Raw genomic sequence first — 143,793 nt, 5'->3', positions numbered from 1 at the left:
TGATTCCTCCTTTCCCCTCTGCTGTGTTGTTGCTATGGATCTCAGTTTCCAATGTACTATGTGAGTAGCACAAACCTAAGTACACAATCCTAGGGTTGCCTTGAATTCAGAAAGCAGCGGTGGACTCTGGTAGTCTGACCCTGTCCGCTGTCAATAAACTCTTCCTGGATGTGTCCTGCAAAAGCTGTTACTACACTTCGTGTTCTTCAAGATGGGCTTCCTGCACTGGGCTGAGCCACGCGCTTCTCCGAGGCTGCCATCCTACAGCGAGCCCGCGATCTGGGTGGCAATGCCAGCGCTGCTGAGCTGCTGGGCTCACTTCTGTAACTGAATTTACACYCAGCCCCAAGAAGGGAGCTTGGCCCTGGCCTTAGGCTTGTCTACAGTGTGCTCCTTACGCTGGTTTTGGTAGGTTTTTCTAGAGGGGTGTTTTTCAGGTATCCTGTCGTACAGGAGTACCACTGTGCATGCTGGTTAATTGTTATTCAAGGCACGTGCTGGTGCAAGAAGTCATGACAGCTGCATGCACAGTCCCTGCAGGGCTGGGAGTGTGCCAGCGTGAAGGGGGCAGGCAGCTGTTTGGCTGTGTTGGGGACAAGATTTGCACGGTTTATGAGAGCTCAGTGCTGACCGCAGATCCTGGAAAGCTGCACAGACCATTACACTTGGGGTGACATGAGCGAGCTCTCTGCTAGTCTGGCAGGGATTAAACCTRGGAGCTCAGTGTCCCTGAGCACAAGCTGGGAATGTTTGTCGTGAAAGAGCCAATTTTATAGCCCTGAGCTGTGCAGCCGTGTTCCCTAGTTACTGAGAGCAAGCACTGACCTAGGGAGTTAGTTGCTCTKTTAGCGCAGCTAAAGTAGTGTGGTGGGATCAGGTCATACAAAATACATGCCTGTCAACATGGGGAAAGTAACTGTCCATCTCAGGATCCTGCCTGTCCGCTAGGAACAAGCTGCATGCCTGCAGATYGCAGCACAACTGGTAGCTATCAGCTTGGACTGTGCCGACCAGACAGCTTGTTTCCATAAGCAACTATCAGTGAAATGTGAATTCCTGACTTGCCCGCCGCTGACTCCAGCCAAGGAGCAATGGTTTGTTGCAACACAAGGGCATGTTAGAGGATGCTGGCGTGGGGGATCCAGCTGTGGAACAGCTCCCAGTTCCATGGGAAATGTGATTATTCATGATGCTCCAGCCAAAGGCCTCACCATCTGCAAAGCCAAAAGAGAAAGGCGCTCTCCCCAGCAATCAGATGGGGGCAAATTTTGTACATTTACATGGGCAGCCCCCACAAGGGGGGCTGAGAATTTCCTGTGTGCTAAGCAGGATGACTACAAAGTGTTGGATCATATGACCTGTCTCCACAGAAGGCACTTCTGCTGTTGACGGCAGGGATCTTGATTTAGGATAAGCAGAGCCACCGCAGATCTGCTTGCCTGGCCAGTACATATTGCATCTTCCCAAATGTAGGTCCGAGGTTACTGGGACGATGTCTTCCACCAGAAAATGTTCCGAAAGAGGCAAGAAAAAGAGAGGGAGTGCAAGCGGGGATGTGTTACTAAGGCATTAATTACAATTATTTTCCAGGATTTCTTAAAGCAAGCAAAAGACAAATGGCAAGGCAGTGCCAGCTGGGCATAAGCATGTCATCGGCGGAGTCAGCTGCTTGCACTGCTCTCTGGTCACCTCTGAACTTCCTCCCCTTTCGGCCACTGCCTTCCCTTGCTGGAAAGGGGAAAGGGTATGTGCTGCATTTGTTGCCTTCTTGAAGTGCTCAGGATAAACTTCCCAGTGTTTTGGAATGTGAGAAGCTCCGTGCAGGGYGAGGAAGCCTGGGGAAAGCACAGCAACTGCCGGGGGTAGCCTGGCCTGAGTTCAGAGGTAACAGGGTTTTCGACTGGTCGCTGCTGYGCTCAGAAGCGCCTCTAAGCAGCACTGGAAAATACTTCAGTCTCATAACACCTTTCTTTTTYTTTTTTTTTTTTTTTTGGCCTTTTTCCCTCAGCTCACATTCTTTTCTGTGGCATTTTGGCTGACCGTCGAGTGGATTTATTGCTCTAATAGCCAAAAAGGATGGTCAGTAAATCCCTCTGTTTTTGCTGCCTCTGAGGCAAACTGCTCGTTGTTCGCCCGTGTGCCGAAGTGCAGCTCCGTGGCGGGGAGAGGGGTTCTGTCCTTCCCCACTGGCYGGGGCTGGGGGATGGCCTGGTGCAGAGGAGGAGATTTCATGCCGGCGGTTCAGCGTCCTGGTAGCGGGGACAGCGGTGCACGGGGTCAGCGCAGGACAGCCGAGCCGGGAGGTGTCTGCGGCTGCAGGAAGCGGATTGGAGAGCCCGGGCGCGTGGCAGGCGTGGAGGGTGTTGTTAACAGCGTGTTCACTGCGCTAAGCGTTGTGTGCCGCGGGACGTGCTTCGACGAGGCGTCAAATCTGGGCTGTGGACAGAAGGATGGGATCTTTGCTGCATCCGCCGATGGGGCTGCGTTTCCAGGGCAGAGCCGTGTCCTGAGTCAGGTTTCGTACATCCCTACGCCGCCAGGAGCTCGAGCCATTTTGGATATACATGCTGGATGCAGCTGTGTCCATGTGACTTCCTGGGCTAAACTTTGTTACAGGGGAAAAAGCAAAGTCTTTGTTTACCCGTCTCGGTGGAAAAGTTTAGTTCTGGCCTGTCTTGCCAAGGAGGGAGCRAGTGTGCCAAAGTGATAGCACAGCAAATTGGCTGCTAGGGCCGAAGCTGGCCCCGGGCACAGGCAGCGCCGCGCGGGCGTGCGCAGGGAGGCCGTCGGGCCTCAGCCCTGCGGGAAGCACTGGCCGGGCTGGGTCCCGGCTCTTTTGGTTGCCGCGGACGTCCAGCGTGGTGCTGGGCGTGTTCCCCGTGGCCTCATCTTCCCATCAGAAAGTGAGCGGTGCCACGTTTGGGTGAGAGCAGCGGCTCGGAGAGGGGAAATCCCTCTGGCACTTGTGCCCAGAGGACCTGGCACAATACACGTTGGGCCCCTTCTTGGCTCAAAATGCTCTTTTAATTCAAGTAATCACAGCTCCTGTACCAACTAGCGCAAGCATCAGATATAGCTGAGAGAGCGCCCGAGTAGTCCCAGCCACGGCCTTTGGCCAGGGGATCGCCGCCCTACCATGGTCTGCCACAGCCCAAAGTGAGAGGCCATCTCTCAAACCCAGAGCTTTCTTTTGGGGGAGTGAGCCTGGGCAATAGTGGGTGTCCCAAGAGGGTCGCCTCTGGGGCATGCTGGGCTTTTAAATACATTTTTTTTCTTCCCTCCTTCCTCTTAGCCAAGTATCAGCAGCTCCTGAACATGGGGCGCTAGGCTGGCGTGGCAACTCTCTCCTGGCACTGAGAGGCGCAAGCCTCATGTACAGCTTTTGTTTAGATGGGCTGAAACCGCCAAGAGGGTTAAATTACAGCCTGTCAATGCCCCTCCGTCCTTTAGGAGTCCCACACATGGAGCAGCTCCTAGAAGTGCTGTGAGCAGGGCTCTGCAATGGGAAACTCGTCTGGGGCACATTTATCGTGCAGTTTCCAGTGTAGTGGGCTGCTCATCTGTGCCCCATTGCCACAGTGTGGTTTTCTCCAGCGTGTAGCCTTTCTGTCTGTAGCCCAAAGCATACCCCAGAAACCGCTAAAAGCCCTGGTAGCAGAGCACAGTGCTAGAATCGCCCTGGATCTCAGAGCTGAACCTCCGTACAACGGGCAGGCTTGTCTGCATAGACTTCTTTCATATTTTCCAGTGAGAGTGGGAGACTTGACTAGACCTAGTACTGACTCACTAAACCCAGCCCTCAGGAGGAGTCCCTCAGAATAGATAGTACTTTCGTATTGTCCTCTTCCTGATCTAAGGAAGCAGCAGTGTTGTGGAGCAAAAGGCTGTGCTCCACGTACGCATTACCTGGACGCCTGTTTCTAAAACTTTCCGTTCAAAAATGAGAGCACACTTGGTGAACTCTGCTGCTAATCCCAAATCCCAGCTCTTATTACTCTGTAGCTAAAATGTGGTTGAAGTTTCCCCAGTGATTTCATCTCACTTCTCAGTTGTCCTCATACTTCTCTTCCTTTTCTTTGGACTCAAACGAACCCTCCCACCCCATCAATGCAACSTGCATCTTTCAGATGAGACTCTGTTAACTAATTGCCGTAGCTATCATTTTCCTGATGCTTTAGGTGACCCTGTGTGTAATTAGGTCTCTCTACAGCTAACCAAAATTTCCCTACCCCCAAAACCTTGCTGCTCTCCAGGACATGCTCTTCACTGACTTGTGATCACTTCTTGGTTGTCTGGCACATCAGTCTCTGTCACAAATAATCACCTCACAGATAGGAATCAACACATTTTTTGTTAGTACCTCTAACACTCTGACTATTTTAAATATCTTAGTTCATTAGCAAGACGTTATTTCTGGCATATACACTTCTCCATTCCAGAATGAGCAATTGCAACTGTCAAAAATACTTACAATTATTTAAAAGCTGAACAAAATAGGACACCTTGCTTCTGCTTGTTCTCGTACCTGGACAAGTCACACAGGAGAGGGACAAACTTGTGCTGCTGTTTGCCTAGCCAAATAATGGGCTAATGTGAAATCCTTAGGATAATTTGGAGAGGGGAGGTTGTTTCTATTGTCATCCCAGTGTCTGGGCAACAAGACTTACATTTTAACATCCATCTTCAGCTCTTGCGGGATTTTTACATCTGCCCTCCTGATTTGTGGTTTTAGCTAACCCTGTTGGTACCAAGGCATGCTGAGGATCCCAGCCTTTCTATCAGACAGAAGTGAGTGAGCTGCAGCAGCAGCTGGCTAGATAGTCATTAGCATGGTGTTTGGGAACAGCACAAACTTTGCATATTCAATTACGTTTATGATTAAGAACAGAGAGGATTTAGCCATAATATTTGCATAGCTCTTGTGCAGAGCTCTGTTAGTGCCACTGTGCTGTTGGTAGCTAACCCTGAGACAGCAGTAGTGCTTTTGTCCTGGGGCTCAGTGAGCAGTGAGAGCACTTGCAGGCAGAGAAGTGTAGTTTTGCTCTGCCGTTTCAGAGAATCCAGTTCAGGAGAGCTGAATCCTCCTGTGCTCAGTTGCCTCCTGAGCTGTCATCTGGGGACAAATCCCTGATCAGCCGTGCATCCTAGTGGCTACGTAGTGTCRGCCGTGTATGAGACTCCCCCATTAATGGTGCTACAACTGGGACTCAGCTGCCTTGCAGCTGCAGCTGTTTGAAGATCCTTGTCTTCTCTAAAARGTGGCAAATGGGAATCTTTCGAGTAATTCTTGTAGCTGTAAGACTGGGAATGCTACTTGCTCATCAATAACTTCCTGACTTGCTTTAAATGCAAAAAGCCTTGATGTTTGTGCAGGTGAAGGAACAGTGAATCTGAAATGGTGCTATACAAAAAATGCAAATATTGCTTATTAGCAGCTTTCCATGTGAGTGGGACAGTGCATTTGCAAATCAAGACAGGTTATTTTCTGCAAATCTCTCTTTCTCATTCCTTGTAAGGCCAAGGAATCTAACATCRCACTCCCTGAGAACCCCAGCCCTGGCAGCCCGTGTGATGTTGCATGTATTTTTCACTTTGCTTGCACCCAGACTGTAGGGTCACATCCTTCCCAGGCCAAACAGTGAGCCCTGAGAGTGCCACCCAGCCAAGTAGTGGAGCTAGGCAAAGTCGCCAAAAGATAACCACCTCTGAGCCAAAGTATTAAAAGGCAATTTGTAATTTCCAATTGCTTCAGTCTTGCTGTTATTCTGCCTGAGATTGTAAAGATCTCAGCACTTTTYTGCAGAGAAATGGCCTTGCCTTTCAGACAGGAAATCTGCAAGGCACATAGAGGCAGCTTTTAGAGATCTCCCCCATAGGTAAAATTACCTTCCTGTAGCTTCCTTCCTAACCATCTACAGGAGCAACTCTAGACCTTCAAAATGTCCATTTTTTCTTTTTCTTTCTTAAGAAAGGGGAGATTTCTGAAACTATGATTCAACACCACTAGGGTAATACTTTAATTGTACATCTGGCTGCCAGTGACTCTGAGGACTGACCTGKCAGGCTGCATGTCAGCATGCTCCTAAGCACGGTGGCATTTCAACAGCAGCTGCCGCCTCCCTGTAGTTCCTCTGTACCTAGAAATGATGAGTGGAAACAACCCTGCAGGGCAGAAAATCCCCGCAGGGAAATGAAATGCCAAGATTCCTAGCTCTGCACATGCCAGGGAGGCACCAAGAGGACTGCTAGCGCAGCTCATGAGCTGGACTGGAGAGGACAGAGTAGCCTCAGCACATTAATCCTGAGTTGTCACAATGAAATCACACCACGAGGAGATGTGTAAAACAGCCATATGCACCTGGTTAGTTGGACTGCTCGGGAGTGTTTTCTGTCCTCTGAAATGCTTGAGTTGTACTTGGAACAGCAGATGCCTCTAAAATCCGGTTTGATGGCCAACAGCTGTGCAGCTGTGAGACTCTGGGAAGTTTAACACCAACACAAGCCACAAGGGCTGGTAGCTTTCTGTAACTCATGCTTGGAGCCCTTCAGCTCAGAGCTGCCTCGGGTGACAGATGAGCTGTGATTCGAGCTGTTGAGCGGTGCCCACATTGCCCGGCAGCTGCAGGGCAGCTGGGGTTGTCGGGCAGGCGGGTGCGAGTTTGGGAAAGCCCTTGGGGCCCAGGGAGAGTTTAAAACTAGTGAATTTAGGCAAACATCTTGTTTGTGGGAAGAGGCTATGCCCACGTGAGCCTTGATGCAGTTGTAGCTTGGGGGGCCCTTTCTGTGTGTGCTGCAAGCCTCAGGCGCGTGCAGGCATGGCCAAGACCCTGCAGAACTGCCTTTCCTCTGGTACCTGGACTTTTTTATACTAGCCCTCAGAGAAGCATAGTAACACATGTATTGTTTCATAAGCCAGATCTGAAATAAACACCTACTTTTATTCTGAACTAGACATATTTCTGGCCCCGTAATACACTGCTGATTTTAACTGGAGTGTAAGTAGCGCCTGGCATGCCCTGCAGGGTCCTACAATGTCTTGCTGATCTCTTGATAGCWCTTGCAAGAAAGCTGCCTCCTGTTCTGCAAGCTTCAACACTGTGTAATGGAAAAATATAGAAGTGGGGCCCGGCTATGCGTCACTTGGTGTCTTAGCAACCTCCGCCTGCACTCTGCTCCGCGATAGGCGCGCAGGGCTGTCCGTTYCGGTGCAGTGATGAAACGTTACATTAAGCATCCCCCCACCCGCCCCTTACCAGCGTGGTTAGCAAGAATAAGGAAATACCAGGGCTTGCTGGTGTCAGTGGTGCTTGCCGAGTGCTAACAAAGCTGTAATTTATGAGCTTTGCAAAGAATTTCATCAGCCTTCAAAGCAGGACAGAAGCATCTGGCACTTGGCCATTGTGCTTCTGTCAGTACAGGAAAAACACTGAATTTCTTCAAAGCTGCCACAGCGTTTCCTATTTTTAGGTTAACAATGCATGTTTTGCTGTACGGCACCAAACGTCAACTAAAAATGAAGACCTATTTATGTTGCTTTGTAGTAGCGTTGAAGCAACAGGAAGCTGCGGGCCATCTGGGTGCCTTCTGAGGCCTCCGAAAACGCCCCCCTAGTCAGTTGTAAAATGTGTCAGGCCACGGCCACGCCAGCAGGTTTGCGCTCCGAGGGGGAAGAGGCAGTGATGGGGTAGTGGCTCCCCGTCCTCGAACCCTCTGAGACCCTGGGTGCAGGTTGCACTGGCACCAAGGGGCTTTCTCATATCATGCGCGCTCTGCCGGTGCAGGCAGTGCCGAGGTGTCAGCGCCGAGGCCCAGGTAGCTGCGCCAGCGCCGTGCAGTACAAGGGGGGCTCCCCTGGCTCCGGAGGCTGCAGCGTCACCCCTGTCCCTTTTCCTACAGTAACATTGGAGCAACCCGGTTTTGGTAAAAGTTGCTCACCTTAAGGACTCCTTGAAGCCAAGAGTGGCTTGTTGGCTTATTAAAATCAGCCTCAAAGTAATTACTGCTTTGACTCTGGTATTTCTGCTGTGCTGGAGAACGGAGAACGTCCATGCTGGACTTGCRTTTTAGATGGCAAGGTTTCCTGTGCCCTTCTGCAAGAAAGCACTTGAAGCGTGAGCTGTGTGTTGTAATACAGCAAGTGATTTTACTGCGAGCCTCGGCAGGACGCTCTGCGCCGTCGCCTGCCGAGGCTGCTCCCCTCGCCGCCGGCGAGAGCGAGAGGAAGTGATGCTGCGGGCGCCGTGGCTGTCTTCCCCCAGCGCGGAGCRGGGATGGGCTCCTCCTGCTCCCGGTGTGCGGCAGCGGCCGGCCGAGGCGGGGGCCTCTCCGTGTGCGGGGTCTGGGCTGCTAGCTGCTGGCTTCCCTCGTCTGACTGCGCTCGCCATAGATCAGCCGCTCCRTGGGAGGAACCTCTTTTCTCCTTTTTTCCTTTTGGACAAACAACCAAAAAACGGGTCAGAGACCTAGCGATTAAGTCCTTCACATGTTGCCGAGGCAGATGAACAATAAAATGTCTGAGGRGAGAAGATGACTAAATTTTTCTACCTCCTCTTCTGCTTCCATCACCATTTTAAGCACAGCTAAACATAGCCTTTTGCAGCAGGAGAACTACAGAAACTGGCTGCTGCCCACAGAGGGTGTCTTGGAGATCGTGGGCTTGGGTATTGCTGAAAACCCCTGCCGTTCCCGCGAACCTGGCGTGTTCCCCATGCTCATTTCTCTTCTCTCTTGCTCTTCCCCCAGCACAAAGCGTGTTTAGAAAYGCGGAGACGCAATGAGCTCAACCCTGTCTTTGTTATATGCATGTTTATAATGGGTTCATTGTATCGCTTCCGCCGGTGCCGCAGCGATTATACGGCTAGATATAACAGCCTCCTACCCTTCCTCTCGCTGTCCTTTTCTGGACCAGAAAATGGCTTGAGTGTCCTCTTAAAACTGAACAGCACTGTTTTGGGGAAAGGATATTTGTATTTTTGTAGGCARCTTGTAATTTCTGCTACTTTAAAACAAGTCGTGCTCTCTTGGAGCTCATGAGGGAGCGGCTGCTGCTTGCTAAATCAGTACTTGGAGACTGGCACTGGAGTTATGTCCCTAAATGCCATGCCATGCTGTGCATCTGGGTTCTGCAGCTCGTCTTAAAAACAGCCTCTTTAAAAAAATATTTAGTTCAGTAACTATTTCACTTAAAAGAAAAAAAAAAAAAAGCATTTTGCCTTTTCATCTCTCTCTTCTTAAACGATGAGCCTGCGTGGTCTTGCTTACCCCCGTGTGGCCTTGACCACCGGCTCCCTGCCGCGCGCCCAGGGATTATGTGAGCAGCGGCTGCAGACGCGATTTTCCATTATTAACGCTCAAAAGAAAGTTCCATTTTCCTGTTTCAGATGAGCGTTTCCCCTTTGGGTCAGAGAAACCACTTCCTCCCYCTGGCACCCTGTGGAAGGCCGTACGCCGAGGCAGCAAATTCCTTCGCCTGTCCTTGGGTTCCTCTTTTTATCTGGCAGAGGCTGAGTGCCCGGGATCCCCGCAGCTGGCGCTGCCGAGGCGTCACGCTCACGTGCCCGGAGCAGACACCCTCTAGACGAGGGCTGCAGCAGCRTGCGGCCCAGTTCTTCCTCAATTTCTTGGGCTTTTACAGTCAAAATCCTCTTTTTTGCCCCACTCGCCCTGCCAGCACGTTGTAGGGCTGGAGCCCGGCCGGGAGAGCAGCTCTCTGGTTGCCCCTCATGGGCAGTGGGGTGCCTGCGCGCCTGGTAGATGCCGTCAACTTTGGCAACGCAAGCCCAGCCCTGCTGCAGTCTAGGTGTGTTGCTAAAGCCGGCGTTTTGGATGACTCCTAACTAAAGCAGTGTAYGCGGTGCTTTGGCTCTGAGAATTAAGAGAAGCAGAGAAAAAACTTCCACTGATGCTCCATACGATTCTCAAAGGTTGCTAATATCCATGCGAGATAGTGATGGGGCAGACCAGGCAGTCTTGCTTGGCCGAGCCAGTGTGCTAGCTCTCCTTCCCAGGCGGGCTGAGCCCGCGCCGTGGGCTGCAGCGCTGGCCAGCACCTTGCATGGAGGTGCCTGCACAGAAAGCTGTGTTCATCTGCATGAAGCAGGCGAAGATGCTGGTTACAGCCTAGAGCTACCGTATGGGTGAAGCGCCCCTTTGCAGGGGTAAGGTGGCCCATGAGTGCACTCTGCTTGCAGCAAGCTGCACTCTGCCTGCAAATCCTGACTGCCTCGAGATGAGCGGAAATAATCCTCAGCCCCCATTTTTCTCTTTCTAATAAGGTCACTGTTGCAGCTTGAACTGACTCTCCTTCTCTCAGGATCTGSAACTGAGGCATATCAAAGTGGGATTTAGTCATGTTTATGAAACTTCTAACTGCTCTTTTTAATCAGCTTTTTACTCTTTATATGCTCAGTAAATGCAGGTAAGTTCAGGGTTTATGACTAACTTTAAACAAAAAATTCTAAACAAATTATCACAGCCTTTACCCTGCTCTTTTTTCTTCCCTTCCATCTCTGCCTCCACTGCCACTAGCCTAAAGCACTTAAAACACTATCTGAACACTTCAGTTCTTCATGGAAGAGAAATGCATTTCTCAGTCATATATACTATAAAGTGAAATTTTGTTATGGTCAAGTAGTGTATCAGCAGTGAGCTAGCTCCATGAGATACTAGAGCAAGGGAACAGCAAGGGAAACGTTTTCTACATCCAAAAGCATTGGGAGCTGCTGGTGCCACCGACAGGCTTGAGTCTCAAAGTCAAGCCTTTTGCATCTAGCTTCTCCTTTAGGTTGATTAATTAATATTACATGATTTAGCATCGTGTTTGAATAACTATGCTTGTGAATTGCCAGTGCTTACTGACTTTTTGCTTCCGGAGTATTATATTCATAGTGACCATGTCAGTGTGCCCCAGTGCTGGTACCAAAGTGAATACTTCAGATAGCTGCAGCAGCACTGAAAGTCGGTTGCTGCCTTGTCTGGCACATGTCCACCCTGCCCGTTAATATATCAGGYTAAACAAATGAATGGTATATCATCCCACTTCAACACACATCTGATGTTAGCCTTGAACTGGGAGGAAACACACTTAAAATGCCCTTGCTTTTGAGCATTAGTTCCAGACAGTACAGTTCACCTCATCACGTATGTAAGAGAATAGACCAGTCAACTCCTGAGCCATTTTGAATTGCATCCAGAAGTAGATAGGAAGAAATTAGATTCAGAAAATAAATATTAGACGCTCCCTTATTCCACCCATTGATGTTACTTCTATGTTTGGTGTATCTAGCCCAAGGTGTATCTAGCCCAAAATGGCTCTAAGCAGACTGTTAATTCACTATCTTTGTTTGAATCCATAAAAATAAGCCTTCAAAATGTAGGGGATGGTGTTCAAGTAGACTGTGTCCTATGAATAACTGTATCTATCAGTCTAATTAACCTGGACTGAAAACAACTGGAACTTAACTGTCTCCTCCTGGTCAGAGCACCTGTGTTGCCCACCAGGCTCCTTCCCCATATGAAGCTCATCTGCTTATGCTGAGGTTGCCTCCTGTAGAAAAGCAGCACCCTACCAAACTACGGCCCACCTAGACACTCTGCTGTGATTTTTAGGAGCTGAATCTCTTCCAAGCTCTAAACTGCAGCTCTGGCCTTTGGGCCTCTGAGCTGGATTTCAGATATCAAGGTGTTTCTTGTGAAGTGGCCAAAGACCAACGCAATTGCTTGGGATCGAGAAGGACGTATCTTCTTTTCATAGATAGCATACAGTAGCTAACAGCTATTCAGACTTTATAGTGACAGAGTTGGGAAGACTGGAGGGTCATTCCCCCACCAGTAGTGTGACAACAAGAAGTGCTAAAACCAGCACAATTTCAGCACCAGTGGCCAACCKCAGGGCAGTCCGTGTCTGTGATTCGTCCTGCTCAGCCTGAGGGCTGCATCTGAAGCCAGTGAGCCAGAAAGACAGTGGTGAAGAGTCTTGAACTCAGAAAGACATCAAGCACAAGTTTCTGGAAGGAAACGAAGCAGTTTCTATCAAAGCTGATGACAGAGTTCCTGATACAGGGTCAGATCTTTGGGCAATATGTTGCATTTCTCAGCTGGCTGTTGAGTCAGTGTCTCCTTGATCTCACTGCTCATGGCCTTGTTCGCAAGCATGTTACACAGATGGGCTGCAGTCCTCTGGAGTCCTCTCAGGAATAAACGCACTGAGGCCCAGTTTTTCCTACCAGCAAGTATTTTTCTAACCTGCTTTATTTTAAAAGCTATCTGCTTACAGAGGAAGAAGCACTGTATGACTTAAATAGCAGTCCACCGAAAGTRAATAGCCATTTCTGAGCTATTCATTTATGTTCTCTAAGCTGAAAATTGCTTAACAAAACTAATTTGTGTGTACTTTATGAGTAACAAATACATTTCCAGAGATCTAGGTCAGTTCCCATGCAGGAAAGTAGGCTGAACTTGTCTGATGCTTGCAAGTAATAATTCAACCAGCTTTACTAGAAAGTCAGTTATGATTGATCTGTATTAGGAAGTTTTTAGCTACCGAAATAAAGACTCTTCATCGAGAAGAAATGCACTGTGGAGACAGAATCATAGGGTTGAAGTTTGGTTTCTTCTGAGCTCAAAATACTGGTTTTGCCTTTGTTCTCACTTAGACCTTTTTGGTTTCTTTCCTTCTTTGCCAAATCAGGCAGAGAGATTTTGGTACTGCCTTTCATTTCTGTTGTAATTAACCTTGAGAATGGCCTTAATGTCTATCCCGTAACATCTGTCCCCAGCGTAGCACTCCTATGGCATGCTTGTGCTTTGTGTCAGAGACGAGAAATGCAGGGTGACGTTGCAAATGTACTTATATGCTATGGGTGACTTATGCTCTGCTGGCTCCCACAACCACTACGTTTCCTTCTATTGTGATCGGGAGGTCAAACTGAAGAACGACTTCATACATATCTACGTTTTCTGCTTCTAATTCTTCTTGCCTGCATCAGAAGCAGGAARAGGGAGTCTATGACAAACTCTTGTTTTTTTCCAATACACTGGAATATTTTTTCAATGAGCCAAGCAGATGTTCCTGGCTTCCACGCATTTTTATCAGGGCTCCTGTATCATGCATGCTGATCTCTTGTAGACCGCAGAGCAGGCAGGAACTTTGTCACTATGACTCTCTACCCCAGATCTTTGGTCTTGGTGAGAATATGCCCTGGTCCCACTAGAGAAAAGGGTATTCCTCACAGAGCCAAATGGTGGTGGCTTCTCTCCTGCGGGATGCAAAATCCTTGCTGGCTAAAATTCTGAAAAACAGAGCATCTGATATAGAAGAAATAATGCTTGTAACTAAGATATTTTCTCTCTCTAAATGTGCTGGAGTCCTTGGAAAGTAGTAGAAATCCTATCTGGTAGGAGTGATCTTTCACTGTAGCTTGCTGAACAACCCTCCCGACTCATGCTTTGGAGTGTTTCAGGCTACATTTGGTGTGTGCTTGGTAAAGCTCATATGAAGCAGGCCAGCTTATTTGCCCCCGTTGTAAAAATAATTCATGCAGTGGGGCTTGGGATTTGAGCTAGAATTTCTAGGCAGTCAGAAATACATTTCATTCATCAAATGATATTCCCTTCTATTATCTAGGGTGAAGTCCACTGCTGGGCCTCGCTTTCTCTATATACACAACCTCAGCAGGAGCTGACTGCTGGCGCCTCTGCCAGATTTTGGAGAGCTGCTGAACGTTCTGTTAAATGCCCATTTGAGTAAACAGAGAAATGGTTGCTGATCGAAGGCCCTCGTGTTGCAAGCTATTCTGAGACGAAAAAGGCTAGCTAGCTGTTGTGCAGTTTGGAAGCAAATATGTCAAAGGGGGTGAGGGGCAAGCGTAGGAGGGACACTGCGAAATACACGCCGTCGGGTGCCAGCCGCATCCAGGGTCAGTGCATTTCTGCTGGCCTTGTGCACACTGAAGCAGTCACTTGGGCTCTTTCTGCTGCTGCCCTAAAGCTGACAGAGAGGGACAGGAGGGCTGGAGGCACTCGAAGGGCCGTGATGTCCCCTCTCARTCAGCGAGGAGGGAGCCTCTGCTCCGCGGCCCCGTAGCGGCTGCACCCCTCGGGACCGTTTCCCGCCGGGATCCTGTGAGCCGATGCCGGTGAGGACGCTGGCCGGAGGGAGCCGCAGCTGCCTGCAGCCCCCTGGCAACCCGCGCGCGGCGGCGGCGATGGTGGCCAGCACAGCCAACAAAGCTGGCCTTCTCGTCTCTGCTGGCCCTGCGAGGCTTTTCCCAGCAAAGGGAAACAATCATCACTAGGGAAACCTTAACTGCTTTTTAAAGACCAGAAGAAAACACATTCATTCTTTTAAACATGGAAAACTAAATGGCCTCTTTTCCCTTGGCTGCGTACGCATGGCCTCTGAACAGGCTGACACAGAGTGAACTCCAGGGGCAAGCACTCCTGTCCCTTACTTATTTATTAGAAAAGGAGGACTCTCCTCTGTGCAAAGTCTGCCTTTTTCAGCTGCATGATTTCTTCTTCTTMTTMTTATTWTTTTATTTGAGACTCTGGGAATGAGCAGCTGCTCGGTAAAACCCCAGACCAGTGAATGAAATGCACCCCAGAGCACTGCCAAGTGGCCGGGGTGCCAGGCTGGCAGGGCGCTCCGCTCCACCGAGCGAGGCCGGGGGCAGYGGTGAGGTTCTTGCTGTGGCAGTACGTTTAGGGTCTAACTCTCAAAAGCTCTGAGCTGCAGCAACTCCYTCAAAGCTGATGAAAGCGATGGGAAACTGGGGGATGTCTCTCACTGCTATCTCCTCTCCATTTTCCTCCATCCCTTCTGATCCTAGGCTATTTCAAGATCTTCTGAAGTTCTTTAAAGTTGCTCTTGCTCTTCCCTGCCCTGGCTGCATAATCTTGACTCTAATGGAGTCAAGACTTATTAACTCTAGTTAATAAAAGATACTGAAGTACAAGTCCAGCTCTAGCTATTTCCAGGAACATTTGGTCCCATAAAACCATAGGAAACCGTAATTTCGGCAAATTAAATCAGTTACTGCGTATCTCTCTGGCTCAACGCGTGGAAAGGGAAAAACACCCCCCCCAGCTCTGTGCATAGGGAATAATACCAATAAAATTCCATCAAAGWCCATACTGGGAAAGGGAGGGGACAGGCAGTCTCAGAAAGGCCCATCTCCTTGAAGCAGACATTAATGGAAAGCCATCTGCTATAGGGAAAATGTACGGCAAACACTGAGCTCATCAGCCACTTTTTGTTTAATTTAATTAAACATAATATATCCTCTGACCTTCTGGGTTGGCACCAAATTCTTGTATGTTGTTCTTTCCATATGAAGCTCTATTGACAGATGGGGAAAGCTTAGAGTTTTCTTTTAGCTTCAGATAAGTAAAGTTAAACATGCAGCAGATAAAATTGTTTTCCCAGCACTCCTCTCCCACTGACCGATTGTGGGTGCTCACCAGGAGAGCTTAATTCCTCTGGCCCCAATCCYACCCCTTGCTCTAGGCAATGTGCACTTTGCTGAGCAAAAGAAATCACGGAATCACAGAATGGTAAAGGTTGGAAGGGACCTCTGGAGATCATCCAGTCCAACCCTCCCTGCTCAAACAGAGTCACCTAGAGCATGTGAGACAGGATCGTGTCCAAGCTGATTTTGAATGTCTCTGCAGAAAGAGACTCCGCCAGCTCTCTGGGCAGCCTGGTCCAGTGCTCTGTCACCCCCACAGTAAAGATATTTTTCCTCATATTCAAGTGTAACTTCCTGTGTTTCAGCTTGTGCCCATTGCTTCTTGTCCTGTCACTGAGCATCACTGAAAAGAGGCCAGCCCCATCCTCTTGACACCCTCCCTTCAGGTACTTATACACATTGATAAGATCCCCTCTCAGTCTTCTCTTCCCCAGGCTCAGCAGGCCCAGCTCTCGCAGCTGTTCCTCATAGGGAACAGTCTTCTGATCATCTTTGTAGCCCTACACTGGACTCTTTACAGTAGCTCCATGTCTCTCTTGTACTGGGGAGCCCAGAATTGGACACAGTCTTGTAAGTAGCTTTAAAAAGGCACAGGCACAAGAAGAATGCTGCTAAAAATGCTTCAAAATTAATATTTAGAGCTTGTTTTAACAGATGCAYACCTTCATTTCTACATGGCAGACTACTAGTGCAAACAGCACCACTCCTCAGTAAATGTTGCTAAATAATTTTCTACGTAGCAGCTGATCAGTCAGCATTTTCTAGCACTGAAACAGATTATAAATAAAAGGTGTCAAATTGCATCACTTTCTGTGTATTCCGTGCTTGTATAGGTTACATGCTGTTGTGGTGTGTGTAAGAGTTCATTCAGTCAATGTAGCTTCATGATTTTTGCAGCACAGGAAACCAGCCAGAGAACAGCATTTTTGGAGCACCCAAGTGTCTTTGTGCCATAGACAGGCATAGACAGTGTACATCACAGGCCTTGATGTTGCAAAACATTTGAAAATGTGCTTAGCTTTCAGCATGGCTGCTTGCTTGCTTGCTTCATTGCATGCAGATGAGAAGTACATGTAGCTCTTCACCAAAAAAATCACTTGGTAATATCAACTGCAAAGCTATTTTTCCAGTATGCTGAAAAATTATTTGGTTTGAATTGTTGCAGTTATTGCAGGTAATTCTTCCACATATGTACAGCTGGCCCTGTGTTTCTGAACCTACACTTAAATAACTACTTGAAATAATACAAACCAACAGTTACAAAAGAGCCTGGAGGCAATGGCTTTGCAGTCCTCTACAGGCTGGGTTAAAGAATATTTCTTTACTGTAAATAGCAGTAATACTCCTGTTGTATATAAATAGTGCAGGGCATAGCTGGGGGCATGGGCCAACTGCTTGCAGAGCTGCTGTTTGCTACACACAGCTTGTAGAGTAAAGCTGGAGTAGTGTGTGCCTCGTGATGTGATTTTCCATAGGGATGTGCCCTAGCCCAACACRAGAGTTTGCATGAATGGGGTGCCAAGCTGTCAGCTTTGAGATAGTTCCCCTTTGTKTGAACCTGGGCTGATGCCTGAATAAATGCAAACTTTGCTGGTCAAGGCTTTCTGTAAACTTAGCTATCCCCAGTGGATGAAGACCTGGCCACTGATCCATGGCCATGAGGTTGCTGAGCTGCTGCTTGCAATACATGGCAGGACTGATGGCAGTTTGGGTCACAAAATTGGATGGCAGCAGAAGACCTCAGCAAGCTCATGAAGAGGATTATAGTATGTGGCTGCAGGGTGTAGCCACGTTGCTCCTCTGTAACTCTAGGTGACCAGGAAAGGAAAATAAGAGGTTGGAAAGACAGATGCACAGTGGACTCATTTTGGGGGACACACACACACCCATGTGGAAAATCTCACTCAAAGCTATAGAGATGAGAAGGGAAGCTGCTGTATGAAGGGTCAACTGTTAGAGTAACTCCTTTCTTGGGCAGAATGTTATTATCTCCAAATAAACTGGTTACAGGATGACTAGAAGCATAAGCCAATGTTTTTCCTCCAAGATCCGGTCTCCTTATCTCTACTGAAGCAGGTCCTCAGCCCTATGGAGTGAACGGATGAAGTTGTGCAGCTGCTAGTTTATTAGGGGTGTTGCCTCTAGGAAAACTCACTACATCTTGAGCACTCCCACCACAGAACAACCAAACATTGTGTATGGATACATMCACACCCCACCAAAATCAGTCCCAACAGGCTGATCTGCAAAACAAGCTGTCCTTGTCTGGCAGTAACGCACGATGGGCCTCAGGCTGAGGGCACAGGACAGCTTTCTTTTTAATGAAGCAAACTTTCCCTCATAAAACTGGGATGGGAATCAAGTGTAAAATAAAAATAAGGCAGCTCCTGAAGGAATTGCAGAATGCACTTAATGAGCTCTGCAATGTGCCTGCTGGGGTTACATCCTGCGCAAGGGCAGAGGYGAGGCAAAGTCCATCCTCTCTCCTGGAAGTGCTCACCTGAAGTGCCCCTGCCAAGCCAGGTGGCAACAGGCTGTATAGAATAGAATTGCTGGTGACTCCCAGGTTGGCAACGGCTTGCCTTGTAGCCCATTTCTGGCAAGTCAGAATTGACTGGAGATGGACAAAACTGTCTCAGGCATCTCCGTAAAAAACTCTGGTGCATTTGTGAAAGTGCCCTGCTTGTTTGCTGAGTGATCTCAGTTCAAACCTGAACTGTCCTCTGCAGCTGTGTTTTTTTCAGAATTACTCCCCTCCCCAGCGCTGCTAAGATGAACTCCTCATCCCGTGCAGTGCTGGCCTGTGAGACTGCAGTGTCTCTTCCCCGTGGTGTCAGCCTGACTGACAAGCCAACATCCTGAGCGTATGCGTGAGGTTGCTGAAAATGTAGCAGCTCTTCTGGGAAAATTGGCCACATCCTTAAAACTTGAGCTGGAAATGTCTGGCCAAAGGTGTGCATGAAACCAGGCAGTATCTGGATGACAATGTTTCCATCCAATGTAAAGGAATGAGAATGTAATATCTGTTCCTCTTGCAAAATATATTCAATGACTGGCTTTCTGCCTTGCTCAGTTCAGTAGCAAGATGTGTTTTGTCTTGTTTTGTTTTTCCTGGGGATTCAGGGGCCATTAACCTGCACTTGGAGTGAAGTAGGAGAGTTGCTGGGTGCAGGAAGCTGGCTCCCTTCAAGGCTGCAGCACTGCTGGGGCCATGCCCAGAGCAGAGCTCGTCTGTCTTCCGAAAACCCTGTCTGGCAGAAGGACTGAGGGGGCTTGCACTACTTTGGGGGCTACTTGGCTTCGTTTTGGTTGCACTTTGAGGTACATCAAGGTTTTAGCTATAAACTCTCAGCACTGAAAAACAAGATCTTGGCTCAGGAACACGCACTGCCTTGGCTTGCTTCCTGGGCCTGAGTGACTTATGATGCTGTGCTGGGGAGGAGACTCCTTCTCCTTATTTTAGACATGGTGGGTCACATTCATATGGAGGCCAAACTGCCTCAGAGACTTTTTCTTTCCCCCTTTTTAGTGAGATCAGTCAGAACTCGATGTTACTATTTTAAAAACAAAAGGAGGGGGACCCCCCCCTCCCCCTTCCCTCCCGCTCTCTGCCAAAAGGAGAACAAAGAACAGCTAAAGTGCACAATTTCTGGCACTCCATTTGGAAATAAAAACATTCATCCTCATGTCAGGTAGGGAGCTGCCTTCTACATCCCCAGCCTCTGCTGCCAAGCAAGTGGGCTGGGCTACAGAGCGAACCTGTGTGGAGGAGCCTGGGTGGCAGGGATGCCCGGTGTCCCCTCTTGCTTGGGCACCTCATTTCCTGGCTCCTGCCACTCTGCAAAGGTGCCAGGGAGCACTGGGACACTCTCAGTCTCGGGCAGGTGTCTGGAGGACAGGCCATCCTGGCATCTTTGTCTTCTTTCCACCCATTCGAACATGTCAGTAGTATCCATCAGAGATTCGTGCRCTGGGAGTTCCCCCCAGACCAAACTGCAGGTCAGGGCTGCCAGCCCTTCCCTGTCTGTCTGCAAAGGATTCRGGAGCAGAGTCCAGCTCTCCAAACATGAGGGAGACATTCCTGGGGCTTTGTGGAGGGCTTGCTTGCACGCTTTAGAAGTGGAGCAAAGGAGGATAATTAATATGTGTGCTTCTGGCTGAACTCAGTAGCTCCAGGTAGCCAGGACAAAACTCACTGTTTATCTCCTCTTCTGCAAGTAGGCATTTTCCCGCTGTCCTGCTTGTGTATTGTTCGCCCGGGTTGTTTGCATGATYGCCTGCTGATGCCAAGATAAGAAGTGCCTCTGCCTTTTATTAGAGGCATGTTCCCCAGAACAATCTAGGAAAAAACCTCTTTCAGGAAACCGTGCACATTTCTGTGAGGCTTTCATATGTCTACTGCAGCCCTTGTTAAAGTAATGTAAATACTTTCGTGCAATCTATCTGGCAAGAGATACAATATGTCAGAAGTAAATTGTTCTCTAGAACATAGATACTGATCAGCCAAAGCAAGCAAATCAGACGAAACAGCGGTTTTTCAGTGGGGAATACGAATAAGCTGGTGAGCGTATTTGTGCATATAGGAGTGTCTCTTTTGACCCACCAGATCTGGAATGTCAGAAACTGTAGGTTTCCTTGCCTACTGAATGTGCTATAGTCTAATGCAGCAGCATGTACCCAAAAGTGGATTAATGTGCTGACTGCTCCTACAGAAGAGCACAAGAGAGTGGAGACAARGTAATACAGATGACTGGGCCCTCTTCATCAGAAGCAGTCATCTGGAACAGAGCTGTAACACCATCCACTTCAGTGAAGTTACCCGTGATTTTTGAATTTGGAATSAAAGCCAAGTGTCTCCAGCTTGGCACAGGGCAATGGGAAAAGAGCAGATTCTCTGTTTGCCTTCCATCTCGYGCTGGCTCTGGTGTCTCCTCTCCTGTCCAAAACATCCATATGCTCCCTCAAGTGACTTTAGGGACAGCAAAAGCTTAATACAGCACATTCACTTTCATGATTTTTTTTTCCTTAGAGCAAATCATGGCGGAAGATCAAGAATATGGTGCACTGGTCCCCATTTGTGATGTCCTTCAAGAAGAAGTACCCTTGGATCCAGCTAGCAGGACATGCAGGTACGGAGCATTGAGAGTTCAAGGGGATACCCTAACCTCCTTGAAGCTCACCCATGGGCACAAGGTCCACCATGGGGCAGAGCAGTGGAAAGCCTCTTCGTTATGTTAGGTTAATGAGTTGTACTGGCCTGAGTGGCTTCTGAACTTTGAATGAGTTTCACAGATTTAAGCTTTTGCTTCTCCAGGAGAACACAAGGCCAGGAGAGTGACTTACCTATATACTGGGTGGTGTAAAGTGGAGGTGCAATACCATAACCTTTTAGTTCCCAGAGCTGTGAATATTGCTGCTATTGCCGTCAGTATCTGGCTCTTCTCTCCAACAGCAGAAAGCAATGGTGCTTGGAGGAAATCCAAGCCCTCTTGCTGATCCACAGGGAAGTGCATGGCACCACCCAGCTCTGAGAAACTCCCCTCACAGGGCATGAGCACAGAGACGAGGCCATGGGGAGTGAAGATGTGAACCTGCTGCAGCGTACGCAGTGGGTGTGAAGCTGATGGGTTGGGTGCTTTATAGGAGGTGCCCATCACAGCCTTGGCTGGGCATGTGTGATTTGCCAGACCAGGCCCTGGTGGGATTGGTAAGGTAGTTATAGCCTGTGTCCTTGTTTAAGGTGTGACATTGCTGGCCATAAACTTCTGATACTATGTGTCAATTCAGCAGCAGAAGCCTGTTACACCACCCAAGTCCCAGACAACGGGGACTGCTTTGGATGCAGGTGTAATCAGCAGATGCTTTCTTGGTGGTGGTCTGTCCTTCTTCATTTGGGAAGGTGTGATGTCACTCTGCATCCAGAGTGAGTGCCCTGTTTTCCTTTGTTGCCTTCAGGCAGTTTCAAGGCAGCAGCTAACGGCAGGATCCTGAAGAAGCACTGTGAGTCAGAGCAGCGCTGCCTGGACCGCCTGATGAATGATGTCCTGAAGCCTTACGTCCCTGCCTACCACGGGGACGTCGTGAAGGACGGGGAGCGATACAACCAGATGGAAGATTTGCTGGCTGAATTTGACTCCCCCTGCGTTATGGACTGCAAAATGGGGGTCAGGTTAGTGTTTTTTGGGGCAGCATTTGATTTGAAGATCTGATACTCAAAGCAGACCTGTTTTCCAGGTAAGGCTCTCTGAAGCGTACATCTGAGCATTGCAGATGCCTTAAAGAAAATCTAAACTAAYGGTGTGAGAAGAGAGACATGAGGAAGCCTGGATTTGGGAAGGGCATACCAGTGTCTTTCCTTCTCTGCCTGCTGACTTTCCATGTGCTGGAAAAGTGATATGCTGGCAGCACAGGGAACTGTTCCATGTTCTGATTCAGGTCCTCCAGCACAGCACAGCAGCTTTTAAGAAGGCGGAAACATGCCAGCTTCTTGACGCTTAGGAGGACACTAGTGAAATGCAGGAAGCTGTGGGCTCCCAATCAGCCGGGCAAGGGACCCCCCTGCCTGGCCAGCTCTGAACTCAGAGGTGGTGGWGACACTTGTGCATCTGGAAAAGCTGATGGTTTCTGTGGGAGAGCAGCAGTGGTCCTCCCAGCACATGTGCACAGGGCCCAAGGATGACGGAGGCTCTCAGTTGCCACTGGTATACAGGGGCAGGGAGAAAGATAGCCCCTCGCACGATAGGTGCTCCAGGTGCCACCACAGGGGTACCAGGTCCCTTTCCACACAGCTAGTGTGGAGCCCTGCCTGAAGAAATTGGGGATGGTAGGCAGCACCCACCCAAACCACAGTGCTGGGCAGGGTATCTTTGTTTCTCAGAGCTTAGGCAGCTAGGAYGGAAGGATTTTAGCTGTGGTAGTTYAAGCTGTTACCAGTGCAGTTGCTGCCACTGGGCAGAAGGTACCGTGTGGTGGTATATAAACCACCACAGCTCACAGCCCACTGCACCAGCAGTGATGAAGCAAAGCAGCACAGGCAGGTTCAGCAGAGCCCTCATAGAAGGTGTTGGGTCTGAACCTGTCTCCTCACTGATACCATCTGACAAAACATCAAACCCATCTTCTTAGCCAGCTGCTCCCTGCCAGGAGGATGCAGGTTTGTTTTTCCTTCCCAATCTGGTTTTGGGATGGGCTGTCCCTGAATGAAGTTTTGCCAGATTTGGGCCCTGATGACAGTTAAAACCTGGAGCAATGGAGAGGGAGGGAACTAAGCGGCAGGCAAAGGCTGTCTTTCCTTCTTGTCAGGAGGAAGTTGAGCTTTCTGAGCAGCGCAGACAGCACTTCTGAGCATGATCTTGTTTTTTTCTGTCTGCCAAAAAATCACAAGTTTGGTGAGCTCAGCTCCAGCCCGTCATCACTTTTATCTGCATTGCTTCTAAAAGGGGATGATACCCTGGGGCTGTCTGCTCTTTGATCGTATACCTTTTCCAAAAAAGATACCYATTTACCTTACGAGTCAGTGGGAAGCACACAAACTCCATCCCACCTTATCTGCCTTCCCTTGCATGTTGTGTGAGTTGTGGAGGTAAACCACACATTCAGAGCTGAGACGTGGGCTCAGGCAGCCTGAGAAGAGGGCACAGCCCCCCTGCAGAGCTAGGCACTGCTAACAGGAAGTGAAGAGCAGCTTGGATTTTGGGGGATAGAAGTGRCAGATAGAGTCGTTTCTACCTCATTCTGCTAGGACATTGCTCCTGCCTTGCTAGGTTGTTTGGAGGGGACCTGGGCACCTTTAGGGCTGAGCTGGGGCAAGTTTGGGAGCTGCAAGAATTATTACTAAGTGGATGATGTTTGCTGCAGGAGGTGTCATTTAGTAGATGATGACTTTCTGCACTCCAGAGTGAAGCACTTTGCTGCCGGTATGTCCTGGCGTACGGTGGTGCTCCTCCAGAAGAAGCACAAAATTGAGGTTCAAGGCCTCTGTAAGTGTAAAAGCACCACGATTCTTGTGCAGCTATGCTCTGCCCTGGCCACTCGTCCCTTCCCAGCCCCTGCRAGGGTCTGTTGGTGACAGCTGCCTGCTGCTCTGGGTTTTCAGGGCCAACCCACAGAGCTGCTCCATGGGGAGGGGGCACAATCCCTTYGGGTCTGGGGTTTGTAAGCTGTTCCAAGATTCAGAAATATTTCTCTAGAGAAGCTCATTTCTGGGTCAGAAAACCAAGTAGCTCTGTAGCTTGCATGGGAAGAGGAAAGCTGTCAGTGTGACCAAGCTCTCCAGTGGAAGCATTAGCAAGTGGAGCAGGATGAGATGCTCTATGGGGCAGGCAGCTCTCTGCAGGGGGTTGGCTGGTAGTGGCTCTCCAGSAAGGTCATTGGAGGAGAACCTTCCTCAGTTGATTTTGTTTAGCTCAGCTGGCAGGTGGGGGCCATGTTTCCTTGGGAGGTCGCTTATCTAGGGGCTGAGCAGGACCAGGCCCAGCATGGGGGTGCGAAGGGGCAGGCTGGCATGCTCCCACTGCTTCTCCTTCTCCCGTCTGTCTGTCCCAACTGCGACTGCATGCTGGGATCCCAGCGGGTTATTGCAAACACCCATTCAAAGCTACATCTCTGTGTCTGATCCATCTGTTTCAGGAAGCTTTTGCCTTCTATGTAGTCCAGTTAAACCAGATYCATACTGGGCAAAATAAACAGCAGCAGAGCAGCTCTATATGCAAAGATGCTGCTTTGCAGCCTGTGAGTGGCGACACTGGCAGCTGAACATGGTGAGGGGCAGGAAAGTGCWCGTAAGGCAGAGGAGCAGCTTTGGCTTGTCCACAGAGGGAATGACAGATGCTGCTGGTGGCCAAGGGTTGGCGACTTCTCTCTCGCCTTGAATCCAGACAGTTTCCATAGCACATGGTCAGCTGCCTGGGCGCATTTTGAAAGCTTCATTTAGTTTGTGAGAATAAGTCATTGTCTGGGTCTGCTGAGCACTGGGAGGTGTCAAAGAGCAGCCTGGAGTGACCTGCCTCTGCCTCGCTGTGGGTAAGCTGAGCTGGTTGCTTGCCTGTGCAGGCATAAGCTGTCCCGGTGCAATGTTGCTTCATCTGGTTTTACTTTAAAGGCCATAGCTTTTAAGGTGAGATGGGTGGGCAGCTGCCCTCGTCCCAGTCCCAGGGGCTTCCTCCTCTCCCAGGTGGGAAGCGTGGACCACAGTGCACCCTCTCTTCTCTCTGGCCTTGGCAGGCCAGGCTGCCCTGCAAACCCCAGGACCAGGACCTTGATTTTCAGTGTTGAGAAGGCAATGGGTGCAGGTGCAGCAGTGGTGCTGCAGACATGCAGGAGAGCTAACACCTCGCTTGTTATTGCCAAACTGGTTTCAGTTGATACTCTGAGCAGATATGAGGTGTTGATGACAGAGCGCTAACTGGAGCAGGACCAATAAACCTGCATGCAGGCTTGCTCCACTATTTCATGCACTATGCTTCCCTCTGGGTGTCCCTTACCCTGCGTAGCCTTGGTTTCTGGGGTGAGGGCTGTCCTGGAAGGAGGCTCCAGCTCTCCTGGTGCTGGGGACATGGCCAGTGGGAGCAGCTTGGGAGCTGGCCTTAGAGCAGCTCATGGCACCAGGGTCCTCAGCAGCTCCCTGCCGCAGCTCCCATCCCTGTGTTGAGCGCTTCTGCTTGCCCTTTGCAGGACCTACTTGGAGGAGGAGCTGATAAAGGCCAGGAAGAAGCCAAGCCTGCGGAAGGACATGTACCAGAAGATGATTGAAGTGGACCCCGAGGCCCCGACCGAGGAGGAGAATGTGCTGCGGGCAGTGACCAAGCCCCGATACATGCAGTGGAGGGAGACCATTAGCTCCACAGCCACGCTGGGGTTCAGGATCGAAGGGATAAAGGTGAGGCCACTCGATGCTTGCAACAGGGAATGCTTTGTAACCAAACTCGTTAACACAAGCATGCACAGAACAGGCTCTTAGCGAAACTGGTGACACATTGGGACATCCCTCTGGTCCCSTGGGCCTTATGGGAAGGAGCCCAGTGAAACTCCTGCTCTGGCCCAGAATGAGTCAAGTGTTATGGCTGGTTTTTTAGCCTGCAGTTTTATGTCTCATCAGGCTGGATGGTGGCAAATGGGAACTGAGCCCTTTTCACACTACTGCAGGGAGACCAAAGAGTCTCAGTTCAGCTCCTACAATGTGGGTGTCTCTTTGTAAAATCCAGCCATAACTTGTTTCTTCTCCCTTTCCCTTTTCTCCATCCAGTCCCCAGATAGAAACAGCCTGCACCACATCACAGCATTTATGTGCATGGTGCAAGCTGTCCCGGAGAATGGTTTGTTGAAGCTCCCCTCACCTCTTGCCCGAGTTTTGCTGCCTGCCTGACTCCTGGCAGCTCAGCAGCCCTGCTAGCCCTCGTTCTGGGCTGCTGGCATGGCAGGGTGGTTGCAAGTCTCTGCCATTAGACCTGAGCACCTGGCCTGGGCATGGGCGTCAGCTGGCTGGGCTGAGGGAATCAGTGAAACTGCAGCCACACTGGTTAGGGGAGGACAGTCTTAGCCATAATCTTGTTAAATGAGCCCCACGGTTGATTTCCCCGACTGTGAAATGCAAAGTGCTCTGCTSCAACTGAAGGGCTCAAACAAGTTGTGTGCTTTCAATGCTGCTGTGCCAATGGGTTGAGCCGTTCAAATCCCAGCTTGAACGTGTGTTAGCCTGTGCCAGCCTCTGACTGGATATGTAAGTTTAGCTGTAGATGATGACTTGCCTATATTTAGATCTCTCTTCAGAAAATCTCAGCAACCTAGTCCTATGAAGTGGAGCTCATAAACTCCCTATGAAATTTAAGCAGTCGCTTAAACATAAGCAGCTGCATTTTCTGCAAGTACCCAGCTGTCTACCTGATCTGCAGACTTAGCTGGCATTATCTGCACTTGAGCTATTTTTCTCAATTTTGTCTGAGTGTTCCCACTCTACAAGTAGCACTGCAGCAGCTGTGCCCAAGCTGACCATGCCTTTACTCAAAGCTGTCACTCAGATTTTTGGAGATACCTGCAGGATCATTTGGACACCAGTTAGATGAGGCAGCCCAGGATGTTTTCTCCTGATGAGCTGGCAGAGAAGGGGCTTCAGACTTTATAGTGGAGGTATCTGGGCTGGTGTTCGAATGGAGATGGCTTTTGTAACCACAGAACATGTGTGTTAGCTACTGAAGGCTTGCATGACCTTAAATAATGCCATATGCCTGTTGATGGCTTGTGCTAAGGGCTGCAGCATGCAGTCATGGAGGTCCTGTGGCAGCCAAGGAAGCTTGTTCAAGCTGTGGCTGAGTTACTGGAGGTGACTCAGGCTCAGGCCACTGCCATGGGAGTGAAGCTGGGCAGCCCTTGGCAACCCCTGGTGGTGCCTCCGACCAGCAAGGAAATTGCCAGGGCACAGGGGAAAGGTTTCTCCTGGTGGAAATGAAGGCTTGATTTCCAGATTTATATTGGTTTAAGGAGTCCTTCTCTGGGTCACAGATCTTATTTTTCTCCTCCGTGAGTAAGCTGGGATTTTCTCAGAATACCCATTTGTGTGTCTGCAGCTTTAAATTCCTGCAGCACTCTTGACTTTTTTTTAACCTAGGATCTCTGTGTCAAAATGATAGACATAAACCAAACAAAGCCTTCCCCTGAACAAGCCTGTACAGTAGATCTTGCAGATTTTCCTGCTAGCATTCTCCATGACATGACCAGGCAAACAGCACGCAAATGCAGGTGTTAGACCACAGGTCTGAAACGCAGTCATCAGGAACGKCTCACTCAGAGCTGCTGCTGCAGACTGCCCACACGTGAAGGTGCTGGTGGGAAGGGGTGCCACTCTCCTGCAGTGGGAAACCCAGCAGAGCCAGTTGCACACAGGAAGAGGGCACCTTCCCCATTGGGCTGCCTCATGGCCAGTGGGTTGCATTGCATTTACATCCACCTGAGCCGCTCACAGAAAGACAGTAAACCCAAGGAGAACCCCTTGCTAGGGTTTCTGGACAYGCAGCAACGTGATGCACCACTGCATGCCCCTCATGGCTGTCGTTTACAGCCCTCTAGAAGCTTTCAGTGGTGGCCACAGTGCTTGTCTGCTCCGGCAGCTCGTCCCTGTCTCTCTGCCAGCCCCAAACATCACCCACTCCCTCTGACAGTGCCCCAGGCACAGGCCTTCCACATGCACCCCACTCTGTGGCTGTGGCCAGCCACGAGTACACCACAAGCCCTTCCTGCTCAGGACAACCCTTTGCCTAGTTCCCAGCACTGCTGTTTTGCTAGTGCTTGTTATAAATCTCAAGCTATATAAAAAACAAGTGGGCCAGTTGGGACCGAACCTCATGTACATTCTTTCTGCTCTCTACTTGCTTGATATAATCAGGAGTATCTGCCTATTTATAGTCCAACATGATATGTCCTCCAGCAGTGGAGGATACTCCTCCAGCAGCGTTTCTAGGTCTATGGTCTGGGGATGTTTAGTGGGTGTTAAGGCAAAAGCAGGTCATAAATGAAACATTGRAAATATTGGAAATGAAATATGTAAAGAAACAATATCATATTCCCACACAGGCCAGCAAATGCTTTGAAGGGAAGTAAAAGCAATAGCCAAGCATTCAGCGTTGCACCTCATTTTTAGCTGATCGTAAGTAAAAGCCATCGTGAACCACTGCATGATGTGGGTCATGGATGTTTTCAAAGAGGTGAGGCAGCCCTTTAATTGCAAGATGTTGAGAAGTGCTGGCCTCCAGTATTAATCCACCTGCTGCCACTAGGAGCTGACTAATTTGATCAAGGCTTTAATTGCTGTAATTCTCCTTAAATCCCTTGCCTTTTGGATTATTGTCCCCTAATCTAACATATTAGCAGTTTACACTGATTCCTGGATGTTTTTCTTCCTGCTTAGAAGAAGGGCTGTTGAGTAGGTCCTGCTGAGCTGTGKCACTGCATTTAACCTGTTTCTGATGTCACATCCCCACATTAGGGAAAGAGGTCTTCAGTATCTTGAGGCTGCTGCAGAGCCCTCAAAAGAAATTTCAGGAAAATTTTGTTTAATTAGAAGTCTCCATATGTTTTCCTCCCTACTGAGGATACTTCCCTGTGAGAAATGGGAGGGAACCCACATTGCCTGTCAATGATGGGCTGAGGCTATTGTTCGATGGACTACCAGCCGGGCTGATGCAGAAGCACTTGTGCATGTTCCCATGCAAGCAGTGGGGAGCTGTGCACATGCCCAAAGAGCAGAATTTGGCCCTGGGTGTGTGAGTTTGAAAGGAGGCACAAGACAAGGGAGAGCTGGGGGACAGCTCTGTAAACAGCAGAGGCCTGTAAGCTGATGTGGCAGCTGCAGGACTGGGAATGCGGATGCAGACCCCTTCTCTTGCCCTACTCAACTCTTAGTTCATTTGTTGACCCTGAATATCTGATTCTACCTCTTTAAAATGAAAATACTCCTCTGCAAAAAGGAGATATAATGACATTTACCTAACTTTTTGGAGCACTTTGAAAATGTTAGAAACAGTAGCTATTAACAAAATCAATATGGTAAAAGTCCTGGTGGGATGTGGCTACATGGCCAGCAGTGCGGTAGCTCCAGAGATGAAACCAGTTGACCTGAGCTCTGCTTGGGATGCCAGTGAAAAGCAGGGTTGGTGGTGCTGCGGTGGGGTGTAGGCTGACAAAGGCCGCTTGTGATAGCCCTTGTCAGCCCACCTCACAGTCTGGCTTTGTTGATTACAGTCCCCTTGGGGCTGGAGCACCTGTAAATGTCATGGCTGTTGACACACAGCAGCAGCATCTGGCAGGCCAAGGGACCACGAGCAGGGAGTCGTTATGGGAGCAGCATTACGGAGATTCGCTTTGGTTTTCCAGAAGCCAAGGATTGCCTTATCTGAAAGGCCATCTGTGGTTCTCATTTATTTTTAGTAGCACTTAGAAGGCCATCTCCTTTCTCGGATGCTTTGTGGAAAGCTATGCTCCTTACATATGAAATCAGTGCTGTGGCATCTCTCCAAACTGATATCTATCATCCCTCCTGGGAGAGGGTGGGCTAGTTTCTGCACTGCGGCATCAGGCCTCATGCGACAGATGCATAGCAGTGTGATGTGCTTCCCCTGTGCGTCACGTGCATGCCACTGCACTGCTGCAAGCTGTTCCTGAAGCCTCTCCACTGGTGAGATGTACAACTGCAGCCACTCAGCCAGCGCCCAGCCATGAGTGAACCCGCACTGGCCACGAGCAGGCTCGCTCCTGCAGCCGGGCAGCCTGCAGCACTCCAGCTGGCCCTGGCCTCTGGAAGCGCCCGCTCTGCAAGGTGTTCACGCAGCTGTGCTGCCCCCACAGAGCCTGGGATGGCTTGCATGGTGCTTTTTGTGCTCGACACTCATGTGAAAAGTGAGCTGGAAGGTGAACTTGCTCTGTGTGATTCACCCTCAACGATATGTCAGGTTTGGATTCAGTGCCTAGCTCAGCACGTCTGGCTCTGTGTAGCTTGTGCTCTGTGAGCACGTCCAAGCCCGCCTGGCCACAGGCAGCCTTGCTAGCAAAGGAGAAGGTGAGGCCGCAGGTGGCATTGAGGATTTATTATCCTTGGGCTATCAAGTGACTTTTTATTGCCCATCATGATGACTTTTGCTGCCAACAAGGCTGGCTTGCATCTTGCTCCAGCCCCTAAACCAGGGGCTGTTTCCTCTGGCTCAACCCCCTCTCATAACACTTCCCTCTTTTTCAGAAAGAAGATGGCACCGTGAACCGGGATTTCAAGAAGACACGGACAAAGGAACAAGTCACCGAGGCCTTCAGAGAGTTCACTAAGGGAAATCGTAACATTTTGGTGAGTCAGGGCGGTGGCAGGAGGAGGCTGCAGGGGCTGCTGGGCGTGAGGGGAGGTTTCTCCCCGGGTGGCTGCCTTGCCTCTCGGCAGCTCTCAGCCCTGCGAGGCCCCCCTGCCGGGAGACTCTCTTTTGCAATAGTGTGAAAAATGGCAAATAGAAACCACATCCTGGTGCGGGGGTGGGCTGAGGGTTTCCTCCCGGGCTCGCCCGCAGGGTCAGCAGCGGCTTCTTCACTGAGGGCCCCATGCATGGCTGCCCGCCCTGCAGAAGGCAGGCAGGAGCACTTCCTCGCTGTGCCACAGGCTCCCGCCATCTGCATTTCCCAAATTACGCCACTCTGCACTGCCAGGGGAATAAGAGATTCAGAGGTAAAGAATTTACACTGACTGTGTCAAATATCCTATTTGACAAACTGCTCCCATTTTAAATTTTACTATATAAAGCCCTCAAATGAAAGGTGGCAGCTGGAATGGCCCCTGGCACTGCCACCTCCAAACATTTGCTGTGATAAGAGCTGCCCAGGGACAACCTTTGGAGCTGTAAATGACATTGGTGGGCTGTGTTTTATCCACAAAGAGCTTGACATGCTCTCATGCCATCATAGCCTTGGTCTAGCTAGGGTCCTTCTGTCAAATATTTACATACAATTACCCCCAAATAGCCCTAYACAATCTAAGTGGGAACAATTTAATCATGCTGCCCTTGCAGCTGCTGGGCCAGTCCCTGTATTTTGCCATTCTGCCTAGACTTGAGAATTGAATGACCAAAGGGGCCAGAAAGAACCTGGTGGTGCTTCCTGGCTGTTCCCAGCAATGCCCTCACAGGCACCTGTGCCTTGTCCTGCATATGGGTGAGTTTGGACGACTTAAAGCTCCAGGAGCAGGTGCGGTGGAGACCAGAAGAAAAAGTGGGTCCCTGAAGAGACAGGATGCGCTCCTGACAGGAGGCCCGTTGGAGGCCACTGGGGCTGGGAGGCCACTCATGGCACAGGGCCTGCCGAGGTGGCCAGGGCACCTTGGCCCTCACGTCTCTCTATGTGAATGCACTATCAGAGACAGGATATAGGAATAGAGGATTTTTTTTTTTTTTTTTACTCTGTACAGCGCTTTTTTGTGTAGGCTTCCCACGGCACTGACAGCTTGTTTTTCTTTGCAATTCCAGAACAGTTACCTTAATCGGTTGAAGGGTATCCGTGCTACCCTGGAGACATCCCCATTCTTTAAGTGCCATGAGGTAATACTTAAATTTCCTTCCTACAGTAGTGTTTAGATAGGTCTGTCTATAAATGTGAACGGTTTAATCTCAGTTTGTCCAAGGACAGAGGAAGAGTTCAAGTCAGCAGTCATAAATTTCTACARCTTGAATTTATTCTTATATCTGTATTTTCATAATCCTCTATCTAATATTTACATGGAAGTAAGACTGATGACTGATGTAATATTTGTGCTCTGACACAGGCTCAAATCTAACGAAAATCAATGTTCATATGGATTGAAAGTGATGTACGAGTTACACAAGTTGTTTATGGTTTTAGATGACTGGGAAAAATGCTTATTGTATAAGGGTCTTCTTGAAGAGAAATTCCTATCTGAAAACAAATGTCAGGTATCATTTGGCTGCCGTTGCCCAATGCATTCAAATAAGGCTTAAGTTTAGTTATAAACTACTGATCATCCTCAAACTGCCTTCACAGAGCTCACTGGAGCAACACAGGCAGGACTCTTCCCTTGGAACAACTTTCCTTCAGAAATTAGTGTCCATGAAATCAAGATTTTCTACAGTGAAATTTCAGTTCTAACGGGAAAATGAAAAGGAAACACACCCTTTCTGGCCATTTCAATAGGAACTGGGATGCTCTATTATTTAATTAAATAATTTTATTGATTTAGTGTTGACTCAGAGTATTTGATATTGCATCTACTTAACTAAATATGAGACTGCATTTCCTTGGCACATGTTGTCCTATGGTAAGAAGAGCCTTGTAGGAACCCCAGACTCAAAGGGAGAGGGAGGCATAGCTTTACCTCCCCAAAGGCATCACTGTCCCTCTGACAGAGCCGCAGGAGCCACCTTGGGAACTGCATGACTGTAAAACAACTAGAAGATGCAAGTAAATGTTGAAACCAAGTGTTTCAAATCAGTTCAACAATGGAACCAAAACGCATCCTGAAACAAAGTGGCAGTGTTTCTTTTGAAAACACAGAAGCAAAACACCTTTTCAGATCAGTTTTGAAAGGAATTTCCACTTCTTAAAAAAATAAAAAGAAACTTCAACTTTTTGTCCCACTTCAAGATGAAATGTAGCAGAAGTTGTGCCAAGCGCTGCATGTCCCTTGTTGCCTCGTAGCAGTGCCTGCTCTCATCTGGTGCTCCTCCAAGGCACTGCAGAAGAATTCACCTACCAAAGACAGAATAGTGAAGAACGACAGTAGAAGTCTCTTCTTTAGGGTTAAAAGGGTCTATCCTGGCCAAGAGGGAACTATAATAAGAGCTTATAAGGGGAAGAACTGAAAATAAGSGTTTCTGGGGAGTAATACAGATCTCTGGACCTTGGACATTCTCACAATGCATTAGAGCAGAAAGTTCTCAAAAATGTAAATTCATAAGAACATACCTACTTCTGGTGAAGTCAGAGACAATGTGCTTCACCTTTTGACAGTAGTAATAGCACTAGGCACCAAGGTAAAAAGAAATGAAGAGCAGAAACAGCTCCCAAGCTTTTCTTAGAGCTCCTTCGCCAGTTTGGTGAGGACTCTGCACAAAGAGAGCCAGGCAGGACAGTGATACAGTGCGAGGAAGGAAAGCTCAGCCCAGTTTTGCCTTTCAGACCCAAACACAAGCACCCATTGGCTCCCCTGGGCCTTGCACAGGCCAGTACCTGCTGCAGCATTTTCCCAGAAGCCAAGCAGGATGTGAAAGAGCTCTTCAAAACAGATGCAGCAGAGTAACTCACGGAAAAGAAAACTCGTGTGCATGTGCCTCTAGCACGTGTCCCCAGAACTTAGTAAAAGCCAGGAGTGTATTCTAGGTGGCATCGGAATGCAAATAAATGGTGTTTCAGGCAGGAGACTAAACTTTGCATGTAACTTGCTTACAGCGTAACTACTTCCTGAGGTGATACCAGCAAGATGATTGCTGAGTGTATATAGCACTAATCACTCATAAAGAATCAAGCTGTGGAAAAGTCTTTATCTGAAGGTGAAGACAATTCATCTCTTTCCTTCCCCAAGCACCTGAACTTGGTCTCTGAAATTACMTATCTCTCTTTCATGCTCGTATTTTTATGATTTGATTTGTATGAGCTGGGATTTGATTTGTATGAGTAAATGAGGTTGTTTAAATGCCTGATCTACATGTGCAAACACAGCTGGCAAGCACAAATCTTAGTTTTGCTCATGCAAAATCTTGGTATAACCTATTGCAAATGCAGCCTTAGACAAAGCGTTTGAAAAACCCAGGCTGGCTGAGAAGGGCATAAATGCATTTGATGAAAAACTGAAGCAAAAYTAACTAGTCTCCTCTTTCTGCAGGTAATTGGGAGCTCCCTCCTTTTCATTCATGACAAAAAGGAGCAGGCCAAAGTCTGGATGATTGATTTTGGGAAAACCACACCGCTGCCAGAGGGACAAGTTCTCCAGCACAATGTGCCCTGGGTAGAGGGGAACAGAGAGGACGGCTACCTCTGGGGGCTTGACAACCTCATTCAGATCCTAATGGAGTTGTCCCAGAGCGAAGACTTGCATTAAAGCTGGCCATCCAACTCTGCCACTACCCTGAATCCTGCCCCCCAACTGACTCTTCTGAACTGCACTACAAGACACTTTCCAACCCTTGCCCTTCCGATTTTAAAGCTATACTCTTCCTATTTAAGGTGTTTTTGTTGTGTTTTTTTTAGGGTTTTTCTTTTTTTTTCTTATTTGTAAATATGTAGCTAACCTGCCAGAACAAAAGCTGAACTTGAAACCTCAGTGTCACAGATTTGGTGAAAGCATACAGCGGTGCCAGCCGTTAATGGCATGGGAGGGTTTGGTTAGGCAAATGAGTGCTTTGCCTATCATGTTTTTTTCTCTCATGTGGCCAGATTTTAGGAGGGCTGCCCTGCCACCTCAGCCTCATCGGCTGCCGTGAGGTACTCCTGCAGTGGTTCATCTGGAGAGCCCCTGGGTGCCCAAGGCCACCAGCAGCCAAGGCAGGGGATAGTGGGGTGGAAGGCCTTTGGTTTTCTTCGCTAGCATCTTTCTCCCTAGGAAACCAGCTGTGCTGAGTCCGTAAGAATCACTGGAAAGGCAGATGGGGGGCTTTCCTCCCTCTGCCTGAGGCGTCCTGTTAATCCCGTGGAGGCTGCTCCTTCATCTTTACGTGGTGTTTTGCTTTCCTCAGCTGCAGGCAGGTGCCCCGGTGTGTGGTGATGCATGGTGATCTCCAACCTGCCGTGGGGACTGCAGACCTCGGGCAGCGCTGGGGGAGAGGAAGATGGTTTTTAAGGGACCTGGCTGGTGGAGGCGCCTGCAGCTGCAGCGGCAGGGGATGAACCACTGCCGCGTGGCACCTGTCGAAGTGGCCATGGGGACGGTGCTTGGCAAAACAGAGGTGGTGTGAGGCCTCCCCACATCGTCCTGCTTCCTGCAGAGCTCACCCTGTCGGGCGCAGGGCCCCGGCGTGYGTTTCCTTGCTGGCTCTGCTCAGAGCGGGCTGTGCACGCGGTCGCTGCTGAGTCCCATGGAAACAGCCAGTTCCCTATTGAGGGTGGAGGCTATTTTTTAACTTCCTGGAACATTTGAACTAAGCAGCTTGCTCACATCAGAGCTGGCTTGCTAAAGGTCAGCTATCAGCAGGCGGCGGGGAGGGGAGGCTGTGGCCCATGTTTGATCTTCAGAGCAGGCCTGGACGTCCCTCAGATGGAGGACATGGGGTGCACGGGAGGCTGAGGTCASGCGCTGTTGTGCAGGTCGCTCTCCAGGAGCGACAGAGGCCATGCAGGAGCCTGCCTGGGGCCAACTCCTCGCTCCCTCACCCCATCCCTAAAACCACTGTCTCATCTCAGTCCCCAGGAGCGGAGCTGGAGGGCCCCTCTGCTGCCATCAGGTGGCCACAGCTTCCTCCATTAGGGAGGTCTTCTGGCAGCAATAAGAAGAAGGATTTGGCCATTGGTTGTTTTGCAGCCATGCCCTGGCCTCTTTCCTGAGACCTTCCTCTAAATTTTTTTGTTCAGTTCGTATCTCACCAGGCATATGTCTCTCACTCCTATGCCATTGTAAATGGTTGCACTGTTTTAGCTCCTGACCAGGCTTCCTAGAATAGCCCAGGTGATAGTGCCTTATAGATATGCCTCTGTTACATTAGTGTCATGGAAAAGGTTGGGTTTTTTTTTTTTAAGTTATATTTATTTTCATCCCATTTTAATTGCACAGAACACTAAAACTTAATGCATGGAATTCCTCTGTTTTTTAAACTGTGTTTTTAGTTTTTAAACTATCCCTTTTCCAGCTTTGGAGAAAGGGTTTGAACAGATATGCATAGATATGAACCAGTTATTGCTGTACTTTAGCTTTGAGTTGCTCTTACATATGTATATTCTTTTTTGAGCCTGTTTATAAACCAGATTCTTTGCTTTGTGGCTTCAAAAGAAGCAGATTGGTTCTCTCAGATGTCTTAAGCCTCTCTGGGGGCTGGAACAGTTGTTTTGAGGTATTTTCCCCACTCCCACCTCCCCTTTCGGTCATTAGGTAATACAGAGAAAAATCCGAACTGTTCTGAAACACCAACGCACAGTGCCTGTAAAAGTAAAAAAATCCTGTAACTTTCCAAATAAAAGCATATGGGAACCATTCTCCTGCGTGAACCATCTGTGTCCGYGGGGCAACTCGCAGACCAGGAGCTGGTTGTTGCCTCCATACTGATCTGTGGTCTGGGTTTGGGTCTCGTTACCCCAGCACGCACTCTGTGCCAGGGATTTTTTTCAGCCTTTTTGTTTTGTCCTATCACTGTATTGCAGCTCTATTGCAGCTCCCGCGAAGCATGTTCTGCCTACTGCAGTGTGATTTGTACATTTGGCACTGAAAAAAGCAACCAGCATGTCAAAGGATTGCCTGCAGCCCTGCACCCTAATGTGCTCCCCCGCCTTCACCTGCAAAGTGGAGCAGGCACGGGAGGGAAGAGTGACCCCAGCCTCAGCWCAGGGCCACCTGACGAGCTGCCATTTCTGCAGGGGGATCACCCAAAGCCCCAGCTGCCTGCACTAGCCCGGGCCACGATGCTGCAGCACCTCCAGAAATGGCYTTCACTCTGCTCCTTCCTTGTATTTATTGCTGCTACAGTACCAAGGTTTTCTGTGAGAAGCCATTGCCCCTTGCTGAGTGGCAAATGGGATCAAGGGCTATGAGGAAAAAATTCTGATTGCTTTTCCACCAAGGGAGAAATCAAGCCATAGAGCCTRAAGACATCTTCAGTCCTACTCAGTGGCTCTTACAAGCACAAGACAATATGAGCCTGCCCAGGGGCTGCTCTTAAAGAAATTCAGATTTAATAACCAGTGCCTGTATCTCTGAAAGCAACCAACCTGGAAAAGAGTCCCTGAAGCATCTCTGCTGCTTGCCACAGCTCCACTAAAAGAAACCATAGGAGATACCCAACATAGACTTCGTTTAAGGATTAGAAAGTTTTTGCCATGTAAAACAGCTTATAGTATTACAAAAATATCTGACACCGCTRTAACTGCACTTAGCAGTCTCTCATGGGCTATGTCCTCCATACAACACTTGTCTAATCACCCCACTTGCCACCCACCTGGCTGGYGGCACCCCAGAGCAAGGCTGCCTTTCCTGGGCATTTCCCCAGCAGCATGTGCCCCTCTGGCTGCCCACACTTCACATGTGAGCTGCAGCACTGCTCGCAGAGCTGGATTAGGAGGAGAGGCTTGCAAATAAAGAGGGCATCCTGTGCTTGCGTGAGAGCAATAGGAGGACTTCAGAYGGCACAGAGGCTACTGCTGTTGAAGCATTCAAGCTGGGTCCYGAAGCAGCGCTGCAAGGGGCAAAGGCACCCTGCCCAGGTGGTACATGGAGCTAGAACAGCTTGTTATTTTCTTAATTGTCRAATTAGATAATGCCTTTAAAAATGTTTCTCCTATGAATGAACTTTTGAGCAGCGTGCTGGTGGCCAGCTGGGAGCCCTCTTACAGCTGCAGGGCTTTGCTGCTGTAGTTAGGGGGACATGTGAGCCTTGATTCCTRTTCTGTGTAAATACATGAGTTTGTAGCAATGCCAGCTGGCCTTTCTCTGGAGACGTCTGGGAGGCACCTGAGGAGGGGTCTGCCTACCCCTCCCTCCCTTCCCAGCCCTTATGAGGAGGGCAGGGCAGTGTTACTGCCTGGCTCCCAGCCAGAGCCCCTTCCTGGATAAAGCAATGGCTTTTTGCCCATCCCAGAACTGTGCTACTTTGMTGGGAAGTCCTCGTGATGGTCCCTGGAGGAGAGGTGAGACTTATGCACTTGAAACTTTGCAGGTCTTCCAGATTTTCTGCAGGAGGACGTCCTGCTCTTGAGGGCCACCTTGTCCCTAGGACTGGTGCCATCCCTTGCCCACAGGACCCTGCAGAGAAGTTGCAAGGCTGCAATGAGGTGCCTCCTCAGGCTCCTGGTGCCCACAGGCAGCTCTGCAGTCTCTGCCTGGTGCAGCTGGGAGGACAGGGCCATGTCCCTGAATGGCACAGGGCCTCATGTGCAGCATCTTGCTCTTGTGCCTGGCCCCTGTTTTGCAGGAGTCTTGGTGGCTGCATAAAGTGGGGGAAATCAAGGCTGCCACGGCTGTTGGTCCACACTTCTGCTGGGGTGGGTTGCAGCAGGGGGTGATGAGCAGGCCAAATAGCACCTGGGGGGCCCTGAGGCTGGGCGGCTCTGGGGAGCCTTCAAATGGAGCCCCTCTTGCTTGCAGGTGTGTTTGGCAGCTCCTGGTTCCTRCTCATTTTGAAATGACACATGCTGGTATCTGGCTCGTGTGGGGTCCTGTACCTCCACTCCCTGCCGCAGAGAGAGCTGCAGCTAGCGCAAATCTTGRTGTTTGACCTCCAGAAGGAGTTGTGCTTGAGGAGTTTCTTTCTTTGTGATCTTAAAAATGAGCCCAGCTTCCACCTCTGATCCCCTCTCCAGCTATGTGCACAAGGTGGGAGTTAAAATCACCACTTCMTAACACAGCAAGGGGTGAGGAAGTATTATTATTATTATTTTAACCTCCTCTGCACCACAGCCAGGCTTTCACCTCCTTGCTTGGACTGGGGTGTCCTTGGGATCAGCAGCCCTGGTGGGGGCAGATGGCTTTCCCAGCCTGCTGGGTGTTCCTCCCACAGACCGGGAGGTGGCAATGCTTCCCTGCCCAATGGTCCCTCTAGTCGGGCTGCCAGATGGGAGAGCAAAAGCACAAATCCCTGGTGCCGTGAATCTGTGCATGTGAGTTGGATTGCATTGCTGCCAGAGGCAGAATGACTCGTGCCCCATGCAAGGTCCCTGGCACCGGGAAGGTGCTGGCTGCCAACATCAGTGTGCAAGGGGTGCTCACGTGTGTGTGTGTGTGGCATGGGAAGGAGTCTTGAGCTTGTTGATGAAGTGTGGTGAGGAAGGATTTATTTGGAGGTTTAATCTTCTGAGAGATGCTTGAGTGGCTCATGTCTCTGATGCTGGTAGGTTTTTTCCTTTTGACTCCTACCTTTCCCTTCATTCTTAGGGGACCATTTTCACATTGCAGGGTTATGAGTATAATTCATTACTTATTTATAAGTGATTTTTCTTTCCTTTCCCCTGAAGTGAAGACAAAGCTCGGCAGGAGGGTGCCCCACACCAGGCTGGCTAATGGGGGAGGTGGTGTCCTAGGAGTCCCACTGCTCCTGCATTTCCCACAAGGACAGGTTGTGACTTCTCGGTCTTTCCTCAGCCACCCAAGGCTGTTCACAGCATCTCCACGGGAAGGCTGTGYTTCCACCTGGGAGCAGCCAGGGAGCAGAGGAGAGCTGCAGATCTGCTCCTTCCCCAAACTCAGATTAAGGCACAGACTAAGCAGGGTAACAAAACCACAGCTGTTTCCAAAAGTGCTGGTAGGTCTGTGATCCTTGGCTTTCCCATATGGCCTAAGAAGTGATAGGCACAGAGCAGGAGAAAGGAGTTGTTTCTGGACAGGTGGTGGTGGGGCAGCTCAGCTTGCCACCCCTCATCTCTGGCAGCCCCTGGGTTTGGGGCATGTGTGAGGAGGTCTAAGGTCAAACAAGGCTGCCAGGGGCCATCTCCAAGCAGCAAATGCACCTCTGTCTTATAGGGACCAGATCTGATCAAAACCTCCACCAGAAACTTGCAGACTATCCAGGACCACAGGAAGTTTCACCTGAATGTGAGAGGGAATTTCTTCACTGYGAGAGTGATGGAGCACTGGAAGAGGTTGCCCAGAGAGCTGATGGAATCTCCTTCTCTGGAGATMTTCAARGCYYGCCTGGATGCAACCCTGTCTAACATGCTGTAGGTGACCCCGCTTGAGCARGGTGGTTGGACTAGAYGATCTCCAGAGGTCCYTTCCAACCTTACCGATTCTATGACCAGTAGCAGTGAGGAGACCCTTGCTGGGCACCTTTCGAATGGGGAGTTTGGGTCGTCCTTGCTGGGAGCACAGTAGAAAACTCTAGCAAGGGCACCCCAGCACACACGCCTACGGGATGGAGGCAGAGAAGCAGCTGGAGGGTGACTAGGAGCCTTTTGGGTCCCAAAGGCCTGAGGAAGGCTGGCGAGGGAAACGGAATAAAGGACAATTAGCTGAAAGAGCAGAGCTTGTGCTGCAGCCAGCACTGCTCTGGACAAGGTGCCTCGTGGAGGGGGCTTGAAAGCATATCTCAGGTAGGAAACTGCTGGAGGAAACTTTGCAGGAGTCATGCAGTTTGGGCCTTGTTAGCTGGGCCTGCTGCCAGTGCCTGCTCCTTGGTCTGCTCCAGGCTGGTGCTCTTTACTTGCTAGGGCTCGGGGCCTGCTACAGTCCAGTGTTGTTAATAATTTCAGACCTGCAAAATCTGAGCAGCTCTCTCCGCCCACCATTTTCCGTTACTAGGGTTCAAACACACTTTCCCTAACGTAAAAATCTCATGCTCCAAATGGCCCAAAAGAGCACAAAGGGAAACAGAGGCACTGATTTGTTCAAAGTCAAACAGCTGAGTAGGAGCAGAGCCAGAAAACTAAGTGCAAATACTTTAATTTTTAGTGATTTTCTTATCTGTTAGAATGCGCATTCCCTCTGAACCAGCAAATTTCATATGCTGTTTTTTGCTGATAAGAATCTAGGGATTTTTCCTGCAAGGATGCACTCAAATTAGTTCCCCTATTGCAGAAATGGGTTTTGAATCAGATATGAGAACATGAGAAAGAAGGATAAAAAAAAAAAAAAGAAAGAAAGAAAACAGCATAGCTCTCTAGAAGTGAGCTAGAGGGAGGTGCTACAAATGAGTGGCTTTTCCCATTCGCAGTGAATCTGTAGAAGTGTGCAAGAGGCTCCTGTGCGAGAGCTGGTGGCAGGCTCTGCAGAAGTCCTGCTGAAGAGAAAACCTGCGTCTGCTCTTAGCCATGCAAAGAGCCAAGGGCGGTGAGATACGAGCTCTTTCTTCCCTTTGGTTTGAAGCCTCAGAGGCCGCCCGCCTGGGTCCCCTCCGCATCCTGCCTCTCTCCATGCTTGCCTGGGAGCGGAGCTGGGGCTGGAGCTGGCCTGCAGCGGTCCGAAGGGAATGGAAGGGAAACAAGCCACGACCAGCACTGCCTTTTGCAGAAGTCACATGTGTGCTCTTCCCAYGGGACGCGGAGAAATCTGCAGTCGTGCTTTCGTCCGCCTTAGACCCGCGAACATCTGGGTGCTGCGGGGGTCCTCGCCCCGGCAGCGTGGGCTCAGTGGCGGAGCTGCGAGCTCCCGTTCCRGGTCCTGGTGGGCAGCGGGCCAGGTCCCCGGATGTGCTCTGGAGGCCATGTGGGAATTCAGGCCCCCTCCGTTCTCACACTTTCTTTTTTTCTCCCCAAAGTATAAATAAATCTGCCCGTGACGTTCGCAAGGGTTAGGCCAGCATCGACTGAAACAAAAATAGCACTGAGTGCCGTAGCTCGGCCTGCAGCTGGCCGGCGTTAGCAGGGCCTCCGTGCGGCTCCCGGGGGAGCCCCGCTGCCTGCCGGCGTCCGTAATGAACACCTCGAGACGGGGGGCAGTGCCCCGCGCGCAGAGCGCAGGTGGGTGAGCTCTGCAGGGGAGGAGAGCAAGCCCCATGCGAGCCGCCTACATGTCCCCCCCTAAATATGCACCCCCGAGTTCTTGTGCGCGTGCTGCTTGTGTGCCTGTTYTGGTGCAATTTTGCTCCGCGGTAACTCTCACCCTCCGTATCAGAAAGACCAGACTGTCGCAGGAGAAGCAAAGCCAGCGCTGCCAGGGCCCCCGGGGACTGGGGCTAGARAGCGGAGGGCCCGAGGCCCGGCCGGGACGCGCYGCGGCGGCGGCGGCGGGCGCTGCGGGGCCTGCCTGCACAGCCCGCGCAGGCTTGGGTGGCGTCGGGACTGGCCTTACGACTCTTTTTCATGMTGTAATATTTGCTCTTCTGATTCCTACTTGAATGTAATGTTGGCAAAATAGTGGCAGTTGTGAAAAATGAAGCGCTCGCTTCTGCAAAGCAGATAGCACCTGGACGGGGCCCAAGCGTAACCGCTGGCCTGGCTTCGGCTGTACGAGCCTCACGGCGGGAAAGAGGCCCGGGGTGCGCTGGGAGCGGTTTTGCTCTTTGCCCGCATAGCGCCAGCACAGCTAAAACCCGACTCACTCAGCTGTGGTCTGCCCTGCCGCCGTGTTTGCCGAGGCCACTAYGTTCCCCAGAAAAGAGGAGTCTCCACCTCTCTTGGGCCCTTTAACAGCGCCAGGAGCTGCTGTTGCCTTTCCCCTTAGCTGAGGGGAAGGAGGGAAAGGAAAAACCATTTGCCTGATCTTCAGCTGTGGCTAATTTGGTGGTTAATTTTGGCTTGTGGCGCCAAGTGCGAGGCCTGCTGCTCGCGCAGTGCCTGGGGCTCTTGGTGGGTGGAGGTCCCTGCTCGTGGGAAGCCTTCTCCAGGTCCTGTACCTCCTTCGACCCCGCTCCCCCCCCCCGGCTCAACTGCGCTCCCCCCGACTTCCCCGTGCGTGCGGGTGAGCCTTATTCGTGTCACCCGGCAGTTTCCATGTTTCCACAGTAACAGCGATGCCCCCGCTCTGGTTTGACTTCATTTCGTTGCTAATGTGACACAGACGGGCTAATGCATACAAACGGGCGCTCGACTGCCCCAGAAACGCATCTTCCTGGTCGTATGCGGGGGTGCCCAGCATACCGCTGGTGCAAAACCCAGTGACATGAATGGGGCTGGAGCACGAGGCAAAGCCGTCGCCTGCCTGGGTGGCGCTGGACCTCCCGCCGCGGCCACCAACCCTCTCCCTTCCCCGCCCAGAGCCACGCGCCCAGCTCCGCTGCGATGCCGCATGCGTGAGAGAGGCTGGGCATGTGGATTTGGCAACACGCTGGAAAAAAAATAAGGTACTGGAGCCATACTGGCAGACGGCAGTTAGCAGTGACTTAAGGTGTTCTCGGGCATTTTGGGGTGCTGCTCTCCAACTCTAGAGGAAACTTTATGGACTGTGGTGCTCCACACCTTGGTCTCCCACAGGCAGGCTGGGGAATCAGGTAAAGGCTACATATGGCATCGCTTTATTTATTTTTAGCAACTTCTGCATTCAAGCAAATGAAAAATGTCATTTAAGGRAAAGAATATAAAATTCTGCCTATTTTTTCCTCTCTGTTCTGCTATGCTGAAACTGAATCTTTGCATAACCTTGTGCAACAGCAGATCCTGGAGGTCTTTTATTATAGTGACAATTATATTGTAGACAGTCTGATCCTGGCACTTCCGACCAGCGAGGGAGTCTCAAGGTGAGCAGAGATGACTAACCATGGAATGAAGGTCTACAAAAACAACAAAAAAAGTGTGGTCCAAGATTAAAGTGTGTGATTTTCGGAGGAATTGCTAGCAGGCTGGAAAAGGTCTCGCAGGAGCCAGTTCTCCCTGGGCCAGTATCAYGAGGTACTACCAGAGAGGTCTCAAGGGCAGGTTGTGACTCCTCTTCCTTTCTCACCTGAGAAACCTTGGTTTCAGGGTGTTGCTGTGACCTAGTGAGCTTGCAAGGTGGGATTGAGAGGGATCTCACCAACCCTCCTACAGCCCTGTGCTCACACATCTGACCCTGTGAGATTTTCCCGTCCCATGGAGAGAGGAGTGCAAACCCATCTCAGAGCCTGAGTGCCAGCTGGGCACTGCAGCAGCAGTGAGTTGCAGCTCATGCGACCAGCTGTGCCTGCTGTCAGCATGGCCAAAAGGTGCTGGGCAGTGTCTTGAGCTTGTGCAATGACAAATGTGAGCAGAATTTATAAACAGAATTTAATTTTGATTTAGTTGACCTAGAACAGAGACCCTTTCCTTAGACACGTGCAACCTTCTCTAATTTTTCTAGGATGAAAAGTCTGTTTGCAGGAATACTCCCAGGTGCTCCTCTGGTGACCTCCTGTGCAGGGTTTTGGAGGAGCAGAGAGAATGAAGCCGACATGCTGGGAGTGTTCACAGGGTCTGGCCCTGGGTAACAAACCAGGCATGAAGCAGCTGGGAGTCAGACAAAATAGTTTTTTTCTAAAATTAGACCTCAGGAGGTCCTTTTCCTACAACAAATCTTTTCCATTTGGGGAAGAAACAGAAGAGAACTTTTAATTCCACTTTCTCTTTTGGTTGGGGTGGTTGGCTTGCCTTAAAGGCAGCAAAGGAACACTGGCACTTTGCAGTGTGATCGAGGATAGCTCCTAAGCCAGTTGCACAGTATGTGGCAGAGGGTGCCCATACCACCTTGTCAGGGGCYGTCACCCAGTTCTGCTCCAAGACTCCTGCTTTTGGTCTCCACTGTTTGCATGGTGCCAGAGGTGAAAGCCAGGTGTCCTCCAGGGCACATTGGCTCTCCCACCTACCGTGACCCCAGGGAGCAGGTGCCCCCACAGCCAGGTGCTCGATAGTGCTGGCAGGGTGAGGGAGGCTCTACTCTAGTGACAACACATGGTGTAGAGTGATCAGACAGAGAGGGTGTTGCTAACACTGTATATAGAGAACAGAAATTTAGGATTGGGAATCACTGGAGATTCAGCTACCACTGGCACAGCCATGAGCAAGTTGATGTTGTCTAGTGCCACAAGAGGCCTTAAACATTACAATGCAAATCGTTGCTGTACCCAAATTTTAGGCTGCTTAGACCCTGCTGAGAGGCACACCTCCAAAGTCAGATGTCTCCTACAAGGCTTGGAGAGTCTTAGGCACCTTGGGAGGGCAACCACAAGAGCCAGCAGGGAGGTCTCTGACTGCATCTGGTAGYTTAAAATATTAATGTCTGGAATAATGTCTGGTAGTGAAAAAAGACAGATCACATTATTTTGTGTATGTGTTTGCAACTGCAGTGAAGGGGAATTCGTAACACAATAAAGCCAGACAGTGCTCAGTAAATGTCATTCAAACTGACAGCTGCTCAACTTCAAAGAACAAGTGCCACCTCCTGGGCTACTGCTGAGAGCTAAAATTCCCTGTGGCAAGGGCTAGCTGCATGCAGCAATTCTCCTGCCAATGCTGTGTCTATAAATTCAGATATAGCTTTTGCACAGCCCCTTATTTAGTATATATATGTATGTATATATATATATAYATATATATGCCCTGCTGTCATGGGCCGGAGTCTGCTGCTCGCTGCTGTGACTTCTGCACATTATAACTCATAACTGTAAAGGCTGAGTTTAATCCTGCTCATGTTTGGTGCTCATGTCCTTTTGCCTCCGAATGTAATTGTCCTTGTTTTTGTGCAAGTCTCGGTTGATGATGGGGACATCCCTTGCTGCTGATGTCCTGCTAGATTCCCTCTTGGAGAACATGACCATGAGGCAGAAGAAACTGCAAGATCCTAGCTCAACTGCAGCAGCCTCATGATGCCCGAGCTGGCTGAGTTTTGTAAAGGGGAGCATCAAACGCTTGGACAACCTGAGTAAGGCACCTCTTCCAATGGCGGGCCTACAAACAGTAAATTATTGCTCTCAGGTAGTGAATTTCCACCTCAAGGACAAAGTCTCTGCTGGCACTAATGCTGGTCAAGGTCTCCTGCATAGGGAATAGAATTTTTGTTTTCCTTGGAAATTTCAATTTGGGAGTATTTTTGTCCTGAGTTCCCCACTTCAGCACACAGAACTAAAAAGTAAATGACGACAGGCTTAAGTATACTGATCCATGTCTCAGTCCAGACTTATTTAAGACCTTTGTATGTGATATCAGTCTTCAGTACGCTGTGGCTACTTCATTTTAATTTCCTCCATGGACACACTTAATGTGCACTAAATGCAAGAAGTATGCTATTGGGCACAAAGGCATTCCTACTGGGCTTTAAATTCACATTCTCTTCTGTAGTGTTTTAATTTTTCTTGACAAACAAGCTCCAGAGTAGCCTGTAACTGTAATACTAGTTTCTAGGATCAGCTGCTCACCTCTCATAGCTTCATTCAAAACTGAATGTATATTTGGATGGCGCAATTTAAAGATTTTTAGCATATTACATATATGGTTTCTGTCTGCTGAAGGGTTGCTCAAGGAGAGCCACATGGGGATTCACAGGGTGTCTCCATCTCCTCAGTAGCTGGAGGTTTCACAGAATCACAGAAAGGTTGAGGTTGGAAGAGAGCTCTGGAGAACATCTAGTCCAATCTCCTCCCGCTCAAGCAGGGTCACCTACAGCATATTAGACAGAGTTGCATCCAGGTGGGCCTTGGATATCTCCAGAGAAGGAGACTCCACAGCCTCTCTGGGCAACCTGTGCCAGTGCTCWGTCACTCTCACAGTGAAGAAATTCCCCCTCACGGTCGGGCAGAACTGCCTATGGTTCAATTTCTGCCCTTTGCCTCTTGTCCTGTCACATGGGACAACTGAGAAGTTTGCCCCCGTCCCCTTGACACTTTCCCTTCAGATACTTATACACATTGATAAGATCCCCCCTCAGTCTTCTCTTCCCCAGGCTGAAGAGGCCCAGCTCTTGCAGCCGTTCCTCATAGGGCAGATGCTCCAGTCCTCTGATCATCTTTGTAGCCCTACACTGGACTCTCTCCAGTAGCTCCATGTCTCTCTTGTAGTGGGGAGCCCAGAACTGGACACAGTACTCGAGATGAGGCCTCCCCAGGGCTGAGCAGAGGGGCAGGATCACCTCTCTCAACCTGCTGGCACCAGTCTTCCTAATGCACCCCAGGATACCATTGGCTTTCTTGGCCACAAGGGCACATTGCTAGCTCATGTTTGCTGCATGTGGTCTCCTGGAGAGGCCCAGCACACCGGGGCAAACATCAGGGGCACTCAGTGGTCATCTAATTTCCTGAATTTCTGGGTGAGGGTGCTCTCTAGGTTCAAGGTGCTTTCAGGAASGGGGTTTTTGGTCTTGACACCAGCAGAGTTGATGTTTCTGTCCTTTGGAGAAGATGCAGCAACTGCAGGCTGTGTTCATTGCCTTTTGCCTCTCTGACTCTTTTTTTCCCACTGAAAACCTCATAGGTTACTCCCTCTTGATGCCAGTGTGCTCCTTAAGAGTCAAGCACTGATAGTCTGCAAGGCTCAAAACTGTCATACAGCTGGAAGCATTTGTCCCTCTGGCTGAGTGAAGTACTTGGATGAAAATAAGGCATAGGGTCTTTTCTAGTCGCTTTTCCACTTTCATTAAGTTCTAGTTCTTGACTTCCCATATGTGCATGATGGCAGTTGATCTTTTTTCCCTCTCCTTCTGAAATTATTGCATTAGAAAGTCTCTAAAAATTWTTTTTCAGGATAATTATTCCAGGCCTCTCTAGTGAATTCAACCATGTAATGGTGTGTCTGAATGGGTGTATTAATAGTATCATGATATTATACCTCCATTTTCATCCCAAAGCACTTCACATGCTGAGGGACAAAGCCTAAATAGAAATGTGGTGGGTGAATCTGAGCTTTCTGCATTGCCTCCAGGCTTTCCCAAAGCCATAGGACATTCAAAGAGCCTCTTCACTCTTCTTGCATCTGTTTACACCTAATCTAAGCTTGGCCCTCTGAGTCTCATTGARGTGTGGTTTGCACCCTCAGGCTCAGATCTAATGTGAGATTTGCTTTGCCTTGCTGCTCTGCAGGGCTCTTTTATGTTTCTCTATTAATGAGTTTGATCTCATGTGAGCTATGCAGCTCTCTGATTTTCCTGCTGCTATTGATTGCCTTGCCAGGAACTGCAAATAGCCCTGAAGTCTGCTTCTTTCCCTCTTCTCCATTCTTTTTATTAGAGATTTTTTTTTCAGACTAGCTGTTCTTGCAGCCCAGCATGTGGTATTTCAGTTTCTGGCTGTCCCTTACTGAAGGGCTATCCCTTACTGCTGCTAAGGCTGCCTCTCGTGGGAAGCAGGTCCCATTGATCCTTGTGCTCAGCTACAGAGCCACCCTCCTGCTTCCCAGCAAGGAGCAGAAATGGGCAGTACACCACTGCTGGGAGAAGACACTGGGGAAAAGCAGTCCAGAGTGATGTCTGCGGGCATCAAGGCATGCAAGGGGCTTCACAGCCTCAGCACCCACAGTGTAGTACAGAGGAAGATACTCAGGTTTTTGCCCTTGCAGCCAGGAATTGATCATGGCAATATTCCACCTCTCCGAATATTTGCATTTTTAATTGCACAGGAGGCTCATCGCTTCTCAGCAAACCACAGGCACTTGCAAGGGGCAGCCAGTGCCAATCTTCTGTAAACGTCCCATGGGTAGAAACAAAGTGACTGCCATAATTCCTGCTTTTATGGAAGGACATTGGATTGGGAGAGAGGACTCTTTTGCTCTAAGCATTACACAAGCTGCTTGTGTAAACTCACGTTTGCAAGGAGCCTTCCATAAAGAGGAGACATCCAAACTGAGTCTTGAGGCTTGGCAGCCAAGAAACCACCTGTGCCTGGACGTTTGGAACCTCCCGAGCACTGCCCACTGCTCCAACAGAGCCTGCGGACGGCCTTTTGTTTGAGGTGGACCACCTCTACCATTAAACCACAGCACGTTCTCCCTGTGCCCAAGCTGCCTCTGACTGGTGGTGTTTGCTAAGCAACTGCCTTGCTGACAGACAGGCTCCTGCAGATGAGATTAATGCATTAGTGTGTGGGCTGCTCTCTCAAAGAGAGCAGGAGGGATATGCCTAGTGTTCAACGCTCGAAGAATACCCAGGAGGAAAACCTTGGCTGGTCCGTGTGCAGAGGAACAGCCAAGGCAGCTTTTCACCCCCCTCAATCCTCTACAAAACATCCCTGTTTTGTAGGTGTGGATGAGATTGCACCAAAGTGAAACTCCTCATCTGCTCCTCCACTCCCCCATAAAGCTCAAGCTCTTTAATTCCTTCAGAAACCAGTGCCCTGTCTCCTGCCTCCTTTCCACAGATGATGTGAGTGTGGGATGGTGTTTACTGGTTGCTCCCATCACCCAGCTAGTGGGCAGGAAGAAGGAACACTCGTTGCAACCCAGTGCTGAGAAGGTTTCTCTAGGCTATGGAAAGAGACTCTTCACTTCATTCCAGATGTACAGCAAGAGAATATATTTAACTTAAAAAAAAAAGAAAAGAAAAGAAAAATTCCACAGTATCAAAACACAGCAATTCACAATCAAATACTCTGCGATATAACTGGCATACAAATATTCCTCTGTAAGTGTGCCACTCTGTGCTCAGTTTGGACTCTAGCATAGAAATCAAATGAAGGCCAACCATCACAGTGCAAGCAGCATCATTTCCTTGTGGGGAGGAGGCAGCACACAGGCATGTGTGCACTGAGCCCCCGATTCATTGGGCTGGAAAAACCAATACAACCACAGCACAACCAAACTTTGTGAAAACAGAACTCCAAGTAGCGGTCAGGACTTTGACCCTCTCCCTGCTTGCAGGGGTGCACATGTGGGTAGCATGTGTGGAACGAGGAGGAAGCGGAGGGCTGGAAATGCTGAGTTCCAGTTCAGAAAATAATTTACAGGAGTGCCCGAAAGTGCATGGTGTGTGTGTGTGTGCTCATGGAGTAAACTCAGCTGGAGAAATACAAGGGTATACTATCATGCAGTGGTCAGCAAGTGAGAAGGAGAAGCCAGTGCTTTTGACCGGAAGGAATGTCAAATCTCACTGAGTTTACAGCTCTTGGTGTTGTCTTGTAGAGGATACAATTTGGGTCAAATAGTAAAAGCATGTACTTGTGGGACAAAGTCCTGTGCCTTGTCCCTCTGCTGCTACCGTGGCACTCTGCGGAGCGACATGGTGTATGCTGATGGCTCAAATGTATGCATATATATGAACTCATATGCACATATATATCACCTCGAAACATCTAGGAGGCAATGACAGGATGGAATAAAACAGCCACTGATGAATAATTGGACTGTGATGCTTCAGCTTCAGTTCCTGCAGAGCTGCACAATGCCTTGTGCATCGGGCAGAGACCATGTCAAAGGGCGTTTTCCAGAAGAACTGAACGATCTTGAAGAAAATTTGCGACAGTCGATGATCACATGAAAGAACATGCAGTTTTGYTTCTGAGGAAGTAGATGCTGCAGGACAGATGGAGGTATCCTGCACATCTACCACTCGCTCCTACGTGTCTGTGAGCCAGAACTATTGCAGACAAAAAGCATTGCTGACCGGCCAGGCTGCTCCAGCGCCTCCGAGGCAAGGCAGCATTTCTGGAGCTGGGATTGGCAAGCTGGAAATGAAGTCTCCACACACAGTGTGCTCAACTACCACAACAAGTGCTGTCAGATAGACAAAGGACTGGGAGGGCAGGGGCTGTTTTTCATAGCACCTTTTCCATGATAAATACACATTGGGCAACACCAACAGATTCAGAAAAATTTTAATAAGTGCTACACTGAAATGGTTTGACTGACCCAGAATGAAGCTATTTTTGATTTGCCACAATTTTCAAAAACACATTTGTTTTTGTTCCTATCTGGAAGTTCTTTCTGACAAATTGTAAATCAGCCTTTCAGCCTGAATAGGTTCAAGTACCAAGGAACTATTTCGTTTAAGCCCTTTTTGAGAAACCTGATTTTCATAATGAGGATAGAGCAACAGAAAATACTTTGTTGCTGGCTGATGGTGGTAAAGCAGTTGCATTTATTCTTCATTGCCTACTCTCACTCTTTAGCTGTAAAGATGGCATCTAAAATATCTATATTTATACAGTGAATAATGATATTGAAATAGCCTTGTGCCATGCACATTAGATCAAGAGCTGGATTTATGCAGGGATCAACAAAGAACATAGTTACAGTCTTTTGGTATTTGCTGTACTGAAAATGCGAACGTAGGAAATATTTAGTGAGGGAGGGGATGTTGGTGGAAGCACTGAAAGCATTAGCTAACTGCAATCTTAAATTTAGCTGGTGAGAGGTTGGACATTTTGCAGAGCCTATGTAATGCAGCATGGTAGGAGTTAACGGGACGAAGCAGATCTACTCCCACAAATAGCAGGCGAGTTACCAAGCTTGTGCTGGTTGCCGGCATCCTGGAGGAGGTGGCCTCCCTCTGCTGCTCTTCAGAAAGAGTCATAAAAGCACTGGGTGATTAATTTGGCCCTAAAAGAAAAGAAAGAAAGAAAAAAGAAAAAAGGTATTGCTGGTTGGAGAGAGCTCCAGATTAGCACTTTTGCATGTGCTTTTGCTGYGTGGTTCTTCTCGGTGCACAAATTGTTGGCCCAGTGTGCAGCTCTGGCTGTAACCTGGTGCTGGCTTCCTGTCCGCAGCCAGGCGGCCTTTCCCTGGGGAGCCCCCCACGCTGTTCCGAGCGCTCACAGCCCAGTGGAGCCTGGATGCCCTGCAAGAGGAGGAAAAACGTCCCCTTGCAGGCATAGTGGTGCCGTGRGAATATCTCCCTGCTGCTGCTCCGGAATGGGCAGCTGAGTGCCTTGCAGGTACCACGCACCGAGCAGAGTATGGTGGAGGTGTTTAAACTGGAGAAAGGTTTCTACCTGCACTGGCAGCAGGAGCGTCTGAGCCCTCGCCCCCACGCAGATGGGAATTTCATAATCCAGTACATGCCTCCCCTCTTCCTGGGKCTCATTTGCCTCAGACACATCCATAACCAAGGCTTACGGATATCAGTTTGGCGAACAGCAATTTGAGGGGTGCATGGCAAAGCCAGGACTGAACAGACTCCCACTTCTGACCACCAATACCTGAAATCTCACTTTCCCCTTGGGCTCTGTCGCACTGCCTGCAGCTCAGCCCCTGGCTCATGCCAGCCAGGGAAGCATCTCTGCAGCATAGCAGCCCAGAGAGCTGCAAACTGCATGCCCCAGCCAGTGCCTGACCCTACCTGGTTAACACAAATAACATGCCATGACCATGGTTGGGAGAGGTCGCCGAGTCGCTTAGCCATGCAAAGTGGGGCGGCTGGCAGCGTGCCAGTGGGTTGGCTCAGGCCATGTCCCTTGTCTGAGCCTGTGCTCCTGTTTGTGCCTGCGTGTGGAGGAGAAGAGCTTGGAAGGGCACCAGGAGAGTGAAGGGGGGACCCACAGATTTGCCCCAGGACAGGTAATGAGTAGGTGCCAGAGCTTGGGCTCTGCTGGCTCCGAGCCCTTGTCTCCTTCCCCCAGTGCGTACTGCCTCCCCAGACCACACACCCACTGGCTTTCATCGGGACTACTGGAAAAAGCAGAGAGTTTTATCATTATTATTACTGCAGTGAGGCAGCTTTGAGGAAAGTGCAATTCGTTGCTTGTTCTCTGCTAGCCAGAAGAATAGCCAATCTATAAAGTTGCTCCTGTCCTAAAGCACCAAGAGGGAATCTATCTGTTGCTAATTAAAATCGATTAAGCAAATCTCARTGGCAGGCAGAAATATGGCCTTTTGTTCTGGGTGTCCATTTGAAAGATTTTAGCACTTCCAGACTGGTAAGTTGGCTGCTTTTTCTGCCTCACCAATTTGATAGAAAGGTAAAAAATAAAGTAAGAAGTTTTATAGAACCTAACATAAAAGTACATTACATATCCTGCCCCTCTTCTGCACGGTGCATATTGTTGCTTGCACCAAACTCACTAATGCAACAAATGCAGTCAACRTAGTCATAATTAAAACTGTGGTCTGTAGACATCCAAGACTGCCCTTTAAAGTTCAGCATTTCCATAGGAACTCTCCCCTGACTAATCCAATTTTCCTGTCCTCACTAGAGCGTATAGACAGATAGCACCAGATGTCAGTCAAAAGGAAGACAGCAAAACCTTAGCAATGTTGACAAGGTGCTAAATCTTCCACCTCTTTTTGTTCCCAGGAGCCTTTTCAAGGCCTTTGAGTCTCTGTCCTGTCAGAAAAGCTCCCCAGCTGGGCCAGGGCATCTGCAGGAGAGATCCAGCATCTGACACTTGACACCAAGGAGATATGAATTTTGGCAATTTAATGTCCTGTGACAGATCAGCCTATTCAACCCTTCCAAACCTAAGACTTCCTGCCCTGTCTGTCAGCTATATGTCTAAAAGCAAATCCGTCTTCACAGGCTCCAAAACAAGCAGTTGTTCTTAAGTTGCATTTGCCTAGATGTTTGCAGCTCTCACTTCAAACCTTGAGAAGGATTATTGCATCCAAAGTCTTTGATTTCTATTAGCTGGTCTAGTAAAACCTGTTTGCAAAAATCTGCCAGCCTGGGCTGCAGAGGTCCCCATACCTCTGTCCTGAGCACTGTCCTACAGCACAACTAACGTGGTGCTGAGGCAGAGTTAGGGGTCTGCACCAGCCCTTGCCATCCTGCTGGGCATGTAGGAGCGCTGATCCCTGATCTGGTCATCACCCTTGCTACAAATGGGTTAGCGACTTGCTTAAGTTACTTAACAAATATTTATAAATGTYAGAAAAGAGAGCTCCCACTGACCACAGTAGCAGGCCATGGGGGTCTCTTCCAGTTCTATTACTGATTTGCCACAGCCTGGTTAGGATACTACTTATCTCTCATTTTTTCACATGGAAAATGAGAGAGTAGACCTTATCTATCTCACAGTAAACACTGAAGCTTAATTCTGTAGTGTCTATACAGTCCTGTAATGCTGCAGAGCTGATTGCTGTGGTGTTACTACCCTGGTCACCAAGCAGCCACCCTGTTAACTGTTCTGCTTTGTGGAAATGATCAAAAAGATCTGAATTTGTTGAACAACATCCTGATCTGAATTCCTCTGGGTAATCACTGTGGCAACAGCAATTTTGATGAGCTCATCCCTTGGCTTTAATGCAGGTGTCAGATGGCTCTTGGGTATCATCATGTCTAGTGCAATTCACCACTGATTAATTGGGTGGTGATTTTATAAAGTGCTGCTGTGCTGCAAGTAYCTGTTTGGTAAAGCAAGGTAGCCATGTCTCTGTCCTGCTTCACATCTTGCCATGATATTATGACTGGCTTCTCTTTTAAGCACTTCTGGCATCAGATTAACAAGAAGCATCACCCAGCACCTGTCTTTCAAAGAAACCCAYTTTACTAATGCCTGTGTTGTCTGATTTATGTCTCTCAAAAAGTTGGTGTTTTTCATCAATCTTCCTCTAAAGCTAACAATGCAAAACTTTAGTGTCTGCTCCATGTTGTGGACCTTGTTCCATAGGCACCAGAGGACATGTGTTCAGAGGAGCATTTCTACATGCATTTGGTTGAGCAAGTTGGATCAGAGATGCAATSCTGAAGCATCAGGTAGTATCTGCATGTGCATGGAGGAATGTGTGCTAAATATACTGGCCTAGCTGAAGTCAAGGCTCCACAAAYGTATAAATACATACAGTGAGTTGTCTGCATCACAAATTTGTGTCCTTATATATGGTCCCTTTGGCTTTCCTTATTAAAGATGCAGAGATGAGATGAAGCACATGAGCTATCAGCCCCCAGGTTGACAGAGGCAGCTTTCAATGCACTGCCCCCTCTTTCCCGTTCAGGCAGCCCAAACCTTTTCAATGCACTCAGTCTTTGAAAGTTAGAGAAAAAAAGAAAACATTTTTCATCAACTCTGACGTCCTTGCTGGGTAAACTCATATGTTTTGACAAGTCCTGTCCTACCACAAGTTATCAAGGGCAGAATTAGGACCATGAATTATACTTTACCATCAGCTCTGAAGAAGTACTTCATGAGTTGAGAAATGTACAATGAGATCTTGGTGTCTGTTTTCTGCTGCATAGGCAACTGGGCTGTTTTGGTTGATTTCTAAGTCCAGATGAATGAAAACTATGTGAATTAGYGAAACACTCCTAGGAGTTGTGAATTTATAGGGGAGTGGAGAGGTTGGGGAGATAGGAAATTTTTGAGAAGGAAGGGCCCTACATTAAAAGTGGTTGATCTTCAGTTGTCAGGAGAACAYCTGGGGTTACAGTAAGGCAAAGGCATATTTCCTAGTGATGTAACCAATAAAGTCACCTTCCTACCCGACTTCTTCTCCATGGCAATGGCTGCCCTGCATCCTGCCTGGCGAGGGGCTCTGCTCCACCCAGGGAAGGCAGCTTCTCTCTGTGCGAGCTGCCTGCCACATCTCTGAGAGCTAAATAAGCAGTGCAGAGGAAACAGAGTGCTGGGTCTTTCCAAACCTGGCCAACATTGCTGTCCTTTGTGTAGTGCATGTGCTCAGAGGAGGAGATGCATGGGCTCAGGGACACTTGCTGCTGTTTTGCTTCTCAGCTCTCTTTCCTGCAGCAGTTACTTTTCTTGACTGGATCTGCTCTGCAAGGAAATCCCAAATATGTGTCAAAAACAAACAGCTGTGCTGAGGGAGGCAGGGACCTTACATGTTAGTGTGATTTTGCCCCCTACCCTTGCCCATGAGTTGTCTCACTAAAGAAACGATGGGTTGTAAAAGCATCTCACTTCTGTCATGCTTAGATGACTTTCAGAGAAGGCAAAGGCTCTCAGGGAAGGGGAGGCTCCTCCCCTTTTCCCGGGAGGAGCCTCCTCTGGGCAAGATCAGCAGCAGCCTGGTCCTGTCCTTTCCGAATGGCCCTTCACACCACCTTTACAGAGTGGAAAAGCACCTGAGTCCTGCCAGCAGGTCCCACCCACCCATGCAGAGCAGGYTGGAGTGAAGCTCTTCCAAACAGCTGGTTGAGAGGCCATAGGAGCAGCATGCTGGCACCAGGGCTGCTGCGGYGCTGGCTTCAGCCAGCCTCCCTGCCTCAAGCCACGGAAAACCATGGCTTGTTCCTGTGCCTCGCTCGGCTGGGCACCTCCTGTCTGTGAGCGCTCCCCAGATGACCRCTGAACACTGAGCCGCGGCCCTGGCGTCGCAGGCACTTACCGCTGGGATGCAGAGAGGGGATGCTCATGTAGACGTGGCCAGCAGACACCACCGCAACGGGCTCCGCTTCCAAAACACAGTGACACTGCCAGCAAGTCTCTTGCAGRGGAAAGGGAGAAATCTTTTTTTTTAAAGTCCCCCTAGAATCTTTTTACATGAGAAACTTTTGACAGTGCACAGCGTCACCTGCCATCCTAAACATAGAATAYGCAACATATGGTGGAGGAGCAGACTTTTGCTCAAGCAGTTTCTCAGGGTCTGGCAATAGGTCCGGTCTTGTCATGGCTCCAGCAATTTGAAGAGCAGGGGACAGCCCAAGTCACGTTAGCAGTAAAATATGACTTACAGCAAGCAAATTTCTCAGGACATCTGCAATGACAGAGCTTCGTTGAGCATCATAAATACACGCGTGGCAGAAGGGGTTGAGCTGAGTCCCTCTGCTACTGCAAAGCARTCAAGAACAGACTCTTGAGGAAAAAAAAGTACCACTCATTTGCTTTTACATACTGTACATACATCTATTAATAGCTCCTTGGCATTTGRTGTTCACAGCTGGTTTCCTTTAATGGCAAGCTTAAAAGGAAGAAAAATGTCTTCAGCTGCTTCCYGCTGGGAGGATGGAGAGAGCTGCATCTCCCACCAGCAGCTCTCCCAGGGTGGCTGCCTGCCCAGGCACCCTCTTCAGCAGAGGGATTTCCTTTGCCGGTGCCCGTCTCTGCCTTGGCTGCCTGCCATGCGCTGCCCTTGGCCAGTCCTAACCCGCTGCATGCGTGCGCCTCATAGCCGCCTCCAAGTCAGGTCAGTGCAAGTCTCCATCAGCTGCTCTGCATCTCCGCTCCGCTGGATGGGCAGATGAACCAGGTTTAAAAAAAACCAAAAACCAAAAACAACAAAAAAAGGAAGAAAAGGAAGAAAAAAGAAAAATGATAATGAAAAGGTCCGTGGCCCACAGCTGCCAAAGGAAATCTCTTGTTGCGTGTCTCTGAACATACTTGTCCCAGCCACTACAGCTGCTGAGGTATCCCCTGCTCCTTGTAGCCTGTGAGGAGGAGGGCAAGGGAACATGGTTAGTGCCGATGCCCCATGCCCAGCTGCGGCCAGGCTCACTGAGTAGTGAGCCTCCTACCCTGACAAGGGGCATGTGCAACCCCAGAGACCCCCAGCGAGGATGGTAGCACCTGGTCAGCTGAGTGGTTAGAGAGATGCTGGAGGTACCTGGGACTGCAAATTGCAGTGCACCCCAATATCTTGAAAATTCAAGGAAATCCAACATTTTCTGCCTGAACTATTCTGCATCAGAGCAGGTTTTTCCACTCAGAAGTCTGTGTGTGTGTGTGTGTGTGYGYGYGCGCGCGCGCGCACGTGCACACTTGCCTTCACACGCTGCTCTTCAGGTGCTTCAGTGACTGCTGGGGATTTTACAGGCTCRGTGGCCATGCCACCCCAGATGCTCACATTTGTACTCGCAGTTCTGCATTTGGCTCCCGTGCCACCAGAAGCCTGCCCGCTGGAGAAGGCTGAAGGAACCCACCTTCGGGTTCCCACCTGCCTTTTTCTAACCAGACTCTCTGGAAGTAACTAACTCACACAGCTATTTGTGTGGGTGAACAAATGTCACTTGGAGAAGAGGGTGCGACCTTTAATCACAAGCTAACCCATCCGTTGGGCCACAGACCTCAGGATGCCTCCACGGAGCCCTTTCCAAACTCATGTTCTCAGTGTCTCAGTACACCTTTGCTTTGCTCCAGCATTGAAGCAGAACGTCAGGGCACAAGAGTGGCTCCAGCAGAACAGCAGGGCAGCGTGGAGCTTTTTAGCAGGGGTATAAACTGCCCCATGAAGCCACTCAGCTTTGTGCACCAGCAGAGTGAGGAACTGAGTTTCTTGCCACTTCTTGCTCATTCCCTCGCCTCTTCCCCCATGGGGGAGCAGCAGGGGTTAACGCACATCATCATTGGATCAGCAAAGCCCTTGGGGCTATTTTTTTTTGCATTTGCCCAAGCATGGCTCTGGGAACGCTGGAGCCGAGCTGCGCGGATCAGCCTCAGCCATACAGGCACCGCATGGGCTGAAACCTCCCACTCCTCCTCGCAGCGCCTGGGAGGAGCACCCTGCTTGATTTGCTTTCCTGCATGCAGTGGCTGAAGAGAGGCTGCAAGTGCAGTGGGGCTGGACTCTCCCCCTGGCCGCCTCCAGCAGGGCCAGGCAGGCGAGGGTGGTGGGAGAGCAGCGCTCCTGCRCAGACAGCATAATGAGAAACACAACTTTGTAACTCTCTCCCTGGTGGTCACAATGACCTCAGCAGAAGTTTTTCCTGTTTTCTTTGTAGGAGAAGTTGGGATTGTTATTACAACAACACCAACACAAAAGATCTCTTAAAAATAAAAATCACAAAATCTGTCCTTACCTGTACTGCCTGTAATAGTGAAGCTCTTTCAACTAGAAATGTTTCAAAAATCCAGGCTTTTTTTTTCATATGTAATTTGAATTACATATGTGGACTGTCAGTTTTATATTTTGAATTTCAAATACTACTGAAGTGTCCACATCTCAGAACAATACTTAAATCTTCAAACACCTTTCCACTGATGTTTTTAAATTTCTTTCCAACTCTCATGCAAGATTTTTGTAAGTCTCTCGAGAAAGCTGAACACAAAAAGCCACAACCTCTATCTTCGAGGGACTTTCTGCTGAACTAAGAATTAGCCCTGGCAAATGAATTTCCCTGTACTCTGGAAAAATCCACACATGCATCCAACCTTGGCAGTCGGGATCTGCTGCTGCTGTTAAATGAGCACAAGGAACAAAGGACAGGATTAGTGACACTTACCAGCACACATTACTCTGCACTACATTAGCTAGTTAACTAGTAGGCAAGATCAGCTAGTAGGAAAGGCCTAATGGTTATGGGCTTACCTACTGCATCAGTTTAACTTGCTCAGGGAAAGAGAATGGGGCAAAAATAAACCTGGACTAGAGAGGTGGAGGCATGCTGTAAATTCTCAGCTAACATCAGCAGGTTAAGTTATGCTTATCACAGCTTGCTTGTGTAGTCATCCCTTAATTAAAATATAATAGAGATTCTTTCAAAGACGGGCATATTGATGTTGAAACTGGCTGAAAGCCAATTACAGTAGTTAAGCTTGTATCTCTTTACAAGATCAAAGTAAGCGAAAAGATGACCTGCTCTCCACTAAACTTATTAGAATACTTAAGACATTTATTTTATTAAATAGACTCTATATGAAAATAGTTACTGTATTTCTCATATTGGAATAGCTATTCTGGTATAAAGCACATTTCTACCAGTATGTCTGCACGGCAATACACTGAAGTAAAGTTTTGTAAAACAGACAGCTCTAGAATCAAGATTAAATCAATCTGAGTATCTGTGCACAAAGTCAGCAATTTAAGTAAGCTGGTTTAAATTTGCATTTGTTATGTGAATCATTACAGGTTTGCATCTGGAGGAAATCTTAGGCAAATGGAAAGTGAACCCCACCAAGGCTCTCCTGCTGCTGGAAGATGCTGGTCCACATGGGGACTGCATTCATAACACGGCAGGACCCTTCGTTCTCCCTCAGGCCTGCTGAGACAGCCACGGTACAGACGCAGACACACACAGACACGCACACGTATATGCACACAGCTGGACTTGGACTGAGAGGGGTGATGCCTCCCAAATTGAACCTCAACTCCTCACCCCGGAGCAGTGCACGGGGTTTCTGTGGGCACTGGCCTGTGTACGCCTGCCAGAACTCAGCCACTGGATGTTAGGAGGAGGATTAGGAGAAACAGAAAAAAACTTACCTTGTGAAACTTTGATGGTGAACAAAAGGAGGCAAAGGAACATGAAAGAAAGAGAGAGGGAGAAATGTAACTGTAGACAATATATCTGAAACACATAAAGAACTAGAAAAGAATGAATAAATTGAGGCTGCAGAGTAAACAGAGAACATCTGCTCTACAATTAAACATTCACACCAGAGCTAAACATTGACAATGCTTTATTTATTTAAAACCCTTACATTTGAAGTGGATGGTTTCATTCATTCAGGGCTCTTGTTTAGAGAGGATGGGGGAATCCTCATCTGCTTTTCAGGTGGCTGGACCTGAGCCAAACCTGGACTAACACCTYGGAGCCCAAGAGATGCTCTGACAAACACTTTCTTTGGTGACATGGCTATTTCACGGGTTTGATTTAAGTAAGGGAGCCTTTGCCAAAGGAAGGGAGCAAACAAGACATTATGGTATACAAGATGATGGGTGGTACACTGTGACAGACCAAGAGCTAAGAAAACTAAATATCTGACTACTTCTTGCTGGTTTGTTGCCAAGCTTGCTTGCACCCCCCCCCAAGATAACGCCCAACTGCTGTGTGCCTCAGGCTCACTGCATGCTGCAAACCCTGTCTGTAATTAACAACTGGAAAATGTTTTAAGACCCTGGTCCCACTGCAGCATTTGGCAGGAGACTGCAGAAAGTTATTTCATTTATTTTCCGTTGGCATAGTTAGAGGACAGCTCTATTTGGATTAAAAAAAAAGAATAGGTTTCTCTTGAATCTCTCAAGTCTACCCTACAGAGACGCAGCTGCAGTTTGTTGCACAGGTCTTGGCTCCGGGAGCGTGCCAGTCCTAGTGCTTTCGCTTGCCCACAGCCACACGCACAGAGGCCACAGCCTGAGCTGGGGCTACCTTCCAAAAGCACACTTGATTTTTTGACTACGTTCACTGGAGGCAAAACAACTCCTCAGCAAATATTCCCTTACTTTTGTCCTCTATGACACCTCCATAGGTGGCAAAGATGTGCACTGTGGGGGTTGGGGACAGGATATGCCTTTACCAGAGGGAAATTTATCTGAAAAGCTTTAGAGTTTCATTTTCCAGTTTGTCTTGGCTAGCTATCAGCACACTCAGTTAGCTCTGCTTCACCTCAGCTCCGTGTTGCTTCCTCACCAGTGTAGTAAGTGATTCACAGGGACCACAGTGCACCAACACTGCACAGCAGCTAGCAAAGCTGCTGGTATTTCAGAGCCAGCAGCGGGACTGAGGGACRTAGGGCAGAAAGAGAGTCCAGATTCCCTTTTGCAAAAGAATAAAGTACTTCCTTTTAATCTACCTTTGCTTTTAGACTAGAGGTAAAACAAAGGACAGTTTTGAAAGCCATATGGCTGGCTAAAGATGGTATCTGCTTGGTGTCTAATGGAACCAGCTAGCAATTCATTTAAATTAGCAGAGACACTGTGAAAATGTCCCATGTGATTGAACTGCCGAAGGTAATTAAGTGTGACAGTAAAACTACATTCAGCTAATCTGCCTTCTGGGATACCTCTTGCTAAAGGACATCTTACAGGAAGACAGGGCTGGCAGGGAYCCCCTATGGTCAGCCAGTCCATCCCCTTTTCCCTTGCCCCTCCTGACAGATGTTAGTCCACCTGTTTGTGAGGTCCTCCAGTGATGGAGAGGCCACATCCCACCAAGACAGCTCTTCAGCACTTTGATCTTACTGGCAGAAAACATGTCCTAATTTCTACACGGACCTTTCTTGCTGCAATTTATGTCTTTCTTTCTGAGGCTGAACTGCTACCCTCTGCCAYGTTCACTAGCCCTTTAAACCTTCTTGTCGCCTTTCTCGTGGTCTGCTGGACTCTCTCCAAGTTGTCCACATGAAATACAGGCTCCAAAACTGGACACAGAAATCTAGCTACAGCCTTACAAGTGTTGAGTAGGATGAAAAGGATTAATTTATATTTTACAGGCTCTGCTCCTGCTTTTACCTCCCCGTGTGGTGTTTTTCTTTCCACAACAACATGCTCTTGTACACTCATGTTCAGCTTGTGATTCACTATAGCCCCCAGATCCTTCTCTGAAAAACAAGTTGTTCCCTCGCCTGTATTTATGCAGTTGATTAATCCTTCTTTAATATCTTGGACCTGTCCCAATTGAACAGCACTTTATTTTTTTTCAGACTATTTCTTCAGTTCATCRGGATCTTGTTTGAATTCCAGTCCTGTTCTCACTGTACCTGCATCCTTCCAGCTGTCTGGTGTCTGCAGGTTTGCTAAGTATGTTCTCTCGTCCATCATCCAAGCCRTGAATGAAGATACTGAACAGAACTAGATTCAGGAGGGAACTTTTAAATATCTCTCTTTATATCTTCTATATTTGAKAAGGAATTATGGAAATTGTATTCAGAGAACAATTCTCAAATGAGTTTTCATCCAGAAAACTCCCTGGCTAGCTTACAGAAATGTTCTGTAAGACAATGTCACAGTCTGAAAGTTGAGATGTATTTCTAATGAGTCTCCTCTATTTATAAAATTAATTTCTCTGTTATAGAAGGGAATTAGACCAGTTTTACAGAGCTTGGTTTTTACAAATTCAGGTTGACTGTTACTTTGTTTCTTTGTATTTTCTAAATGTGTGCAAGTCATTTGTTTGATTTCTTTTTCTAGGAATTGAAGTATAGCTGGTTGGCCTGTAATTCTTCTAATGTTTCCTCTCATTAAAGACAGGCAGTGTAACACGATCCTCTAAGCTCTCTTCGCGAAACAAGCTCCTGCAGAGCTCCCCTTTTAAAAGCTGAAGGGTAGGGAGCAAGGGAAGTGAAAAATTGCAACAAGCCTCTCTAACTCCTACCCAGATCTCTATGGACTAATATACAGGCACATGTGTCAGCAAATCGCTCTACCCTAGGCCAGTGGGCCCCTCACCTCAGCCACAATAGTCTTGAGAAGCAGCCCAGCCCTGGCTGMTGGTGCTAGCTGGCTTCCTGGCCTTCTCCTCATTGCTGGCCGCTGCTATCTTTAGTCATCATGTCCCCTGTGCTGCCTTTTGCCCACCCACACTATGCCATCTATGTGCATGGCACACCCTCAGGGATGGATGGGCAGTGGTTCGGTATTTCTTATCTGTTGCCTCCACTCTCAAACACAGGTTCCCGTTCGCTGAAGTGTTGAGGGTTTCTGTCCGCTGCACCAACTTGTTTCTGTTGGTATGCAAACAAACCCAAACCGAAGCAAAACATCTCATGGCTGTGCTTTTGAATGAAATGTCTCATTTCTGGTATTTGAAACATTGTTTCATTTTTAAATGACTCAGTTATTCTTTTTTAAACATGCAAACAAAACATGAAAACAAAACGTTTCATTTCAGGTCTGGCAGTGTGTTTGAACCAGCTGGGAGCAATTGATCACTTGTAGGATTTCTTTTGTTTGAAAAATGAGTTTTTCTTCTGTTCTCCATGAACTAAAAGCTGGTTTTATCCATCATTTTTTTCTGCACTGTAAGTAAAATTAAAAACCAGCCATTTGCATGGCTTCAATGAGGCAGCAAGAAAACACCAAAAGCTGCACTTTGTTGTACTCTATATAACTGGTTAACATAACACRTTATGCTGGCTCCACTCTACTCTAGTCATAGCAGAGGGGCCTGGGTGAATCCCTGTTGCTGTAGCCTGGGACGTCGCAGCCTTAGTGTTACTCACTCAGACGAAAMCCAGTGGTGGGATGGAGCCAGGCGATGGGAGCAGCTTCTGACAGATGCCACCTGGCTGCACCTTGTTCCCTAGCAGCCAAACTGGGAAATTAGTGAGACTCTGCTGAGAACCAGCCCTTTTAGCCAGATGATAGGAGCAGTGTGCACATGTTCATGGGTATGAACACATAATTACGAGATTACAGACAAATTGGGTAAGCTCTCAAAGACAAGTCACAAATATACAGAGATTTACAATTTATACTCAGCAATAACTTGGGCTACCCTTAAAGAGTGGGTACATCTGAGATGAAATGTGGTAGCTGTTTTTTAGGAAAAAATGAAGCGTGGTGCTGCCTGCGTCCTGATGAGAGCCTTGTCTTGCTCACAGGCAGGCTTTCGATCTCCCTTGCTTGCTGTTCCTGAGGATAGCTCTCAGCTCTGCCTGGACACTGAGGCTGGCTCAAAAYGGAGCAGGTGGTTTGGTGAATGGTTTTAACCAGTGGGTTGGGTAGCAGAAAATGTGCACTGCTTTCCTGCTGTTTTTTCCAATTTCACCCATTTAATCTTTAGGTGGGTGTCTGGCAATTTCCTGAGTGCCTCTCTCCTGCTTTGTCATGCAGCCACAGCTGTCACCAACAGAGATGACTAAGTGGAGCCCCTTCAAACAAAAAGGCAGGAGCTACCAGTAAGACACTACTCAGGAGAAGCCCTCACTTTGGGACCTGCTTCCCCCATTGGTCTGGAACGTTTCAGATCTGCTTGCTGGGGCAAATCCCACCCGCCTCTCACAGCTTTTGCTGGGGGGGAACCTCTGTGGTATGTTCAGCACCTCAAGTGGCTGCTTCTGGCCTGGGAGGTGAGAGGAACMTATCGCCTTTATCCTCTGCTGCATGATGCAGGGAAAAAGAAGCTGCTGGATCCATAGAAATTCAGGCAATTTGGAAGCTTACTGAAATCAAGGCACAGATGGTAATAACTTTGTTTGTCATTGCAATTAACAGAATCAAAACATGAACACCACTTTGCTGCATCTCAGAGTAAACCAAGAACTACAATAACTTTGTCTTTAGCTGAAACCTTTAGAGGGAAACTTAGGAAGGCAGAATTAAGTGTTAACTAGTTGAAAAGATGCTTTTCAGAATAACTGCTTCAGGAGAGGTGTTTCAACTTTTCTCAAAGCTTCATCTTGAACTAGTAAGTCTTTAGCAGATAAAGTTACCAGTCTTGAATTTTAGATTGGCAATACAGAGATAATACAAAGTTAACTAACTGGGTGACCTGGATTGGGTATGTTTAAAGAAAAATTCCTCTCTTCTATTAGATTAGTGTTTCAGTCTCCTCATAAAGGACAGAGGACAGCGCTCCAGGGAGCACTTTCAGACAAACAGAACTGTCCTGCTTAGTCTAAGAATTTGATGAAACATGAAGAAAAGCTTGTGGACGAATGGATCCTCGGCAGAAATGAGAATGCAGGAGCTTTCCTGCAGGTAGCTAGCTGGAGTACACGGGGGCAGAGTGGGAAGGCCTAACGGGAGTGCGCCGACTGGGAAGGTGCAGCGGGAGTCACGAGGGAGATGGGGTGCTGTTCAGACCCACGCTCACATGACCAGGGAGGAAGGGGGCTGCGGATAACAGCGCTCACCATCCCGGTAAACTGGGGGAGGAGGGCTCACCTTTCCTTGATCTTTTAATTTACGAAAGGGGAAATGAAGTTCCTAACCCGAGCAGTGGAATGGGAATTCTCCCCAGTGTGTCACAGGGCAGCCTGGTACATGCAGCACYTTCCAGCAACTCTGCTGCCTGAAAATCCTCTGCTTGCAACTCCTCTGCGTTTCTCAGGGACTTGCAGTGCCTAGCCTGTGGCTTGCGTTGCCTCCAGGAGCAGTGCGATGTCTTGTACRAGCATAAGCAGAGTCCCAGCAGCATGGTCAAAGGGGGAGAAGTCAGGAGAGGGAGGGGGAGCGCATTGTACTTACTTGCAAGAATGACCATGTCCATCCCCCAAAATATACTCATAATCCAGCCAACCATCACAATTGCTGTAAGGATCTGAATGAGAGCAGCAGCGATGTTCAGCCAGAAGACACAACACATGTGCCTGTCAGGGAGGTCGGTCCGGGCGCCGCACAGCACGGTGAAAGCTGATACAAATGTCCCTATGGAGAGAGCAGCAATAAAACATCCAGTGAAAGCTGTGGCTTTCTGACAGATTCCTTCTTTTAGATACACTTTTCATAGCAACTGCTCCGGCTCTCACTGCAGTGCTGAAAACCTTGAAACACTGTCCAAGAGGCATGCACAGACTGCAGGACATGCTGAGGCCTTTGTGGACACCGAATGCTAAATCTGTAGTCTCAAGATCGCAAGAGCAGTCCACCTCCCACTGTTGAATGACATACTCTGCGAGGGTGCAGCTCTGGCACAAGGTCTCCTACTTTGCTTAGTCCTAGGAGCATGGAGAAAATTATACATTCTTGGATGAAAATGACTGTAGCAACCCAGAATATATGGGAAGTCAAGTCCGGGATCAATAGGAATTAAGCTGTAGCCTCGAAAGGTCCTAGCACCTTTAGCAACTCTGCATTATATTCTCAAAAGATAAAAATACATTTGCTGTTACAGACTACTCTGTGTGCCTTACAGAGAGAGASCTCGTTGGCCACAGAGTCAATCTTGTCTTCCTAGAAGGCAACTTAACCCTGGCATTCCCCTTTCACAAAAGAGAGACAGGCAAAAATGGAGGCACAGCCGCATCTAACTTGACCACATTACTAACTATTGCAATTACATCACTATGTGTACTTGAAAACCAGGACAGAAAAAGCCTCTTCAGATTTCTGCCCCTTTCCCCCTGACCCCATGCAACAGTAACCATTTATGCACTGCAGAGGGCTTACATGGGATCACTGCCTGTCTGTGGAAACACCAGGCTGCCTTTCTGCTGTCTCCTGGCTCTCTCTCCAAAATGGGGAGAATATTTACTTCACAGGAGAATGAAAAGAGAAAATTCTAACGAGAATTAGTAAAAGTATTAGTGGCCCTGCAAAGCTGCATGTCTCTGACACGTCGCTATGAAAACAGTCTGTTGTCAATTCACAAATATCGCTCTAGAAGGGGCATACACAAAAAAGAGGAGTGCTAATGAGGTACTACAGCTTCATATTAATYTTTCCTCAATTGCAAACTGTTATTTGAGAGCATATTTGGACCATGCAGAAAGGGCAAAGCCTGCTGTTGTTGGCCTGCTGCTGCAGCTCTCGGCTYCATGTGAACTAACCTTAGGAAGCTTGCAAACACCCTTAAAACATCATGAAACAATTCAGTCGAAGGATCTCATTGAGGTATGAAACTTAAAGCTGGGGGGAAAAAGCCCCACACTGATTCTTCCTGAATTTATCATGTTGGACAAGACTGATCATTTCTCACAGGTAACATCTCTTTTTCACAGACAGCTGAAAGCTGCAGCTCAGAGGAGCCTTGCCCTTGCCAAAACCAACCTGCTGAAATACATAGCACTGGTGAAGAGCAGAAGAAACTGTTTMTGTCCTCTATAACATGCAAGCTATTGGTCAGGAGCTTCAATTATCTAAGTATGCATTTCAATACCTTGTCATTTTGAATTGTCTTTGGGTGGATTTTTTGTTTTTAATTTAAATACAACACGGCCAAGGAAGGTGCTAAACTGTAATACTACTGGGTAACCCAGTTCTGTGAAATGGCTGCCCTGGAGAACATTTTGAGYAGGACAGGGTGCAAGCAGCTGGGCTGTGAAGACCATGGCACAGCAATAGGTGGTCTGAACGCAGAGAAGCAGGAGCTCAGCCTGCGTTATGTACTTTGTCCCAGTGCCAGCTGGCTGCATCACCAGCTCAGGGAGCAAATCCCACTACTCAACTRGTACACATTTGTCACTCACTCCCAGGGCCTCAGGTTTGTTAGCCATCACAGCGGTCTTTCCATAAATGCAGTGCACATGCATAAAATGGGCACATGGCCTGAGTATGCTGTACAGACCTGGCCATCATACTACATCTCTGAATCACAGAATCATAGAATTGGTAAGGTTGGAAGGGACCTCTGGAGATCGTCCAGTCYAACCCTCAAGCAAGTGGCYGGTATGGGGATTGAATCCGCATGCTTGGCATTATTAGTACCATGCTCTAACCAACTGAGCCAAACCTAACCCCCAAGACTGTTATCTATAGTGAGTCAATGAGCCTAAAGGATGTTACGTCAGCCTGCCCACTGCTTTTCCAGATGGGCTGTCTTTTGCTCTGTGGCTTTGCTGTCTTCCATGTGGAATAACCTGAAGTCTCTCCCCACTTTTACCTACCTTTTTTCTCATTTACAATTCATTCAAAAAAGAAGGAAAACCAGAGTATTACCCAATGCTTCCTGAAACTGTTCTCTACAAAATTATACTGCAGCACTCTCTGAGATTAAATATGGATTGAGGAAAGATCAGAAACTGGGTGTTTATGTTTTTCTGTCAGGATGCTAGATCTTGCCAAATGGAAATCAATGTCTGTATTTATTATGAAAATGAAAATGAAAGTCTTCCCTTCTTGCTTTACCTTTATTCCTCACAATTCAAAAAGGTTGGAATGAGCAATAATTCTTAAGATACAACTTAAAATCCTTCTAGTGAAGCTTTTAAGTGTTTTACATCATTAGAGTGAGGTGCATAATTAGCTAATTAATTCTTTGAACATAACAGTGACTGAAGTAATATCTAGTCCCATTCAAAACATAATAAAGCAAGTAAAAAAGTTAAATGTTCATGTCCAGCTAGAGTATTAATAATGAAACTGGGATTACAGTTTGGGATCCTTGGCTTCCAGTTTTGTGTTTAGGCCACTTTCCTGCTTATGGAAGCTAATATATTTTCTTTATGAGTTCTGATTAGCTAATATTTGGGAAGTTGTTGGCATTTTTAAAAACAAGAATTGAGACACATCAGAAAATATAAAATAGAAACATTTTTTCTCTAGTCAAGGTAACTTCCTTTTACACCACAAGTATTTTGTCCACATTACACCAAAGGTAGAGAAAATGCCATTCTCCAACTCTAGTTGCACTTTAAAGCGTTAAGTAGAAGAGAATTAAAAATATATTAGTCAAGGTAAAGGATTTCCCCTTAAGAAATTAGCTTAGCTACGTGTTKAAAAATATGGAAGAATTTGCATCTGGAAGCACATACTTGAAGAGAAGGAAAGAGGAAATCTGGATCTGTTGATACCTTGTGACTGCATCACAGTTAGGGCATTAAACCACTTAGCTTTGTGATTAGCAGTTAGATATTTGAATACTTACAGCATATAAATTATAAACTTGGTAAGCAAATTGCAACTGGAATTATGTTGTTCAATTATATCAACTGTGCAAAAAGATCTCATAGTGAATATAACCAGCAAACATAAACTACTAACATCAGAAGCAAATGTAAACTGAAAGTCCTTAGAGCCCTGCCAACATGACATGAGATAAATACTCTCAAATAAACAAAGAATTTCTTATATCTTGCCAATAAAATATACCCAAAACCTGGTAGAATCTGGGATTATTCTAAACCATRAGTACATATGCTTAATTCTAATTCTTTGCTCAGCTTTGAAGAGGAGCTTATTCCACTGATAGTCATAGCTGAATTTATCCCACGGGCAGGTAACTCCAGGATTACTCAGAAATTGAGATGTGGGAAAAGGTTACAGAATAAGACATGGTTAAAAACAAGCAACTGACAAGTTAAGAGCTTCACTGTATCAGGAGAAATTTCAACAACAGGCACTGTGAATATTCACAGCAGCAGAAGATGGCAGATCCATGGATTGSTGGCTTTCTGGATCTTCTATGGAGTAGTGAATGAATGGTGACTTAATACTCTTACTATATCCCTCTTTGGGGATAGAAGGAGAAGTGGTGGAGAGAGGCTCTCATATGCCACAGAACCAACSTGTCAGTTCAGCCTGATAAGCCTCAGGGTCCATTGCAAACACCCGGCTGAGCCATACAAGCCATATGGCACCATGAGCTAGCATGTCCTCCAAGCAGGGCTGCCTCCAAGAGATCACTGGGGAGCTAAAATTTTGCTTCCCTGGAGCAGCTGTGGGGCAGACTATGAAGGCAACATGCCCAGTGAGCCTGAGGGAAATCAGAAGACGAGGCTGCTGGCTTGGCTTGTCTCACCTTGGGCAGTGTCAGCCAGCCAGAAGCACCATGAGCAGCAACAGGCAAGGAAAGAAAGTCCCCGGGAGCCTGTGTTTGCTCTTGCTGTCCACAGAATTAGGGTATTTTTGGATTATACAAGTAAATATGGAAAGGCTTTGTTTTCAGCTGCTGAACAGGAAAGGGCAATGTTATCCCTAGGACAACACAGTGAAGGGAGATTCAAATTAGCTTTTTTGCCTTTCCTTTCCTCTCCTCTCTRTTCTATTCTCTCACTTTTACACAGGATAAACTCCTTTCTCCAATACGCTGTTTCCTGTATGCTAGTATCTGTGCAGCTAGTCTTCCCAAGAATATAACCTCTTGGTTCCTGGCTTTGCAGAGACTTTGAAATAGTATGAGAGGAATAGTTTTGTTGTTGGTGGTGATGGTGGGGGTTGGGGGAGGCAGTTCTCCTCCTAGAGGAAAAACACACTTCAAAGGGAGCTCTCCTGGCTTACTATTGTTGAGGTCACTCGGTGGGCACAGAGGTAGATGTTAGGTCAAGTCTATGGCCTCTCTTGAGCACCATCTTCTGTGTGTTACTTGAACACTGCAGTCATCACGTATCTCTTAAGCTATGTGAGAGAAGCATTTATCTATTGCTTTTACAAGAAAGTCTATCCTGGACATTGTTGGAGGAACTGAAGCTGAACGTGGAATCTGGTAAGTTTCATGTGGGAGACCCAGCTGGCAGGCAAACTTCTGATTGCATCTTCCCAGAAAGAGCATGTGGGAGCCCAGCCAGAATTAGGGTACAAACTGGAAGATACAATGCCAAGGGCCAGAGGGTAAGTATAAGTAATTTGAGCACACCAGGCAACCTAGCGTGTTTCCCTGACTACCAGATTTCACAAGCTTCACAACAGAAAGYTTCTATGCTGCAAGAAAATTATGCCTGACAAACTGCCCTGTTGCAGGTGGAGGAACGGCAGAAATCAAAATTACCATAATGAGGGGCAGCATGAACAGTTGCTACTGGTTATGCCTACACAAGCATGAAGAGGGAGCTAGGGAGAGGCTGAGAAATGCCTCTTCCCATAATCCCCAGAGTCATTTGAAGATGGTCTCCTATACCRCCTGGGAGTAAATAAGAGAGCAGAATGGTGGCTATTCCTCTGCTTTCAGAGGGAAAAGTAGAACTATGTCATGACCTAGGAGCTGGGGCAAAGCTGCAGAAGGCATGAAACTAGGTAAGCCCAGGCAAAGATGGGAAGGGAACTTAGGGTGTTTCTAGGGGCATGGAAAGCCATAGGATTGGTGCTGGGAGTTGCAGTTAATACTATTTTGTGGAAATGAGAAGTACTTCTATGGYTGTCTTGTATCAGGGGAGTGCCCTGTGTGGGGATATCTCATATGCCTTTGAGTTTTTGAAATAAAATGAATATTAGCTGTTGTTAAACAGTGTTGACAGATATGTAAGGCAGGTAATATGGATTTATTGAAAATTCATGAGAGGTACTGGTACARCTGTGTGAACAACAAGAACTGTGGGGGAAAAGGGTTTCCTTGGTAGTGCAGTGTATGTACTATCTACTGGTTCAGTTAATCTGTGGGTCCTATTAATGTGAATTCTTTATTAAACTCTAATTTGAGCTATAAGAAGCTGTRTTTTCAGTTGTGGAGGCCTCTTCTAGTCCTTGGTATCAACTGAAATGCTAAATTATAGTCCTTTGGATTACAACGAGGGGAAAAGAACTACTAAAATGTGCTCAAAAAAAGAGCTAGAGTAGTGTCTTTTAAAGCCTAAACCATTCCCCTCCACTTACATRGGTAGAGCTGTGCTGCAAAGAAGATGCTATTAACAGCACAATAAAACAAAATTACAAAGCATTAAGGCTCTTACTTAAACTCTTTTAGATAAGAATCCTTTTATTCCAAGCTTATTGCAGGTCTCTGAAYAGAAAAGGCCAGTCCAGAAAAGCATTTGATGTGCCATTTGTGTGTGAACTACTGTGGCTTTTGCAGTTTGCAAGTGCATAGCTCTTGCCAGGACTGCTAAGCATCTCTACCATGCCTCAACCTCCTTTTCTTTTTCTCTTGTGGCTTCCTCCTAGAGCAGGCAGAAGGTGCCTGTGGTGAATTGCACTCTAGTTAGCAGCAAAAGCATAGGTGTGGCGGGCTGGAGGGCCTCCTCCTGTGGAAGTTRATGTTTCTCAAGATAAGCCATGTGTACATAAAATGGCGCTGCTTTTGCATGGAAAATTAGTTTTTTCTCWTTTAATATTTTGGAAAAAGTTTAATATCTGAAAATGTAACCTTTTACTACAAATTTCAAAATACAGACTGCAACARATTTTCACAAACTTCAAGACTAAAAATATACAACAAAAATCTTAAATTATATGACGGGGACTGCATGAAGATGAAGGGACTTATTACTGCTTTAATTATACACAGAACCATCTATCTTATTTTTATGCTGCAGTTCTGCAATGTTTTCAACATTTAAAAGCAACTGCCCCTAAACARTTAAATCATAGTATAATTTGTTCCACTGCCAGATGTTCAATAATCATTTTGTGAGGTTTTTCCAATCCACTCCTGTACAATAGCCTACAGTTTAATTCTATTGACTTCACTCTTAAAATTAAGCATGTCCTTGAAGTACTTCAGGTTGGAGTACTCTTGCTGAACRGTGATGCACAGCCCCGGCTGTGTGATAGCATCCTTGGTGGCAGAGCAGACCTGTCAACTTCTTCCAGAACTCTGCCGCTAAGATTTTCTGCAGTCGTACCTGCCTGATATCCAGACTGATCCCTTATTCCCCTTTTTAAATAAAGATGTGGTGCCAGAACTGCCACTGATATTTTGTATCATGCTTTCCAATAGTTTGAAGTACTGGGGAGAATGTACAATTTCCCGAAAGGAAAGAAAAAGAAGTTTTGTTACTTAGAAGCAGGAAATAGAAGTTACAGCAAACGATATTTACCATTTACAGCTTAATTACTGCTTAAGATAAGCCCTTCTAAACCAGAGGTTATCAGATGGTTTTCCATCTTTCTAAGATACATGCCACAAGGAGATTTTTTTTAATCATTCTTCAGCTAACACTCCGGACAAGTCTCTGAACTTGTGACAGCAAACTYGCTTATTTCCAGCTTCTCCCTGAGATAACGCTAGTACCTCACCCACAGTGATCTTCCTTTCCTAATGTGTACTGGCTGTGATCTAGAGGACTTGGGAATCCCCAGCAGTCCAAGTTTCACTGTAGCTATTCAACATGTCTCTGCTGCTGATTGTGGTGGGACAGAGTGGTGCTTTGATGGATGTAAGCAAGTCATAATTCAGGTACAGCAAGTGGTCTAGGAGCAGCAGCTTGAGCTTTCCATGGACTCATCTGGCTTGTTTCTTGTCCACAACTAAACTGGCTTGGTTAAAACTAATATAGGTCCCCTGACAGAGCTCTGCAGTTTGTAAGGGAGATGTTTGCCATGAAGCAGGCAACAGGCTGTCTGCATATTACAGGGAACAGAGGCAGGGAGGCATCGTGACGTRGCCATTCTCCCACCATTCGCAAGCAGTACAGCTAGGGAAAGAATCCAAGATAGTGCAGCCTTGCTTCTGCTTGAGAGTCTCTTTTTGTTGTTGTTTTTTCCTAATGAAATGACAACAAATTTGTATCCTTATTAAGTATGTCTGCACTGAGAAAAATAATGCTATTGACTTCCAATTATGACGACAAACGTATGGGAAAATAAAAGGCATGATCATCATCTGTGGCTAGGGCACCTCACTATAAGCTCTTGTCTGTCCTAGGTGGGAACATTCCTRCTGCTCTGTATCTTTATCAGCAGTTTAACAGCTCTATTTCATGGCAACAACTTTACTTGCTGGTTTCTCTCTACTGGCTCCTGCCATACAGACCTTTTTTTCATGCAGTCTCCTATTAAACCTGTGCTTATCCCAGCTTTTGTTCCATCTTCCTCATTAGGCCCCACCAGTGATGCAAGAAAATCAGACTATGTACTTGCACTGCCCTCCTAGTCTGAGGGAGTTTTCATCCTCCCCTAGCAGGAGCTCAGGATCCAAGTGACAGAGAAACCAAGGGGAGCRAACAACTTTCCACTAAAACATCTCATTTTCAGACAAGCACCTCCAGAAATCAGTTTTTGCCTCCTATTTTCTTCCTGTATATCCAGAAACAAGCTTGAAGACATTGCATTTGATGCTACTGTCACTGAAATAACATGGATGTGGCTTTTCATCCAAACTTTACAAATTTAGAAGCTTCAAGAACRAAGTATCTAGAGAGAGCCCCTCCCTACTTCAGAGTGGCCATGAAAGCCAGAGGTGAAAGAAAGCTGTTGGGTATTCTGGTACCTCCAGCTCCTACAGAGCCCTGGAAATAACTTTGGAAACTCTGGAACTGTGGATAACTGTGAAAAATAAGAAGAAAAATGCAATGAATTCTCCAAAGCTTTCACAAAGGTTCTAGCCAATTAGGCAGAGATGGACTTAACTTAATTCTGTACCATCTGTACTAAGGAAAGCTTTCTTGTCGGACACAAAGCATAAGGCAGATTTGTGTGGCACTTTACTTTCAACTTCTTTACCAGTATAAAGGTTCAAAATGGAACTGTTCAAAACCAGCATTTTACTGTGTGAAGCCAGAGCAAATGCTCACATGTCTTCCTCCATCTTCTTTTGCACAGTTAAGATAAGTATTGGTAATCCCCCTTACAGGCTGCTCTGATTCAGCAGAAGGAAAGCAAGCAGCAGGCTAAGGGTAGTGTAAAGCGCTGTCTACGCATTCAGCCACGTAAGCACAGTTCAAGACGAGGTCTATAACAATGTTGTCTCCTCTTYTGTCTTTCTGATCATTGTCTTGCCATTTAGCCCTTTGAAGTTACTTAACCACATTTGCTCTGCTTGTGGAGTAGATTAAATACTTCCCAGATTCACTAAGCAGTGCATCTGAGCTTGCTGTGATACCCTGGAGTCCTTAACTCTGAAGACAAATTATGTTAAGTAGGGACTACCTAGACATAAGACAAAATTAATCTCATTAGGTGGTTAGATGGGGACACAGAGCTACAGACTTTTGCTACAGACCAAGATAGCTGAAATGGAACTGTAATAAAGTTAGTGCACCAGCCTCCAAAATTACTGCAAAATAAAAATTACCTTTTAAGCACTAGTGTAAAAGAAAACTGTGAGATAGATGTTCAGAGATCTGAAATGATCAGTGTACAGGAGGTGAACAATAAGACACTTTTATTCAGAATTGTCTCAGAAAATTTATTCTGAAGTGTCTCAGACAAAGACTTAGAGAGGACATGCTAGAATTGCAGCCCATAGCATAGAGGTGTGTTACGAGGTACGGAATACCATCTGGGAGACCAGAACTCAGTCCTGGCTTTGCTGCAGGCTCAGTAAATAATTCTGAATCTGTAGCTCTATTCTGGTAATGTCAGAGTAAGATAAATAAGATGTTAACACCAATACTTTTCATATTTCTTCTATTTAGATGGTCCTTATCCAAGGAAATCTACTCTTTCATGTACCTAAAACAATGGGACACTGAYCTCTGCAATTCTATTCAGTGCTGTTCTAAGTTAGCTAAAGACCAGTTCTCCCTTTTGTAGGACACTTTTCACAAGAGCATTATTATCTCTTAGATGGAAGGTAAAGCCRCTGCAAAATTGCTCTTTTGATCATATACACCATATTTGAAATACAATGTAAAGCATCATTTCCTACATAAGTTTGGCTTTGATACCTTCAAATGATTCAGACAGATAATGCACAAATCTCGTATCATGACTGTTTACCTGATTAAGAATATAGACAAAGGTAGGGAAAATTTTCTGATACCTAACTAATAGTTATTGGTTATGCACTTAATAGTTATTTAAACACAGATGTGTAGAACATTTCCTAAGCTAACATCCTTGAACAATAGATTTGAACACAGCCAATTTTGTAAATTAGAAAGCAGGGTGTGATGAGGAGGACAAAGATCTGTACAAACAGCCACTAGTGTGAAGGGCTAACATGCAACTGTAAAGGTGAGGTGCACAGCCCAAGCAAGCCCTATATGCATAACCTACTGCCTACAGTTTGGCTCCTAAGGGAAAGGCAGTGAGAGGATCTGGAGTGTGTTCTCTTTTGGCTCCCTGTGCTAAGTCCCAATAGGCAGCTCCTAGCAGACCAACAAAAGCTGGTCTTCGTTGGCAGCCAGAGRAAATAATTGTGGTACCTGATGCTTGGTGCTACCCCCAATGGAAACTGCATGAATAGAGGAGACAGAGCAAATCATGACTTCACAGGCTCTGTGAATATCAGTACCAACCAAGACAAGGGAGTTCAGCCCAGTGTAAACACAGCTAGGGCAGTTTTCTAAAAGGAAGATTTGTTATTTGGTCTGAGAAAATGTGGAGACTATGTAGGCTAACGCACTGTATCTGCATAAGCAGGTATTTTATCAGCACTCTGACATTCTGGTCCTGAGCAACCTGCTGTGGTTTAAACCACTTTGAAGAAGGGAGTTGGACTAGACGACCTCCAGAGGTCTCTTSCAACTCAGCTATTCTGTATTTCAGTAATTTTTAATTATACTAGGTTTAGCTGATATAAATAGAGGTTGAATAATGGAACACCTAAGAGGAACTCTCAAATCYTTCGAGGCTTTGCTGTTTTAAAAACTTAAAAGTAAACATTTGATAAAGACATGTCTGTTTAATCTCTGCTTTCTCTGTCTTCCTTGTCTCAGTTTCTTTATTTAGGGACCAGCAAATGATTCCCTCTCCYTAACATAGCCATTTCAAACTATCTCAGTTTCATTTCTCAAAGCCGTGTYCTCTTGCCACTATACCACTGACAGCTCTTGAACACAGGGCACTTCATACTTTTGAATTTATTTTTGAAGAGCTGTTCTGACTCTTAAACATCAGGTGCAGTTACGCTCACAGGAATCAGTGCACCTGAGCAAAAAGCATGCTTGAAAGTGCTGATCATGCCATGATATGTGAACTTTAGGTAAACAGACATCATCCTTCAATGTTGCCCCCTTCACTGCACACACAGTCATATCAAAACACTCAGGCAACATCTAAGAGGAGTTGCTTTAAAAGCAAAAGTAATATAGACTTGACTAGCGCAAAGTTTTTATCCCTCCTTCCGTTTCTGCAATGCCTCGTCTATCTCTTCTGTCTGAAAGCCAAGCTAAAGGAAACAACGTTCCTTAATTGAGCAGGTCAGAAAAAATAGATGGAAACCCTGTTGTGTTCAGGAGCCAGATTATCTGCAAACAGTGACTCTCTCATCCAGCCAAGGTGCATTAAGAAAGGCCTAGGCCTTGGCAGAGCTATGTAAGCATGCTTGTGGGATCTTATATTWATCTTTTCTAAAGATGGCCAACAAATAGAATAATTCATCTGAATACCCCCAGCACATCACTGTCTCTAGGAATTTTTGCATTTCCAGTTTGCATGAAACTGTATCTGGTTTGCCCTTATTTCCACTATAGGAGAGATTTTTACTTTACTTTATTTTCCAGTATCAATCAGTCAGCTACAGGTAGGCATTATATAAAAATACGTACATATTTGTTTGTAGATATGACAAAGCACTGAATTCCCAACACTGCAATCTAGCAAGTAATTATTCTGAGTGAAATATGAAAAGTAATACCTCTATTACACAGTAATTCAAGGACACCTTCAGAGGTTAGAGAATAYTTGTATGGGGTGAGATGTACTGGGGAAAATTATAAGATAACAATAACTTGGAAATTAGCATAGTTTCAAGCCATCTGTGATTCCTTTCTGCACTTCTCATGTTGAATAGGTTATAGTGAGTTTAGGGACAATGGTGAAATGGTTCAACTCTCCTGTGCAAGGCTGCCAGAAGCCTTCACCTCCATTTTCCCCTTTAACATTTAGGCAAAATTTTTTTTTTTAATGTCCTTTCCTGTCTGATTGAGAATACACCAGACTGGGGCAGGGGACAAATCCTGAAACTCAGCACTGACACTGCAACACAAGAATCAACCTAAACAAATTTTTTTTTGTCTGCTTCTGAACTTCTTTCCATTTGGCAAAAGAGAATTCACTACAGTCTTCTCCCACTGGGCTTCCCAGCATGGTTTCTAAAACAGGGCTGTTTTCCAGGGGGCACCTGTCATACCATGGAAGAGGAATAACAGTTGGTGCGCCAGCCAGGACTGCTCTTGCTTTGTCTTCTCGAGGACAGGTTCTGCACTGCGTCTCTCAAGTGCCTGCCAGGCTCTGAGCAGCTCAGAAAACTTAGTACCACCCAGCCCCTTGAGGACTGCTATTTGCATCCTGCATGCTCCCTTCAGCTGAGGGCTCCAGAGGGAACAGGAAGGCAGGCATCTGGTTGCAAAGGCAGGCTAGGCGCACAGGGAACGAGCTTCTTGACAGGGAAACCTCAGCTCAGGGACTATGCACCTAGCCTTTATTCATTACTCTGTTGATGCTCTTTTCCTATTGCCAACAAAATATATCTATATTGGTCCCACATTCACCTTTGACAAATTCATTGACTGCTACAGTTACACTGGGGATTAATTTGCCTCATCAGGTCAAACCTGATCTTGGCAGAGATTCAGAAGTGCAAACACCAGAAAGACARTGTCTTTAAATAACAGTCTACAGCAAACAGATTATGCGCCTGCTACTTTGTGTGAGGCTGAATCCRGTCCAGGCATGAACTTGAACAGGGGCATGCACCCATGATTTAAGCAGAATTAAAACTTGAAGAAAATTGTTCCTATAAACATACATACCATACATGTAAGAAGTGCCAAATTCACCACTTTTATAACTTTTTAACAAGTTTGTGGTGCTGTACTAGGGACAGACTCTGCTCAGTGTGGCAGCCAGTGTCACTCTCCTTGCCCTGTATCTGAGCAGGACCATGGCACCCAATGAACCTAACAGATTCTCTAGGCTCATTTTGTGCCTGGAAATTTTACAGTTGAGAGGTCTCCTGTAACCCTGTAGTTTTTAATAACTGACTGTTTTCTGAGGCTTATTTCTGGCATGGATTCACTGTATTCACATTCAGTCTGTGGTACTGCATAGCTGAAACTAAGATGAGAACCATACTTCACCCCAGCTGCTGAAAAAGACCTGTTGTAATTCTTGTTACCTCAAGAGTTGTGTCAGAGTGTTGCAGCTCCACTTGTTTCTCTAGCTATCACCTTCCTCCCTGCTCTCCTGCTCTAAATGGAGCAGTATTAGCTCAATTTTCTCTTTTTTCCAAATGAGGCTTCTGTGCCCTCCATGAAACCAGGACCTCTGTACCACCTACATTGTTCTTGCTCTGGAGTCTGTTAAGGGCTTTCTGCTCTTTGACATTTTGCCATTTGCCTTTCTTCTCTCTCCCACTTGTGTCATTGATATCTCTCACACTAAATTATTATCTTTTCCTATTGCACACAGGCACAGACTGACCATTCCCCTCCTGTGACTTTCTGTTCCCTGTATACCRTGTCTTCAGTAGACTTCATCCATTTGCAAGCCTCTAAGTGCCATTTCCATCTCTCTGCCAGTAACTCCAAGTCCTACATCTCTACAGGACACTTCTGCCATGTCTTGCCCAGTCTTTCTCGTATCTCTGCTCAAACATCCTTTTGTTTCAAATTGAAGATGGCAAAAACAAACTCCATTTCCCTACGTGGTGAATGTTTTTCACAGATGACACCATCACAAACCTTCTCATCAGTCAGGTTCACAAGTGAAGAGTAGAGGAGGAGAATTATAACTTTCTCCCTTTCCTTTTMCTACTCATTCAGGTCATCCCAGTTCCTTTTTCTCTCATGCATTAACAAGCTCGATCTTTACCTTTCATTACATTCACTTCAATCACAATAGCTTATCCTCAGTCACAGTTCTCCTTCGCACYGTACACACTGTATCAAATGCCTGCCAGTTTTGGAGCTGATGAACATCTGTTGCTGTTATCATTTATATATCCTGGAACATAAAAACCCGTATACCTGAATTAGGGCTCTGTGGTAGTTCCTGTGTGACATGATGTAACTTGTTGCTGCAATTGATTTCTGTAGTTAACCTATGTTTCTGCCCCCAGATCTCACTGAGGTTAGTGACAGCTGCTGTATCAGGAATTTACATAGGGTAAACCACTCCAATCACTGTCATGTGAGCTCTGAGATTAAAACTGAGTTTTCTTATTCATGTAGCTATCTGCAGTTCTAACAACAGTGAGAAATGACAAGAAGGCTATACTCTCTCCTGCCAAAAGTCAGTCAGTACTGGCAGAAAGGTAACTTTCACTAATACTGACTGTGGAAAGTCTGTGCTTTCTTCATGCTTAAAGCATCAAGTATTGTGTGCTGTCTGAAAGTGGACCACTGATACATTGCTTTGTATCATGATATTTTCTTTCTACTCAGAATTCCTCTTTTATTCTAATTCCTACAAGTATCTATATTTCTGCCATGATTATTGCATACATTTAAGCATTAAATTACCTCAAATTTCTAGCTAAAATAATTCCCTTTTCTTCTTTTTTGGTAATAAGAATGTGTCACTTTTCCATCATATTTTACAAAAAAAGATTTCTTGCACAGTGTTATACAAAAGCAACAATCTGACACATTAGAGCTATTCTTCCATCTTTTATTGTGCCTGCAATGAAGAAATAAGCAAGTATTTTTGGCTGACTGTGCTACACAGAACAATCTGATAGCAGACGCTTGTTATTGTCATTCAAAGGAACATTTGTTTAACCAGATGCAGTCATGAAAATTTACCTGAAATTTTACAATTAGTATTTTTCTAGAGCAAAATGCCTGTTCCATGCAAAATCCAGAGATGACAGTGCAATTAGGACTACATCACAAAGCAGCTGCATCTTACTAAACTTTTCTTGGAGACAGATTATGTTGGACAACATCCTGAGATACCAGAGCCATTCATAATAAATGACATGACTGTATCTCAGACACAAGGGTGATTAGGACAATGCAATAATCTAAGCAGAAGATGCTGCTATAGGATCCCAAGTCTCTACATCGTATCTATATCTCACAAATAAAGGCAGTAGAAAGTTGGCACAAAGGACAGCAGGGCCAAAGGAAAATTTAGGAATCATAGATCAAACCTATTCCGTTAGCTGCTTCTGAGGATCATATAGCTCACCTTAGTTCTCATCCAAAAAATACATGCATTGAAAAGGAACTTCTCCACACAGTAAAAGCACTGAGTGCTTTTTTCTGGGAGCTGAGCAAAATCAGAATAATATGCTGGCCTGTGGTTGTTTTATATAGCGTAGGTGGAGTAAAGCAGCCTAAATGCATGATTCATGAAGGATCACTAAGCACAGAGTGAGCTTTAAGCTGCAGAGCTTTCATGACACTTCCTATTCTATTCCCCTACAAGAAACTGGAGACAGTCTAAGACTTTTAGAAATCTTTGCATTTACCTCTGGAACTTGCTGTATATTCTTCTGAACTATTCCAGGAAGGTTCAAAGTAACTAACACTCAGAGTACTCTGCCCTCTCCAGAACATCCTCAAAACCCACCTGTTCCTGCAGAGATGGAACTGCTTAAGCTCCCCAGTGGAGTATAGTGGATATCTTTGACCTTGGGTGCCTGTAGGCAAATGAGAGCTGTCATCAGGATTATATTTGGTCTTTTGGCTGAATGCGTGGAAACTGGAACAACATGGGGGCCATGGTAAAGTGCTTTGCACAAAGCCTATCAGGCCCTGCATGCTTTAMCCAAGAGGTGGAATGGGTGGCAGCAGAATTCCCAAGCTGGCGTGTGTGCTAGTAGCTTTGGTTCACATGGAATCAACTTTTTTTGGCCATCGGATAAAAAGAGACTAGATTTGGGTAGGTTGAGAGCAGGAAGAGGACTGGAAAGAGTAAGACAGTGTGATCAACTCTCTTCACTACTAATCAAACTAACACTCATCAAAATACACATGGGAGGAAGGTCAAAAAAAGACTATTAAAATATAGGGATGCAATTGCAAGTGGTGGGCTAGGAAGTCCCTAAATCACAGAATATCATAAGGAAGAAAGGACTATTGGCAGAAGGTGCCTGCACTTTTGCTGGCTGTACAAACCACAGTCTGTCCAGTGCTGTGGGAAAGTTCGGTCTTTTTACTATCTGAATGGCAAATGATAGAGCACTGACAAAGCTTGGATTAGGCACCTGATCCATGTGTAACATCACATCTCCAGATCTGGGATTAAGGCAACACAAGTCTATTGGAAAAGTGCCTTTTATTTTTCCAGTTAGTGAAGATTAACAGCTGAGCCAAACTACTCAGCAAGGGAGAGAACATGAACATAGTTCTTATCCTTCTCAAACGTCTGGCTCTAAACTATTTATAATACTTTGGTATTTTCTAACATATGCAAATAACTCCGCAGATATTCTTCTACTCATATGGTTTTGAACATACTGTCACTTCTCTCTTAACTTACATGCTGACCAACTGCTGCAAAACTTCTAGTTTTCTTCATCTTCAGGACTTCATAAATACTAATGATGCCTTATTGCATTTGTGTAGATATGTAGTCTAGTGTTCTCCTATTGAACATGAGGGAGGCAGAGAAGTTAAACCACAGACTTTTAAAGACATTTAAGCACCTAAATTCTGCTGATATCAAGGAACTCCAGTATAAATCATGCCCAAGGCCACAGTGAAACATCTGTGAAGTAAAGTTAAGCTGGGAGGAGTGGCTGATACACCTGAGGGCTGTGCTGCCATTCAGAGAAACCTGGACGGGCTGGAGAGCTGGRTGGAGAGGAACCTCATGAGGTTCAACAAGGGCAAGTGCAGAGTCCTGCACCTAGGGAGAAATAACCCTAGGCACCAGTACAAGCTGGGGKCTGACCTKCTGGAAAGCAGCTCTGCAGAAAAGGACCTGGGAGTGCTGGTGGATGACAGATTGACCATGAGCCAGCAATGTGCCCTTGTGGCCAAGAAGGCCAATGGTATCCTGGGGTGCATTGGGAAGAGTGTTGCCAGCAGGTCGAGGGAGGTGATCCTGCCCCTCTGCTCAGCCCTGGGGAGGCCTCATCTCGAGTACTGCGTCCAGTTCTGGGCTCCCCACTACAAGAGAGAYATGGCGCTATTGGAGAGAGTCCAGCGGAGGGCTACAAAGATGRTTAGAGGACTGGAGCATCTGCCTTATGAGGAACGGCTGCAAGAGCTGGGCCTSTTCAGCCTGGGGAAGAGAAGACTGAGAGGGGATCTTATCAAGGTGTACAAGTACCTGAAGGGAGGGTGTCAAGGGGACAGGGACAAGCTCTTTTCAGTTGTCCCATGTGACAGGACAAGAGGCAATGGGCAGAAATTGAAGCACAGGCAGTTCTGCCTGACCGTGAGGGGGAATTTCTTCCCTGTGAGAGTGATGGAGCACTGGCACAGGTTGCCCAGAGAGGTTGTGGAGTCTYCTWCTCTGSAGATCTTCAAGGCCCGCCTGGATGCAACCCTGTCTAATATGCTCTAGGTGACCCTGCTGAGCAGGGAGGTTGGACTAGACGATCTCCAGAGGTCCCTTCCAACCTTACTTATTCTATGATTCTATGATTCTAAAGGATAAAATTCGAGCTTTCTTAGTTTAGCCTTGCTACCCTCTGAGGCTTTTTGCTATAAGTGAAACAGATTAGGATTAGGAGCTTCCTCCTCATAAAAAATATACCAGAATATACCACAGAGTATTAAAGAAAGCCATATTTACCTGAAAAGCCTYTTTTCTGTGCTCTCTTAGTATATTTTCTTGTTTAAACAGCATTAATTGTGTGCTGGGTGCTTTGTGACTGAGGAGAGCAGAACTGGTGCTTATGCTGTGCAACTGTATAAGGACTTGTAGGCTGAAGAGGATCAGCTGCCAGGCAATGAGTCTCTTTTTAGTAGAGGTTACAAACCCTTAGCAGAGTCAACAGAAGGGAACATGTATCTGTGCCACAGCAGATTCAGTGCAAAGTCTTCGCAGCTTATGCTTTGCTTAGTTTAAACATGGGTTTGCAATGAAGTACTAGTTGATGTTTTCCCCCACCATCTCTGCTGTGATGTGGTGTCATCCCCAGCTAGGGCATGGAACAGACACTTAGAGATAACAACTTCTTAACCTGCAACAATTACGTTTCTAGTGGAGTTAGTCAAGAAGTCAGAACAATGTGGGGGAAATCTTTCTAGGCTAGTCATGACAACCAGATATTGCAGCCAGGCCTTTGCTGCTGCATGGCTTGGGTGCAGCAAGCATGGGCAAGATGAAGAGTCACAGTAACCAATTCCAGAGATTCATCTGAGCTCAYTTGTCAGCCCCGTTAGAAAATATAGCAGCTCTCAAAGATACTTAAACAGTGTGTGCAAGCACCTCTCTCATACCTTCTATACCAAACATAATGCATAAAGGAAAGAAAAATGTAAACAGTATGCACACAACAATAGTGTCTAAAAATCCCTGTAACCATTTAAGGAAGGGATCTAAATGYCAGTGTGAGCAACGTAGTGAGAACATATCCTCAAGGTGTTCCCCAGCCAGCAATGCTATCAAGATTTTAGACCGTACTGGAGGGGAAAAGCTATGGAGGAGGTTATAATGGCATTACAGAAATCAATGACATGCTCGTTGGGAAAGAGCTAGCAAAGAGGTTCAGAGAGGGGCACTAACAACAATTACAGAGATGAATGATTTTTGTGTGAGGACTGATGAGAAAGGAATAAAGCTTCAAAATATATTCAAAAATTTACAAATGATGTGAGACATAGTAATGTATATACATTAGGAAATGGTCTGGAAGTCTGTTTATGAGTCCTCATAAAGATAAGAGGAACTCCAGTAAGATGCATAAGCAGTGCATGATGCATTTTGAACCGATTATGGCAAATACCTTCATTTACAAAATACTTAATGGGTAGTATTCATTTGACCTAACTATCTATAAGGGAGGCATCTCCATCTGAGCCAAACACCTCTAGCTCTCTTTGCAGTCAGAAAAAAGACAGAGGCCCCCAGATGGCATGATTCACTTAACCTGTTTTAGAGAAAAGAACATCAAGTGCTGGTAGTATCTAACTCCTCCCCACAGACTATAACAGCAACTAACTCAGAGGTACAGGTAGATGAACCCCATCTAATACGTCCAATAGAAAGAACGTTTGCTGTTAAGCTATTTTAAATAAATAATACTGATAAATATATCTCCTATTTTGATGCATCAGCTAGCCTCTAACTGACTCCTAAAGGAGGAGTTTCTGCTATGGACAGGTTATTGCACAGAACTCTGTTCATTAGAGCTTCCTCTGAAACGTCTAGTACTGAAGTACATGAGATGCAACAGAGCAAAGATTCCTATGTCCTCAATGTAAAATACGGTTACATTATCACAGATACAGAAGGAAGAGAAGACCTGAACTATCGTTTTATGGTATTCTTGCAATATCAATGAATGTATTCTTCCCCACTGAGAAAGATAAGCAAAGGCAAGTTCTTTGTTCTGATCAGTACTGTTTATCAGAATCACATTGGTCATTGCCTGAAGGCTTTGCAGAGCTTATGAATGCTCCAGCAATAGCAGGAAGACATCCCTTTAAATTTGCTGCTTTTAGCTCTTTCATATTGTTTTTCCTCTTGAGGATATCTTTTYCCAACATGACAGTGTTTGCTTGGCTTATATGAGCACCGTTGCTAAGAAACAAGTCCCATTTCTGCCTTTAAAACTCTGTCTTTAAACCTACAATTCAAGGAAATTTTTTTTTCCTTTTCATTACACTGTATTGTATACTTTTATTAGGTTTTCTGTTAACTCTKATCAGACTCTTGGGTACATTTCTATCACAACCACCTGGGATAGGACCCATTCTTTCTCATTGTCTGTTTAGTGCCACAGTCACCTACACAGTGGTATAGGTAATAATTTTAAAATAGTACATTTAAAGGTCACAGTAAGATCCCATTTTGCACACCATTGCGGTATACACAAGAAGGAATACAGCGGAGCTTACTCACTCCAAATGTCTGGTAGTTCTAAACTGTAACGCACATACAAATCAATGTTCTTTTAAATGACAGCTCTAGGGTGCACCTGTTCTACAAAATACTGTTTGGCTTTTTTTTTTTTCTTGTGTAATAACTAAAACATGCTAAAGTCCTCAAATGAACAAGATAGTATGTAGCTTTCACAGGCACAAAGCAGACCACCAGATCATGTGAAAGAGGAGCACAGAAGAACTACTAATTGTCTTGTCCTTCCTATGAATTTATCACATTGTAGCTAATGCACAGCACAGAAAYCACCTTGCTTCCTGGTGAATACTAAGGTTAAGTGTGATGGAAGTAATTTGATAAAAAGTTTCCTAGGAAGAGACTCCTGGAAACAAAAGATGGTTGRGTGACTTAAAAGGCACTGAATTTCAAGAATCCAATCTGGATTCTCTTTCCAGGTCTGCCATCAAGTTCCTGGGTGATCTTTGGCAGGTTTATTCTCGGACTTATTTATTCAGACTTCAAGTAGTCTGGGTACATGATATAACTCTTTCATATTTAAATATAATAATAGGACTTGGATGTATGTCATAAGCCATAACAAGACTTGAGTGTAGTCTACACTTCACAGTACTACCGCAAAAAAAGTCRTAATAATGCAGAAAAGCATTGCTTAGCCACCTACTCTGCACTTCATGCAAACATAGTAAATAGTGGACTCTTCAGGAAAGCCAATCCAGGTCACAGGAGTGATGTCTCACATCACTGAGGAATTACTACTTCTACAAAACACACTGAAGAACATTTGCTAGTATGTGGTAAAATGCCATAAATATTAAAAATAAAACAACATTTGCCAAGGAGAAACCAGAATGTGTTTTGTGATGTAACAGTCTCAGATTTTTAGCTTTGTTGCTAGCTAATATGAGAAACAAAATTCTCAGTGGGTTTCCAACTTAGTGCAAATTAGCAAGAGTTCTCTCTGTTTAAGTGCAATTTAAGAGCCCAGTTCTGCAACTCTTCTTTGCAATGAGTAATATTTACTCACAAGGCAACTTCAAGGGGCCTACTTCTATTAGTCCTTACCTTTGAACATAGTTCTGTCCTTGCACTGTTAATGTATCATGACACCATGACACCATGAACCTTTGTCATAAATGTGAAAGTAAGAAGCAGAAACAGTAAGCAAAGTTGAACAAACAGGTTCTAGGGACTCAACACCACACCGTTCTGCACGTTACAGATTCCCAGTACCGACGAGTGGGTTTAGTTTGGAATATGAACATTTCATACTTGTTTTGTACTGGTTCAAAAGATTGTRTGTTGCTCCAATCAATGTGACATAGAGTTCTTAGAGCAATTAGAAAGATATTCTTTCTGCCCAGTTCTGCCTTGGCACATGCAGATTAAGTGAGCAGTGAAAGAATGTTTAGTGGACTGAAAGCACTGAATGTGAGAGCAGAACACACCTGCATGTGGGCCAGATTTTTAGCTGAGGCATATATACCACATTTTAGCTATTACAAGGAAGAAAAAAAMCTTTTTCCTCACGTCAATAATACTAAGGGTAGATTGGTAGTGTTTTATTCTCCCCAGCTTCATTAAAATCACTGTGTACCTGCAGAGCAAGGGCAGTCCTGGGAACTGATGCTCAGTCTAAAGTCCATTCCCAACTCCACTGCAGATTTCCTCTATGAGGTATCAGCTGCAAGCATCAGATGCAAACATCATACTGTCARCTACTTTGCCTTCAGCCTACCAGCCAAAGCGGAAACACTGAAGCTTAACTCTAATGGAAAATGAGAATTTGTATGTTGACACTCTTGTGTGTAAGGAGCTATTTGTATAACTGGCTGGTGACACAGAATCCCTCCCCTCCTTTTCTCTCCATACTCATGGCTTTGTTCAAGCTTTGCCTTGCACTCTGCAGTTACATACACCTCCGCAGAGAGACTGTAAAAGAACTAACCATCTACAGCAATATACTAAGTAAGGGGGTAGCGCTCAAGACGCATAAACTAGATCGCAAAGTACAGCAGGCCAACTTAATAAAATGCAGGTTAGATCACCTCAGAGAGTCAGCTCCAGGGGAGTGCCAATAAAGTCCATCTTACTGCTGTTTTTTGGGAAGTGTGAGGGAGGAGCAGAGGACTGAATGAAATAAGCACACAGATGCAAGTCAATGTAAAAAACCAACCTTCTGGCTTTTAAGAGAGAAAACACAGGAGCAGTTTTGTACTCAGTTGCCAATGATTGTAGACCCTACATTCTGTTCTCTTTTTTTACATGATACAAGTAAGCATTTCGCCAGGACTCCATAGTCACAATGAAATTACAGTAATAGAAAAACAGCTCCTAAGTCTGAAATATTGTTTTTTAAAATATGTGCACGTGTGTATACACACACACACACACACACACACACACACACACATAGATAGCATTTGTTTTTTAAAACTTCTACTAAGTCTTCTGTGACATTGATCAGTTTGTCATATGCAGAGCTCAAGATCTTCATTCTCTTTATTCTAGAGACATGCAACAGAAAACATTGTCACCTTTCCAATACAGAGGGGAAAACTTGGCAATGCTTTCACAATTACATGGATCAGGAAATATAAATCAATGGTGCAATCTGGAGAATCCTCACTAACTGAAATACCTAAATTGAAGACAACACACCTACTCTTTCGAGGGATTACTCAAGAACCAGTCTGGTGCAAATGRGTTTGGAAACAGGTCTGGCTTGTGACAATAATTTCACAAAGAAACACAGAGGAAGGTATGGTGAACTGTGCCAATTCCATAGCTAGAAAGGGACTTTAACTACACCTCAGAAATGTCTGAATTTGTGACGAGTCCTTTCTTGCAGCCCTAAATTCTTTTTTAACTGCTCCCACTGGGACAGAAACTCCAGAGAGGGTTACAGGGCAGCGCGAGTTCATGGCCATGGAGCTCAGTCCTTACAGCTGCTTCGTGTATGTGGACCCAGAGTGGGGTTTATCTGTACTTTTAACCAGAATTTAGGCTTTAGATTCTTGGAACTAATTTTCAGCTTTTGCTTGAAATGGGCATGCTTTTAAAAAGGAGTGTTCAGATAAAGGAATAATATGAATTTTTACTATTAGATTGTCAAAGGTAAATCAGTGTATGTATGTTAAGCTTCCTGAATTCAAAACAAAGTGTTTGCAAGTAGAAGAAGAAAAAAACTCCACCTTCCATTTACTGGTAATACGAATACATAAATCTAATGAATCCACCACAGAGCTTCTTTCAACTTATTGTAAAGAATCTACTCCTGACCACTGTTAGTGACAGAGGTCTGGCTATATGGGCTATTTGGCACAGCAATTTCTATGGTATAAAGTTGCCATCTCCTTTCCCCAATACTGCATATCAAATGCTGGATATTCACACACACACAAAATCATGTTTATGGAAATTAAATTGTCATGGCAACAGAAAAGGTCTCACAAGTATTTCAAAAATAGCAAATTAACAAAACCCATTTATGAAATCTAAGATCCATTCTTTCATGAAGGCACTTAAAATCCAGAAACAACAAACGGTTTTCTACCTACATAATGAAGAAATCATTTAAACCAGACTCCACCTCACCATACTGGCTTATATAAAAGATATACACATATACACATATTTTAAACTTAAAAAAGCAAAACTCAGTTTCAGCTAGACGGTGCTATAATAATGTGATCATTGGGCTTCATTTATTTCAGGTAAAATATTTTCATATAAATATTATGATTCATACTTTATAAGATGACTCAACTTTTTAACACAGTAAACTTGTAACAATCATTCATTATGATTTAGTTTATTTATCTCTATTAAAATATCAGTCCTTCAGGGTCTTATAACACGAATCTCAATGTACAGAATTTTTTAAAAAACATTCTCTTTTGGTTAGACTGATTTTTTTTCCAACAGATTCTCAAGATGAATTTGACCATTTACATCTTGCCTTCTTCAGAAATTTGCCTGTTATACCTGAAACAAAACAATTTTCCACAAATTCAGGCTGATAAAGAAGCATTTCTAAGCTGTGTGTGGATATTCATCAGAGTTTGTGGCATGCTGAGAGTTCAGCCTAGACAAATGACAAGGTGGTAAGATATTGGATAATTATCTGTGGTATGTTTAAGTTTATATTCCCACATGGCAGCCTTCATCTTCTACACAGTTCCTTGTATGAGCACTATCAATGAAGTTAGAAACGTGGTATTGGTCACAATCCTTCAGTGAATGCAATTAGGTTCCCAAGAGCCACTCTGCTGGTCACATTCATGCTTTCCTCTACAAGATTGACCATGACCCATTCTGGAGAGGTATTTTGGGTATTCTTTTTACTGGAACTTTAAGATAGTGTAATACCAATTAACTTTCATCAACTATTTCATTTATATTCACTATCTGGGTATATCATGATCATATGCTCGAAGACGTAAGTGTCTACGGTTTTGTCAAATCTTGCATGAATCAGGTTCTCCAAAATTGAGATTTTAAAAAAATTAATTCATTTTTCTTCTTCTCCTTTCCTCTTTTTTTTTTTTTTTTTTTTTTTTTTTGGGGGGGGGGAATGACTTAGAGTTATATCTTCAAACCCTTTCCAAAGCCATGAGAGTTGTTTCTTTTTTTCCTTTCTTGAAAGCAGAGACTCTGAGACTCTCATCTATTCAAGAGCCCCAGGGGTCAGAGTTTTAAGGAAACACCAAATACTATGAAAGTCATGACTACATTGTTAGGCTATTCGAAGGGATGTCAAACAGTTTGAGAGAAACTGTTTGGTGTTTAAGTCTTTTTCTTAAAGAAAAAGCTGAATCCTGAACTATCTTTATAATATTCAAAAATTCAAGTCTCATCTACTTTGCTTTTTCTTGATTCTATAACCTATGAAACTTAGTCAGTTTATAATATCAGTAACCAACAACTGAAATATAAATAGGTAGAAAGGCATGTGATTTTTTCTTCAGATCTTACAATACTTTGGTTTTGTGGAGTCTATTTAACAAAAATGTTCAAAAAAATCCTGGGTACAGTGGGAACCGGAGGAGGAAGAGGGGATATCTCTGTTGTAGGTTTGACACCATGACCTCCTTTAGTTAATGAAACATCTCACAATCTTCAGCAAAAGGAGGGAAACCAGCTTCAGCGTTCCTGGAATCTCTAAAGCAAACTCAGCCAACATGCGCCTTTTATTCTGATGTAAGGCTGGGCMCACGCAGATACAACAATGTCATGGGTGTGACTCCTATTCAATGAGGTTTAAGATTTCTGCATGATGCTGGCTTCTTTGCCAAGGAATACTGCTCCCACACCAGCCTTATTAGATGTGCATTATAGCTCAGCTGCAGGCAAACCAGCTTTTACTACAGTGAAAAATAAAATGTTGAGTTGTGAACTGGAGTATCTGCAACAGAGGTTGGCAATTCCCTTCTGCTTCCTTTACTGCTGGAGCAGCAACTTCCAGCAGAGATGTGAGGCACAGATACTAGTTTTAATTGCCAGTAAGGTGTGCCAGCAGGTGTCTGTCAGCACCTTTACACTAGCAAAATTCCAAGTACTAGACATAGACACACTGCTATAAATGATCTTAAACTGGTTCACATTCTTCAGAAATAGTCACACAAGTATCTTTATAGACTGCCATTTTTACACACTGCTCTAACCAAGTCCATATACTTCAAATATAGTACTAGTATAATTTTAAATAGGTAGAGCTCTTGAATGCAGACAAGGCCAAAGACAGAAGAAAAAAATGTTAAATATCACATTGGCTTTATATCTCATATAAGACTGAACTCTCCCTTTCTCCTTTCCAGGAGATGTTTGAAAGACATCTGAGTCGATGAGGGAGAGAAAGCCTTCCTCCCTTGACTATCCTGAACAGCTCAATAATCTCTTACTGTTCTTTTCACAGGGAAACAGATATTATGGTCATGACCTATTTCTCATAATGACACTTTAGTAGTGTTTGCAGATAGCTCTGAAAGTCACTTATTCAGAGCACTAGAACAGTTTACCTTCATCCTGCAATCCAGACTAGCCAAAATTCACCAGTTAAAAGCACTCATCATCCAAGTTACTTCCATCTTCCAATCCGTTCATTACTTTTATCTCTCACTGCACAAAGTTCCAGTTCTTTGGCCTTCTCACCAAATCTCTGCCAATGTACTCTCCCAGACTGTCCTTTTCTCCGTCTGGACTTGATTCTCTACTTCCCTCCACGTCATACCCTTTGTCTGGAACAGCTTTCCAGACTCCTTAAAATTCAGTTGGTTCACTTAGCCATTTAATAGCTCTTCTTTGCTGTCTGCTTCCACCCTCACTCTAAATCTTCAAATGTATCAGTCCAAATTGCATTAAATGACAAACTAGACTGCAAGATGCTCAGCACACCCTGTCTCTTTACGTGTTTATTAAATAAAGAGTGCATCCACAGAGCTGCTTAAACATCAGCAGTGAACAAAAACATTTCTAGCTATTTCTTTTGTCTTCCATTTTGATGGGAAAAGAAGGTGTGAGGGAGGAGGAAGAAACTTGTTTGTATTTAAGTCAGTCTGGCACTGATCATAATTCAAAAGTAGCAGCTTTAGGTTAGTGCACAAGTTGATAGTGAAATGAACCAAAAAGTCATTATAAACAGAAATAGAGTTAATTTACTGACTTTTACTGACCACATTGAACAAAAAGGCAAAAACTGACTGAAGAACATAATACTAAATAGTCAGATTTTGGCAGAGACTGTAGGCAGGAACAAGGTGTTGCTGTGCTTTTGCTGAGTATGCCCATAACTGCATTTGTAAAGCATGGGCCATGGGAGGATGATGAGTAAGAAGGCACCTACATATGTGATCATTAAAACTAAACAGGTAAGCCCAAGGAGGGGATCAAGTACAAAGCAAGAAAAAGGGATGAAAAAAAGAAAGATATTAATATCAGGTAACTATGGTCTAATAAAACACAATTGCAAAGAAGAAAGCATCTTTGCTTCATAAAACAAAACAGGGAGAGGTATCAGGATTAATGCCTTGAATATTTCTCCTGGTTTCTTCACTTCCCAATGCCGCCTCAACTGCCAGTGCCTAGGGAGGAGGGGGAGGGCGGCATGAGGCGGTGAGGGCGACACGAGGCCCCCTCTCTTTCTGCCTTTGGAGATTGGATCAAAAATAGAGTGGCCTCAGCAGAGATAAAAAGCCCATTGTTTTTTGCTGATCTAATACATAAGCTAGAGTTGTCTGACCCAGCAGTTGTAAACTTGAAATTGGCCTTTCTTCTGATCACAAATTATCTGTGCACTAGTTGTGAGTTTTGCAAGCTTGTTTGTCATTCTAGATGGTCTAGACACTTCATGCTATAAAAATATTCCAGATACTCTGTGCTGGCAAGATCTTTGAGTGACTGTTCATTATGTAAGACTCTCTCATTTCTCACTTAAACCTCTGTGAAAAGAAATAGGAGATTAACAGCTTTCTCCCCACTGACAACAGGACCTGCAGGAGCAGGAACCTGTAGTTTCAATTGTTCTTAGGTAGACCTTTAAGCAGGAGTMTGTCTACAGCACAACTGATACAATTGCTAACATCAATAGAGCAGTAACTGGGTGCACACATTGTATCACAAGTCTCCCATGTCATGCAAAGAAATTACCAGAAAGGATATCTTTTGGATCTTTTCAATGTATGGACTACTTTCAGTGGAAATGCAAAACCCACTATAAATGAAGTCTACCGACAATAAGTCTGCTTTGTTTAGGTATGTTCTTATAGACCAAGAAGYGGCTTCTGTCTGCAGACCACTAGAGATCTCTACATCGCAGTCTGAAAGGCTAGAGAAGTACAGCAGTAAACTTCACAAACACATGTTCATACAAATGCTTGCAAAAACTTTCCTTTCCACAAAATAGTTTGTAAACCACCCTGATTCATTCATTTGCATGTCCATAAAGGAAAAAAAAAAAAAAAAAAAAAAAGAAAAAGATCATAAATGCCAAAGCAAGCTTGGGATTTGAATGCACGGATGTGTGAAAGCTCCAACTTCTTTTTTGCGGTATTTCTTTTTTATCACATTTTTGTGGCAAAAAAGTGGGTTTTTTTTCCTTGGAATTTTTATTTCAATAATGAAAGTGATGGATGTTCACTTCAGGTACCCATTTACTATTACAACAGCAAAAATAAAACGGGAATTGTTATTTTTATGTAGATCCCATTCCCATAGCTTCTATGAGTTGTATGTTCCCTACTTCTGTTCAGCTCTTTGGAGAGCTCTTTCTGCTCAAGAAAACTCTGGCTTCTAATCAGAGCCTGTTGCAGATGTTTGGCTTGTATAAATTAAGCATTAAAGCCAATGGTGCCACCTCAATTTACATAGCTGAAGGTCTGGCTCTTGAACTCTAACAAGACTGAAGTAGAACAAACAGATGACGGAAGCTGGCACATCAGGAACACAAGAACAGTACAGCACTAAAGAAAAATGTTCAGTGGGCTGGGAATCATCCTGTCTTTCTCTAGTTCTYTGTGAGATGCTATCCCTCACTATCTCCTCAACTAGGAATTTCAGGGCTCATGGGTSGCTGCTCTTCTATCTTGCACTAGCATAATTTTATGCTATGTATTTCAGTTACTCCCTGCATAAAAATAGTATGCATGTATAATTCAGGCTGTGATCCAAAAGTCCACCCCCTTCCTGACAAGAGGGATTCATCTTGGAGAATACCTCACACTTGCAGATAATTCCACTCACTTCTTATATTTCCCTCAAGTTCTCCTGCTTCGTTCCTCCCCTCCCACACACGTGATAGTGAAGAAAGGAAAAATGGGTAGGGAGCAGGGCAAGATTCCCATGTATCAGCTTAGGGAAATGACAGGGAGCCAGATCTGCTCCCACGCTGACTGGCACATGGTAGCTCCAAGAGAACACCGTCTGCCAGCTAAAGGGCATGGACAGCCCCTTCTCGCAGTTGCCATCTGCAGCATGTACTGCTGGAGATGTACGCAGCTCAACCCAGCAGGAACGGAGAAGGAGAGGCTGGACTACTAAGTGTCTCTGCTGGTGCCTTTGTCCTCTGTTCTTTAGAGCTAATCAGCATGCGATAAAGCCCTGAGGCTTAAGAGCCAACTCCAGAACCCCGGGGTCAAAATACGGGTGACTGACAGTCACTGTTTAGTTTATGGCACAGAGGAGTGCCTGCGGCAAAGCTGGAATGCTTGTAGATGCAGTAGCTTTTGCTACAGCACTTGGTGAAGACACCAGCTCCCTCTTTTCCTTTTTGTACTGTCTGCTCCTTTTATGACCCTGAATTAGGGACACCTTCATTATCACTTAGCCTTACAGAACTGTGGCAGATGCAGATCAGGCAGACTGCAGTGGACSATTAAAAAATTCTGATCCAGAACATCTCCAAGTGGTTGTGCCTATCACAATGAATGGAAGCACTGTGCAATTTTAGGCCTGTTCTGCAAAACAGATTACAAGTAGATAGGTTAAAYAAGCTTCTTTAGATTGTATCTGGTCTGAATTTTAAGTTTGGCAAAGCCAAAGTTAACATATCCCTTGGGTAAGAAAAATTTCACAGGCATCTTTTGTAACATTTATACAAAGATTAATGAAAAAAGTTTACGATGCATCCTAAAACCTGCAGTTCTGGGTTTTTCAGGGACATAAATCTCTGGAAAAACTAACCACCTGAAAAAAATAAACTGACTTTAAGCTAAGGACAAGTGTTACTTCTCTTGTCCAAATGGAGTACTGCAAAACATAAACAGCATAAGGGGAAAATTAACTGGATGTTTTAAATTCTCAGATTTCAGCCTCACAGATGACACTTGTAACACAGGAAATATAATTTAGCTAAAAAAGGCAAGACTTTCAGATGTTGAGAGACTTGTCCTGTGTCCAATAACCTACATTACAGCACAGACTCTGTTTGGAGTTACTGGGCACTAACAAACACATCAATGTCACTGGCTTCCAAGCAGTAGACTGCGTGGTTTATTTAGTGTTCCCCATCTTCTTACCTAACTCTAGTGGCTTCTGACTCCTTAACGCAATTGCACTGTGGAGTATATACATGAATGAAAACTATCTATGAAACAGATGAAGAATGAAATTCAGAGATCAGAAAACAGAGAACTTCCATTGTCACCTAAACAAACTCACACTCTCCATTTAACCAGGCAAACACATAGCAATCCTGTGAAGCATTATTTTAAAGTGTTAAAATCTGTACTACAGAAATTGACGGGAGTTTTGATATTCACCAGGAACAGGCTCAGATGCTAYATGTAATACTTCATACCACTACAATTATTATTAATCTTACAAGTGTTGCTCAGTTCACAGAGACGACTGAAGCATGACACTGACATGAGATGGTAGAATCTCTCTTATCCTAATTATTCCTCCCAGTAGATTTGTGTTTCTTCTGCTTCTCCTTGTGTGTGGGCTACATGATATATGACAAGATTTGGCTAAGACTGTAAATAGCTATATTCTACTTGGGTATATTAACTCAGGATAAATTTTCTATGAAAATGCACAGGATATTAGTATCTTGATTAAAAGAACGTTTCATTTATGTACAGGCTGAGTGCTATGCATTATAGYGTTCGTGATGCATCTTCAGAAAAGCATTTCTGGCTAATCAGTGAGAATGCCACATGGACTTCTTTTAATTTGCAATTTATTTGTTTTGTACTTTTGCAACAGAAAATCAGGATGAAAAGTGGTATGGTCAACCAGAAAGTACTGATGAAATCAGCAATCAAAGGGAAAGTGAGTTTAAAGAAATTCTCAAGTATTTAAAGAACAAAAAAATTAAAGCCATTTTTGGGCTGTTCCAGCTAGCTAGTGATAACACAACCAGCATGGCTGCAAAATCCAAATCCAAGCCAGCAGGACCTGGGATCCCCATAAACCYAGTGTAGTCCACTTTCAGAAAGGAAGTAGTACCTACTCGCATTCTTTACTGACCCCTTCAGTGCGACAGAAGGCACAACACTGACTGCCTCCAGCAGGTCTGCAGCAGCCACCAGAGAGAAGAGCTCTGAGAGACAACCACACTGCACGCCAGTTCTGACACAAGGACAGCTTATGAAGAAAGAGCACTGAGGGTTTTCTAGCGTGCTTTTGGAAAGCACTATGAAATACAAGATTATCCAAACGAGGTAGGAAAAGGGCATGGTAAATCTTTCTATTTTTTTCCTTTTATATCTAAAGTGAGGACATACTGTCTTTAATGCAGCGGAAAACTACATTCATCTGATTTTGAAAAACCCTGTCTGCTGATGGTGGGAAATTAAATGCTAAATTATAACAACTTTGAAACACATGAAAGCACTCAGCTGGAGAATTTCTACTTGATTCATTAATCCATGTTCTTCAGGTGTTTGGATACAAGGACTGCAAACACAACACACCTGCAGGTGCACCTGGAGGCATATATGTCCATGCCRTTCTTTTCAAAGGAAAATTCTGAGGTATTTAAAAAGGCTAAAGTTTTCCTTTGGAATAAACCTGTGGGTCACTTTCAAGAGCACATACACTGGAATAAAAGTGTCTTCTACATGTTGCATACAGTATACCACTCAGGTAATACTTTATTCAGAAAAATTTTTAAGAGCTGTAGATACCTTACAGAATTAAGTCATCTCAAGTATGTGAAATGGGTAAGGACAGGGCTCTTTAAGTGCGGGGCAAGCTGTGAAATACTCCTAGGTCTCAAAGCAGCAGTTTCCCCAGGGAAGACTTCTGTAGGGGCCATGCTAGCAGATACGGTGGCCTGGAACTTACTATGAGAGACCTGAGGTATGGACTGATTTTTTTTTTAATCTATTTTGTTCAATGCTAAAATAGTTGTATTTAGCCTCATGTTCCAGGTAATTTGGTTTCCAGCATTTGTAATGCTCAGACTTTAGGCTCCAGTTGGCTTTTCACTGCAGTAGGCAAGTGTTTCCTAATTAATAAGAGAGAAACAGAAATACAGAAGGGATTACTGCCACAACTTAGGGATGTGTTACTTGATTCACCAACTTAGGGTATCACATGGAGAAAGGGTAAATTTCGGCAGCTTCCCCAGACCCAGTTCCTTAGAAAAAAAAAATAGTATAGGAATAAAATCTTTCAGAGTGAAAAGTGAAAACTTATTTTAGGAACGCTGGCTCTGGAAACCCAGTTTCACAGCATTTGGTGTGCCTCGGCTTGTCTGAGCTCTCCCCTCTGAACTGGGGGATTTCAGAGACTGTCCCGGGGGAACCAAGCACCCCCTTCCCACCCACCCACCCACACCCACCCACACACACACACACACACACACACACACACACACACACACTGTGCCGGCGTGGCTTGTTACGACGCAGCGACCAAGCCGCACCCGCGGCGGCCCCGGCAGGCGCGGGGGGACGCGCCGCCGCCCCGCCGGGCGACCGTTGCTCCAACGGCTGCTCGCGCGGCCGCTCGGCGCCCCGAGTGAGGCGGCAGCAGGGAATGCCAGCGCGCCCCGCTGCCGGCAGTCGGCAGCCCCCGTCGGCGACAGCCCCCGAGTGCACGGCGCACCGCGGCCGGCGCATGCAGGGAGGGCAGGCGGCGGAGCTCCTTACCCAGCCCGGGCACGAAGGTGTTGAGGAAGAGGCAGATGACAGCCACAGGGAACGGCATGTAGGGGATGGCGGCGCGCAGGGGACCCTTCTTCTCCCGGACCTGCACCACCACCCCGCTGGACGGGGCAGCGCCCCGGCTGGGCTCCCCCCCGGCGCCGGCCGCCGCTGCCGCGCTCTCCCCGTCTTTGGGAAAAGGATCCATGGCCGGTGCGGCGCGGCTGCGCCCGCGGGAGGCAGCGGCGGTGCCCCGGCGGGCTCCGAGCTGCCGCCGCGCGCGGAGCGGCTCGCGGAGCGGCGCGCGCTCCCTGCCGCCGCGCGCGCGCGCTCGCGCGCCGGGGGCCTCGTGTCGCCGTCACCGCCTCACGCCGCCCTCGCGCGCGCCCCTAACGGCCGCCGCCCTCCCCCTCCTCYGCCGGCGCTGGCAGTAGAGGAGGCGTTGGGAAGCGAAGAAACCAGGAGAAATATTCGCGGCATTAATCCTGATACCAAATCTAGGTGTGACCACACATACTAGATTTTTGCATCAGTGATAGAGAATAACCTGTGTCTTGTTGCACGTTTGAAAACTGAGTTTACATTAAGGAATTCCTGCTCAGACTTTAAACCCCAAGAGCAAAACCTGAAGCACTTTGCATACACTGCTGGAACTACACCTAGCACATGTATAATTCAACAGTTTGACCAATTTCACTGAAGCTAGTACAATGTAAATAGTTAGAAAAACTAGCTTAATGAAATGGGTACAGAATGTAGTTACAAGAGTATATATTTGATTTTTCCGGTACCTGGGTTTTGAACCCTAAACATGTAGACATTCTATGTAAAACCTCTTAACTATGGAGTTTGCATGTCTTTCATCCATTTTTTTTWAAAACTTCCTTTTGATTAAACACATAGATGAGACATATTACTGCAGAYTTTTAGGCAGTCTGGCTTGGCTAGTTAAAATTCTTGTGGTAATATCACTTATTTCTATCAAAATAGTTTTGACATCCTATTATGTTCCCTAGAAGCAAAGTTATTGGAAGGCTGCACCCTTCCTTTAAAAAGATCTAGGGGCACTGTTATGAATTTTCCCTTCCTCTGCTGGTTGACTGATTACAGTCAGATTACAAATCTTTATGGCATGATTGTTGACTAGYTAAAGGCTGTACATAACCAAATCTGCCATTGGAACACTATATCAAAAATTTGCAGTGATAAAATTCTATACCCTTGACCAGATGATAAATTAATATAGGTTCTAGGAATGGTATGTGGGTGAGCCCACATTATCCRCATTAAAAGTCAGCAAAAATCCGTTATGAGAACAGCCCAAATACAAAATCAGAGACTAAAATTAATTAAAACAATGTTTTGTCAGAAATGCTTAATAACAGGTTGTGCTGTTATGGAACACTTTCTTGGAATATCTGAAAGGGTATGCAAATATAAGTTAATTCACTTACCATTTTAAGATAAGTCAGCAATATACAAGGCTTACTCTACCTGTTATTAAAATGCAGCCACTTCTAGACTGAACTGCATTGTTAGTTCTGCACTGCCAGCATTCRTGGTAGTTCTCAGGGACCTAAGGCAAAAGTTTTGACTATCTCACTGTGTATTAAAGATACCATCATGTAACAAGTGGTGTGACATTTCCAAGCTTCTCTTAACAAGTAAATTGGGAGCCAAATTACTGAACTGAAATTGTCCCTTGCTCCTCAAGCAGTGTATAATAGCCGTGCAAATCATTCCATATTGAGCACCCATATGCTACGTGCTTATCATTACTTAAAAGACAAAGTCCTGTGTGCTAGAGAGCTTAAGTGAGGAAAGACAGTCATCAGTGGAAAAACTAGATTGGGATCTAGATGAAATAAAATGTGACCCCGAGCTGAATTGTCCTGAGAAAAATGAGGTTAACACTTTTAAAAATTAGCCAGACTTGGGAATACTAAGACTCCTAAGATTTCTTCAAATTCACTATTTAAAAAACTTGTTTCACTTCTCAGCAGGAAAACAGCACAACAAACTGATTTACTTAAACATAACATTTTTAGTCTTCAGCTGAAACAAAACAGACGTGAAAGCAAATCTATTCAAAGTGTGGTTCAGACTGCAGAATTTGCTTGGCACATTATAGCACCAGTGTGTTGACACAGAGGACTGGAGACACAGTCATCAAGCCTTCCCCAGATTTCTCTGCACAGTAATGCTGCAGGAGGCAAACACTGTAAAAATAAAGACCAACATTGTAGCCATGCCTAAGGACATACATTTAGTAGTCTAGGAAGTTGAGATACCTTACCCCTGGATGTCTGATGAAAGAGTTGGCACTGTTGTTAGCCAAGAAGGCAAGAGGATTCCAGGTCTCCTGTAGATGGGTAGGCGCTCTATGCTCTTCTAGCTCTTAAGACCAAAGAAGGCTGTTCTCTAACTCCTTTTAATCTTAAAAAGAATACATATAGTTGCCATGTCCTTATTAAGCAAAGTAGATACCAAGAGCATGAACAGAAAAATGTCTTCTAAAATAGCATTGTCTTAGCACTATCAAGATTTAAGCTGCACCTTCCAATAGATGGAAGCCGGTGATCTTTTTTCAACATCCTTGTGGTTACTGCTTGAGGAGATTGTTGTGGGAAGTACGCTGTGGAGCTTTGATCAGCATTGCAAGAACTTTATATGAGTCAGACTTGGAAGACATGTAGCTCATGGACACCAAATTCCCACTCAGAGCAAGTAATCTCCTAGTGAGAAGAGGAGAAGGCCACTAGCTGACTTTCAAGGAGCAACAATGTGAGATTTTGTAATGAGAGCTTTTCCTACCTTTGGAGGTGTCCACTGTGGACAAACAAACTGCATTTCAAACATTTTACAGGTAGAAGCCTTTTATTTAGACCCCAGACTAGGGGAGGGGAGGTGCTACGATGTCAAAAGAACTTAAAGATCAGCTGGGTGCATAAACTTGCCCTACTATCATAAGATAACTTCATTCTTTTCCACCTTGTGCTGGTCTGCTTTTGGCACCAACATTTTAATTGTTCTTATCCAGTCAATGCAGAACTTAAAATCCTAGTAAATAAAAGAATAGTCAACAAACCTAACATAACAAATTTGTGTAATCAAGGGTTCTTCTGTCTGAAATACACCCTGCTCCCAAGCTTGGGTTCTTTCCAAAGCTGTCTTCTTACGTATCATACAAGGATGTTGAGAGAGATACAAAAATAGATCCAAATACAAATCAAATGAGGAGTACTATGAACAAAGGCCATAAGGAGCTAAACACAGCTACTGCTCATGAACAGTTCCCTGGGGGCAGGATGAGCATTGCATTCTGCACTCCATTACACCATAATAAATACAAAATTACTCCACTTGTTGTGACTGAAGGCAGTTTGGCTCAAAGAGTCCAATTTTCTCCTAATAGAAGAGACCAACTAATTTCATTTGTGTGGACGAGATTAGGTTTTATTGGATCACAGATGTAACAGTTTTGTTAATAAATCCAATTCATCTAGCTGAAACTGGACCTGGGAGTCCCATTTCTTCATGGAGACAAATACATCTCTGTGAGGAGGAATGGCTTTATTCAGTATGTACCACTTGTGTCCCACGTAGATTCTGTTCTGACTAAATTATAATGGCACTTGAAGTGTCATATAAATTGTTTCCATCTGACAAATGTTGGACAGTCGCATGAAGCCGGGGTCATCTCAGTGGAGCCAGTGGACAAATGTGTTGCAAATGAGAACTAGACTTAATAGATATGTATATCCTGGACATACAGGAATCTAGACTAGTTTTGTTATGGACTTCAGAGGAACCTTAAAATAGGAAATACAAACAGGATTCGTTGTGCCAAATCTGATAGGAAAACCTGTGCTGATTTTGGCGAGAGCAGTGGTGGCCTCRCGTTACAGAATCACAGAATGATTGAGGTTGGAAGAGACCTCTGGAGATCATCTAGTCCAACCCTCCCTGCTCAAGCAGGGTCACCTAGAGCAGGTTGGACAGGATCATGTTCAGGCAAATTYTGAATGTCTTCAGAGAAGGAAACTCCACAGCCTTTCTGGGCAACTTGGTCCAGTGCTCTGTCACTCTCACAGTAAAGATGTTTTCCCTCATTCATATTCAAGTGGAGCTTCCTGTGTTTCAGTTTGTGCCTATTGCCTCTTGTCCTGTTACTGGTCCCACTGAAAAGAGTCAGGCCCCATCCTCTTGACACCCSCTCCCCCCTAAGGCATTTGTGGGCWTTGTTAAGGTCCCCTCTCACTCTTCTCTTCTGCAGCTTCAGCAGGCACAGCTCTCACAGCCTTTCCTCATAGGGCAGATGCTCCAGCCTTCTGATCATCTTTGTAGCCCTACACTGGACTCTCTCCAATAGCTCCATGTCTCTTTATACTGGGGAGCCCAGAACTGGACACAGTACTCTGGATGTGGCCTCAGCAGGGCTGAGTAGGGCTGCAGGATCACCTCCCTTGACCTGCTGGCAAGTCTTCCTAATGCACCCCAGGATAGCATTGGCCTTCTTGGCTACGAGGGCACATTGCTGGCTCATGGTTAACTTCTTGTCCACCAGCACTCCCAGGTCCTTCTCTGCAGAGCTGCTTTCCAACAGGTCAGCCTCCAGCCTGTACTRGTGCATAGGATTATTTCTCCCTAGGTGCAGCACACTACACTTGCCCTTGTTGAACTTCATGATGTTCCTCTCCAGCCTGTCCATGTCTCTCTGAATGGCAGCACAGCCCTCTAGTGTATCAGCCACTCCACCCGGTTTGAGATCATCAGCAAATTTGCTGAGGAAGCACTCTGTCCCTTTGTCCAGATCACTGATGAGTAAGTTGAACAAGACTGGACCCAGTACTGACCACTGAGGTATACTGCTAGCTACAGGCCTCCCATTAGACTCCAGTCCACTGAGGACAACCCTCTGAGCTCTGCCTTTCAGCTAATTTTCAGTCCACCTCACTGGCCACTAATCTAACCCACACTTCCTGAGCTTACCTATGAGGAGGTTACAGGAGACGGTGTCAAAAGCCTTGCTGAAGTCAGGGTAGATAACATCCACTGCTCTTCCCTCATTTACCAGCCAGTCATTCCATCAGAGAAGGCTATCAGGTTGGTTAAGCAGGATTTTCCCTTGGTGAATCCATGCTGCTTCTTTTCCTCCATATGCTTGGAGATGACATCCAGAATGAGCTGTTCCATCACCTTTCCAGKGATGGAGGTGAGGCTGACMGGCCTATAGTTGCCTGGGTCCTCCTTCTTGCCCTTCTTGAAGACTGGAGTGACACTGGCTTTCTTCCAATCCTCAGGCACCTCTCCTGTTCTCCATGACCTTTCAAAGATGATGGAGAGTGGCCAAGCAATAACATCTGCCAGCTCCCTCAGTACTTGTGGGTGCATCCCATCTGGGCCCATGGATTTGTGGATGTCAAGTTTGCCTCAGTGATCTCTAAGCCAGTCCTCCTTGACCAAGAAAAAGTCTTCCTTTCTCCAGACTTTCTCCCTTGTCTCCAGGCTTAGGGATTCATGGGGGCTGCCCTTAGCAGTGAAGACTGAAGCAAAGGCAGCATTCRGTAACTCTGCCTTCTCYGTATCCTTTGTCACCAGAGCACTCACCTTACCCAGCAGTGGGCCRACATTTTCCCTAGTCTTCCCTTTGCTACTGATGTATTTGAAGAAGCCCTTCTTGTTGTCCTTGGCATCTCTTGGCAGATTTAATTCCAAAATCCTTAGCCTTCCTCATCACATCCCTACATACTCTATCAATGTTCCTATGTTCCTCCCACATGGCTTGTCCCGTCTTCCACATTCTCTGTACTTTCTTCTTCTGTTGGAGTTTTGCCAGGAGCTCCTTGCTCATCCATGCAGCTCTCCTGCCCCCTTTGCTGGACTTTCTCCTTAGGATACACTGCTCTTGAGCTTAGAGGAAGGGATGCTTGAATAGTAGCCAGCACTCCTGGACCCCTCTTCCTTCTAGGGCCTTAACCTTAACCTGTGAGATTGCTCCAAGGAATTCCCTGAAGAGGCCAAAGTCTGCTCTCCTGAAGTCCAGGGTTGTGATCCTGCTTTTTGGCTTACTTCCTCCATGCTGGATCCYAAAGTCCACCATTTTGTGGTYGCTGCAGCCAAGGTTGCCCCCAACTTTCACGTCCCCAACCAGTCCTTCTTTGTGTTAGTACAAGGCCCAGCAGCACACCTCTCCTCACTGTGTTCTCCATCACCTGTGTCAAAAAGTTATCACTGATGCTCTGCAGGAGCATCCTGGATTGTCTGTGCCTAGCTGTGTTGTCCTTCCAGCAAATATCAGGGTGGCTGAAGTCCCCTATGAGAACTAGGGCCTGCGATTGTGAGGCTAGTTCCAGCTGTTTGCAGAAGGCCTCATTGGCTTCCTCTTCCTGATCAGATGGCCTATAGCAGACACTCACAACAGTGTCCCCCATGTTAGCCTGTCCTTTAATCCTCCCCCGTAAGCTCTCAACTCACTCTTCCTCCACCCCTAGGCAGAGCAAAAATATTTGCTAATTCATCTTCTGTCACATGGTTTGTCAGTTTGTCACTGACAGAATGATAGGAAAAATTATTCCCTCTGTAAGTTTCAATTAACCTAAGACTTCTAATGGTGGTGTTAGCAGCAGTGTTCTGCTCTGTCCTGAGATTAGATGGTACCACCAGTGCCATGAAAAGGTTTTTGGGGCTCTATCACAAACTGTTTTCCTGGCTCCTGACTGCTTCAAGGCTTCAGTCAAACAAGTGATGGTGGCAACAATAAGCAGTCCAAGGAGGCTGGGAGAAGGAAAGGACCTTTCTGATATTCTCCAAACATCTCCCTAGGCATCTCCTCCCTAGCTCTTGGCAACTCCAGATGTGATTGCAATTCACATTTCCTCATCTTTTCTTGCTCAGTTAAATTCTCATGTCTGCTGTCTTATACCATTCTTTCATCTTTACAGCTTGTATGTAACCAACTAGTCATTTCTCAGAAGTATTAGGATCTCATCATTGTCAGTTCTCTTGATTTAATGCATGTAGATGTTTTTTCTTCTTCCCAACTCATAGTATCCATGCAGTCTTTCTTCCTTCAAAGAGATTCTGACTGTTGTACATGTACATGTACTCACATGTCAGTGTCAGGTTCTTTAGCCTCTCCTAGTCTCACCTCATGTTTCGTATACAGCCCAGAGAAATAAAATTCACAGTAAACCTTCCAACATAGAAAGTGGGAGCAGGCAGTTAGGGAAATCTGTCCCTCTCATGACAATGACAAAACAGGTGGGAATAGAGGACAGGAATTGGAGAAATACTGTATAGACCCTAGAGTAGTGCAGAGCTATCACTCATAAGTATTTCTTCAAGCACAAACCTTTTTTAGCTGTTATGAGTWATCCAACTTATCCTGAAAGAAAAACAGATGCCCCAGTTGCAATGGCTTCTGTTCCCAGAAAGGAGCCCAAACAAGACAGCATCAGATAAATATGCAACGATACTGAAAGGCTCCTGGTTCTTCTCTGCTGTATTTCACTTTTCAAGCCCAATGCCAGCCAGGAAGGCTTTTCCCACATAAGCATACCAGACCTGTTTAGTGCTTCAAGTTATGGAAAACATCTTCTAGCAGTGACAGTCAAACGTCAGTAATCTTGGACTTTGAGAAGAGGGATGACCTTAAGCTGAAGCAGCTGGCACAGGGTTTGTGCTTTAAATTCTCTAGTCTTAGTCTGCCCACACTCAAGGTTTTACAACAGTTCCTGTGTAAGATAGAAGTGAAGGTCTGGAGTTCTGTCCCTTGATGGTTCTGCCTGGGTCTGTCGGCAGTTCAGTTGCTTCTTACTGGCGTAGGATAGTGTGGCTTAGGCTTGTTGTCAGTCTGCATCTGTCTAAATGACAGATTTGACAGCACTTTACTATGACCTCTAAAAGTTCACAGAAATTCACTCTAGAGCTTACCTCTCATGGTCACAAGTTAACAAAGATGTTAGCTAATGAAACCCTCAATAGTGTCAGAGAGTTGTACCCCATGGCATAAAGAAAGCAATCTCACTATAATCAATTTTTACCTTACCTGTCCACTAAACTAACTGCTTGTTAAATAGAAATCTTTCACTCTGAACCATATCCTACTGATAATTATCTGCCACTGAAATAATGTTTTTTTTCCCTTACTCTTTCTTTTGTTCTTCTCTTTCAAGAAGTTTTTTGGTGAGGAAGTTGGGAAAGGATTTGAGTGACAAAATTTAGAGGCAGATTTTAATTCCGTTCCAGACTTCCCCAAAATCTGTGGGGAAAAAGGGAGTGACTTGGTTAGATCCTTGCTCTATTCATTTCAGATTATCCTTTTATTATTATTATTATTATTCCTCTTCTATCATGGAAACATGCATTCAAGGAAAACACTTGAAGGCTAAAGATCTCTGTTACATCAGCAGCTACCAGTGCCACGTGCARTGATCTTCTCTGTGCAAATGACCACTTGGTAATGTTAAGGCCTAGGCTATTTGTTTTGCCACTGTTTAATTTTTAACAGCCTTGAACATCCTTATCCCCATTTGAGCTTCTAGAGGTTCTCTTTTAGTTCATTGAAAAGTTCCTTTTATTCCTTTCTCTAAGCCTACCCTCATTTTCCCCTCTTTTACAGCCCCTTTCTTCTGTGGAACATTTTGCCTTATAACACTTCACAGATTTTATTGTTATTCAGCTAACGTTCTTATGCTCTTCCCTCATGCTCTGTGATTTAAGCAGGCTTCTCCTTTCCCACATGAGATAATTATTGATCACAGGCATTAYATGATGCTCCTGGGCATTTGATTTTTGTGAGTGTAAATAGGAGAAAATTTCTAAGAGTTAACTGTTGTGGCTTTTAGTATCCTGGACCACTCATTTCTCTTATACTGTGGTTTAGTAGATAGGTTGCTTCAGRAAAAGTAGTTACTATGCTTGGAAATGCCCAAGATCTGCTGTTTTAAACCGTTCATGTTTTCCAGGCTCAATTCTCACAAATACAGTCTCCTTTTTTCTCCCTTGGTTTCTATCTCCTTGCCCAGCCACTCCCAGTATCTCCACCTGATGATACATTTTCCTTTTCTGCCTTTCCTCACATCTTCCAGGCCCAGCCTTATTCAAACACTGACACATTCTTTCCATTGAGCAAGACCAGAGCTTGCTCCCTTCTCCGTTTGATTTATAAACTTCCCCCCTCTCACAGTGTAATAGTTTGCAAAAGAAAGACACAGAACAGAAAGATGCAATTTTGTCAYGTCTTGTGGCAGATTCTGATCCATCCGTAGCAGTGTAGAACTACCAGAAGTCCCATGCATCACGTTTAAGGCACTACCTTGCCAAAGTTTAAGGCACTTCACACAGAACAATCCCATTTATCTAACACAGTGTCTGTGTTTCTTACTACAGTCAGTGGAGGGGCAGCATCTGAGATCTACCAGGAATTAGCAAATCAGATTAAGTTTGGCATCTATTTCTTCAGTTAAAATGGGAGGGAACAACAGGAAATATCACATACCTTCATCCAGTTGTCATCCTCTCTGCTTCCTATTTTTAGGAGAACAAATATTTCATGGATCAGTACCCTTCATACAAAGTAGAACAGAGTATCTGTGTTTTCCGTTTCCTGGGTGAATGTATTCTGCACTAGACTGTTGTTGAAAAGTTGAACTCTGTTACCACCACATAAGATGAAGTTTGTTATGCTCTAATCCTGGCTTCTGTGAGGGACTTGGGGAAAGTTCAGAAGCCCAAAATAAACCACAACACAACTGTGGCAGGGAGAGATACACCAGTCCCCCTAGAGGAGGCACCAATGAGTAGCAATGGGCAATTAAAATTAAGTAATTGGGAAATATCCAGGCTGTGTAAGGAAGCACCTCCTAATATCAGCGCCTAAAAGATTAAGCAATCCTGAAAGGTAAGGAGGAATGGATTACTGTGAGAGTTATAGTGGATTTAGGATGTCTGAGTCCCAACATAAGTCATATTTAGGCGGGTGAGATTCCATTCCTTCTTAACCCTTTTTTGTAGACTTGAATTGACCCCCTCCACATCATTGTTCTTGCAGATACTTGCTGATAGGACTGTGAGCCTTTCATTTACAGACTGTTTCTCTTAGATTATGTCTGAAGGAAGCAAATTATGATCTGTAACTTGAGAGCAACATCAGAGTCTATCAGGTAGAGAACCATCATGTTCTGCCTTAAACAAAATCAGATCAAATTTCTTGCCAGTTATATAATACTTTTTTATTCTCAACAAAAGCTCATTCAGCCAGGATTAAATGTTATAAGACAGCCTTTCCAGAAAGCTGTGAAATAGAAAGACATATGCTGCTCCCCTTTCTTAGAGATTCATTTGAATCATGATGCTGACAGAGGCTGATTTGCCAGCAGATATAAATTTTATCCTGGAAAAAGGTATCTATCTCTGACAGCTGTGAGGAGTGAAATCCTTTATTTACAAACACAAGATCARTGGAAATGCATGCTTTTCTCGTACTGTTCTATGCCTGATCTTGAGGTATTTTAAGAATGAATTAGAAGTCCAAAAAACATGAGCTATTCAGTCCTTGTCTTTTTGTGGCCCATAACTTTGTAACGTCAGTTGGATTTGAAATCAGCAGCTAATGTGACATACAGCTGTCACAGTAATGATAGCTGATATTAGCAGCAAGCAGAAGGACTGATTGCCCTATTGTAAGAGGACTCGGGGAAGATCATGTGGGGAAGGAGGCCAGTGATGTCTAGTTCCTTATTTGTCTTAACAATTCATCTAACTGTGAAAGAGTTCTCATACTATCGATGCACTGTCAGTCTAAACCACTGCTTCCAAAGGTATATTTATTTTCTTCCTGATATCTATCCACTTCTTTCCACTCCTGATGGATTTGGAAAATTATTTGGAATTACTCCTTGACATAACCCCCCCACACTTGCTTGAATTCCTTTTAATCTAGAACAGGATTAACATTGCATCTATTGATATCCTTGTAAGTTATTCTAACCTAAGGGAAAAGTTTACCTGGATTTAGAAAGCTGAGTCAAATGCAGTGGGAACTTTGGCAGGGAGTATCCTCTAAGCCCTGAAAGGYTTACAGGTGCTCACACTGTGGATTATTACATTTCTAATTTCCCAGAGAGAGGTAACAACTAAAGGGATTCTGGATAGAAGATGCTGGTGAGCTCGAGGAAAGAAAACTGTGCTGCTGCTTTCAGCTTTGAAAAGCACAGGGAGAGAGGACAGTCTGCAGTTTTCCACCCTTGGATAAAAATTCCTGATTTTCTTTGCTTTTTTAGTTTTGGTTCAGCTTTTTGCTTTGGCTGAAGACAGGCATCAGAACTTCCTTTATGGAGAGAGCATCATTGGTTGTGGCTCTCTGCAACCCAAAGAGATTTTGTGCACTGAAAGAGGCCTAGGGAACTGGTCTGTGCTCAGGAAATATGCACTGGGCTCTGTCACAAATAGCTGACAAAATTTCACTCTAGCATGCAATTCTCCAGGGCTCTATAGGAATGCTGGCTGAGCCAGCTGGAATCCTTATTAATGATGTGGTTGTAAAGACCTGCCTTGCCGAATCATGTCACCAGAGACTGAAAGATTCAATCCCATGATCTCACCCTAAGCATTTGAATATTTTATCTGCAAGACCAGTTCACATCCAAGGTTCCTCTGTTCTCATATTAAACCCTTTCTCTAGTTACTTGAGAACTTTTGCCCYTATTTGCTTACTTGTTGAACAGACTTCTATACTGGATTTTACTGCATTTAAAAAAAACATTTCTAATGTATAATTAAACTGGAAAATCCATGCCCAACAGATTTGTTAAGTATGATTCTCCATCTAGTCATTATCATTAATGAAGTCATAACATCCTGAGTGATTCTTGTGTCCTTAATTAGTGCCTCCGTTCTATATCCACCCCCTCACTGTGGAAGTCAAGCTGTGGGTTTCTTCCTGGTTCTTAGATCCCTCGTAAACCCCAATATGCACTAATGCCTCTCCAGCCCACCAATTCCTCTTCTTCTGTGGCTCCTCAGGATGGTTTTTAATGCTCTAGTCCTGGAGATAGTGTCAACACCGCTCTTCCGCAAGTACCAATGACAACGCTGTGGCTAGAGGTGTTCCTCAAAGGCACATTACTGTGTTTAAAAATGGCCATCTCATGGACATAATTAAACTGTATGCAACTGTACAAAGTTTTTCCCATGAGAACCTGAATCCTCCTGAGGTTTACCTTCCTGTGGCATGTTCATCCCAGCCTCTTCCTGATGCCAGACAGGGTTTGTTTCACTCAGATGCCTATGGGAAACTGGCAGCATAATGGACTTCACTCTTTTGATTCATATGCTGCTGTATTTTTTTTAGTTAATTGCTTGATTTTCTGAGACAGATCCCATCTGGCCCTGATGTTTTGTCAGCCTTGTGACATTCTAAAAAATTTTATAACTATTTTTGGCATGATCTCAACTTTTGACAGTATTTCTGTTTTTTCCCTAGAAAATATATGGCTGTTCTTGGCATTTTTTCCATGTTCCCCATTCCTTATAAACACTGCATAGAAAATTTGTTTTATCAATGTCTGCTTCTTCTATAACTTAGCCTTCTACCCTTCTGAGGAACGGTCTGCTCAGTCATGCCATGTTCGTTGGCTATCTATAATTTTTCTTCATCAGAAGAAACATTTGTGCAATAGTTCTGTCAGTCTCCACTTGCAGCTTTGCTCATTTGCCTTCTGCACACCTTTCGTTTCTTAATCTCTCATTATAGGTTTTGGCTGACCTCGGGTAGTCTGCCCAGGACTTTAATCCCAAATTGCCTGCTAACACATGAAAGGAGAAGACTTGTGATAACAAGCCTTGCAATTCCTACAGATACCATGTAATATTCCAACTGAAGCACAATGGATTTAGTTCTTAATCCTTCCAAAACAGATGGATATAATCCTAAAAATGCTTGAAGTCGCATTCAAATGATCCAGGAGTTAGAACTCAAACTTTCATTTATTGTGTGTATCAAAGAGAAGGTCAACAGATGATTTATTTGATCAGTGTGTATGGATACATATGCAAAGAAAAGTGATGTGAGAGTTGGGAGGTTTTTCAGTCTTGTTGACAAAGACACAGCTACGGTGGCTAGTAGACAAATGAAGCCTAAATAAGCTGTAATTTCTCAGGTGACCTATTAGATGCCTGTCTGTGTCTAACCAAGAAAAAACAAAAATTTCAGGTTCCAACTGGAAGATCACAAAGTGTTTTTTTTGCCCACTTTCATCATTTCCCCCAAATTTCTCCATGTCAGTACTTTTGTAATCATTTGAACCTTGCTATTCTTTCTGTAGGCATGAGCAAAGACTTTTACCAGTATAGTGTCAGAGTGAACTCTCCTGCCTTCTAAAAAGAAAGGATATATGATCTGAATACTGCRATTTCTTTTAAAGAACTACCTGAAATAAAATCATAATTGTTTGAATTTGGAGGGACTTCCTGCAGTAGAGCATGGTACCACTTGGTGGGACCTCTATTGGCCTCTTTTTGGTTTRGCTTTCCAAGGATGTTTTTATGAACCTCACACTCAGGTCTACATATGCCTTCTTGTCTGTTCCAAGATCTTCTGCCTGTTCTGGCCCTAGTGGCTTCTCACAATAGGGTAGTTGATATCTGTTATTGGTGGTTAATCCCTAATGACTAGCCTTCTATTGTACTACTTTTTGTACTTCAGGACTTTCTTATTAGCACTGGTCAAGGGGAGGAAACATCCCATAAAAACCCTATAGATCTGATGATATTGAGGTTGCATCAACTGTAAGAATTCAGAAATATTGGGAATTGTAGGGGAAATTGTGTAAGCATGGTCTCTCTCCCTCTCTTCATTTCGTCTCTAAATGAGTAGGCCCAATGGGTATGGCACTGCTGGGTATGTACTGTCCCCACTGTCAGACAAAGAAGAGCAGAAGAGATTTAGTGCAGAGGAGAGGGGGAAATGAGGGGAGGAAGAGTCAGTAAGAAAATGAACCTTAACACACTGGGAGAAGGAGACAGCCTGAAAGAAATGCAAAAGGTGATACATGTGTATGCCACCATGGGATTCATCTCATTTTTTTCCTGTTAATGATCCCCACTGGGGCTTTCTACATGGACAGATATCATTAATTAATACCCAAACCATGAAGCTCACTTGCTGTCCTCTTACGCAAGAAACCATACCTGGCTCATCTGTGCTTTGTCTATAGGACAGTTGTGCAAGTCCTGACTGAGACCTCCTTTTCACACTGTCCTATGGCTGTATCATAGCACTGACCAAAACTGAGTTTGCGAATAAGATGAGTTTTACTCCATGGGCTGTTCAGCCTTTGGATTCTTTGCTTCATTCTGGCAGCTTGTTCTCAATGAAATGAGTCTTAATTTGGCTTTCCTAGCAGGTGTTATATTGTTTGGATCACATTATTTCACCTCCACACGTGTTTCTCCCTGAGGTAGATCTGTAGGAGTTCATACTGCTCTATTACCATAAGCAGCTAAGTCCACCCTTTTGGCTTCACCAAAACAGTATCTTCCAAATGGTGAACTGAAAGATACCTTTGGGCATCTCAGCCACTGAAGCACAGATGCTGCTGGCAGGTAACACTTACCTTTTGTTTTGAATGTTATTTTGTTTGAGGGTTTTCTTAAGATGGGGATCAGATGCTTCATATATTCTCATCTCTGAGAGTGCTGAGAGGAAGACAACTCCTGCAAGAGTAGAGGCAGATGCTGAGCTTTTCTGTGTCAACCACTCAGATGCTTAAACCCCAGGTCTTTCCTGTGGGCTTTAACCACTTGCTCAATTGGTTTCTAAGAGTCTCTACCTGTATATTTCCTGGGGAAGGGTCAGGGGCCTTGGAGATTTTAGTAAGCAACAGATTATCTAGGAGATGTGTGTTGCACCCGGGTATATAATCCTCAGTGCTAACTCCATACACTGTAGTGGTGACCTTAGTGATGCCAATACGTGTTCTAGAACACAGCCTGCATTACATGTGTTAAGTCATTTCCCACATGTTATCCCTTTTCTAAAAGACTAAAATATGATTATGTTTACTGCCCAACACATAGRTTATGTTTTTCTTCACCAAAAATAGCTTGTTTATATACAAAACACATTAGTCTCCATCATAATTTCAAAGAGAAAATGAGAGGAGAGGAAGATGGAACATGAGTTAAAATACTCTACTTCATTCCTCCTACTGGAAAAATATGGGTGTGTTCTTTTACCACAACTGTGCCATTTGCTTCTTTGTACCTTGAGAGGCATTGTGTTAAAGACATTATGAAACACAGGTGGTGATGGCATGGAAGCAGCATAACTGTAACTTCTGAAGAGCCTCTTTTTCATAGCCACCAGGTTGATATTGAATTAGAATACCTTCAAAATGGAAGTATTATTTCTTCCTCACTTTCATAATTAGGGACACTGTCATAAGCCAGGGAAGCTTCCTTCAGAAAGCAGGAGAATTGCTTGAAATACTAACTAAAATTAACACTGTGAGAGACCTAATAGGACATGATAAGATAGGGAAAAATCAGCAAATCTCCTAGAAGGAGATCCATGCCCTGTAATTTTATMTAAACTGTGCCATGTCAAACTATATTAACAAAGAATTTGGCCCCAGGCCCTGACCATTATCTTTTAAACTTGAAAAATGGAGGGCTTAAACTGAATTTTTTTCAGTAGAAGAAGTAATGGAGTGTGTGTTTTTGAGCATAACTGTGCCATAATGCTCACTTTGAAATCACTGAGTCTGTCTTACAGCAGAGAATCTGACCCACAAACTCATCCCCTCATTGAGAAATGTATTCTGTCTCTCACATCACTTGAGTAAGAGAAAATCTGCACATAGAGTTTCATTGACAGTTCTACTGGTGGTGCCAAAGACAGCACAGAACCCAGCTCATTCTTCCACACTTGCGGTTTCATTAGTAAAGATAATATTTACAAAARCATGTAGAACATATAAATTGAATAAGAATCCCTTCTATTAACTCAGATTTCTGACTTACTTTTTAAGATCGTCCCAGCAAACTCTGTTTCCAAAGAGTACAGAGGATATGCTCTCAAAACACGATTATTGTATTGCTCGGGCAGCACTGAGAAAGTAAGGAAAGTGTTTTCCAGAATATTGTCATGAGCAAAGAGGAATTTCCATGCCATAACCGAGCCTCTTAGCAAGGTTGTTCTACGAGTACRGAAACTGACTCAAGATCCTGACACTTACCACTGTAACTTCCAAATCAAACTTCCTTCACTACAGATCCTCACAGCAAATGCAGTTCGATCCAGCCATTCCCGTTGACACACAGTTACAATTCAAAACATGAGAGCCTGTGTGTTCACTTATCCTGTGTGTTACTTCCTAGTRCTTAATTTATAATGATGTTGTCCTACCTGCTACTGAAATTAATGAATCATGAGATGGGAGGGAGAGTATAATTTAACTCTTCCTCAGGGCGGATAGCCTACTATTAAACTTGTATTGCTCTGTGCTGTAAAATATCACACCTTCAAGYAGGTGACTTCTTGTCTTTTCTGACTTGGGTATTTGTTCCTGTCAAGTACATGCAAGTAGTCATTTTCTTCCAAAAGAATAATGAGGATGTAATTTTTGACATTTCTGCCCCCCCTCCAAATTCCTCACAAAAGCCACAAAACTTTTTGAAAAGACTCCATAAAGTTAAAACTAACAGTTGGCAATTGGCAGCTTTTGCTTATACAGGATTATTTCAGAAAACAGCTCAGACTATTAATGRTTAATAAATTGTATAATAAGGGCTTCAGCAACCATAGACCATGAAAACCAACCTTTGTTTCCTTACTAATGAGAACAAAATCCTGTCAACACCAGTGAGTAGGCCAAATTCACCGTTTAGTCAGAATCACACCACTGGCTTTCTGTGCTGAGCAGCACGATCTCTCTGCTTGGCCCACTCCTTGAGACAATTAACTCTTAGTTGTCTTTGCAAATCAGTATTCTTATTTCACACTGCTGTCAGAAAGGTTAACATAACAAACACTTTCCCATCTGGGTGCTATAAGGCTTTTCACCCAGTGATTAAGATGTGCTCTAGGAATATTAATTAATTAAAACTGAAAGCACCCAGATGAAGTCAGTGAGTAGCACACAGAGATYATTTCACTCTGGACATCTGTTTAATTGATTACAGCAATACTACATAATGCATTAGAATAGAGAGTAAAGAAATGGGCATTATATTGAAAACATCTCATTCATTAAAAGAATACCAGTCTTGACAAAGAGATTAGACAGTGGCCAAAGAGCTTATTTTCCTACCAAGCAGTCTGTGTAACTGCAATGGTAAGCAAGCATGTCTATGGTTTGCTGCTGTCATATTCAGAGGAACACAAACTCTCTGCATCCTCAGAAAGCCTATATAATCCAAGAAGAGTCCCAGTTCCAAACTGCTCTCCAAACTCTTCATAGAGAGCTTAGTAGGAATACCACAGTTATACATTTTCTGGTGATTTTCCTCTGGAAAATTAATCCAGCTTTAGAAGCAGTAGCTGATCAAGTGACTGTTAAATAACACCCATTTTGCTTTTCACTAGTACTGTTGTTTTCATTACAGAAACAGATAYATGTATCAGGAATTTTAACAATCAGTACAACGGAGATTGAACTGATACATTTTTGTCAGTCATAAATTAAAACATTCTGCTGCTTTTTGCCACTGCCAGTTTGTCATACTTTATACAGGAACATCAGAAAGGCCATATCTGCTCAGAGCAAATGTCCACGTATCTCATCAACTCATCCCTGGGCAGTGGCCAAGAAAGGATGCCTCAGAAGTATAAGAACAARGAAAATCAATAGTACTTCTCAAACCTCCAGTTATCTGCGACTCAGGAGCTTCCCATCTTGCCATCTCGCTGCATCTCCTAAGATAAGTAGAGCCCTATATGGTGTTCTGGGGGAAGAAACTGATATTTGGCATGGGTAGCTTTACAGATCCTGAAACATCTTTGTTAGTGATGCCCATGGAGTGTTTGAAGGAAAAAAGCTGTTCAGGTTGCTAGGCAAGTCTGTAGTTCGCAGGCATTTTCTGTCTAGTCACGTGCCCCTGTTCACGAGTATCTTTCTGGTCAAAGGGGAGCTGCCCTTTTGTTCAGATACAGGATACCTTACCAATTTTCTCTCAGTCTTCCTTCACCCTGCTTTGGCTCTCCTCTCTTTCTTATTGCCTCATGAGGCATGGATGGACCATTTCCAATTTACTGCTCACACCTCCAGGCTGTACGTAAGGGGCAAACAGAGAGCCAAGGCCAGTGAGAACAGGAGGGGGCCCTCCAGAGCCTCTGTCCAGCACTGCTCCAGTCCAGGTCTCAGCTCTTGTGGGCTGGAAGACCAAAGCTGTGAATCTCAGCCATCTGTGAAATTAGGGCAGGGAAATTTATCTGCATGGTTATAGGCAAACTTCCCAGCATACAGTTTCCAGTAAAGACCTTGGCTGCATAAGGTCTAGGCAGGAGATCTGAGCCAGCTTGCTCTGGTTTGCCACAGGAATGATCCAGCAAGATTAGATGCAATCAAAACCATGTAGTGCAGGTGAGAGAAGAAAACRTCCAATCACATATGAAATAACTCATCTGGAAGGCATATCTTGTTGTGTGTTTTAAAATTAACAGCCATTTTACTGTTGCCATAGAAACACTGAGGAGCATTCACAACAATTTGCTGTACAGTTAACAGACTGGTGAAACTCTGAATGTGGATCCCTGAATGAACTAAGACTTGCAGGTGCAATATTGTTTGATTTTTTTAAGTGGAATTGGAAAGTTGGTACAGTTCACAAAGCACAGGAACATGTAACTGGAGCAAGAGAGTGCATCCAGTAGAAAGAGTCCCAGCTGTGGTGTTAATAGGTCGTTAGGATGGGGATAATTTATTACAAAGCTTTCCCTGGTGGTGCCTTGTCAGGGGAATAATTAAAGGGGTGTAATGCATATCAGCGGGGGCTGGAACATTTTGCTCTATAGCTTTTGTTTAGTCCAAATTACTGCAATACTCTGCCTTGTGTCAACAAGACAGGATTCTCTAAGCAGTTTAAAAATGAGGTTGCTGCTCCAAAGAGAGAGCATCCAGGTGCAGGCAAAGGCCCTGTGTGCCGATGCTGAATCTTGCCTTKTCTACACAGCTGACTGTGCATATGAGTGAGCACACCCATGACAGATAYGGATGCTATGGATACACACCTGCTAAGGACTGGACTGAGATCCTCCAACCTTGTCACATCAATTGCAGAACAGATGGTGAGCCATCATGGTTATTTCATATTCCAGTGCCTTGGAGAAAGACTATGAGCTGTCAATTTCTTTTTCTCAGCTTTGGACCAACAGATCCTTAAAAGTCACATTACTACTATTCTTTTAGTCTCCTGGGAATCAACGAGATTGAGCTAAGTACATACACAGAGACTAATGAGATATAAAAGACTGATAACACATAGACACTAATCAGAAATTCTTGTCTTGAATAGTTTAAATAAACAGGAGCCTGAGTTTGAGGYAAATCAATGAGTAACACAAAAAAGACCCCAAATTTCTTTGTACCTATCCCAACATCCTTTCTTGCCAGAAAGGATGTCACTTGGGTGTGATCCAATGTGCAGGAAATGACTGTCCCAGCACACAGCTCCTTCTAGCCATAACTGTACATGCAGTTGATTATCAAGTTCATAGCAGGGCAATGGGGATCTGCAGTTCAGGCATCGTGACTTTTTAAGCTGCTTTAGCATGATTTCAGGCATTGATCTGATTATATCCTTCATGTCAGATGAGCACAAAAGGCAATAAAAAAACTTGGTGAGCAATTTATAATGGCAAAGCAGAGTTGAGAAGCCAAAACCACAAGTGTCATCTCTGTTAGACAGCAAGATAACAGAAGCTGCAACAAACCATTCTTATATAATGAAATTCTGTTTTCCTGATCTCACAAGTTTTTGAAAACACAGCTTTTTCAGGCTTTCCACTGATAAGACTGAAGYTCTTTAGGGAAAGTAAGATAAATAAGCTGTCACTATTGCAAGCATATGTTTGATTACCAATTTTTTTCCAGAAAACTTCACATTTTATATCCAGACTGACAAACTATTACACTTAAATAGGTCAAATGGCTATATACATACAATTTACTGAGGGAGTTCCCTCACCATGTTGGAAACAAAAAAAGCTGACCTATCTATGGAGGAAACAAGAATCCTGGGTTAACTTTCATAGTTAGAAAGAAAATTAAGTAATGAAGCTGTCATAGAGTTTCTCCAAACCATTTTTTATCTTAATCTTCCTGAAATACTAAATTACACGAGCTGCAGTAGCAGGCTCCCCAGACAAAACTGTGCCTTACCTTACATACAAACTAGAAATAAATTATAAATGGCTCTGTAAGGGAAAAATACAATTCTTCTCATCAAATCATTGAATGAACTGAAGAGATCATGTCTCCTATGGCTTATACAGACACTTAACAAGAGAAGGCTACTATTTGTCTTACTAAAGCAGTATCAAGTAATATTTGCGGCTATATTATGCATTATTTTTTGACAGGCAAGAAAGACAACTAGGGCTATTTAAACTAATAATGCAGAAAAATAAAGATGATCTTTAAAATCTAGACTCCAGGTGCAAATCGATATTGGATGGAGGATTTTGAGATCCAGATACTGAAATTGCACATGCTGAAATTTTGCAGCTCAAGCCCATTTCTGTGATAACAACAAGGGGCCCAAGGACTTAGCCCACTCTCAAAATACCTGTGTTTGTGCTTTTTTTTCTTTCCAGATCTTTGAACGCAGAAAAAGACCAGCGCACGTACAGCGTGAAGGCTGCCTGCTCAAGCACTTCATGTATCAGATGCCCATTTAGATTTGCAAATATTTTTTCCAAAAGTGCATCCTCCTGCTCTCATTGCAATCACAGGGAGGAGAAGGTGTTCAGAGTATTGTCTGAGTAGTGCTCAGCTGTGTCCAAAACTAAAAATCCTTTGAGGTCAAATTCAGAGATACATTGAGCACCAGCAGATCTGCTCACTTTCTCTAGAAGCTGCAGGAGCCCAGTGGATGGCTAGCATTTCATTTTATCCTAACAGCCATTATTCACAAGTCTCTGGGAGAAATAAAGCTGTTAGCAGTTTGTCATCATTCCAGGCAGGCAAGAGGACAAAAATACTGAATCCAAATGGAATTGCTGGCAGAATTTCATGAGATAAAGTACAGCCTGTTACCTGTGCAAAATACCTATATAAATACCTCTGTTCTTGTGGGAGAAGAATTCTGAGCTCTTTAATGACCACAGATGGTAAAGGTCTCCTCTAAACGTATTTTGAATGATAATAGCTATAATAACTATAACAACTTTCAACAAAGTATCCCAAACACCCAGCTGAGCTCCTGCTAGAGAAATGACTGGGGGTAAAAGGGATGATTCAGAAGGTGAAATATTACTTTACATAGCATGTGGGTGTTGTCCTAAGCTTTTCATCCAAAGACTGACCTTGTTTAGTTTATGAGATCTGACAAGATCACAGCCCTCTGCTGCTAGGCTACAGCACCAAGCACTGCACTAATTCACAGGTGCCAAATCTGCCACTTCAGATGAAATATACTGATAATATTCAAGTTTATTATCAAGCCCTCAGCCTTTTCAGTCCATGCGAGTTAAATAGTGAAAGGAAAAATAAATCCAAGATACATATTGAAAATGCTACTGAAACAGCCCAAGGAAAAACATTTGTAAACAGCGATTTTAGTACTACTTAAAAGTCTTTTTAAAAAAATCTGATTTACAGATCTAGCACACCTTGTCTCAAAGCACCTCATAAACATTATTTAAACATCAAAACAAGCATTCCTGTAATATAGAGGTATAAGCACCTATTTTCTGTTTTACAGAGCCATGCCACACTTTAAGCAACAGATTGCACAGTCAGAGAGTAGCAGAGGAGAGGCTGTGACATTTTGATAATCTCTGCACACCTAGGAGAGGTCAGGATTATACTGTTATTCCTGTTCCATAAGTGGTGAAAACTATGAAGGTCCTTAGCAGAGGATGCTATGGCTGCTATTTCCAAATTACTATGGAGGCAGACTGTGTGCCCACCTTGGTGCCACCATGCTGTGTGACGCCAGCAGGCTGTGGCCCTAGAGAAGGTGATGAGTCTGTGGTGGCTCTGGGCTGGATGAGGAGTTTGGCAGGTTGCTGTGGTAGGTTGGCTGCTTCTGCCAAAAAGCTGGTTGTGGAGCTGCTGCATGCTTTCTTACAAATGGCAGAGTCTGGCTGTCATCATGGTATGAGGGGTTGTCTGTGCATAGGCAGCCTACTATTCTCATAAAAAAATTAGATTATCATCAGCTACTATGGCATAATTTCATGATTAAGGCTGTGCAAATAAGACACTTGATAGGGATGATTGGAACAGAGTGTCTTTAAAAGCCTGACTGAGCAGCTGGCTTTTTCAGCTGGGAAAGCTGCTTGGAGRCAGCTAGGCTCAATTTCTGCTGTGGGATTTGAGCAGGGGGCCTTGCAAAGGGCAGGGACATGTTGGGAGCAGTACTTTGGGTGCAGATTCCTCTCCTAGTGGCTTTGCTTCAATAGCTGCTAGCTCAGGAAGATGGTTGTCTTTCCTCCCCACKGCTCTCCCTGCTTTCCTTATCCCACCCTGGGTATTTATGGCCCCAGGGAAAGGGAATCTGGGTACCAGAGCCACGAGGGACCCTAGCTCCCAGAGTAAGGAGGAGCCATTGTCTGCTCCCACCTTGCCTGTGGGAACCTCCTGGGGCAGTGTCAGGCAAATTCCAGAGCAGAGCTTGTGAAGGAGGGAGCAGGCCCAGCTCACTGAGCTGCAGCTAGCCCTGAGATTAGATGGGGCTGGCACCTAAAATCACAGCCTAAGGCCCCATGGGACTCTTCTTAAGTTATTTCATGTTTAGGTTTTTTTTTTTTCTGTATTTCTTCCTCCAGGTGAAGCTATTTTTTTGACTCAAATTTGCAAGCATTTTGCTGCAAGAGGAGCAGTCGTCCAGCCCTCTGAATAATTACCCTTATATGCCTTACTTGCAAGGAGTACATCCCTGAGCAACTATTTGGTTGAAGAGAGCTATGTGAGATATATGCTGTGGAAAACCATTTTCAAGAGATGAAAATTTCTGATGGAAGCATAAAGCTCTGAAAGGAATGTACTTTTCCTGCACTGAGCATGCCTACAAAAATGCTAATGGAAAGTCTTTAACTACTTCTGTGTTAGTAGGGTAGGAACACCTTAACTGCAATAATAACAAGGTGGTTCTGAAAGAACAAATCAGCTCTGCAACAAGCCATGCMCTAGGTTTGTAACATTGTTTGTTACAGTTGTACAAAAAGCAACTTGTACTGAGAAATTAAGAGAAAAAGAACTCTGTGCAATCTGCAAATAGATGTATTTCTACTCTCTCATTTTGTGGCTTTTTTGCCTCTTGGTGAATGTTTATTATATATGTAACTAGCATAAAAGAAAGATGCAAACTGCAGTTAAATACAGTTGTAAGTTATACCTTTCTGGAAAAGATTTTAGCTTCTGGCATAAGAGAAATCTGTATAAATCAGGAAAGAGACAGGCAATTAAGTGCAGTTATATAGTTGCTCTTATTCAAGTTTCTTTACTTGTACATTAACCTGCTATGTTCTTCTTGCTAACAATGAGGAAAACAATTCACATCAGGACTGTGCCATTTGTAATCTGTGAGTACTCAGTTTAAAAATGATAGTTTATCTAGCAATTTTCACCTTCTTTTTCACAAATCAAACCACAAGCATTTTTGAGGAAAACCATGGAGAACAGATTTTTTTTTGGGGGGGGGAGGGTTTGGTTTTTTTTTGTGTGTGTGTGTGTGTGTGTGAGAGAGAGAGAGAGAGTCTTGGCCTCTAGATGTTTTGTTAGCACTCTGAATGTCAGGTGTGTTTTGGTGACACATGGTGGTCCAAGGATATTTCTGTTCCATTTTGAATGATCACAAAATTGAAGTATTGACCCTGGGTCTCGATTCACTTGTATGAGTTAACTTAATGTATTGTGTCCATGCAAATGCTTACTATGATTTTTCTTTTCTATAATACTGATAAATGAATGGAAGACAAATTAAGCCAAACTAATTCATGCTTTTATTCAAGCAAATACTCAGGTAACATATTTTAGCAAATGACTTAACAGTAAACTAAGCATATTCATAGGGACTAATATGTGTAGATTTTTCTTTTAGCCTACAAAGTGCACATAGCACTACAGGTACTCTGCGAGTAACCAACTAGGACATGTATTAGATGTACTGAAATAAAGTAGAGTTGCAATCATACTGCTTCCATCAGCTGCTACAGTAACAAGTTGTTTACATAAAGGGAGGAAATRTTTCAAAGCCATTTCCTCTCATACCAGCACTGAGAGGACCAAACTTATTCTGTAATACTGAAATAGGTCAGYCAGTTCAGCAGACTGAAATAGCCCAGTATTTTGATTCACATCTGATCCTGACCTTTCACGTCTCCCTAATTCAAGCAAGCCAATGTGAATCCGTCAATTTACACTCTGTTGAAGAAGAGCAGATTTGAGCACAGAGCTATTACAGAAGAAATACAGAAAYAGATCTTCTTTTTCTGGGGGATGGGATTTTGGTTTGTTTTTTCTCAGTGAGGACCAAACACTCTCATAATATCAAGCATTTCTTTGCTGTGGCTTTATCCTGGGGGATTGCCTTAGCCTTATCTTTGCATTTTGTTAATCAGGCTTTCACACAAGCACTTGCCTAGCATTTGGGAGGTCAGTGTTCAAGGTGTTACTTTTCCACTGACTTACTGTGTCCTGCTGAGCAAGTCACTTAGTCTGATTTCTCCCACCACCCCAACAGCAATGGACAGAGCCTGCCAATGTCCACAAGGGCGAGATGCTGACAGGCGCTGGAGCATGAGAGCTGCAGCTTTTTAAAGTGGCACATCACAGATCTGCCTCTCTTGCCCCACCTCCAAAACTGCTGGCCTGTGTAGCCAGGTTGGCAGAAGGGACTCTGGCCCCCCCGCCCTGCCTTTGGCCCAGTGCAGCAGAGCCCCAGTCCCATGAGAGTGTATTGGGGCTGCCTGGCCAAATACAAGCACTTGCACCAAACCTGCTATGGTTTGGGAGTTCCCTGTGGAGGAACAGGGCAGGAAGCTCTACCAGTGCAGAGCAGAGCCCCTTATCTCCCTGCAGTTCCCTTCCCCCACCTCCAATAAAATGAGGATAGCARTGCTGCCTGCCCTCGTGGGGCAACTGGCAAGGGTATAGGAATTAAGGGTCACAAGATGTGCAGAGACTAAGTTAATAGGCAGCAGACAGTAACCTGAGGTAGATATCAAAGCAAAGCATTTGAAAGACTTTTATTCTTTATATTACACTGGAATATAATCTATGGTATTTATCCATATAAAGTGCCAGAAAAGCTGCCATAGCAGTAGACTGCTGAAAGTAAGATTGTAAGGGGGAGGGTTTTGTTGGGTTTTGCTGTTTTTTTCCTGTCTAGGTTTCCATTATTCTTCAAGAAAAACAAAGCATTTCTCACATTTTTTGGCTCCTGGCACCCTTCTGCATTGAATTTGATGCTTCTCTATTCAAATGCTAGGTACGCTTCAGTTCAATAGAAGGATCACAAGTTAATTGCTGCTCTAAAGATATTATCCTCATGAACCATGACACTGATATTGAAACACCAAAGCAAAGATGGAGCCTGTCACTGTGTAACAGGGGCTTCTGCCTCCACAATCTTCTGGAAGATGACATGCAAAACTCCAATTCAAATATTAGGAGAGTTAGGTGCTGACTGATTACACCCTAGTAAAAAGGTGAACTACAGCCTTTTGGAAGTAAAAATGTGGGTCAAGCACATGCACAGCACAACYGTAAGTTAGTTTCTCCTTGTTTGAGGGTCAGCTGAAGAAAAGCCTGCAGCATAAGAGCTACCACTATTTTAAAACATTTATTTTGTGGTAGCGCTCAGCAGCCAAGCAGATCAAGCCCCCTTACCTGAGGCATTGCCCCATTGTGCTGCAGAAAGCTGGTGATCTGAGACATGAGGTTGGTAAGGTGGCTAAAACCAAGAGGCAGATCAGAGAGACSTGGCAACGTAACAATATGTGTGCCTGGTTCCTAGCGATCTTGATACAATACAGCTGTATCGATCCCCAAAGAACAGAAAAGCCAAACAAGGAATTCAAACGCTAGATCTCATTTTGGACCAAAATGGGCAACCTCTGTGCATTCAGCCTGCTTCTCAGCCTCTGCTCCGTTGCTGCAAAACTTCCAGCTTCATACTCCAATCCTAATCTCCCTTGAAAATGCACTAGGCATGTTGGAGGAGCTCTATGCTAYAGGGCAATTTCTTCTTTCACCAGCAGGGATTAATGTATTTGAAGTGAGACTATTCAAAGTGATGCTCTCTCTTCTTTCACCCCACAAAGAAGGCTAGAGCTGAGAGGCAGGTTGGCTGCCTCTTCCTGAGGCTCCTCTTCGCAAGCTCAGTTAATTTCTATACATTTCACTTTGCAAATTCATGCTCGTGGTCTTATCCAACCTGTTTATTCAGATACCTCCTTGTTTCATTCTCTGAAATGTAAGCTCACACAGAGGTAGGCATTTGACATGGAAATCTTCCATTTGCTCTATGAAAACTTTTCTAAATTGGGAGCCACAAGAAATATGGTGTTAGAAATAGCCAAGTCCCTGTATTATAAGTGATGTTCTCTTCCTTAGCTATAAGATACTGTGCATATAGTGCATCCCATTCTTTTCCTTTTGTGATTTTTCTTCTGCATGTGTTACCAATTGTTCCATTTCTGCATGCATTATCACAATTTTTCATTTATGTTTAAAAGAAAAAAAAAGATTTTTAGAAGCAAATCCTTTGCTTTGCCTTTCTTGCACTTTTTAAAGCCCCTATTTCTAACAAAACAATATACTCTGCACTGAAAGGTCTTCCACTTGAAGCATTTGGATAAGCTCTATTAATGTTACCTGGAATACTTTTTCTCTTATCATTTAACTTGGCCAATTTTAAGTGTTTCCTCTCTCAGTCAAACAGGTTTAATCTTCTCCAATTTTCACAGAATGACAGAATGACAGAATSACAGAATGGTTGAGGTTGGAAGGGACCTCTAGAGATCATCTAGTCCAGCCCCCCGGCTCAGGCAGGGTCACTTGTTTCATGTTAGACAGGGTTGCATCCAGGCGGGCTTTGAATATCTCCAGAGGAGGAGACTCCACAACCTCTCTGGGCAACCTATTTCAGTGCCCTGYCACTCTCACAGTGAAGAAATTCCTCCTCATATTCAGGTGGAACTTCCTGTGTTTCAGTTTGTGCCCATTGCCTCTTRTCCTGTTGCTTYGCACTACTGAAAAGAGTTTAGCTGCATCCCCTTGACAATCTCCATTAAGATATTTGTAGACATTGGTAAGATCCCCTCTCAGACTTCTCTTCTCCAGGCTCTACAGGCCCAGCTCTCACAGCCTTTCTTCATAGAGGAGATGCTCCCCTTCATAGCCCTAAGTCTAACGAAAGTCTAAAGAAAGTCCTTCATTTCATTACATTCCTGGCTGCAGCATGCTCTTTTCGTATGATAATTTAAAAGGAAATATTTCCATCAAGTGTCTGTGTCCAAATACTTTTATTTTTATTATTATTTTTTCACAATCCAAACTTCATTCTTCTTTTGTAAGATTGTAGGCTAAGATATGATATGGCCCAGATTCATTTTCATTTATTTCACTAGTAGTGTGACTCCTAACTGAATGTAGGTCTTGCTTTTACATATTGCATTTCCTCTTACCTTTTTATTTCATGAATACCTTTGCATCCTCTTGATTTCTCTGCACTGCTAGTCATTTCTCATTCATTTCTCAGTCTTATGGCCACTCCCAGTATAACCCCTAAGAACCAACAGTGCTTATAGTATTGGAGATCAAAAAAGTTGAGATGAAATTACCTCTGCAGCATATGAGGAACAGATCTTCACCTGACACAGCTGTATTTTGGCCCACCTGTGTGAGCAGTGCGAGAGCRCATTAAAAACACTGAACAGGCTGCAGACTGAAAGGTCTGGCAGTTCTGTGCTTTCTGAATCTCAGCTGCCTGGCAAGATTTAAGCAGTCACTGCCAAGGTTGCAGAAAGATTCAGGACAGCTAAACCCCTCCAATTCAGCACAGAGAGTGCTGGCAGTTGGCATTGCCCTGGCTCTTTTGCCAGCCTCCATGGAGAGTGTTTGTCATGTGCAGAGTCTGGGCCCTTCTTGACTCCTGGGGCAGCATGTTAGGGGTGCTGGGGCCCTGCAATGGAGGAAAGGGCAGCCAAGGAGCTTGCTCAGATTTAATCTGATTCAGCAACTTAATGGAAAGTAATGTTAATTAAAGAAAATTCATTYCTGTTTAGGTTGAATCCAATGGTAGTTAAAATGCAGAATTCTAGGGGTACACTGGCATTTCCCATTCTCTCTTGCTCATGGGCAGAAACCACCTACATATTTACAACTGCCAGCTCCCTCCTGCTGCCTAATGGCATGAAGGCGAAGATTTGTCAGTCTCTGGGGACCAACCGTATGAAATTGTTCTCTTGGCTCAGGCATTTGCAGAGGGTGCACGCAGGAGAGCTACATGGCTGAGCTGTGCACGGGGAAGCCAGCTGGTATTGCGATGGCTGCCCTGACAGTCAGGGAAGAGTGCTGTTATTGCTGTTTCCCAGGAAATGATCTGTCAGAGAGAACAACTCCCTGGTCACTCGGAGCRAACGACTGTCCCCACATGCACATAGCCAGCCACACCTTAATAGCCCACTTCAAGGGAGGTACAAGGAGCTACAGGAAACCATAACTAGTCATTCCTCCTAGGAGTGCGAGGGTGAAGGGGGGAGAAGTCAAAGGCTTTGAAAGAGTTTTTCCTTTCCCTTCTGATCGACTATGATATGCTAACCTTGATTACAGCACTAGGAAAGGTAATGTAGAGGATCCCTGTGTGCAGAAACCCTCAAACTTTCCCAGTCATGTTCTCTTTGAGCCCTGGTCTTCAGCCATGCCTATTCTGGCCTCATTTTCTTCTTGTTCACCCCATGCYTTTGGGCTCAAATTAAATGTTTTCTCTTCATGCTACTGTGAGAACATGACTTTCAGGAATGGTATGAGGGAGGGAAGAGGCAGAGGCAGGACATGACTCTCCTGCAGCTTCTCCAGCCCCACTGTGCTTCATTCGACCTCTCTCCTGCCTATGAGGAAGGGTGCCAGAGTCAGGGACCTCGATGCTGACCCAGAGRAAAGAACAGCCAGCAGTGGGGAGGGATGGAGAGCACCCTGGTAGGGAAGGCAGGCTTTGCAATATATTCTGACAAGAAGGGGAAAATGTCTTACTAGGCCATGTACACTGCTCTCCTTGTGAAGCTCAGATGGATGGCAGAGTAGTTTTGAAGCAATAGACAAGCCCTTTTGAGCAGAGCTCAACGGAGGTAGTGGTAGAGTCACAAGCTCCGGGGCCCACAGGGCGCAGAGGTAGTGCTGGGCCTGGTACCACACTGGGGCTGAGCAACCAGCCTGGGGTGGAGGTGTTCCACCTCAGGAAATAYGCAGGAGTCACTTCTCTGCAGGGGAAAGGGAGGCATCCCTTGGGCAGGGCAACTGGTAAAGGTGATGCAAACCCACCCAAATTATGGACTCAGCTAAAATTGAAGAACCAGCTGGGTGAGGCATCAGGAGGCCATTGATGCCAAAATGTGTTGTACCATTAGAGCATCTCCACTGCAGGAGACCTAGGATTAAACCTTGTTGCATTCTGAGAAGAAGGTCTTAGACAGGGCATTTATTACCAGGATACTGGATTTTCCTGCTRTCTTGTGCCCTTCCTCCCCATTGCCACCTCCAGTACAGCCACTCATTTCAGGCCCATAGTTGCTGTGCTATCCAGGCTGTGAGGACTCATTATCAGGGTAGCAAGGTGAAGCGATGCTGTTCTGTCAAGCAGAGAGCCAGGGACAGCAGTGCTCAAGTTTTTCCCTGAGGTACTTAAACTCTGCCCCCCTTGCAGCCTGCCAGGAGAGATTTGGATGCTAATACAGGTGTATTCACAGAACAAACCTCTCCTCCCTCCTGCACAGATTGTAGCTTAATCAATACAGTCTAAAAGCAGACCACCTGCAGTTGCTTTCTGGGCTGATGGTTTTTGCAAGAAGCAGAAAAGCTCAATACTACAAACTCTGTGGCCCTGGAGCCTTGTTTGTGCCTGGCACCCACCATTGCTACAGCCTGAGAGGGGAAAGGGAAAAAAAAAAACAAGTGCAGACCAGGTGGTAAAGCTAGGTCTGCTGAAAGAAATGAACACAGATGGCAGGCAATGCAATTAAAAGTACTACAGGGCTTTCTCCTCATCCGGGGCACAGTTTGAAACAGAAGTAACACTCGTGGCCTGTCCTTGGCTTCTTACCAAGAAAAGATTTATTACTGAAGGAGTCATAGCCATGGACATCTGAGAGCTCCCATGCTTTAGGCTTCATGTGTCAACTTCCAGCCACTTCTAATCAGAATCTCATTTATGGTGCAAGTATTTTTTGTGTTGTTGTTGTTGTTGTTGTTAGGCTACTCCTGGTATTCCTTTAGTTTTGCTCAACCTTTAACTCTCCCTTTCCAAGTTGCATATTTCTTTGGAGAATATTCTGCCAGCACAAACACAAAAAGACTTGCAACTCGGATAGAAGTTTTTAATTGTATCTTAGACGTATCTTGCTTGCAGCCTTCTCTGTCTTGTACTGACAGCCACTTTCCCCTTCATGCTACCTTCAACAGATAAATAAAGTAGACTTGCTCTTGCCCATTTGCTGACAGCTCTACTGTGGCTGCAAGTGCCTGCAAATTCAGTATTATGAAGTGCATTATCAAACCGCCTTTGCCACAGAGTTAGCTGGGTATGGTGAGGAAGGGTGTGCCCTCTAGCTAAGCATTTCCCAGAATGCTCCTCAATTTTTTTTGAGCAATGTTTTTACCATCATTCTACAGGGTAAGAAAACAATTAAAATGTACAAAACTATGTCTTCAGTACTTTGAAAAATCCCTGTGCAGTCAGTGGGTGGGTGTGGGAGAGGGAGTGATTGATGCAAAATGTCCCCTCTCCCCAGGAAATCTTTCTCCCCCACACCCGTAATCCTACTACTTTGTACTTATATAACTTTGTCATCTTATATAGCGCGTATGCAACTGATCTGCCACCAGAAGGAAACTCAGCCAGAAGTTGGAGCAAGTGACTGAGAGTCTGGGGCCCTGACTCCTGCTATGGGCATGCTATGGGCTTTGGTTTTATTGCTTCACAGCAGACACCACTGACTTTGCATTGCCTGCTGAGTGGATGTGAAATGAAATTTATGTTCATGTGCTTTGAGATTCTTTGATGAAAAAATATTTATTAATTAATAGAATCTTCTTTCAATTACCTAATTCAACTCGCATGCAAGGGCGCAGTATGCTGTTCTGCAAGCAAAATGAAAGCATAGTTGCTCTGGCAGTTCTCCTAGGAGTAAGGGGAAAGGCAGTGCTGCAGTCTGGAGAGCTGAGAGGATGCAGAGCTGCCCTGGCCTTGCATGTTGCCAGACTGCACTGGGACCAGGTAGCTCTGCTGCCTGTGGGATGAGCTTGTGAAAGATGGGTAATTTTAGGAAGAAGAAATTAGGCTATATTGACAAAAAGTTTTATTCAGTACCCAAACTCCATAGCTTTTCCTGTACTCCTAGAGGAGCAATAGGAATGCTAAACCACTGGAAGCAATGCCACATTCCTGAAATATGAGTAGCTAAACCATCATTGGTATCCTGCTGGAGCACACAAGGGGCCATGGGGCAGGGAATGAGCATACATGGAGTTCCTGTGCAACAAATCAGAACTGGAAGAGAGAATTAATTCTTGCCTGCTGTACGATGTCAGTGTAACACCACTGAATTAATCCCTTGAGCTTTAATATTCAACCTTTCATATYCCCATACATTAAATCTGGAGAAATGTCTCCTGAGGCAGGAGTAGGGGTTTGTGTTCCTGCAATCATCAGGTGAGGTAGCTCTCTTTTATTCACTTAGCAGGAACAAGTATCATTAGGTTTAACTGGTGATCAATATGTCATTTCAACTAATGTGAGAGTTTATCAGAAAAGAGCATATTGGATTTGCTGGAAGTGACACCAAGAATGGAAATATTTCAAGAATCCTTAAAATAAGTTGATGAGGCTCGTAGGCCAGGCTTATCCTGGTGGCACAGGAGGGACGTGTATATGCAAGATCCTAGTGAAGTGCCAGACAGGGGGGCTCTCAATCCCCTTCTGCAATTGCTCAGCAAACTCATGTCTCAGTTTTCCAGTTCCCTTTTTGAATCAGTAGGATTTCTTACTCTGAAATATGTACTGTTCATCTGCCCTAAACCCTTTGAAGCTAACCCCTCACTGCCAAAAAATACCACATCTCTACAGACTCAGGCTGTTTTATCAGAAGCTACTCTCCAGACTAGCTCCCTGCTTCGTTACAGCCATGTGTTGCCCCTTCTCTGCATGCAAGGCAGATGCTGCACATCAGGACCTCTGGGAGGGCACTGGGGCAGCTACATATTGACTATATGGGCACGCTTGCCTCCAAAAGCTATGTTGCAGGATTACAGTGAATGACTGCATGGCTGATGTGTCACATTGTAATGTTCAGTATGTGCTTTAGTGTGTCTGTTTATTTCTGGTTTTAGGTTCATAAATACCATCCCTTTTCCTTCCTTTTCCTCTGTCCCCAACAGAACCTTGGGTTTGGTCTTTAGGTGCAGGATCTCTTTAAACTACTTTTTTGTCACCTAATGCATAAGAGCACTCAGTAGGAACTTGCACTGGATAAAAAACATGATTACTAAAATATACATGTTTTATAAGTTCTTTTTAATTTCTTTTTCCTAAAGCTTTACTCTCTAGTTAGATGTTGGATTGCAATGGTATCCAACTTACAGGTATACCTATCTCAAGCAAAGAAGGCAACAAATCTTTGGATCAGGAGCTAAAAGAGAAAAGGTGGAATGCAAAAATAAATAAATAAATAAATAAATGATAGTTTAGTTGTGGAAGCCACATAGTTCTTAAGTAAGGGCCATTGAGCTGTATTAGTCTTGCTGAGACTTTGTCTTTTGCTAGTTCTCACAAGGTACTTCCCACAGTAGCTTTGGGAACAAGCACAAGCTGGAGGAACCACCTTCCAACTCTGGCTTCCAAAGGAGAATTCAGAGCTGGATATGCATAGCTGCCTTGCTGGCCAATATCCTGTAAGCGAAACAGAATAGCAGTAAAACAGAAATAGATCTAATTAAATAGGACAGAATATAGCCTTTGAGTCTGGTACGTTTTGATTAGAAGGGTCCCTTTGGCTGACATAGCTGAGCAGCCAAGATTAACAGGTTTGACTCCCAATGCCTGCAGGCTGGGCCTGGCTCTTCAGGAAGAGTGCTGGCACTGGCATCTGTCTGCTGTGCTGGGCCTCTGGAGACTGGTTTGATGATCCTCAGAGCACAGTGAAAGCTCGTATTTGCATCCCAGCATTTGCTGATTCAAAGAGAAATCCCCAAATACTGAGACAGTTGTAGGTTAGTAAAAGGCTGTTTGACCATCACACACACATAAAGTGCTTGTAATATTGTCCTTTAGCACTATAGATATGCCTATATGCTTGTGCAGTGGGTGTATATCTCTGGAGACCTTCAAGGCCTGCCTGGATGCAACCCTGTCTAACATGCTCTAGGTGACCCTGCTGAGCAGGGAGGTTGGACTAGATGATCTCCAGAGGTCCCTTCCAACCTTACTGATTCTATGATTCTATGATTCTGTAGTGTGGACATATTCACACTTCTTGCATCCCCAAACTTATTTCAGCTGAACTATCTTAAATAGCCTGTGAGTATATTCAATACTTAAGCATTCTTTCTTCATTTTCAAGACCCATACATTCAAAATAGAGCTGTTCTAACACATAGCATTTAAGTTGAGAGTGACTTCAAAACCAGGATTCTGTGCTGAGATGCAGCTACATCATAGGTTTGGAGCTGGAAGTATAGCACTCACACGTACTGCCTGACTTACTTCATCCTGAACCGCAGATTCCAGCTGCTCTCACAAGCTTTCTGCTAATACTGAGTGAAAATCACGTTTTCATGATGTTTCAAATATCTCTACACAAAAAAAGAAAGTTGGTTGTCTTTTGATTTTGCATGAGAAATGGAGATAGTTTTGTAAAAATCTATTTAGAAACTTTGAATTATAGCAAGCTACCCTCCAAAATATAAACCCTCCAGATCCATCTTCCCCATATTTATTAAACTGTATCATAACTACAATGCGCCAAGCTGTCACACACTAAAACGGAGAGTGCAGTACCTTGCACTCGATCATTGTCCCTCACCATTGGAGTCCCCCGCCCAGGGGAGTCACAGGCCATCTGGACCTCTCTGGCAGATGCAACCTGCACTTGACCTTCATCAGCAGATGTCAACAGCAACCAGCATACTTTCAGACCACCAGGCTTACATACCCAAGGAGCCAGAAGGTTCCTACCTAATGAGAAATAAGTCTTTATTCCCTTGGACCTAATATTCAGAGATATGTCCATCAATTGAGTTCAAAAAATGCCGAGCCACAAAGAAGAAACTGCAGACACAAGACACTCACTTGTCACTGCAGTCACATTTTTTTGATGTTAGGCAACTTACTTGCTTTTCTCTGAGAGGTGGGACCCCCAAGTCAGGTCACATGTTGTAAGAAATCCTGGCCAGGGATCTGGCAGTCCCACTCACACTGACAGCATGTACAGGTGGCAGCTCTCTGCTGAAGTCATACTAACACAGTATTTTTAACATGACTTGAGAGAACTGCTAGCTCCTCTGCTGCTGGAAAAGGGGCTATTTTTRGCAATTAGCTGTATTCAAATGTTCCTTTCATGATTTGCACAGACAGCAAATGGCTTGCTAGATCACCAGAAAGAATCAGATATTTCTGTGGATAAGAGCTGCATTTATCATTTTTAACACAGACAGAAATCTTCATGCTTTGGAGTAGAAGCTGATCCTTACCTGAGGTCAAGAAGGAATGTAATCTTGGGGCATCCTATTAATGTTTATTACTCTCATCACAAAGAGAGCTTGACAATTCACTTATCTTGCCTAGACTGTAATAGCACTTTGCATTACTATAGCTCCTTTCAGTTCCCAATCTCAAAACTTCCCCTGAAACATTCCACAGGCAGAGAAAGTGCTTGAGCAGATGGATATAATCTCTTCCCATCTGGTAAGTCCTTTCAGTCAAACCTAGCCCTCTGTAAAATCCACTTGTGCTTTGCAGTATGTGGTGTTTGGTGCATTGCAATACACTATCTAGCGTCATTAATAATAACCAATTAACATTCCTGGCATGCACAGAGGTACGCTTGAGAGGAGTTCCTGAGGAGGCTCATGACTGCAGTATTGGCTCCAGTCTCAGATTAACACATCAGACTTTGACATAAGGTTTGGTGCTGTAGCGAGAGGAATGCAGTGGCAGGCGGACCCTGTGTTTCACTTGCAGTATTCAATGCTTTCCCTTGTTCTTGTAGGTGAAAGACAGAGGAAGGGGCTGACAATAATTACTGGGCTTTTTACACATCAGGTTACAATTTCTTCGCTTGTGCAGAAGGTAAACTTACCCATATATCTGCAGCAGCGGATGTCTGTGTAGACTGTGCTGTGGACTCCTTCATGAGTGTGCCAGAGGACTGGGAGAGCATCTACCACTGCAAGATGCTGATAGAGAACAGAGCAGGGGCAGCTGGCATTGTCACTTCTCAGAGCTCTGTGTGTCATATAATACACACAACTTCGCTAAAATTAACACTGATTTCTTAAACAAGGCTGGCATTAGCCATCAGGCTGCCATGGGATGGCAGAAGGTGGCTGTAAGCTAGTTAGCACATAGATTGCACTGTTACATGAACAGTGTCTCAGACGGCCCTGATTCTGCAAATATTTAAATTGCTATTGTGCAATGCATATGCTAAAGCTTTAAGTATGCACTTCAGTCAAGGGGCTTAAGCACAGACACAGAACTGAACCAAGTGTTCAACAGATTTGTTGTAGTAAGTCCTCCATTTGCTTTGCAGGGTCTGACCTTCAGTATTGTAAATCAATCTTAAAATGTCTCTTGATATGTAAGGTTGGGGAATTATTTTCCTGGGGAAAAATGCAAACCACTGATTGCATGCAATCATCATGGTTCCCTGATTTCTGGACAGGAGTGAGCCACAGGCATGCTAGCTTCAGCAGTTCACTGAATGGTTCACATGGTTGCCAGACATAGCCCTCAGCTTGGTCAGGGCCCTACAAAGCAGCCTGGAAGGAAAAAGCTCCCTTCAGGTGCAAAATCACCTTTGCAATTAGATAGCAGAGCCAAGAGAAATCCTTTCTATGTATGGAGGGTAAGGGAGACATGCTCTACTTTTTCCTTCTCTTGACAAGGGTTTGTGTGAGCCAAGATTTCTGCTGCAAGCCAATGTGAAAACTTTAACGCCTGACGTTAAACATTCCTTTTCAAAGCTGTRCTCAAATGAAAAATTCAATTAGAGCCTTTTGCATGGGAAGAAAAAAAGTCTATTAGCCAAAGCAGTCACATTTCCTTTTGACAGAAAGCTAGTGTTTCCAAGAGTCTGAGATAAAGGCTAATAGGCAGTAATCAAAGAGCAGAGGAAGTGGCCCTTATGTAATGCCTCTCCCATCTGTTTGGCACAAGTGCATTTGATCTTTGCCATGAAGCAATGGAATCCAGCTTCAGAGCACAAAAAAACCTCTTGCAACAAATAACTGTTGTGTCCACACCACAACTTTCTGACTGGGCTCAAGGGTACACTTCACCACTGCTGGGCTACATTCAGATGTAGAGTTTGGATTGGCCTACTGTAAAACTAGTCACCAGCCATAATGTTTGATCTCAGAGGAGGTCCTAGAGCCAGAACCCTAAATTCAGTTTTATTTCTAAGTCATGGAGAAAGTGTCATCTGCATCCCAGCTCAGGAACTTAGATTGTCCTTTGTCCACCTTTCTCTTTTCTTTTTGTTCCTATTTGGTTTGTTTTTTGTCTTCCTACTTCTCCTCCTACTTACCTCTTCCTATTTCTTTCTGTTCTTATTCCTCCATTATGTCTTATTGCCAGTACTAAAATATCTGTTTCTAGAAGTCTGAGATGGCAATCTCTTAATCCAAAAAGTGTTGTATCTAACACGGGGGAATGGTGTATTAGACCTGAGTTTTCCTGGACAAGATTAACTACACAGAGGACTAGAATATATTGTTAGGTGCCAAAGGCAATGCTGTGAGTATGTTTGTTATGTGCAAATAGGTAAAGTCCAAACCATACCATCTGCAGGTAGTGCATCACTGGATCAGGTTCACAAAGTGACTGCACTTTTTGAGCTAAATAGGCTCTCCAGTCTGTGTGGGTGCACAGAAACATTTTAGTGCAACTCAGTGCCCTGTTGGCTGGAGGAGAGTTCAGACAACAGCTGCCCTCTTATCTCAATAGACAGTGAACACTGAGGGATGTGGGGGCAGGAGATGGGAGTTTATCACCACTATCCTTGACTCCTTCAAGCCTGGCAGACACCTGTTCTTGAGTTGGGCAAGGTATTATTACCCTTTCTTTGCCATCTGACTGTGGTGCCACCCAGCAAAAGCCACCTTTAAAAGCATTTTGTTGGTTTGGTCCAGAGATGCATACATAAAAGCACCCTCTCCCAGAGCTCTGACTTGATATGAAACTGGTGTATGTATCCTAGCCTCAGATCTTCCGCGCTATGCATATGTAAAAAGCAGCACAGGGAGGACACAAACATGCAGTCAAGGTATGCTGAAATGCAGAAGGGGCAAAGACAGCCACTTGTGCACCAGCCTCTATGGCTTTATGAGGTGGCAGGGGGTGCTGGCTCCCTGTGAGGAGTGCAACTGTAGTCTTGGTGTAATGGGTTCAGAAAATGAGGTCCAAAAATGGCAGTGACCAGAGGATGAATCTGGCACATGGGCCCATAGTGGCGCAGCACAGGACATTCATCAAACAAGCTGTGTGCTAGAAGGCAGCACCCACTGTCAGCAGCATCCAGGCTCCACACACACATAACAGGAAAGCTCAAGGTGCTTCTCCATGCTGCCTGCATGCTTTTAGAGTGGAACAGGGATGGCCCTGTGGCTTTGAAGGTTGCCTCCTCAAGCAGTTTGAAGGAGCAGCCCTCACCCCCCTACTCGTGAGTCTGTAGAGAGGAACAGGCCACGCCAGCTCCACTCAGGGAGAACATGAGCAGCTAGAGATCTTTTATGTCTGCRATTAAGAACTGGGGCAACACAGACCTCAGGGAAGGGGAGAGCTGAAACTGCTAGTGGCTTCTGATTTGCAGCCACTGCCAGACCACAGTCCTGTTCTCTTTGGTCTCCCCTGCTCAGAAAGATGGGTTTAAATTCCTCACTGAGGTGCCATAGGAATTCCTGAATTTCATATGACTCCTATTTTTTTTACTGAGAGAAGTCAGAGGAACTCAAAGAGGCTGAAAAATACTTTCCCCAAGAATAGGGAGTTTTTGCATCTTCTTTAAAAACAGATTACTTCCATTCCTTGTAAAGCAAGCTGAATAAATGACCTCCAGTGAGCCTCCCTCCTCATCCATCAGTGGGACACCCAAGCACCTGAAGCCTCTGGAGTTACATCAGGTAGCCTAGTTCCTTCAGGCTACAATGCTCTTGTTGTGAGTTCAGGTAATTTATTTATTGTTTTGAATACCCACTGGATTTTTTTCTATACTTCCTTAGAGGAAATATTGATTTGCCTCAGTCAAGGATAAAAAATCTGATGCTTCATCCTCTGGGACTGCATGCTCTTTGAAAAGAGACAAGCTGGTGTTTGTGTCTTTCCTCTGCAAGAAGAAAAGATTGAACACAATCTGAAATCCAGCACGAGACAGGCTTTGCTGAGAAAGTCAGTGCAAATCAGAGGGCCATTCAGAACAGCTGATACCACCATGAAGGGAATGGAAGATAAATGGTTGTGATTTCCGGTTCCCTTCAGAAAGCAGTCACCTTTTTGGATGTGCTTTCTGTCCTTACCTTAAAAAAAAAGAAAGAAAGAAAGAAAAAAAGAAAAAAAAAAGAGTATTTTGCATAGTTCTTTATCAGATGCCATACAAGGCATATTCTGAGACTGGAAACTAAGGCATCTATATCTACAGTCCCTGAACTTGATGGCTGTTCTGCAATGTAGTGTAGTGTAAACAGGATCTTGTACTGGATCCCTTTCATAGAATCTGATCTTGCAAAATGATGAGTAGCCTCAAATTGTATCAAGCTCCGTGAATGTGCTGAGTGCTTGGCAAGATATTACCCCTACTCTTTATGTTCTTTCATCTAGTTTATGACTCTTTCTCCCTGACAAACAAATGCCATATTGCCCCATTGGTTCTCTATCAGGAACACAAGAATTACCACTCCTTTAAAAAAAGGTGGAAATGATCACTTCTTTCCATGTGTTGCTAATGGACTTGATAATGGAATCACATAATGGTTTAGGTGCAAAGGGCTCACTGCAGGCCTCTATTGAATCGAATCCAGGCAGGATCTCCAAGGATGGAGGTTCCTCAACCTCTTCAGCCACCTATTCCAGTGCTGTATTACCGTCACAATAACATTTACTTCCCAATATGAAGTCTAAATTTCTCATATGTCAAATTGTGTCCACTGCCTTTTATCCTTCAGCTGCGCACCTCTGTGAAGGTCTCTGTGACTTTGCAGTGCAACAAGAAATTAGTAGAATTACAATCACACAGAAACAAAAAGATGGGCCTGAGTTGCACAGTTCATACCCAGATTTACAGATGTTTCAAAGCGATAGGGAAATCAGACTGAGCTACTCGTTCAGATCCATTTTAAGTGAAGAAGTTCACATACAGAAATCATATTTGATCTGAGATACAGACATCCTTCAGAGTCTAGCACAGATAAAAGAATTCAGAGCAGATGCATTCAGATCAGATCGGTCACTAACAAGGGACAGGGGAAACTCCTCTCCAAACAAGTTCCCAAATAAACTGTTTGATTTTTGTTTTTTCTTTTTCTTTTTTTTTAAAATCATGCCACTGCCCCAACACTTTATAGTTGTCACATTTAAGATGACTATTTGTCCTTCCAGATAGACATGACAACTGACTTAAATGCTGATCCCCTCAAGAATGTGAATTCCCTTAAAAATGGTTGGTATAATAGGTGAAAACCAAAGACAGAGTAAAAGGTTGCAATTCTCTCAGTATGTTCAGATGTTAATGTTCACTCTGAATTTGGCTCAAAATATTGGTTAGCTGATAGTAATGACAGCAGTGTGGGATCAAAGGGATAATATGTGCAAAAGAGGAAACTTTAAAGATGTCTGAGAGGTCTCTTGGGAACTGCACTCTCAATATAACTGTATGGATGCTTAAGTCTGAAAATAAAAGAATTTTTAAGTCTGAAAATAAAAGAATGTGTTGGGCTTCAGGCTTAAGAATCCAGCCAGATGTATGAAGTGTATATTTAACTCTAGCCATGTGCATAAAACTCATGTACATGGCTTGAGTTTATAAAGTTTCTGTGATTTTGTGATTCTGTGACAACAAATTAGCAGCTACAAACACAGCACAAAAAAACGGAAGGCCATAGGATTCCAGAGTCTCTCGTGGAGGTCATTGCTTTCTCAGCCCATTAATGAAACCAAGGGTTAGCGCCTCTCCGTTGCTCCCTGAAACTAGCTGGTCCCCATAAAGTGACACTGCAAAGGAGGCCACAGATGCTTTCCAAAAGTGGTTTCTGCAGTGTAACACTAGACTGCAGGGTGAGGCTGGTACAGCAGGTGCTATGGCACGGGGCAGCTGCAAATAGCCAGGCGGCCCAGCCAGCTCTCCCCCTGCAACACACACACCAGAGCTAGCTCTTGCTCAGACACAGTAAAAACTAAGAATATAAATAAGCCCGCAGGAGCAAACCTGGGCTTCTTTCACCCACCCCGCCGAGAGATCACTGCTGCGAAAGCTGGTCTCCTACCGCCCTCATGCAGGTCCTCTCTGGGTAAGCAGGACTGCAGTTTCCAGGACTACTAATCAACTGAGAAGTTCACTTTAGAGACAGAGAGAAGAATCTTTACTTGAAACTAGTATACTCCTCTGAATTGTACTGTCCGTGGCCAGAATGATATATGTCTCATTATTGCTTTCTCTAGTTTATGCCRTATATTACCACTGTCCTCCAAGACTGAACTCTCTGATATACTTTATGTACAGTTTGACTAAAATTAATGTCATTGTACCTGTTTTCCTTTAATTATAACAGCATTGAACAGCATGCCTATGTCAACATTGCTCTTTGAACTGAGGAGAACAGAGATTGGGACTCCTGGCTTCTACTTCCACCCTCCCCTCTCTCTGTGATCATTACAAAGCAAATTGTTTAAATAAGATCTTTAGAATTAAGCCCCTAAATAAATACTAAACACCTAAATTAGTGACTGTATTTTCTTTTTCAGATTTCTGAATATCTCTCATGCCCTTAGAAAAGTTCTCTTCTACTTGTATGTGAATTTAGGACAAAGAATCCAAACAGCCTTTAAGCAACCCTCCATCGATCATTAGTCACAATGAAAGATTTGAGCTTCCTATCAGGCATATAYAATTTAAAAGAAGACTGTCAAGATAAAATCCATGCTTGAAGATATTTATTGACTTGAATTTCTGTCACTCTGAAAACACTTTAAAAAGCAAACTTCATCAGATAAATGCTGCTCCCTGTTGTAGAATTTAATACAGGCAGCTCACAGCTTTGTGAAGCCAGCTGATTCCAGCACACCCAGCTTGGCTTTTTACCAAGCTATGGCCCAAGTGGGAATATTTAGCTCTTCTAAGTGTTATAAGTAAAATTGAGCTCTTAGCTAAACCCTGCGTCCTGCAAGCAGGAAGCATCTTACAGAATTTTGACAAATGAGAAAAAGTGAACTCCTAAGTTTCTGGGCTCAGCTTGAGTCACGTTTCGAAACAACTGAGCCTGTTGGGAGTGTAATGGATACAGGACTTACTGGCATGGCAGCAAAGCTCCTCTTCAGGATGCTTGCAGTGTGAGTTATGTGGTAGTGTATCCTCCCTTTCTCCATGTTCATTTACCATACTTAATTGTGGGGGTGACCAAAAACCTGAAAGATCATCCTGCAACTCACCTGTCCAGAGCTGCAGAGCATCATTAAACAAATACATGTATGGCCTTCTCCTGACAAGAAGAGCCAATGTAGATAGAAAAGTTCATCTTTGCTAAGTTGGCAAACCAAGGTCTGAGTTGCTTGTGTTCATTAAAATTAAACAGATTTTAGATTTTGGCTAAATTATGGGAGCTAGCTGGGTCAATAACTCTGTCTAAACTCAACGTACCGTTTCACTACTTTTTAACAGACTGCAGGATGTTGAAAGAAATTGTCATGATAAAGGTGGATTTGTTTCAGAGATGGCCAATGCCTGTGAAAGGAGCCTGCAAATCTACGCAGCTTGAACTCCTGCTTGCCCCAGGCAAGCAAAATGTTACTTTCTTTTCTATCCTGTTACCACCGTGCTGCTTACAGTGCCATCAGCTACTTTGCCCCTTTTAGCACTCTGGCTCCTCTCTACTTTCCTCATTTGTTTTTGTTTTCAAGGACCAAAGCAATGCAGCACAGGATAATAACTAGAGATTCTAGGTATGATTTAAAGTCATCCCTGTTTTGGCAACAGGGCTGGGCCAGAAGAKGCCCGCTGAGCGGCACAGATAAGGCAGGTATCCTCAACTCCAGGGCAGGGTCACTTGCCATGCAGCCAAAGCAGCATGGCACTCCAAGCAGGAGTCACTCTTTGATTTCAGTCCTGTGCGGAGAGAAGATGTATTTGAGAATGGACTTGGGGCAGCTACCAATCTTAACCAAACTCCTTTCTCCATAACGCTATAGCATGGGCCTGCCACATATGTAGCTCAAAGCATGAATGTCCCTGCTCTCTTCCTTAGCTCATGCCCTTCAGTGTCATCGGTGTTGACACCTCTCAATGGCTTCCAAGAGCAACGTGGGCCCGAGAGCCAAAGCCACAGGTGCCTGCCAAGACCCAGAGGTCTCCGTGGCTCTCAGCAGCGACCCATCTCAACAGGTCTCAAGAACTCTCCGTACCCAGTGCAATGGATACCTGCAAGTAGGGCTGGAAATCCGCAGGCCTGGAGGCCTCTCAAGATCGAGTCGTAGCAAGGCGTACTGAGAGAGATCACAGATTCACAGAACGGTTGAGGATGCAAGGGACCTCTAGAGATCGTTTAGTTCAACCCCCTAGTCTCCTGGAGCACGTGGCACAGGATCACGTGCAGGCAGGTTTTGAGTACCTCCAGAGAAGGAGACTCCACCAGCTCTCTGGGCAGCCTGTTCCATGTGAACGTTTTGTCACTCTCACAGTAAAAACCACCTTCCTCGTGTTCCCGTGGAACTTGCTGGGTTTCACTTTGTGCCCGTTGCCTCTTGTGCTGTCGCTTAGCACCACTGCAAAGAATCGGGATTCATTTGCTTGACACCCTCCCTTAAAACATTTACAGATCTTCATAAGATCCCCTCTCAGGCTTCTCTTCTCCAAGCTAAACAGGCCCGGCTCTCGCAGCCTTCCCTCATAGGAGAGAGACGGCAGTCCTCTGAATTTCGTAGCCCTACGCTCGATGGCTAGCTCTAGGATGTTAGCTCTGGATGYGGTGCCCTAGCAATACATCAGGAAATTGCTACTCCCGGCCTTGAGGACCTCTGGCTCTGAAGAGGCACACGTGGCTTTCGCTCYCGTGCCCACACTGCTCTTGGGAGCCATCAAAGAGCGTTGACACCAATTGCTCTCCAGATCGAGTACCATGGAGGCTTCTTCAATTCCACGCCTATTGAGAGGGTTTGACATGGACGTGCTCTGTTTTCAAGACATTTCTGTGGTGTCTTGGGAGGAGCTTTTCTTGCAGATTTTGCCAGATTTGCCTCTCACCTTTGCAGCCATCTCCCACTCTGCCTCCGAGGGATTTCCTCTGTGCCCTGGGATGATGTTTTGGCTCAGCTTTCATCAAATTTCTCATTCACCAGTGGCGGCATCTCCTCTCCTGCTTTCTAGGAATTTCTGTGGTCTCTTGGCAGGAGATTTGGCACAGATTTTGCCCAATTCTCCACCGGCATTCGGTGGCGTCTCCTACTCTGCTTGCAAGGGATTTCCGTAGTGTCTCTGGGTGATGTTTTTGTGCAGTTTTGGCTGAATCTCGCCATCGCCTTTGCTGGGGTCTCCCTCTCCGCTTTCAAGAAATTTCCCCGGTGTCTTGGCTGGAAGGCTTTGGGCAGATAGCACAAGGCTTCCTGCTTGCTTTGGGCAGCACCTCCCGCTGTGCCTTTGGGGAATTCCCGCAGTGTCTTGGGAGAAGATTTTTGTGCCAATCTTGCCTAATGTCCTGCTCGGCTTTGGCAAGGTCTCCCGCTGTGCTTTTTAGGAATTTCCATAGTGTCTTGGCAGGAGCTTCTCACACAAATTGTGCTACATTTGCCAGTCACTTTTGGCGATGGATGCTGCTCTGCTTTCCAGGAATTTCTGCAGTGTTTGGGGAACAGCTTTTCTCACAGATTTTTGCTGAATTTGCAGCTTGCCTTTGGCGCCATCTCCTGCTCTGCTTTCGAGAAAGGTAGGCAGTGTTTAGGGAGGAACCTTTCTTGCCGATTTTGCCAGATTTGCCTCTCACCTTTGGCACTTGCCTCCACTCTGCCTCCGAGGGATTTCCTCTGTGTCTTGGGAAGAAGTTTAAGCCCAGCTTTCATGGAATTTCCCRCCCCCACCCCCCTTTAGCCATGCCTCATGTTCTGCTTTTGAGGAATTTCTAAAGTCTCTTGGCAGGAAGTTTTGGTGCAGATTTCCCCCAATATCCTGCTGGCGGTTGGTGGATTTCCTGCTCTGTTTTCAAGGAATTTCCATCATGTCTTTGGATGATGTTTTTGTTTTCCGTTGTTTCAGTTTTGGCTGAATTTGTCAGTTACCTTTGTCGGAGTCTCCCATTCTGATTTTGAGAGATTTCCCCAGTGTCATGGCTGGAGGTTTTGRGGCAGATCTCACAGGATTTCCCTCTCGCTTGTGGTGGCATCTCCCACAGTGCCTTTGGGGAATCAGAGTGCASCTCCTAGAGGCAGTGAACAGATGCAGCAGTTTGTGTGGCACTGTCTAGGCTCTGATGAGAACTTTTAAGGAGCTTGCTGGACATTGTGGAGCTTTTTGTTGACCCCTGTAGAACTAGAGGATGATTCTGCTAACAGTTAAGGGGAGCTAGACAAGGGCAAGTGCAGGAGGCACTGGTGAGTGAAAAATTCTCCCCAAACTGCTCAAAAACATCATCCAAAGACACTACAGAAACACCTTGAAAGCAGAGCAGGCSATGTCACCAAATGCCAGCGGGGCATTGGAGGAAATCTGYGCCAAAAGCTCCTGCCGAGAGATCACAGAAATTCCTCCAGAAAAGACCAGGACACATCACCAAAGGCGAGCAGGAAATTCAATGCCGTCTGAGCCAAAAGATGCTCCCAACATCCCAGGCAAAATGCYGGGAAAGCAGAGTAGGAGATGCTGCCAAAGGTGAGCGGGCGTATCAGAGAGAGACGCACGAAAAGCTGCTCCCAAGGCACTGTGGCAATTCCTTGAAAGCAGAGTGGGAGATACTGGCAAAAATGAGCAAGAATATTGGCAACATCTGCGTGAAATGCTCCTGCCGGAAGACTGTGGAAATTCCTAGAAAGCGGAGCGGGAGATGCTG

General features: G+C 45.2%; 2 protein-coding genes across 5 annotated transcripts in view; one reads left to right on the top strand and one right to left on the bottom strand.

Annotated features, from left to right (window-relative positions):
• ITPKB (inositol-trisphosphate 3-kinase B) overlaps nucleotides 1-36,122 on the top strand; it is a 65,663-nt gene extending 29,541 nt beyond the window's left edge. Inside the window, exons 2-7 of the mRNA XM_085325801.1 lie at nucleotides 20,497-20,596; nucleotides 21,423-21,636; nucleotides 25,140-25,344; nucleotides 30,190-30,291; nucleotides 31,454-31,525; nucleotides 33,823-36,122. Coding sequence (XP_085181927.1) covers nucleotides 20,497-20,596; nucleotides 21,423-21,636; nucleotides 25,140-25,344; nucleotides 30,190-30,291; nucleotides 31,454-31,525; nucleotides 33,823-34,038 — 909 coding nt within the window. The 3' untranslated portion in view covers nucleotides 34,039-36,122. The remainder of the gene's footprint in view (nucleotides 1-20,496; nucleotides 20,597-21,422; nucleotides 21,637-25,139; nucleotides 25,345-30,189; nucleotides 30,292-31,453; nucleotides 31,526-33,822) is intronic.
• Nucleotides 36,123-48,930: 12,808 nt separating this feature from the next.
• On the bottom strand, nucleotides 48,931-98,173 carry STUM (stum, mechanosensory transduction mediator homolog). 4 transcript variants are annotated; one of them, XM_085325798.1, is made up of 5 exons: nucleotides 97,895-98,173; nucleotides 65,095-65,288; nucleotides 55,653-56,686; nucleotides 54,949-55,081; nucleotides 48,931-50,975 (listed from the first exon to the last, which is right to left on the bottom strand). In XM_085325798.1, exons 1-3 carry the CDS (start codon nucleotides 98,094-98,096, stop codon nucleotides 56,657-56,659), a joined length of 426 nt encoding a protein of 141 aa, XP_085181924.1. In that variant the 5' UTR covers nucleotides 98,097-98,173; the 3' UTR covers nucleotides 48,931-50,975; nucleotides 54,949-55,081; nucleotides 55,653-56,656. The 4 variants fall into 4 exon arrangements, with proteins under 4 accessions (XP_085181924.1, XP_085181923.1, XP_085181926.1 ...); XM_085325797.1 differs by lacking the exon at nucleotides 54,949-55,081; XM_085325800.1 differs by lacking the exon at nucleotides 54,949-55,081 and having other exon boundaries at nucleotides 55,653-56,691; nucleotides 65,109-65,288.
• Between the last annotated feature and the right edge of the window lie 45,620 nt (nucleotides 98,174-143,793).

This window comes from Rhea americana, unplaced genomic scaffold, assembly GCF_003343005.1.
Source record: "Rhea americana isolate MKP2758 unplaced genomic scaffold, rheAme1 scaffold_123, whole genome shotgun sequence".
NCBI classification, from domain to species: domain Eukaryota; kingdom Metazoa; phylum Chordata; class Aves; order Rheiformes; family Rheidae; genus Rhea; species Rhea americana.
Note: the sequence above shows the minus strand (reverse complement) of the source record. Positions and strands in the feature narration are given on the sequence as shown.

Excerpts from the sequence above, each read along its gene's own strand:
- STUM (XM_085325798.1), bottom strand. The coding sequence starts at position 98,096 with ATGGATCCTTTTCCCAAAGACGGGGAGAGCGCGGCAGCGGCGGCCGGC. Across the intron at positions 65,289-97,894 it reads CACCTTCGTGCCCGGGCTGG|GGACATTTGTATCAGCTTTC; the intron begins GTAAGGAGCTCC and ends CTCTCTCCATAG. Across the intron at positions 56,687-65,094 it reads TTGCAAGTAAGTACAATGCG|AAGGAGCAGGGGATACCTCA; the intron begins CTCCCCCTCCCT and ends CTCACAGGCTAC.